At 53.9% G+C, this 142308-nt stretch overlaps 3 protein-coding genes across 8 annotated transcripts; 1 reads left to right on the top strand and 2 right to left on the bottom strand.

The window, feature by feature from the left end:
* The first annotated feature begins 35349 nt into the window (after window positions 1-35349).
* CTXND1 (cortexin domain containing 1) lies at window positions 35350-35529 on the top strand. Its single transcript, XM_054713433.1, has one exon. The coding sequence runs from the start codon at window positions 35350-35352 to the stop codon at window positions 35527-35529; it is 180 nt and encodes a 59-aa protein (XP_054569408.1).
* A 2212-nt stretch (window positions 35530-37741) lies between these two features.
* Window positions 37742-59408, bottom strand: FAH (fumarylacetoacetate hydrolase). Its single transcript, XM_054713422.1, has 14 exons — window positions 59222-59408; window positions 55355-55465; window positions 53892-54013; window positions 51918-51967; window positions 50951-51041; window positions 50125-50222; window positions 49968-50020; window positions 46555-46654; window positions 45363-45493; window positions 43717-43792; window positions 42517-42563; window positions 40744-40845; window positions 39536-39653; window positions 37742-37939 (listed from the first exon to the last, which is right to left on the bottom strand). Exons 1-14 carry the CDS (start codon window positions 59300-59302, stop codon window positions 37860-37862), a joined length of 1260 nt encoding a protein of 419 aa, XP_054569397.1. The 5' UTR covers window positions 59303-59408; the 3' UTR covers window positions 37742-37859.
* Window positions 59409-62640: 3232 nt separating this feature from the next.
* ZFAND6 (zinc finger AN1-type containing 6) lies at window positions 62641-121759 on the bottom strand. Of its 6 annotated transcripts, none has more exons than XM_028138545.2 (7): window positions 121606-121759; window positions 93287-93446; window positions 77495-77665; window positions 75780-75948; window positions 74822-74922; window positions 66088-66201; window positions 62641-63614 (listed from the first exon to the last, which is right to left on the bottom strand). In XM_028138545.2, the coding sequence occupies exons 3-7, from the start codon at window positions 77646-77648 to the stop codon at window positions 63466-63468; spliced, it is 687 nt and encodes a 228-aa protein (XP_027994346.1). In that variant the 5' UTR covers window positions 77649-77665; window positions 93287-93446; window positions 121606-121759; the 3' UTR covers window positions 62641-63465. The 6 variants fall into 6 exon arrangements, with proteins under 6 accessions (XP_027994346.1, XP_027994348.1, XP_027994345.1 ...); XM_028138547.2 differs by having other exon boundaries at window positions 121616-121759; XM_028138544.2 differs by lacking the exon at window positions 93287-93446.
* Between the last annotated feature and the right edge of the window lie 20549 nt (window positions 121760-142308).

The following is a 142308-nucleotide window of genomic DNA, read 5'->3' as shown; positions in this document are numbered from 1 at the left end:
TTCGAGGAACAAATCAACGCTTGTCTTTGAGGCGTCGCTCCTTTCCTTCGGCACAAGCCAGAGGGTCCCCCAAGGGGCTCCCCGCTCAGCCCCCTCCGGCACCGTGTCCACATCCGACCCGTTCAGACCTCCTGGATTTTACCTTATTTCTCACACCAGCGGCCCGGTGCACGAAACTCGTGCACTTTAAAAGGGGATTCATGAGAGGAAGTATTTTAATATCGCTATTTGCCCTTTCTCTATCATAGAAGTGCCAGAGGTGAAAGAAAATTAGTAAAATGTCTATGAAAATCTCCCTCCTGTCAGAGTCTGGGGCACGCCACGGGACCCAGAGTCAAGTCCCCGCCCACCCGCGTGCGCCTTGAAATCACGAGACCCAGATCCAGCCAGCCCCACCCCCACTGGGCGAGATCCAGACCCGGCCGGCCCCACCTTTGTCAAAACCCCACCGGGCGGGGTGGGGAGGGCCTCAGGTCCCTGCTGATTGCTCATTAAGGCTCATTAGGGGAACTCAGCCTTTGCTGTGGGCGCCGCCATCTTGTGTTACAGAAACCCCCCCCACTCCGCTGTGGGCACTGTGCAGCTTTTGTGATGGCGTGACGGTCAATTTGCATATAGGTGGTTTTTTTTAATTGATTTCAGAGAGGAAGGCAGAGTGGGAGAGAGAGAGAGAGAGAAACATCCATGATGAGAGAGGATCATGGATCGGCTGCCTCCTGCACGCCCCACACTGAGGATCGAGCCCACAACCCGGGCATGTGCCCTGACCGGGAATCGAACCCTGACCTCCTGGTTCCTAGGTCAACCACTGGGCCACTCCGTCCGGCAAACCTCCAGCATTTTAATAGAAATAAGAAATGCTCACAGCTCACCCCAAAAAGAGGTGAAATAAGTAACAGAGGCACGGAACCGAAGATGCCGGCGGCGGGGGGGGGGGGGGGGGGGGGGGGGGGGGGGGGGGGGGGGGGGAACCCCTCTGCGCTCTAGTCCAGAGGACGGACGGGGGGCAATCGGCCGCCGCACAGTATCGGGGACCAATGCACCTGCGAGGAGGTGGGGCCGGCCAGGTCTGGGTGTCAGAGGCCACAGGATACGCGACCCCCACCCGGGGCCCCGTGGCAACATCTAGGCGCCAAACCCTCCTCTCCCAGAGGCCCCGCCCCCTCCCCCGGGGTCACGGGCGGGACCCTAAGCGAAAACCCACCCAGGGGGCCTAGGCGGGGCAGTTCAGGGGTCACCTCACGTCACCTGAACACGACGAGGGTGTGACGGACGGCTCAGACCTCACGGGCCACCGCCCAGACCCGGAGTGCAGGCGAGCGAGCCCGCTGGTGCCCGCCGTCCGCTGGGACACGGGACCGGTGGGGTGGGGTGGGTGGGGCAGGGCGGGGCAGAGAGGCGACAGGCCGTGACCTTTGCACCTGCCCACGGAAGGGCCGCTGAATAAGTGTGCATGCCTCCCAGTCCATCCCACTGTGTTTGCCAAGCTCTTATTCTTTGCAAGGAAACCACCTGGGGCGGGGAGGCAGGGGGGCGGGGAGGCAGGGGGGCGGGGGAGGCGGAGGAGGAGGAGGGAGGGAGGGACGCACAGGAGCAGCCGGAGGGGAGCTGGTGGCGAGCACGGACTGCGGTCCAATCGGAATTCTCTCTCGGGCTCCAACCTGGAGCCGTATCCCTGGAGACTCTACCTTTGCTCCAAGAACTTAGAGATGCGGGCGGGCCGGTGTGGCTCAGCGGTTGATTGGTGCAGGAGGCAGCTGATCTCTGATTCTCTCTCATGGATGTTTCTCTCTCTCCCTCTCCCTCTGCCTTCCTCTCTGAGATCAATACAAATATATATATATTTTTATAAAGGAAGAAAAAGACTCACTTCTGTCACGGAAGCATCTTTCTCAAGCTCCCCACTCCCCCACCCCCCCACCCACTCCCCGTAACCCTTACCCCAAATCTAAGCAGGGCCACGTCTGAGCCCCCCACGGCCCCTTTTCTCTCTTCCAAGCAGGGCCCCCAAGTCGCACCTCCCGCACCTGCCGCGTCCTCCTCGCCTGGACACGGGACACGGGACACGTTAACCGCCCAGCGCCATGTGGGGGGGCTGTCCTCCAGCCTTCCCTTCTGCCCAAACATCACAGCCCTCCCCGCCCGGCCACCGCCCCGAGTCTGTGGGACCCCGCTGCTCCCTCCTCCATCCCTGCACCCCAACCCCTCACGGCCCGCTGGTCCACCTGTCCACCCGCACCTGTCCCCCCTGCACCCCTCACCCGCGCGCCCTGCCCCCCACCCACGCCTACCTGTCCCCCCTGCCTCCCTGTCCCTCCATCCACGCCCCCATCCCTCCCACCCGTGCCCCACTGCCCCCGCCTCTCTGTTCCTCCATCCCTGCCTCCCTGTACCCGCGCCCCCCAGGCTCCCCCAGCCGCACCCCTGCCCCCCAACCTGCAAGTCCCCTCAGCCCCCGGCTGTGCACGGTCACACCCTCCAGCCCCCCAGGCCCAGGTCTAGCAGGCGCCTCTCCAAACACCCCCACCCCTTTCCCGGGAAGGGACGCCTCACCCCTCACTCCCTGTCCCCCCACACACACACCCCGCCCCACCCCGCACGCGCTGGCCTCCGCGGGGCCCTGCGTCCTCCCCGGGGGCCTGGCACCAGCCCAGCCCCCAGCAGGGACCACACACCCCCAAACCGGGGGAGCAGTGGGCCCAGGTGCCCCCCCGCCCCCCCCCCGCGCCATTCCCGGGCCCCGGAGTCACTTCCCGCTGTAACAGGTGCCCGTGCCCCCGGCCCACCGGCTCTTTCCATGCTCGGACCCCGGGAAGGGGCAGGGGGCGCAGACCTGGGGGGCCGAGGACAGGGCCCCGGGAGGGGCAGGGGGCGCAGACCTGGGGGGCCGAGGACAGGGCCCCGGGCAGCCGCGGGGGGAGGAGGGACCTGGACCCGCCAGGACGATGCGCGCTGGGGGCTGGGTGCGCGGAAGCGGGGGACACGCAGCGGCGGGTGGTGAGGGCGCAGGAGGCCCGGGACCGGGGACCAAGGACCGAGGAGCGGGAAGTGGGGACCAAGGACCGGGGACCGAGGACCGGGGAGCGGGGACCAAGGACCGGGGACCAAGGACCGGGGATCAAGGACCGGGAATTGAGGACCGAGGACCGAGGAGCGGGGACCGGGGACCGGGGACCAAGGACCGGGGACCGGGGAGCGGGGACCGGGGAGCGGGGAGCGGGGACCGGGGACCGGGAGACCAAGGACCAAGGACCGAGGACCGGGGAGCGGGGACCGGGGAGCGGCCGAGAGGAGACGGGGCCGCCCCGCCGGGTCCCGGCCCCAAACTTTCCCTCCCCCGCGCCTCCCGGGGTCCCCGCGCCGAGGACAGAGGCGGGGCCCGAGGAGACGGACGGACGCCCGGCGGGGGGGCGGGGGCCGGGCCGGGCAGCGGCGGGGATGGAGACGCGGTGCGGAGCCCAGGTTGCGCGCGGGGACACCCCCTCCGCCCCCCGCTCCGCCCGGGCCCCGCTACTCACCGGGAGGGTTGGCGGCCGCGGGGGTGGCCATGGCGCGGGGCGCGGGGGGCGGGGGCGGGGGCCCTGCGCGCGGAGCCACACAAAGGCCGGCAGCTCCGCGCCCCGCGCGCCTCCCGGGTCCGCCTTTGTCGCGCGCCGCGCGGGGGGCGCGGGGCCGGCCGTAGCACCGCGAGACTTGGAGCCGCGGGCGGGCGGGCGGCGGGGCTCCCGCGCTGGGGGCCGGGCTGCGGGAGCCGCAGGTGCTGCGCGCGCGGGGCCACGGCGCCCCCTCGCGCACGCGCCGCGCAGCCCTCGCCGCGCCCACGCCCGGGGGGGTGCGGGTCCCGGGTGCACAGGGGCGCTGTCCCCACGCCCCTCCCCTCGCAGCCGGGGTGCACGTGGGAGCCCCCCCCACCCAGAGTCTGGATGTACCCGCTGCGCATCCAGCGCCCAGGCCCCCTGCACCCGGGACCGGGGAGCCCCCACTTGGGGGGGTGCTCCTCGCCTGGGGATGGTGACGGGCTATGGGGTGCCATTGCCTTCCTGACACAGCCATATGGAGACTTTGAAACAAAAACATGGAGCCGGCCGGTGTGGCTCAGTGGTTGGGCATCGACCTATGAACCAGGAGGTCAGGGTGCGTGCCCCGGTTGTGGGTTCGATCCCCAGCGGGGGGCCTGCAGGAGGCAGCGGATCAGTGATTCTCTCTCACCATGGATGTTTCTCTCCCTCTCCCTTCCTCTCTGAGGTCAATAAAAATATATTTAAAAAAAAATAATTTTAGCCCTGGCCGGTGTGGCTCAGTGGATAGAGCGTCGGCCTGCGGACTGAAGGGTCCCGGGTTCAATTCCGGTGAAGGGCATGTACTTTGGTTGCGGATCGATTTGGCAGCTGATCGATGTTTCTCTCTCATCGATGTTTCTAACTCTCCCTCTCCCTTCCTCTCTGTGAAAAATCAATAAAATATATTAAAAAAAAATAAGTGGAACAACAAAGTGGTGTTTCTTTCAATCAAATCAATTTTTTTAAAAACATGTTTTTAAACATTATTTAAAAATAAAAGACTACAGCCCTAGCCGGTGCGGCTCAGTGGATAGAGCGTTGGCCTGCAGACCGAAGGGTCCCGGGTTCGATTCCGGTCAAGGGCATGTACCTCGGTTGCGGGCACATCCCCAGCCGGGGCCCTGGTCAGGGAACGTGCAGGAGGCAACCCATCCATGTGTCTCTCTCTCACATCGATGTTTCTCTCTGTCTCTCCCTCTCTCTTCCACTCTCCCTAAAAATCAATGGAAAATATCCTCGGGGGAGGATGAACAAAAATAGAAAATAAAAAAAAATAGGGTGTGTTTTAAAATAAAAAATAAAATAAAAGACTACAGAGAACTTAATTCACCATCGACTGGGCTGCAGAGAGAATCATGGATCGGCTGCCTCCTGCAGGCCCCCCACTGGGGATGGAGCCCGCAACCCGGGCCTGTGCCCTGACCGGAATCGAACCCTGACCTCCTGGTTCCTGGGTGGACACTCAACCACTGAGCCACACCGGCCAGAGGGCTGGCGGCTTCTTAAGGACCCACAAGAGGAAGCTCCACTCCATCGCTCCCCATCCAAGAAGGTACAAACCCACCTGGGGCGGTCCCACTCCTCCCAGCAGCTCCCTTTCCCGCCCTGCACCCCTGGAAGTTCTTCTGGGGGCGGGGTGGGGCGTCTACAACAGCCCCCCGCACCCCTGCCCCCCACCACCCACCGCCCACCGCACCCCCCCCAGATCTGTCCGACCTCCAGCTTGCACACCCTCTGAGGTCAGCAGCTCCTCTCCTCGCTGTGCACCAATCTCCAAACAAATGGATTTGCAGGGTTCCCCCCGCCCCGCAACCCCGGAGTCTGTCTCGCTGTGTCCTTTGCGGTAAGTTAATAAACAGGCCTTGCCCTAGCCCCGTGGTCGGCAAACGGCGGCTCGCGAGCCACGTGCGGCTCTTTGGCCCCTGGAATGTGGCTCTTCCACAAGATACCACGGCCTGGGAGAGTCTATTTTGAAGAAGTGGCGTTAGAAGAAGTTTAAGTTTAAAAAATCTGGCTCTCCAAAGAAATTTCAATCGTTGTGCTGTTGGTATGTGGCTCTGTTGACTCATGAGTTTGCCGACCACTGCCCTGGCCTGTGTGGCTCAGTGGATAGAGGGTCGGCCTGTGGACTCAAGGGTCCCGGGTTCAATTCCGGTCAAGGGCACATGCCTGGGTTGCGGGTTCGGTCCCCAGCAGGGGGCCTGCAGGAGGCAGCCGACCAATGATTCCCTCCCATCATGGATGTTTCTATCTCTCGCTTCCTCTCCCTTCCTCTCTGAAATCAATACAAATATATTTTTAGAAAATAATAATAAAAAAATAACAAACAGGCCTGAATGTTCACAGAGGAGGAGGCCTCCTCCTGGCCGCCCCCCATGACTGCACCTTAGAGGTCCAAGGGACCTTTGACCTCCCCAGCTTAGCCTCAGAGGTCGCAGACAAGGGCACAGAGGCTCAGGGGAGAGAGGTGACCCTCCCCCCCCCAAGGTCACGCAGCTCCATGGCTGGGCGAGATCTCAAACTGGGTCACCCACAGGCAGCCGGGTGGGGTGGGGGTGCAGGGTGCAGAGGGATAGATGGAGAAAGGGGGGATTGGGGTGGTCTCTCTCTCTCTCTCTCTCTCTCTCTCTTTCTCGCCTCTCGGTGTTACATAGGTAAATACCCAGAAACCTCATGAGGCATGGGAGCCCCCCTCAAGTAACAGGTCTGAGCCCCGCTCTGGGTTAGCCATTGCTGAAGGCCGCGGGCGGGGACACATCACCCTGGGCCCCTGCTCATTACGGAGCCAGCAGACTGTGACGGCCGAGCAGGCTCCAGAATGCCACTCAACCTTTAAACAACCTAGAGATCGCTTCTATTCCGGGGGCGGGGGGGCGGGCGGGGGGATGTGGAGTTTGAAGCTGAGATTTGCATTAAAAAAAAAAAAATTTAGCCCAGACCCACTGGGCCCAGAACATGTGATTCTGGGCACGGGATGACTGGGGCTGCCAGCCACGGGGGGTGCGGGAGCCGTCACCTCAAACCTGATTCATAGCCTCCCCTCCCCCCTTATTTTATTGATGAGAGAGAGGGAGGGAGGGAAGGTAGGAGGAAAGGAGAGAGAGAGAGAGAGAGACGCTTTGGCTGGTGTGGCTCAGTGGATAGAGCGTCGGCCTGCGGACTGAAGGGTCCCGGGTTCCATTCCGGTCAAGGGCACATGCCAGGGTTGCGGGCTCGATGCCCAGTGTGGGGCGTGCAGGAGGCAGCCCATCCATGATTCTCTCTCATCATTGATATTTCTCTCTCTCCCTCTCTCTTCCTCTCTAAAGCCAATAAAAATATATTTTAAAAAATAAATTAAAACATATATTTAAAAAAAAAAGAAAGGAGAGAGAGAGGAAAGGAAACAATGATTTCTTGTTCCACTTATTCCTGCATTTTCTTTTTTTTTTTTATATATTTTATTGATTTTTTACAGAGAGGAAGAGAGAAGGATAGAGAGTTAGAAACATCGATGAGAGAGAAACATCGATCAGCTGCCTCCTGCACACCCCTTACTGGGGATGTGCCCGCAACCAAGGTACATGCCCTTGACCGGAATCGAACCTGGGACCCTTGAGTCCACAGGCCGACGCTCTATCCACTGAGCCAAACCGGTTTCGGCTATTCCTGCATTTTCATTGGTGGCTTCTTGTACGTGCCCTGATCGGGGATCGAGCCCGCAATCTTAGCATATCCAGACCACGGAGCTCTGACCAACGAGCCACGGCCTCAGATCCCTTATTTATTTACTAGAGGCCCGGTGCATGAAATTCATGCACGGGAGGGGGTGGTCCCTCAGCCCAGCCTGCACCCTCTCGCAATCTGGGACCGCTGGCTCCTAACCGCTCACCTGCCTGCCTGCCTGGTCACCCCTAACCGCCCTCCCCTGCCGGCCTGATTGCCCCTGACCGCCTCTGCCTTGGCTCTCACCACCGTGGCTTTGTCTGGAAGGAGGACCGGTCAACCAGAGGATGGCCGGTCGACCCGGTCTAATTAGAATATTACCCTTTTATTAGTATAGTTGTTTTTTGTTGATGTGAATCCTCACCCGAGGGTATTTTTCCGTTGATTTTTTTTAGGGAGCGTGAACAGGACGGGGAGAGACACAGAGAGAGAAACATCAATGGGAGAGATCAGGGCCCCGGATCGAGCCTGCAACCGGGACACGTGCCCTTGATCGGAATCGATCACGGGACCTTTCCGTCCGAGGCCCAACACTCTATCTGCTGAGCCACACCAGCCAGGGCGCCTCGTATCCCTAGATAGGAGAGACGAGACTTCCATTGTGCAATGTGCCACCGCCCAGGAATAGTTATCTTCTCTTCACGCTGAGGGCCAGAGCGCAGGAATGGGAACAGGGCCTTCCTGGGAAGCACAGGGCGTGGGGAGCAGACACCACAGGTTTCCATCTCCTCTCAACACTCCCTCCTGCGTTCTTTCTAACTTCTTTTTCTTTTTTGTATTTTCACTAGAGGCCCGGTGCACGAAAATGGTGCACTCGGGGTGGCGGGGAGGGGCCCTCAGCCCGGCCTGTGCCCTCTCCCAGTCCGGGAGCCCTTGGGGGGTGTCTGCAGGGAGCGGGCCTAAGCCGGCAGTCGGACATCCTTAGAACTGACACGGAGGAGGGAGAGGATCCCGCCACCGCCGCTGCGCTCGCCAGCCATGAGCCCAGCTTCTGGCTGAGCGGCGCTCCCCCTGTGGAGCACACTGACCACCAGGGGGCAGCTTCTGCCTTGAGCGTCTGCCCCCTGGTGGTCAGTGCATGTCATAGCGACCGGTCATTCCACCATCCAGTCAATTTGCATATTAGCCTTTTATTCTATAGGATTGATGTCAGAGAGGAAGGGAGAGGGAGAGAGAGAGAGAGAGAGAGAGAGAGAGAGAGAGAGAGAAACATCCATGATGAGAGAGAATCCTGGATCAGCTGCCTCCTGCACGCACCCGACTGGGGATCGAGCCCACAACCCGGGCATGTGCCCTTGACGGGGAATCGAACCATGGCCTCCTGGTTCCTAGGTCGACAATGCTCAACCACGAAGCCACGCCGGCCGGACGTGGGCGTTTTTTGATTCGGCCTACTTGGTGAAGAAATGCCGCAGGTGTGGAATTATTCAGATTTTTAATAGATAACCAGGTTCCTGTGTGTATTAACCCGTTTAGGAATAACTTTTCCCCCACGGTCATAAACATCTCCGGACCCATTAGCAGTTCATACTAACCCTGTGGGCACGTGGCCTTTTCTTATGTTCTATACAAAGAAGGGTTTGTTGCCCTGGCCGGTGTGGCTCAGTGGATAGAGCGTCGGCCTGCAGACTGGAGGGTCCCGGGTTCGATTCCAGTCAAAGGCACATGCTCGGGTTGCGGGCTCGATCCCCAGTGGGGGGCCTGCAGGAGGCAGCCGATCCATGATTCTCTCTCATCGTGGATGTTTCTCTCTCCCTCTCCCTTCCTCCCTGACATCAATAAAAATATATTTAAAAAAAAAAATAAAGTAACAAGCGAAGATCTTAAAAAAGAAAAAAAAAAAAAAAAAAAGAAGGGATTGTTGCTTTAAAATGCCAAGGGAGTGAATCAATGGGGTCGTGAATGATTCATCTCCCTCCCTCTCCAAGGTGCATTTGCCATTCCTCGGGCTGCGGATGCAGGCGGCTAGACCAAGTCCATTATCCAGCCGACCGGCCTGGGGCCACTCGGTCATTAGCATACAAATGAGCTCCTTCCTGGAAAACCAGCCCTGTTTCTGATAAAGAACGTTCATTTAGGCCGAAACCGGTGTGGCTCAGTGGATAGAGCGCCGGCCTGGAGACTGAAGGGTCCCGGGTTCGATTCCGGTCAAGGGCGTGTACCTTGGCTGCGGGCACATCCCCAGTGGGGGGCGTGCAGGAGGCAGCTGATCCATGTTTCTCTCTCATCGATGTTTCTAACTCTCTATCCCTCTCCCTTCCTCTCTGTAAAAAATCAATAAAATATATTTTAAAAAAGAAAGAAAGAAAGAAAAAGAACATTTATTTGGGCCACACACACAATCTAACTCATCGGCGGGGAGGGAGGAGGTAGATTTGGGGCTGTTGACTATCAACCTCCTGTCAGCACAGGCCTGGGATTTCACAGGTGAGCCCTAAACACCATCTAGTCCAGCCCGGCCGGCGTGGCTCCGTGGCTGAGCTTTGTCGACCTAGGAACCAGGAGGACAGGGTTCGATTCCCGGTCAGGGGCACATGCCCAGGTTGCGGGCTCCATCCCCAGGAGGGGGCGTGCAGGAGGCAGCTGTTCCAGGATTCTCTCTCATCTTGGGTGTTTCTATCTCTCACTCTCCCTATCCCTTCCTCTCTGACATCAATAAAAAATATTTTTTAAACCAATCTTATATAATAAAAGGCTAATATGCAAATCGACCATACGGTGGAACGACCTGTCGCTATGATGCACACTGACCACCAGGGGGCAGACGCTCAATGCAGGAGCTGCCTCCTGGTGGTCAGTGGGCTTCACAGGGGGAGCGCCGCTCAGCCAGAAGCCGGGCTCACGGCTGGCGAGCGCAGCGGCGGTGGCGGGAGCCTCTCCCACCTCCACACGCAGGGAGGGGGCCTAAGCCATCAGTCGGACATCCCCGAGGGCTCCTACACTGCGAGAGGGTGCAGGCCAGGCTGAGGGACTCCCGCCCCATGCACAAATTTTATGCATCGGGCCTCTAGTAAATAAATAAAATACAAATCAATAAATTGTTCTTTTTTAAAAAATAACTTATGCCCTAACCGGTTTGGCTGAGTGGATAGAGCATCAGCCTGCGGACTCAAGGGTCCCAGGTTCAATTCCGGTCAATGGCATGTATCTTGGTTGCGGGCACATCCCCAGTGGGGGGTGTGCAGGAGGCAGCTGATCGATGTTTCTCTTTCATCGATGTTTCTAACTCTCTCTCCCTCTCCCTTCCTCTCTGTAAAAAATCAATAAAATATATTAAATTTAAAAAAAAAGACACGCCTGAGACCCACCCCTCAGGGGCCATAGTGGGGAGAAGGGAGGGTTTTTTTGGTGTTGTTTGTTTTTTTTTGCTTCTGGGTCAAGTATAAAAGCTGCCCACGTGCGATGAGGCTTTTTGAGAGAGAAGCTCAGAAACACGCCTTTGCTGGCGGTTTCCATGGTTGTCCAGGGAATGGGGTGAACTCAGTGATGGGGACACAAAAGGCCATTCATTCGGAGTGCCTAGGGTGGGAGCCGTATTCCTCCTAATATACGCTCCTCCAGTCTCAGGCTCAGGGGTCTGGAGGGAGCTGGTGGGGGTCGATTCCTTCCAAATCCTGAGCAACTTCTTTCTTTCTTTTTGTTTCTTTTGTTTTGTTTTGTTGTTGTGAATCCTCACCCTACAATATTTTTCTTTTATTTTTTAATATATTTTTATTGATTTTTTTACAGAGAGAGAGAGGGAGAGAGAGTTAGAAACATCGATCAGAGAGAAACATCCATCAGCTGCCTCCTGCACACCCCCTACTGGGGATGTGCCCGCAACCAAGGTACATGCCCTTGACCGGAATCGAACCCGGGACCCTTCAGTCCGCAGGCCAACACTCTGTCCACTGAGCCACACCGGTCAGGGCCCCACAAATTTTTCCATTGACGTCCCGCCCCTGACATCCAGGCAGCCTGGGATTTTCCCAACTGGATGACCTGAGCCTTATCTGTACTAATAACAGGGTGATATGCAAATTGGTCGGGATGCCCTCACAGTAATGACTGAACAGCAGGCTGCATGGGGCGACCAGGCCAGCAGGGGGGGTTAGTGAGGGACGACCAGGCCAGCGGGGGGGGGCAGTTGGGGGCAACCAGGTCAGCAGCAGGGGGCAGTTGGGGGCGACCAGGCCAGCAGGGGGGCCAGTTGGGGGCAACCAGGTTAGCAGCAGGGGGCAGTTAGGGGTGATCAGGTCGGCAGGCAGAGGTGGTTAGTGGTGATCAGGCTGGCAGGGGGGCGGGCAGTTAAGGGCGATCAGGCAAGCAGGCAAGTGAGCAATTAGGAGCCAGCAGTCCTGGATTGTGAGAGGGGTATCCGACTGCCTGTTTAGGCCCAATCCCTGGGATCAGGCCTAAACCAGCAGTCAGACATCCCCTGAGGGGTCCCAGATTGGAGAGGGTGCAGGCTGATCTGAGGGGACCTCCCCCCCTCTCCCCCGTGCACGAATTTCATGCAATGGGCCTCTAGTCCTATGTAATAAAAGGCCAATAGGCAAATTGATCGGACGGTGGAACGACCGGTCGCTATGACGCGCACTGACCACCAGGGGGCAGACACTCAACGCAGGAGCTGCCCCCTGGTGGACCGTGCGCTCCCACGGGGGGAGTTCTGCTCAGCCAGAAGCCGGGCTGACGGCTGGCGAGCGCAGTGGTGGTGGTGGGAGCCTCTTCCGCCTCCACGGTGGCAGCGCTAATGATGTCCGACTCTGGCTTAGGCCCGCTCCCCGGCAGTCGGACTCCTGGGCTGCCAGAAGGATGTCTGACTGCCAGCTGAGGCCTGATCTCCCAGGGAGTGGGCCTAAGCTGGCAGGTGGACATCCCCTGAGGGGTCCCGGACTGTGAGAGGGCGCAGGCCAGGCTGAGGGGCCCTCCGGAGTGCACGAATTTCCATGCTCCGGGCCTCTAGTGTCTGTAGGTTACTGATCCGAGAAGTAGAAAGCAAAGTAGAATCTTGGGAAGTATGCATTTTTACTTTACTTTACTTACTTTTTTTATCCTCCCCCGAGGATATTTTTCCATTGATTTTTAGAGAGAGTGGAAGAGCCCTAACCGGTTTGGCTCAGTGGATAGAGCGTCGGCCTGCAGACTGAAGGGTCCCGGGTTCAATTCCGGTCCAGGGCATGTACATTGGTTGCGGGCACATCCCCAGTAGGGGGCGTGCAGGAGGCAGCTGATCGATATTTCTCTCTCATGGATGTTTCTAACTCTCCCTCTCCCTTCCTCTCTGTAAAAAATCAATAAAATATATTTTTTTAAAAAGAAAGAAAGAGATGAAGTTTCATTACCCTCTTCAAAAAATAACACTAAAAAATAATAAATGGGCCCAGCCGATGTGGCCCAGGGGTTGAGCGTCGACCTAGGAACCAGGAGGTCCCAGATTCGATTCCCGGTCAGGGCACATGCCCAGGTTGCGGGCTCCATCCCCAGTGTGGGGCGTGTAGGAGGCAGCTGATCCATGATTCTCTCTCATCATTGACATTTCTCTCTCTCTCTCTCTCCCTCTGCCTTCGTCTCTGAAATCAATAAAATATTTAGAAAAAATGATAACTAGCTATAAATAATAACCTGGTCGTCCCTCACTAACCCCCCCCCCCCCCCGCCAGCCTGGTCGCCCCACGCAGCCAAATGACTGCATTCCCATTGACCATCAATCACTGTCTGTCACACTCTGCCTGTCCAGCCTGCCTTTCTTAATCATGGAAATAGTTTCAAAAAAATAGCCCTGCCCTAGCCGGTGTGGCTCAGCGGACAGAGCCTTGGCCTGAGAGCTGAAGGGTCCCGGGTTCGATTCTGGTCAAGGGCACATACCGGGGTTGCAGGCTTGATCCCCAGCAGGGGGCGTGCAGGAGGCAGCTGATCCGTGATTCTCATCATGGTTGTTTCTATCTCTCTCTCCCTTTCCCTTCCTCTCTGAAATAAAATACACACACACACACACACACACACACACACACACACACATACTGAGTGGCCAGATGATGATGACCTCTGAACGCATAATAATCTGGCCACTCAGTGTAGACTGACCACAGAGTTGGGATTTTAAAATAAGGTTTTTCATGTATAAGAACTGCATTGTGGGTAGTTAGAAAGAAGCAGAGGACTTACTAGCCAGAGGGTGGGGGCCACTATCTCCTGGACCCTTGACAAATGAAGATTTGCAAGCTTTTCCTTATACACAAATACACTGAGTGACCAGATTATTGTGCGTTCAGAGATCAGAATAATCTGACCACTCAGTGTATGTATATATTTTAAAAAGTGGAAGGTGCCGAAACCGGTTTGGCTCAGTGGATAGAGCATCGGCCTGCGGACTGAAGGGTCCCAGGTTCGATTCCGGTAAAGGGCATGTACCTTGGTTGTGGGCACATCCCCAGTAGGGGGTGTGCAGGAGGCAGCTGATCGATGTTTCTCTCTCATCGATGTTTCTAACTCTCTATCCCTCTCCCTTTCTCTCTGTAAAATATCAATAAAAACATATTTAAAAAAATAATAATAATAAGTGGAAGGTGCTTTGGCAATTATTAAAAAAGAAGGAATAGGCCGGTATGCTAGAATTTGACAACTTCCAGCGTAGAGCTGCCTGGCCACGGGGACGCCACGGCCCGGATACGCACAGCTGTGCATTTTTATCTGCTGAGTTTCTATTTTTAACCAAGAACCCGCTCAGTGTGTCTTCGTGACACACTTACCCTTGCTCTCCTGGAAATGTCTCCAGTGGCTTCCCATCACTCGTCCCGCTGAGCTCAGTGCCAAGGTCGAGCGTGGAGGAGAGAGCTGAGGGGCTCCCGTCCCTTCTCCACCTCACTGGACTCCAGAAATTGCTTCGTAGGATACAGCGGCGTCCGTGCGGCAGGGGCCATCCGTGACTGATAACTCATGGCCTGGCACGGGCGGATTAGTCACTGCTGACCCTCAGCTGTCCCCCCCGGCCATCCATCCTTCCATCCATTTATCCATCCATCCATCCATCCATTTATCCACCCATCCATCCATCCATCCATTTATCCATCCATCCATCCATTTGTCCACCCATCCATCCTTCCATCCATTCATCCATCCATCCATCCATCCATCCATCTGCGCACCACCACAAGCAGAAGGGGAGTCACGCAGACTTCAGATGCTGACGGGAAAGTGTGCAGAGTGAGACACACAGTAGATGGATGGATGGATGGACGGGTGGATGGATGGATGGATGGATGGATGGATGGATGGATGGATGGATAAATGAATGGATGGATGGGTGGGTGGATGGATGGGTGGATGGATGATGGATGGATGGATGGATGGATGGATGGATGGATAAATGGATGGATGGATGGATGGATGGATGGATGGATGGATGGATTGATGGATAAATGAATGGATGGATGGGTGGATGGATGGATGGGTAAATCAATGGATGGATGGATAGAAGGATGGATGGATGGATAAATTAGTGGATGGAAGGATGAATGGATAGATGGATAAATGAATGGATGGATGGATGGATGGATGAATGGATGGATGGATAAATGGATGTATGGGTGGATGAATGGATGGATGGATGGATGGATGGATGGATGGATGGATCGATGGATGGATGGATGGATGGATGATGGATAAATTAATGGATAGAAGGATGGGTGGATAAATTAATGGATGGAAGGATGGATAGATAGATGGATGAATGAATGGATGAATGGATGGAAGGATGGATGGGTGGGTGGATGGATGGGTGTATGGATGGAAGGATGGATGGATGGATGGATGGATGGATGGATGGAAGGATGGATGGGTGGGTAGGTGGGTGGATGGATGGATGGAAGGAAGGGTGGATGGATAAATTAATGGATGGAAGGATGGATGGATAGATGGATAAATGGATGGATGGATGGATGGATGGATGGATGGATGGATGGAATGATGGAAGGATGGATGGAAGGATGGAGACAGAACCAAGGGCTCCCGCGCAGTCAGGGCTGCCGCCAGCACATGGAGACTCCGAACCTCCCCTGTTCTTTGAACCAGTGCTGGCTGCTGCCGCTCACAGGGAAGGCGAGCAGCAGGCCGGCCGATGACAAGTTGTGCCTTTCCGCCGAGGCCTAACAACAGGGCCATCTGGGGAGGGATTATTTTTAAGTGACTGAAATGTCTAATTAGCATGATGTATGTCTTGTTCCTGCTTGCACCCAGTGGGTGTTATATGAATATTTGAATACTTGATGACCGATTAATACAAATTGCCAGGGCCTCTCCTTGTTGAGAAGGATTCAAACCAGTTGCTTTTTAAAAATATATATATTACCCGGCCGGCTTGGTTCAGTGGCTGAGCGTTGACCTATGAACCAAGAAGTCATGGTTCGATTCCTGGTCAGGGCACATGCCCGGGTTGCAGGCTCCATCCCCAGTAAGGGGCGTGCAGGAGGCAGCTGATCCATGATTCTCTCTCATCAATGATATTTCTATCTCTATCTCTCTCTCTCCCTCTCCCTTCCTCTCTGAAATCAATAAAAAAATACTTCATACACACACACACACACACACACACAAACACACACACACACACACACACACACATCAGAGGCCTGGTGCATGAAATTCGTGCATGGCCCTCTTGCAATCCGGGACCGCTGGCTCCTAACCACCTGCCTGCCTGCCTGCCTGATCGCCCCGAACCACCTCTGCCTGCTGGCCTGATGTTCCTAACTGCTCCCCTGCCAGCCTGATCGCCCCTAACCATCTCCGCCTCTGCCTCGGCCCTGCCACCATGGGTTTGTCTGGAAGGACGTCTGGAAGATGTCCGGTCTAATTAGCATATTACCCTTTCATTAGTATAGGTATATATATATATATATATATATGTGTGTGTGTGTATATATATATATATATATATTATTGACCCACACTCAACCACTGAGCCACGCCAGCCAATTGCTTTTTTTTTTTTTTTAAGGCTGCCAGTATACAGGAAAAAAAGGTAACATGGTGTCAGAATGGGTTGGGGAACATTCTAGTATTCCTTACATGTTTGCATTTAATGAAAGGCCGGGTGACCTTCAAGGCCCTTTCAACCCCCAACAACGTGACCAAGAGAATGGCTAGGAAGCACCCAGATCCTCAGCTCCCTCTGTGACGGCTCCCGGTCCCTGCGCTGCCCTCCTCAGCCGCTAGAGGGCAGGCGGGAGGCGGACACAGCAGGCCCCGGACCTGAGGGAGAAGCCAGCTTGGGAAGAGCCTTGACCAGTGGTCGGCAAACTCATGAGTCCACAGAGCCAAATACCAACAGCACAACGATTGAAATTTCTTTTGAGAGCCACATTTTTAAAACTTAAACTTCTTCTAACGCCACTTCTTCAACATAGACTCGCCCAGGCCGTGGTATTTTGTGGAAGAGCCACACTCAAGGGGCCAAAGAGCCGCATGTGGCTCGCGAGCCGCGGTTTGCCGGCCGCGGGCCTCGAACAACGAAATGCCCAAGGATGGGTTCGCCAGGTGGACATTTACCCCCCAGGATTTTATTTTTTTTCCTGAATCTTTAAAAATACACGTAGCTATAAATTCTACAGGCAATATTCTTTTTCCCCAGAGTTTTTACTTTTGAACGCTTGTTTCTGGTGTCTTTTTCCGTATAAAAATAAATGCATTCATATTTTTAACATCACAGCTTTCCGTCTTTTCCTTTATGGGTTTGTGATATATTTATTTATTATTATTTTGTTTGGTTTTGTGACATATTTAAAAAGGCTTTCACAATCCTAGGTTTATTACAAATACTTATATATCCATCTAATGACTCTTTTTGCTTCCTTTTTTTTTTTTTTAATGGTCAATCATGGGTGAATTTGGCCCTGGCTGGTGTTGCTCAGTAGATAGAGCGTCGGCCTGCAGACTGAAGGGTCCCCGGTTCGATTCCCGGTCAGGGCACATGCCCGGGTTGTGGGCTCGATCCCCAGTGTGGGGCGTGCAGGAGGCAGCCGATCCGTGATTCTCTCTCATCATTGATGTTCCTCCCTCTCTCTCTTCCTCTCTGAAAGCAATAAAAATATATTTAATAAATAATAATGGATAATAAATATATTTAATAAGTAATAATGGATGGATTTGGAACTTATTTGGGTCTGGGGAAGTGGGTAGAAAAAATCAGCTCCAGTCATATTCCAAATGACTCTGCAGTTATTCCACTTTCAATTTTGGGAAGAAAAATCCATCTATTCTATCAACTTGAAGTACCACCTTAACCACCACAGTTTCTTATGTTCTTATAACTTGGGGCTCTTTGTCTTACCGCATCGGGCAGTCATTTCTGGGCTGGTAACATGCTGGGGGGGGGGGGTTATTTTTTTGTTTTTTAAGGTATGTTTTTATTGATTACTTTTTAGAGAGAGAGAGGGAGAGGGATAGAGAGATCAAAACTTCAATGAGAGAGCAACATCATGGATCGGCTGCCTCCTGCACGCCCCCTACTGGAGATGGAGCCCACAACCCCGGGCATGTGCCCTGACCGGGAATCAAACCGGTGGCCTCTTGGTTCACGGGTTGATGCTCAACCACTGAGCCAGCCTGGACGGCCACTAGAGATTTTACATTTATATTAGAACAGCCCTAGCCGGTGTGGCTCAGTGGGTAGAGCGCCGGCCTGCGGACTGAAAGGTCCCAGGTTTGATTCCCAGTCAAGGGCACATGCCCATGTTGTGGGCTCGATCCCCAGTGTGAGGCGTGCAGGAGGCAGCCGATCCATGATTCTCTCTCATCATGGAAGTTTCTCTCTCTCTCCCTCTCCCTTCCTCCCTGAAATGAATAAAAATATTTTTTAAAAAGAGACAAAATAGTGCCCTTACCAGTTTGGCTCAGTGGATAGAGCATCAGCCTGCAGACGGAAGGGTCCCGGGTTCGATTCCGGTCAAGGGCATGTACCTTGGTTGCAGGCACATCCCCCGTAGGGGGTGTGCAGGAGGCGGCTGGTCGATGTTTCTCTCTCATCAGTGTTTCTAACTCTCTCTCCCTCTCCCTTCCTCTCTGTAAAAAAAGCAATAAAATCTACACTAATAAAAGAGAAACATGCAAATTACCATCAATCCGCTACGCTGCCAGCCAATCAGAGTGAGTATGCAAATTAACCTGAAAACATGGTGGCAGCCCCTTTCCCCCCGCTCTGGGCCTGTGGGGGTCGGAGAAGTCGGGCACCAGTGCCTGAGGCTGGCTGCAGCCAGGGAGACCAAGAAGCCGCCTGCCCCATGATCCCAGGCTGCAGACAGCAGCAGAAGCCTCATGTCCGCCTGCCCCATGTCCTAGGGGAGACGGAGAAACCGGGCCTCAGCACCTGAGGCTGGCTGCAGCCAGGGAGACAAAGAAGCTGCCTGCCCCATGATCCCAGGCCGAAGCCAGTGGGAGAAGTTGCCCACATTGCATCCCAGGGAAGACGGAGAAGCCGCCCGCCTGCGGTCCAGGCACCAGCACCTGCGGCTGGCTACAGCCTGGTAGACGGAGAAGCCACCCACCCCGCGGTCCCAGGTGCCAGCACTTGTGGCTGCAGCCCAGGCAAAGCCACCTGCCCACCATCCCCTGTGGCTGCAGCCGGCCTGGGTGCCTATGGCTGACCAGAGGGAGGGAAGCCTGGATCCTGGGTGCCTGTGGTCGGCTGGAGGAGGGAATCCTGGGTCCTGGATGCGGGGCTGAGGCAGAGGTGGTCAGGGGCAATCAAGCCAGCAGGGGAGCAGTTAGGGACAATCAGGCTGGCAGGCAGAAGCAGTTAGGGGCAATCAGGCAGGCAGGCGAGCAGTTAGGGGCAATTAGGCAGGCAGGCGAGCAGTTAGGAGCCAGCAGTTTTGGATTGTGACAGGGATGTCTGACTGCCGGTTATCCCCTGAGGGGTCCCAGCTTGGAGAGGGTGCAGGCCGGGCTGAGAGACACCCCCCCTCCCCTGTGCATGAATTTCGTGCACTGGGCCACTAGTGTGTGTATATATATATATTTTAAAAAGAGACAAAGTAGAACAGATGCCCTGGCTGGTGTGGCTCAGTGGATAGAGCATCGGCCTGCAGACCAAAAGGGTCCTGGGTTTGATTCCAGGCGGGGCCCTGGTCAGGGATCATGCAGGGGGCAACCCACCCATGTGTTTCTTGGCCATCGGTGTTTCTGTCTCCTTCTCTCTTCCACTCTGCCTAAAAAAATCAATTAAAAAAATCCTCGTAAAAATATATATATATCCTCGTAAGGAAGGAGGGAAGGAGGAAAGAAGAAAGAAGGAAGGAAAGAAGGAAGGAAGGAAGGAAGGAAGGAAGGAAGGAAGGAAGGAAGGAAGGAAGGAAGGAAGGAGAGAGAGAGAGAGAGAAAGTAGGATGGGATTGTTCACCCCCATTTCTAAGTGGGCGCCCAGCGCAGGAACACCGGAATGTGGCTTATTTCTCCGCTGCAAGTAGCAATGGTTTTTCTCCTGTTTTCCAATTTTTTGTTTAAAAGGCAAAAAATATACATATACTGGTTTCCCAACTTCAGCATTATTTTTTTTTTTTTTTGCCCCCCTTTCTGCCCTGGCCGGAGTTCCCAGCGCGGCCTGCTGGCCTGGCCCTAACTTCGGCGGCGTGTCCGTGCGGGGATGGATGGACGGAGCTCCGGGGAGGCAGAGGCTTGGCCAGCGGCGCCTGCTCCCCCAAAATGAAAGGCTCCGCAGGGAAGGCGCTCCGGGAGCCGCTCCGATCGCCCGCGCGCCCGCCGGGGGCTCCCGGCCCCCTCCCCGCGCGCCTGCTTAGGGGCTCCCGGCCCCCTCCCTGCGCGCCGACCAGGGGGCTCCCGGCCCCCTCCCTGCGCGCCTGCTTAGGGGCTCCCGGCCCCCTCCCCGCGCGCCTGCATAGGGGCTCCCGGCCCCCTCCCCGCGCGCCTGCTTAGGGGCTCCCGGCCCCCTCCCTGCGCGCCGACCAGGGGGCTCCCGGCCCCCTCCCTGCGCGCCTGCTTAGGGGCTCCCGGCCCCCTCCCCGCGCGCCGACCAGGGGGCTCCCGGCCCCCTCCCCGCGCGCCCGCCGGGGGCTCCCGGCCCCCTCCCCGCGCGCCCCCGCGCAGTCTGGCCCGCCCGGGTGAACTTTCTCCTCCTGCGTTTCCGCTTGAACGCCATCCAGCTGCCTCGCCTTTAAAATGCCAGGCCGGCCGCCGCTCGGCTCAGAGCCCCCTCGGCGCGCCCGGCCCGGCCTCGCCTGCGCCCGCACCGCCCGCCCGCCCGGGCGCTGACTCAGCCGCAGCCCGGCCGCCGCGCGCCCCGCCGCCGGGCCCGGCCGCGTCCCCTGCGCCCTCGCGCCCCCGCGCCCCCGGCCCAGAGGCGCCGCAGCCCCCCGCCAGGTCCCCGAGCGCGCGCGCACGGGACCCGCCTCGCCAGGTAAGGAGGATGCGGGGGGCTCCCGGGACCCGCCGGGCGCCTGCGGGCTGGGGCGCAGCAACGAGGGCGCGGCGCGCAGGGGGTCCCGGGCCGCGCGCAGGCGGAGACCCCCGCTTCCTGGGGGCGCAGCGCTGGGGCGCGCCGGGGTTGGAGAGGGCCCGCAGGTCGCCGCAGCCCTGGGGGCCCGGGGAGCCGGGGATCCCCGCCGGCCCGCCCTGCAGGGGCCCGGGCTGTGCTGCTGGCGCGGGTCCCCACGCCCGGGGGAGTGTCGTGCTGTGTTCAGGCACCGTCATCTCCTCTCCATCGGGGATCCCCGGCCCTCCCGTCTCCAAGAGGGGGTCCTGGGCGCCTCTGCCCCGGAGGCGGCGGAGCAGGGTGAGTTGTCGCCGAATCAAACTTAAGGGATTTGCCTGCAACTTCGGTGCCTGGAATGCAGGTCCCTCCCGCGGCTGCAGGAACAGGACCGGCCAGGGTCCCTCCGCGCAGCCCTGAAGGTCACGGTGGGCTTAACTTCTGGGCAAAGTTCTGGGGGTGCCCCGCGCCCCCGGGCCTTGCTAAAGGTCAGGTCTCAGCGGGATTCGTTCTGACTGGCGGCGACCCAAAAGGCTAACACGCCGCCGTTCAAATAGCTCAGCTGGCACCGGCGGAGACGCGCAGCGAGGCTGTGGGTGGTATCTGGGGGGCTGGATTCTAGAACTGGATGTCCTAGGAGCCCCTACTGTGCGCGGGGAAAGTTCTGAAAGGGGGGGACCAGGTGAAAGGTCACCCAGGTGAGGTGTGGGGCCTTCCCTGCCCTGAGCCATCTCCCTCTCTCTCTACCCGCACCCGAGGATATTTTCCCATTGATTTCTAGAGAGAGTGGGAGAGAGAGGGAGAGACAGAGAGGAACATCGACGTGAGAGAGACACATCCATGGGTTGCCTCCTGCATGCGCCCTGACCAGGGCCCAGGCCGGGGAGGAGCCTGCAACTGAGGTACACGCCCTTGACTGGAATCGAACCTGGGACCCTTCAGTCTGAAGAACGACACTCTATCCACTGAGCCACACCGGCCGGAGCTCTTAAGCCGCCTCTTGACAAGAAACGGGGACCACCTGAACTGTGGTCCCCCGAAACCTGCCAGGTGGGGTTTGGGCGTCCTGGAGCCCCAGAGCATGGCCTCCGGGGGCGATTAGCAAACAGGATTTCGATCCAGGCCCCGTTGGCAGGGGTGGCTCGGCCTGAGACACACATGGAAACGTGGGCAGGCGAACCGCACACGCGAACATGCACCTGCCGGCGGGGGGGGGGGGGGGGGGGGAGGCCAGTGCTGAGACCAGGCAGCGCCCACTCATCCCAAAGACAGAGTGCGGGGTGGCTGCTGGCTTATCGGGCACCACCTCTGCGTGCGTGTGTTCTCGGGGCCGGATGATTGCTTTCCTGCTCACTTTTTCTAGTGGCTTTTTTTTTTTTAAATTCCTGGATGAAATGCACGTAATGAATGCACGGCATTTTGGCGGGGTTCTTGTCCCAGCATTACGAAGGGGTTCAGCAATCTGCAGAAGGGGGCTGTGCATAGATTAAGTAGGAGTCCAAAGACGAAAGATAGTTTTGAAAGGCACTGGGGGTCAGAGGAGCTTCAGCTAAAGGAGCTAAAGACTCTCTCCTTGTCTCAGGACCCTTGCTTTTTATTAACACAATTTGTCCTAAGGCAAGGTGGCGAGAATACACTTCAGAGGGTAGGGTTTACAGAAGCATTGTCAGATTGGGGAATAGCCTACAGCTGTTCAGGTGTTTGGCCAACAGGAGGCAGTAACATGCAGATTGAGATGCCCTGAGCTGTCTGGCAGCAGACAGTCATCCTATTCAGGTTTGGGGGAAGTGCCGTTTAGCTGTTCCAACAGGTGACTACATATGTGGCTCAGCCCTTGCTGAGCCCCCCGAGCTTCACCAACCTTTCGATGAAACTCCTGTAATGATGACATGCTGGACCTGGCTCCCGGCAGCGTTTCATGTGTCTCTGAATTCCAGTGGGCCTGGGAATTGATGGCCAACAGCTCTAGCCAGGAGACCTTTCAGACCTCCATGTAACATAAACAAGAGGATGGAGGGATAAGGGTTTCTTTAAAAAAAAAAATAGCAGGAACCTTACTCAGCCTGGAAAATGAAAAATAGCCCGGCTCGAAGAAGCCGCGTGGCCCTTTATAAGTCGCGATGGAGAGAGTCGTGTTTATCTTTCCAGTTCATTTCCTTTACGGAGTTAAAAAAAAGAGTCAGCCATTCCGAATAGACTGCCTTGCTGATCTTTCTGCAGCAAATGTTTACGCTGCCAGGCCACACGGTCACAGCGCGCACTCAAAACCCGCAGTCCGGCCCGGCCGGCGTGGCTCAGCGGTGGAGCGTCGACCTAGGAACCAGGAGGTCGCGGGTTCGAGTCCCGGTCAGGGCACATGCCCGGGTTGCGGGCTCATCCCCAGTGTGGGGCGTGCAGGAGGCAGCCGATCCAGGATTCTCTCTGCTCATGGATGTTTCTCTCTCGCTCCCTCTCCCTTCCTCTCCGAGATCAATACAAAGATACGAAAAGCAAACTAAAACAAAACAAATAAAAGCCGGCCGTCCTAAGGTGGCTTGTGGGCAGCCATGATTTAAATGGAAAATGAAGTGGTGTCAAGGAAAATCTTAAATTATTCGTCTGGCCACAACGGGAACACAGCGCTTATGAACTTGACTGCGGTCCAAGGCTCTCAGGTCAGTGTTTCTAACAAGCGCCGACCGGGGGGGAAGACCAAAGTGTGTGTGTTGGCTTTTGGCATGAAAAGCGGTGGAACGGGTCCATGGCCGTGAAAAATAAAAATAAAATTCATTTTCAACGGAAGTTCACATTACAATGCTAAGTGTGACGGCCTTTCCAAATGTAGGTGGATTGCCTCGGGAGGAAATACTCCTGAAGCACATCGGATCCTGCCCCCATCCTGAGGGCCGGGTGCCGGGAAGGGATGCGTTTGCCAGGCCCCAGGACCGGCCGGAGAGGCAGTCAGAAGGAAGCCTGGGGTTCGCAGGCAGCCGGCGGGTCGGCATTCAGTCCTGCCTCTGCCGCGGCTCAGGGGACCTGCCTGAGTTGCCCTTTGGGGATTCAGGTCTCCTCGTTTTTACTTTTTTTTTGGGGGGGGGAAGGGGCCGGTCAATCCTCACCCGAGAATTTTTTTTTTTTTAATTTTTGTATTGATTTCAGAGAGGAAGGGAGAGGGAGCGAGAGAGAGAAACATCCATGAGGAGAGAGAATCATGGATCGGCTGCCTCCTGCACGCCCCCAGCTGGGGATCAAGCCCGCAACCCGGGCATGTGCCCTTGGCCGGAATCGAACCCGGGACCCTTCAGTCTGCAGGCCGACGTTCTATCCACTGAGCCACACCGGCCAGGCAAGATATCTCATTTTTTAAAACAAGTATATTTTATTGATTTTTACAGGGAGGAAGGGAGAAGGACAGAGAGTTAGAAACATCGATGAGAGAGAAACATCATCAGCTGCCTCCTGCACGCCTCCTACTGGGGATGTGCCTGCAACCAAGGTACATGCCCTTGACCGGAATCGAACCCGGGACCCCTCAGTCCGCAGGCCGACGCTCTGTCCACTGAGCCAAACCAGCTAGGGCCAGATCTCTCATTTTTAAAGTACTTCCTATATGCCAAGTGTTTTATAGATCTAAACGTAATTCCCAGAGTAACAATTATTTATTACTAGAGGCCCGGTGCACTAAATTCGTGCACTCACGGTGAGGGGGGGGTCCCTCAGCCCGGCCTGCGCCCTCTCGCAGTGCGGGAGCCCTCGGGCGATGTCTGACTGCCGTGGAGGTGGGAGAGGCTCCCGCCACCTCCGCTGAGCTCACCAGCCGTGAGCCCGGCTTCTGGCTGAGCGGCGCCCCCCCTGTGGGAGCGCACTGACCACCAGGGGGCAGCTCCTGTGTTGAGCGTCTGCCCCCTGGTGGTCAGTTCATGTCATAGCGACCGGTCGTTCAGCTGTTTGGTCGATTTGCATATTATGCTTTTATGATATAGGATTTTTTACTCCTCACCTGAGGACAGGCTTAGAGAGAGGAAGGGAGAGAGAGAAACATCGATGTGAGAGAGAGAGACATTGATCAGTTGCCTTCTGTACTCGCCCTGAGCAGGGATCGAACCTCCAACCCAGGCATGTGCCCTGACCAGGGATCGAACCGGCAACCTTTCAGTACACGGCATGACATGGGCCGGAGCAGCCATGCTCACCCCCATTTTCCCGGCGAGGAGCCTGATGATGGGAGGAGCACCTGGAATCCCCCCGGGTCAGTTCAGGGTAGAACGGGGCTCGTCAGATCTTTGTTGTCGGTGTTAACCCTCGTCCGAGAATATTTTTCCCGTTGATGTTTACAGAGAGGGGGGGAGGGGGGGAAGGGGAGGGGGAGACAGAGAGAAACATCGACATGAGAGAGACACATCCATGGGTTGCCTCCCCCACATGTCCTGGCTGGGGCCAGGGATCCAACTTGCAACCCAGGTACGTGCCCTTGACTGGGTAGCCAGTGTGGCTCAGTGGATAGAGCATCAGCCCGAGGATGGAATGGTCCCGGGTTTGATTCCCGGTCAAGGGCACATGACCGGGGTTGCAGGCTCGATCCCCAGTAGGGGGTGTGCAAGAGGCAGCCGATCCATGATTCTCTCTCATCATGGATGTTTCTCTCTCTCGCTCTCCCTCTCCCTTCTCTCTGAAATCAATAAAAAATATATATTTAAAAAAAAACCATCCCTAGCCAGTTTAGCTCAGTGAATAGAGCATCAGCCTGTGGACTGAAGGGTCCCGGGTTCGATTCCTGGTCAGGGCACATGCCTGGGTTGTGGGCTTGATCCCCAGTAGGGGGCGTGCAGGAGGCAGCCGATCAATGATTCTCTCTCATCATGGATGTTTCTATCTCTCCCTTCCTCTCTGAAATCAATAGAAATATATATTTTTTAAAAAAACACAAAAAAAATCCTGCCACCCTTCAGTGCTGGAGGGCGGGTGCTCTAACCATTGAGCCACACTGGCCAGGACTGGGCTCATTGGATGTGGGTCCCCTGTGGGCACCCCTCCGAGGGGGCTGCTCAGGGGGGAACACCCTGATGGAGAGGCAGCCCCACCCTCGCACACGGTGGCGGGGGTGGGGGGCGGGCCGGGAACTGGAATCCACAATCAGTTAGTGCTTAGAAGCCCCTACATCCTCCCGAGACTCAGTTTCCCTGTTTATAAACTCGGGGAGGTATTGCCTACCTGGCTGGGTGTGGGAACCACCGCGGACGAGCTTAGTGCCCGGCGAGCGTGGCTCAGCGGTTGAGCATCGACCCACGAACCAGGAGGTCAGGGTTCGATTCCCGGTCAAGGCCACATGCCCGGGTTGTGGCTTGATCCCCACTAGGGGGCGTATTGGAGGCAGCCGATCCATGATCCTCTCTCATTGATGTTTCTCTCTCTCTCCTACTCCCTTCCCCTCTGAAATCAATAAAGATGTTTTTAAAGAATAAAATAAAAGCCTATATAATAAAGAGATAATATGCAAATTGACTGTCACGCCATCACAAAGGTGGCAGCGCCCACAGCAGGGGCAGGGCCGGCTGCTCCGCACGCCTGCCGCCGGAGTCCCCTCAGCCCCGCCGAGGGCCTCAGGTCCTCCTGCACCCCCCCACCCCCCCCCCACTGACTGAGGCTCAGGTAACCAGGGCCGGCCGAGGCTTGCGCTGCCAGCAGTGGCAGCAGCAGAGGTGTGATGGGGGTGTCGCCTTCCCCTGATCACCGGGTCGCCTCCCGCACCTGAGGGCTCCCGGACTGTGAGAGGGGGCAGGCCGGACTGAGGGACCCCCTGCTCCAGTGCATGAATTTTCATGCACCGGGCGTCTAGTTAAAATAATTAAAGAACCAATAGATAAGGAATCACGCAGTCCAGGCCCCCGGCAGACCCTGGGCATTGGACTAGGATGCTATTTCTGTGGACATGAATCTCCGTGCTCAGGTGGCTGTGACGACTTGACCCCAGGCGGCGGGCACGGGGGCGTCTGTGTGGCACCCAGCAGCTGGCGCTGGTGGCCAACAAGTGGCCTCGACCCCTACGGCCTGTGTCCTCCCGTCCAGCTCCCTCGGGCCACGCGGACGCCTCCTTGGCTCGGACGGAGCTTTCCGGGCCACGGAGGCGGCAAACAGATGGCGCGTCTGCCGGGCCTCCCTCCCCTGCCCGGAGCAGACACGGCTAATCCATCAGGATGCTCTTCCCCACGGAGTCCGGGGGGGCGGGGCTCAGAGTCTCTCTCCACACCACCTGGCGGCCACCCGTCTTCTCCCGGGTCCCGTGGAGGCGTGAACGTGACCTCCGACCTTTATTATGTGTTTGTTGTGAATCCTCACCCCGAGGAGATGTTCCCATTGATTCTTAGGGAGAGAGGAAGGGAGAGGGAGAGACAGAGAGAAACATCGATGGGAGGGAGACCCATCAGTGGGTTGCCTCCTGCACGCCCCCTACTGGGGATGTGCCCGCAACCAAGGTACATGCCCTTGACCGGAATCGAACCCGGGACCCTTCAGTCCGCAGGCCGACGCTCTACCCACTGAGCCACACTGGTAAGGGCTGACTCTCTGATCTCGATGCTCTCATCGTCACCCCTGCCTCACCCAGGGGGAAACTGAGGCCCGGAGCGGTTAGATAACTGGCCCACGTTGCCCTGCTAGTCAGCGGGACTGGGCTGAGAGTCAACACCCAAGGACTGGCTCCGGTCCCTCCTCCCTCCTCCCTCCACCCCCCTCCCGCGCTCTCCCCGTCTGTGGAGGCGGCTGGGACCCAGATCGTGTATCAGGAGGGGTGGCTGCCCGGCTGCCTTAGGGCTGACCTTGCTGCTGTCCGTGGGGGAGATCCCGGACCAGCAGCCGCACCACCACCAGGGGACCTATTAGCAGCCGGACTCCCGGTCGGCGTGTCACCTCCGCGGGGATGGCGGAGGGCAGCGCCTGGCTCTGACTCACTCTCTCTCGGCCGGGACTGTGCCCGGCCCCGGGGGCACCCTGCACCCGCCTGGGATGCACAGGCTCGGCACAGAGTCTGCCCCAGGCTTCCCTTCTCCCGACCCGGAGACCACGGCCCGGGCTGCGCATCCTCCTGGGAGAATACGGTCAGCCGGTCCCAGCCCCGGGCCCAGCCCCCACCCTGGGTCCCCCCTGGGTCGGGCCGGCCCCCCGCCTCCTGGTTCTGTGTATCAGGAGGAAAGGGATGATTGTGGCCTCTGTGGTTGTGCACACACATCCGGCCCCCATGGCCCCCGCTGTCCTGAGCGCGGGGCTGGGCCCATCCGTTCTGGAGCCTCGTCTGCGTGTGGGAGTCTCGCTGGCTGGGCTCCGGCTGGGCTCGGGGGAGAGGAAGCGTGGAGCAGAGTGCGTGTGCGTGGGAAGGCGCTGTGCTGAGCGGAGAACAGGACTCCAAACAAGGAGGGGCAATTAGTAACCTCACCCAGAGCCCTGGCCGGTGTGGCTCAGTGGATAGAGTGTCGGCCTATGGACTGAAGGGTCCCCAGGTTCGATTCCGGTCAAGGGCACCTGGGTAGTACCTGGGTTGCAGGCTCCTCCCCGGCCCGGGCCCTGGTTGGGGTGCGTGTGCGGGAGGCAAACCGTCGATGTGTTTCTCTCACATCCGTGTTTCTCTCTGTCTCCCCCTCTCCCTTCCATTCTCTCTAAAAAATCAATGGAAAAATATCCTCGGGTGAGGATTAAAATAATCTACACTAATAAAAGAGAAACATGCAAATTGACCATCACTCCACTATGCCCACCAGCCAATCAGGAGTGAGTATGAAAATTAACCCAACAAAGATGGCAGCGGCCATGGAATTGGAGCGAGCAGGAGGCTTGGGTTGCCCCTGGCGACGGAAGAAGCCAAACTTCCCGCCCGCCCTGGCCGCCTCTGAAGGAGGGGCTGGGAGCCTGGGTCGCCAGGGGTCGTGGCCAGCCTGAAAACGGCCCTCAGCCCCTTACCCAGGCTGGCCACACCCCATGGGGTGAGGGGTCCTGCTGGGGGGTTTAGCCAGCCTGCAAACAGCCATCAAGCCCTCACACAGGCTGGCCAGGGCCACCAGTGGGGACCCCCACCCTGAAGGGGGTGTGGCCAGCCTGAAAATGACCCTCAGTTCCTTACCCAGGCTGGCCACACCCCCATGGAGTAAGAGTCCCCATTGGGGGGCATGGCCAGCCTGCAAACAGCCATCAGCCCCTCACCCAGGCTGGCCATGCCCCCCCAGTGGGGACCCTCACCCCATGGGGGTGTGGATGGCCTGCAAACCACCACAGGCCCCTCGCCCAGGCCGCCCCACGCCCCAAGGGAACCCATACCCTGTTCCGGGACACCTTTCAGGGCAAACCAGCCGGCCCCCACCCATGCAGCAGGCCTCTATCTATGTGGCCGGCAAACCGCAGCTTGCGAGCCACACACGGCTCTCCGCCCGCTGGTGCGCAACCCTCTTCTCCATTTGCTGCATCAGAGCCGCCAGCTGGGGAGATGGAGCCACGGCTCCCTCAGGGGAGGAGGCCCTGGTGGCGGGCGGCTCCGCCCAGTGTGAGACGACCCAATCCACACGCGCTCCCTCCCCTCGCTGGCCCTCAGGGGCACTGTTCACCCTTTCGGGTCAAGGGCTCTGACAGAGACGCTTCTGCATCCAACGTTTTGCAGGAAAGGAGGGGAGATGAGGACACTAGAGTCTGCATTCTCTTGCCCGGCCGGTGTGGCTCAGTGGTTGGGTATCAACCTCGGGACCAGGAGGTCAGAGTTCGATTCCTGGTCAGGGCACATGCCCAGGTTGCGGGCTTGATCCCCAGGAGGAGGCGTGTAGGAGGCAGCCGATGGGTGATTCTCATCATTGGTGTTTCTCTCTCCCCATCTCCCTTCCTCTCTATCCTATCTAATAAAGAGGGAATATGCTAATTGACCCTCACACAGTCGCAAATATGGCGGTGCCCACAGCCAATAAGGAGGGAATATGCTAATTGACTGCAACCCTCAGAGATGGCAGTGCCCACAGCCAATAAGGAGGGAATATGCTAATTGACTGCCCTGCCCTCAAAGATGGCGGCATCCAGTCCCGTCAGCCCCGCCAGGGCGGCAGGCGCGCCTGCCTCCGGAGTCCCCCAGTCCCCTCAGCCCCCCAGCTGCCCAGGGCCGGCCCGAGGCTCAGGTAACCAGGGCTGGCCGAGGCTTGCGCTGTCGGCAGTGGCAGCAGCAGAGGTGTGATGGGGCATCGCCTTCCCCTGATCACCAGGTCACCTCCCTCCTCTGGGGGCTCCCGGACTGTGAGAGGGGGCAGGCCAGGCTGAGGGACCCCTCCCCCACCCCCGCTCCAGTGCATGAATTTTCATGCACCGGGCCTCTAGTAAAATATATTTTACCTGGCCGGCGTGGCTCCGTGCATAGAGCGTCGGCCTGCGGACCGAAGGGTCCCAGGTTCAATTCCTGGTCAGGGGCACATGCCTGGGTTGCGGGCTTGATCCCCAGTAGGGGGCGTGCAGGAGGCAGCCGATCCATGATTCCCTCTCATCAGTGATGTCTCTCTCTCTCTCTCTCTCTCTCTCTCTCTCTCCCTTCCTTTCCAACATTAATAAAAATATATTAAACAAACAAACAAAAAAAGAGTAAAAGATGACCCCAGCAGCCACGTCCCATGGGGTCATTCACGGGCCCAGATCAGCACCCCGGATTCTGAAGCTGGTTTGCATCCAGCGCCCCGGAAGCTGGCGATGGACCGTGTGGCTTGTGCAGCCTCGGGGCCGAAGGAGAGGCAGTCGTGTTGGGGACCACGAGGCAGGCTGCCGGGAGGGTCCCCCCCCTCAGCCCCCAGGGAAGGAGCGGCAGGGAGTTCAGCGCTGCGTCCCCCTGGGCCTCTGCCCTCCCTTCCCCACGGAGCTGGCTGGGGCTGTGCCCGCTGGGGGCGAAGGCGGTGGGCAGGCTCCATCTGGGAGGCCGGAAGACGGCGAATCTGCTGCTCTCCGCGTTCCCATTCCTGGCACTCACCCCAGATGGAAAGATCTAGAAAACACTGACTTCTTCTGGGTCCGCCTCCAGGTTACAGGACCCGGCCCGGGTGCCCCGACATTGGGGGGAGGGTCGCCAGGCGGTGTCTCTGGGCCTGACCTCTACAATCCCTCCCGCGGGGCGCCCCTGTGAGCTGGATGCACACCCTGGCCTGGGGCGTGGGGACGTCAGAATTCAGGGTCCTGCTGGGAGGCTGGGGGGCGTGGAACTCTAGCCCCTCCATCCTTCCCCAGCGCCCCTGACGACCCCGAGGAGGACACATCCCGGGGCCCAGGCTCAGGCCTGGGTGGGGTCAGACACGCGGGTTTGCTCCAAGTCGGCCGCCATTGCTCGGAGCTCCTTTTTTTTAATCCTCACTTGAGGATATTTTTCCATTGCTTTTTAAAAATATATATTTGTACTAGAGGCCCGGTGCACAAAATTCATGCACGGGTGGGCGGGGGGGGGGAGGTCCCTCAGCCCGGCCTGCACCCTCTCCAATCTGGGACCCCTTGGGGGATGTCCGACTGCCGGTTTGGGCATGATCCCGGGGATCGGGCCTAAACTGGCAGTCGGACATCCCTCTCGCAATCCGGGACTGCTGGCTCCTAACCGCTCACCTGCCTGCCTGCCTACCTGATCGCCCCTAACCACTCTGCCTGCCGGCCTGCTCGCCCCCGACTGCCCCCCCACCAGCCTGCTTGCCCCCAACTGCCCCCCCACCAGCCTGCTCGCCCCCAACTGCCCCCCCTTCTGGTCTGATCACCCACAACTGCCCTCCCCTCTTGGCCCCTAACCGCCTCTATCTTGGTCCTGCCACAATGGCTTTGTCCAGAAGGAAGTCCATCTCCTGGAAGGTCTCCCAGTCTAATGAGCATACCCGTATTTTCCAGCATATAAGACGACTTTTTAACCCAGGAAAATCTTCTCAAAAGTTGGGGGTCTTACACACCGGAAAATACGGTACTCACTCTCAGCTCCAGCACTGGGACAGTGGCTTGCGGGGGGGGGGGGGGGGGTGGTGGGGGGGGGTAGAGGTACCGCATTTTCCGGCGTGTAAGACCCCCGACTTTTGAGAAGATTTTCCTGCGTTAAAAAGTCGTCTTATACACCAGAAAATACGGTATTACCTTTTATTAGTATAGATTGATTTCACAGAGAGGAAGGGAGAGGGAGAGAAAGAGAGGAACATCAGTGATGAAAGAGAATCAGATCGGCTGCCTCCTGCACGCCCCCTCCTGGGGATCGATCGAGCCCACAACTCTGGCATGTGCCCTTGGCCGGGAATCGAACCAGGATCGCGTGTTCACAGGTCGACGCTCAACCACTGAGCCACATGAGCCGGGCGCTTTTCTGCAGCGTAAATTTCTCGAGCAATTACAGCGGCAGATCTTTGACTGCCGTGAGGAAGGCACCGTCGTCCTCCTCTCCCTCCCTCCCCAGCACAGGCATCTGATCAATCCTCAAATTCCCTTTGCCAGATGAAGAGAGTTCTAGAGGCGGATGGGGGTGGGGGATGGCTGTGCAACGTAGGGGTGTACTTAACCCACTAACCGGCACACCTAGCAATGGTTAGGATGGTGAATGTCGTTATTCTGGTGTTACCAGAATTTTCTTTTTAAGTATCATTTTTGTTAACGTAAAAACCATGGAAACCCGTAAAGAATTTTTGTGAGTTTATTTGAGCCAAACTGTGGACAATTGCCGGGAAGCAGAACCTCAGCGGACGGGGATGATGCTCCGGAGAATGGGGGTTCCGTCTGTGTTTACACATTTGCCATCGAAGGAGGGACGCAGGTGGGTGACATGAGATCCATTGGGGACGGACCAGAGAGGCAGGAGCAGGCAAAGCTGGGATTGGATAAAAAGTGAAATGATGGACACACACTCAGGTGGGTGCAGGGACAATTCACATGACAATGAGGGGATCTGTGGTCTCTGTCCTGGCGCCCAGCACAGTAGGCTGTGCCCCGAGGGGTCCGGGAAAAGGGGAGTGACAAGGTACCCAGACATCTCACCGATGTGCTATCTTAGAGGCAAAAAGGCAAATGGGCTCAGTAAAGATCTAAGTGGATCTTTCTCAGGGAAAATACTGGCCTAGGACATGGCTACCCACCCTAACCTGTTTGTCGTTAAATATTTAATTTCCAGACCATCTTTTGTGGTGACTTTAGGTCTCTGAGTTTGCAAGGCCGCCACGCAGGCCTCCCCTGAGCTGTCAGGTCAGCACATTTTTAAGAGAGAGCAGTCAACATTAGAATAAAGCCCAGGCCTTCCCGCCGGCCCAGTCACGTCTGGGGCAGGATCTGATGCTGTGTCCCGTCTGTTTCAGCTACACCGGCGCCTGCTCTCCGAGGGAACGGACTCTGCTCTCGGCCGCTCCCAGCTGCCATGTCCAGCCACTGCCCCTCCCTCCCGCAGCAGCCCCACCCAGGGTGCCAGCTCACCCCATGGCCCTTATGAAGAGGTGACTCCGTTTTCTCTCATCTCTTGCTTCTCTCCCGAATCTCTCTATTCACTCGAATCTCTCTATTCACTCGAATCTCTCCCTTCTGGGTGGAATCTGTTTTCTCTGAACTCTCACTTCTGTCTTGAGTCATGCAATTGCTTTTGCTGAGTTATCTGATGGATTTTTGCTGAGTCATCTGATCAATATTGCTGAGTCATGCAATTGATTTTGCTGTCATGCAATTGATTTTGCTGAGTCATCTGATTGATTTTTGCTGTCAGCTGATCAATTTCGCTGAGTCATGCAATTGATTTTGCTGAGTCGTGCAATTGATTTTGCTGTCATGCAATTGATTTTGCTGAGTCATGCAATTGATATTTGCTGAGTCATCCAATTGATTTTTGCCGAGTCATCAAATTGATTTTTTTGCTGAGTTATCCCATTGATTTTGCCAAGTCATCAAATTGAGTGACCACTCCAACCAGCAGGTCAGTGCCCTCCGGGGACAGGTGGGGAGGAAGACAAGATGTGGGCTAGGGGACAGCACGATCCCCGGTGGTTACTGGTAGGCCAGGTTGCCAAGCAGAAGCCGGCCCAGGTGTCCTCCTGATGCTTCAGAGCGGGTGGGGGAGATGGATCCACTGCTTCCACCAGAGGAGGGGGCTGGGGAGGGGGGCCTTGGGTGATTCATTTCCCCTTCCTGGACCTCAGTGTCCACATTTATAACACAGCCAGAGTGACGCCTGGCTACCTGCCTCCAGGGCTGTCCTGAGGATGAAATAATTGACTGGACGTGAAATGCAATGTGCAGCCCTGGCTGGTGTGGCTCAGTGGATAGAGCATCGGCCTGTGGACTGAAGGGTCCCTGGGTTCGATTCCGGTCAAGGGCACATGCCCAGGTTGCAGGCTTGATCCCCAGCAGGGGGATGTGCAGGAGGCAGCCAATCAATGATTCCCTGTCATCATTGATGTTTCTATCTTTTCTCCCTCTCCCTTCTTCTCTGAAATCAATAAAAATATATTTAAAAAATGCAATGTGCAACTAAATGCGCCAAGATTTTGCACTTGGCTCCGGGGGACAGGGAGAGCAGCAAGCTGTCACTCCGGAGGGCCAAGGCAGATAAGGAGGGGAGTGGGTGCCCTGGCCCTGCCTCAGGCCAGAGGGCACGACCCTCCCTGCCCACAGGAGGACCAGGGTCCAGAGCTTCTGTTCCACATCGCAGCCGGGTCCAGTTCCGTATTCAGACTAATTAAAAGTACGTTAGTCCACGGTACGGGTCCCACATGGCTGTGGGTCATGTGGGTGCAGGGGAGCATGACCCCTGCCACAGGCGTCCCAAGAGGGCCAGAGGGTCAAAGGCCAAGGGCCAAGAGCCGAAAGCGCCCTCCTTCGTTCATAAGTTTCAATATTCAGGTTTCCGCCCTGGCAGTGGCCACGCCTCTTTTGGCCACTAATTTGTTTCCAGGTGTGACTGACAGACGGGTAGGCACCGTCCCATAGTACTCAGACCTTACTGGACACGCGTCTCCTGACCAGGGCCTTCCCCCATCCATCGACAAAAAACAGGCTTGGAGAACGTTAAATGGACAAAGCTATATTATCTAGTCTTTCTTTTACTCCTTCCCTATCTTCTATCATAATAATAAAAGGGTAATATGCTAATTAGACTGGATGTCTTCCAGACGTCATTCCGGATGTCCTTCCTGACAAAGCCAGGGCCAGAGGGAAGCCAGCCGGGGTCCTGGGAACCTGCAGGCGTCCGGAGGAGGGAATCCCGGGTCCCAGGTGCCGGACGGAAGCCGGTGCCGGCAGCCGGGGGAAAGAAGGCCTACTCTTGCACGAATTTTCGTGCATCGGGCCTCTAGTTAAATAATAACTGCCCGGCCGGTGTGGCTCAGTGAGCCTCAACCTATGAACCAGGAGGTCGAGGTTCGATTCCCGGTCAGGGCACATGCCTGGGTTGCAGGCTCGATCCCCAGTGGCGGGCGTGCAGGAGGCAGCCGATCCATGGTCCTCTCTCATTATGGGTGTTTCTCTCCCTTCCTCTCTCTGAATCAATAAAGACATTAAAATAATTTAAAAAAAAAATAATAATGAAATGGTGACAACAGTCTCGCTGGGACACCTCTCCACAGGGCTGGAAGATGGTCCCAGGCCCCCGGCAGCCGGAGGAGGAGCCCCCCGCCGCCGCCCCGCCGCCGCCGCCGGCCCGCGATGGAGGAGCCCACGCCCGAGGCCGTCTACGTGGACGTGGACAAAGGACTGACCCTGGCCTGCTTCGTCTTCCTCTGCCTCTTCCTCGTGGTCATGATCATCCGCTGCGCGAAGGTCATCATGGACCCGTACAGCGCCATCCCCACCTCCACCTGGGAGGAGCAGCACCTGGATGACTGATGGGGGCGGGGCGCCACGGGGTCCCCGGGCACCCGGCGCTCAGCCCGTCCACACAGGCGGGAACACGGTCCCCGGGGGGCGGGGAGGGGTTGGAGAAAGCCCCTTAGCCTCGCCTGCTCCCACACGCGCATCAGAGTGACATGCTCAGGGTGCCCCAGGGGTTCCAGCCGTGGGCCAGTTTGGGGAACGCGGTGACTATGGGGAGGTCACCACCCCTGGATGCAGCAGCACACCCAGCGTGACACCACCGTGGCCTCCTTTGGGGGGCCCCTCTGCCCATCAGATACAAACTGGCCCTGGGGTGGGGAGCCCCCAGCGAAGACGTCCCCTCCCGGAACCCAAGCCCCTCCAGGGGGCCATTGTGAAGGGGGTGGTGGAGACTCCCCCAAAAAGCCCCACAGAAGACATGGGGACTGCTTCCCAGCTGCATTTTTAAAAACAGAGAGGGGTATATTTTTCCTGTTGCCGACGAGGTGTGCGTTTTAGAAATTTGGGGGGGAAAATACAGACACATGGAACCCCGCCTCCCAGGAGCCGCTACTTTGAAAGAGAAGCCCAGCCTCTGTGACACACAGTATTTACATAGGTCGCACCGCGTGCATGGCGTGTCGTTCATGTTACAGCGAGAGGACGCCCCGGTCCCTCGCCCGCGTGTCAGACCCGGAGTCCCTGTTGGTGGGGAATCCCATCAGGGGGTGAGGTCGGCGCCGAGTAATTCCCCGCTTTGGTCAGACATTGGAATCTTCTCGTTTTCTCTCCCACAAAATTGATGCCGCCAGTCACATCTTCCTTTAACATACACGGAGCGGCCAGATGATGATGATGTCTGAACGCATAGTAATCTGGCCACTCAGTGTGTGTGTGTGTATGTATCTATTAGAGGCCCGGTGCATGAATTCGTGCATGGGTGGGATCCGGCCAGCCTGGCCAGGGGGAGGGGACACGGGCGGTTGGCCGGCCTGCCTGCTGGTCAACTCCTGGTCGAGGGGACAATTTGCATATTAGCCTTTTATTATATAGGATATACACTGAGTGGCCAGATTATTATGCGTTCAGAGTTCACCATCATCTGGCCACTCAGTGTATTTTATGGATGTCAGAGAGGAAGGAGAGGGAGAGAGAAACATCAATGAGGAGAATCATGGATCGGCTGCCTCCTGCACACCCTCTACTGGGGATGGAGCTCACAACCCGGGCATGTGCCCTGAGCAGGAATTGAACCCATGACCTCCTGGTTCCTAGGTCGACGCTCAACCACAGGGCCACGCCGGCCGGGCAGACACTGAATTATGTTGCTGATTTTGCCTCACACGGAATTGTCTCAGCCACTCACGTCTTGGAAGTGCACCAGCCCCGACATGAAGGACGGACGGGCGGGGAGACCTGGGTCCTGGTATGCCAGCCTCTCCCTCCAGGGCTGTGTGCCCGTGAGCAAGTCCCTCCGCCTCTCGGTACCTCTGTCCCCTCATTTCATTTATTTACTTTTATTTTTGGTGAATCCTCGCCCGAGGATATTTCTCCCATTGATTGTTTAGAGAGAGTGGAAGGGAGAGGGAGAGACGGAGAGAAACATCGATGGGTTTGCCTCCTGCACGCGCCCCGACCAGGGCTGGGGAACCAGCGACCCGGGCATGTGCCCTTGACCGGAATCGAACCCGGGACCCTTCAGCCCGTAGGCCGACGTTCTAGCCACTGAGCCACACTGGCCGGGGCCGCATGTTCTTACTGGATTGGGAGACCCGGGCATGTGCCCTTGACCGGAATCGAACCCGGGACCCTTCAGCCCGTAGGCCGACGTTCTAGCCACTGAGCCACACTGGCCGGGGCCGCATGTTCTTACTGGATTGGGAGACCCGGGCATGTGCCCTTGACCGGAATCGAACCTGGGACCCTTCAGCCCACAGGCCGATGCTCTAGCCACTGAGCCACACTGGCCGGGGCCACATGTCCTTATTGGATTGAAAGACCCGGCCCTCCCTGTCCCATGAAGCCATCCCAGAATTCCAGGCGCTGGCTCAATGCCAAGGGGTCCTGGTCCCAACGCCAGGTCGTGGGACCCGCAAAGCCTGTATGTTCACTGGGGCGGGTTCATGCCCCCCAGTGTCCCCCCCGCCCCCCGGCCCCATCTCACTGATACAAACAGACGATGAGTGTCTCCTCGGAAGCAGCTCACGCCTCGCCCCGCCGAGTTAAGACGCCCCACACTGCGCAGCACAGGGCACCATGGCTTTTATTCGCTTGTTCCTGAAGGAGGAAGGGGCCCCTGGTCCCGGGGTGGGGGGGCCGGTGGGGGTCCGGCCAGGTGTGTGTCCAGGACGCCGGAGAGGACCTCACGCCGATGAGAGGGCGGGCAGCACCTTCCCCGAGCACTGGCCGAAGCCCACGCGGTAGCCGTCCCCCTGGCAGTGGCCTGGAACAGAGGGGGCACCGGGGTCACGGGGGGGGGGGGGGGGGCACCGGGGTCACGGGGACCGCAGCCCGGGCAGCTGCGGCGACGGCCGTCACGGAGCCGGGCCCCGCTGGGGGGACGGACGTGCCTTTTCCACGGGAGAACAGCCTGGCGCAGCCGCAGGGGCCCTCGAGGTGGGACTCGGTGCCCCACCGCCGCCCCCGCCCCACGGACCCTCAGAAACACCCCAAGGGGCTGCACGGCTTTCCGCGTGGGTTTGGGGTTTAGTCCGAAGCGAGAGGTCTGGGTTCAAAGCTGGGCTTCCCCACCGACCGGCCCCGTGACCTTGGCCACCCCGCCAACACTCAGTTTCCTCATCTGTGAAATGGGTTCAGGGAGCAAGCCCAGCAAGGCAGGACCCTGGCAAAGATGAGATGGATGCACAGGAAATTGAGCTCGGCCCCCTCACCTGGAGACAGGAGTCAGAGCCCTCGTCTCTCAGGCACACGAGGATCCGATGAAATGCCCACGCGTAGCCACCCCCCCCCCCCCCAGCACATGCTCGCCCACAGGGTAGATGCCCCACAAGCGTTAGTGCCATTCATTGAACCCCATGCCCACCCCGCCACAAGGATATTTTGAGGGGAAAGCAGAGCGGAGGGTCCGGCACATTTAGACAAGTGTTAAGAGGAGAGAAGGCTGCCAGGCGCTGAGAGAGCACAAAGGAGGGGACATCTGAGCTGGGCATTGACGGGTGTGTAGGAGTTCGCCGGGAAGGGCATGCCAGGCGGAGGGAACAGCATGTGCAAAGGCACAGACTGCGTCTGCTTCCTGAAGGCAGACGGCCATGACATCCTCTCGCTCCGCCCACCTACTCGGTCCCCACCGCCCCCTCCCCCGTCTCGCAGACACCCTGCTCCGCCAAGTCCAGATGGCCGGCGACCTGGGCAACCTGACATTATGTTATCGCTCTGCGCTGGGAGCCGGGGACAGAGCAGGGCCGCATCCGGGGCCTTTGTGGTCTGGGGAGGGTCCGACGGGGAACCCCTGGTACCCAAGGCTGGGATGAGGGACAGAGGGAGCAGACACTGGGGATGCTGGAGGGGGGCCGAGCCAGACAGACGGCTGCCCAGCCGACGGGACAGCGCACGCAGGCAGGGAGACGCAGGCAGGGGGGCAGGGAGACGCGGGCAGGGGGCAGGGAGACGCGGGCAGGGGGCAGGGAGACGCGGGCAGGGGGCAGGGAGACGCGGGCAGGGGGCAGGGAGACGCGGGCAGGGGGGCAGGGAGACGCGGGCAGGGGGCAGGGAGACGCGGGCAGGGGGCAGGGAGACGGGCAGGGGGCAGGGAGACGCGGGCAGGGGGCAGGGAGACGGGCAGGGGGCAGGGAGACGCGGGCAGGGGGCAGGGAGACACGGCAGGGGGGCAGGGAGACGCGGGCAGGGGGGCAGGGAGACGCGGGCAGGGGGGCAGGGAGACACGGCAGGGGGGCCGGGAGACGCGGGCAGGGGGCAGGGAGACGCGGGCAGGGGGGCAGGGAGACGCGGGCAGGGGGCAGGGAGACGCGGGCAGGGGGCAGGGAGACGCGGGCAGGGGGCAGGGAGACGCGGCCCTCACCCGTGATGATGACCTCGTCCCCGTCCTGCAGGAACCGCCGGGTGATGCCGTAGCCCAGGTCGATGGCCTGCGTGCCGCGCCAGGACAGCTCCAACATGGAGCCGAAGCTTTCCCGCTCCTGCGAACAGAAAAGGGAGGCGAGTGTCAGGGCCTCGCGGGCGTGGCTCCGTGGTCGAGCTTCGACCTAGGAACCAGGAGGTCAGGGTTCGATTCCCGGTCAAGGGCACAGGCCCGGGTTGCGGGCTCGATCCCCAGTGTGGGGCGTGCAGGAGGCAGCCGGTCCGTGATTCTCTCTCCTCATGGATGTTTCCACCTCTCTCCCTCTCCCTTCCTCTCTGACATCAATAGAAATATATTCTTAAGAAAAGAAAGAAGAAAAATAAAGTGTCCCAGGGACCCAGCTCTGGGTGAGCCTGTTGGCTCCGGCACAGACAAGGCCTGGGAGCCCCGGGCAGGGGCGGGGGACCCGGGGCCCCCAAAAACCCTGCCTCGGTGGAACCACATGGGAACGCCCTCGGGCAATGCCAGGCCCCGCCCCCACTGGGGACAAGAGGCTGCAGTGGGGACCTGACAGGAAGGGACTGGCACATGCAGCCCCCCGCCCCCCAAGGCACCATCTCTGGGTTCCGAGACCCTGCCCTGGGCTGACAGTGGCACGGGGGGCGGGGAGTGGGGGAGGGAGGGAGGCCACAGCAGCCGGGCCACCCCCTCCTGGGAGCACGCAGTGTGGGACGGTGACCCCACACACAGGCTGCTCCCCGACTCGCCCCACGCAGACAGGCACGGCCTCGCGCTCCCACGCCCGCCTCTTTCCCTCTGAATTTGAAATTACGAATATTTTTAATTTATTTTTTAATTTCAGAGAGGAAGGGAGAGGGAGAGAGCGAGAGAAAGAGAGAAACATCCAGGATGAGAGAGAATTACAGATCGGCTGCCTCCTGCACACCCCCCACTGGGGATGGAGCCTGCAACCCGGGCATGTGCCCTGAGTGGGAATCGAACCCTGACCTCCTGGTTCCTAGGTCGAGGCTCAACCCCTGAGCCACACCAGCCGGGCCCTTTCGCTCTGAGTTTGGAAAGGAAGCCCCTCCCCCTCCCAGACATGGAGGAAGTCCACGCATCCGCCTGGGGGTGAGCCGGGACCCTCGGGGCTGCGTGGGGAGCAGGGAGGGGGGTGGGGGGCTGGATCTGCGTGAGGCGGTACTCACCGGCCCGCTGATGGTCCCGGAAGCCAGCAGGTCCCCGGGCCGCAGGTTGCAGCCGTTGACGGAGTGGTGAGTGAGCTGCTGCAGCATCGTCCAGTACATGTACTGCGGGCGAGGGCAGGGGTGGGCACGGGCCTCACACGGCGGGGGCGCACGGCGCCCCCCCACTTCCTCCAGGCCCCCCGGCTTCCCCCTGGGCCCCCCGGCTTCCTCCCAGGCTCCCCGGATTCCCCCAGGGCCCCCCAGCCACCCCAGCTTCCCCCCGACCCCCCAGCCTCCGGCTCCCCCCCACCCTCGGCCCCGTGCCTGCTCTCCCAGGTTCCTCTGGGCGATGGATGACAGCTGTCCTTCTGCAGAGCTGCCTGGGGAACCATCCCCCTCTGTTCCAGGCCTGAACGCCCCCTAACTCCCCCCCCCCCCGCCTGCCTGCTCAGAGCCTCAACATGCAGCCTGCGCGTCTGTCCCTGAGGACACTCTGCCCCTCGAACGGCCCCCCAGCCCAGGCGGACAAGGTGCCCATCAGGGCAGAGGCCGCTCCTGAGCAAAGACCCCAAGGTCCTTCTCCCACCGGGGGCCTCGGAACGAGGGGCCTGCAGGGAGGTCAGGCCCGGGGGGGGGGGCAGGGGGCGGGGAGAGGGACCCGGACCATGTGCCCCCACACAGGCTCAGGTGCAGGGCCCGCCCGCGCCTCCCCACGCCCACAGTGTCTGAGATCTGCCACCCACACAGCCACCAGTCTAGGCAGAGGACACCTCAGAAACCGACTCTTGCCCAGCTGGTGTTGCTCAGTGGTTGGGCATCGACTTATGAACCAGGAGGTCAGGGTTCGATTCCAGGTCAGGGCACAGGCCCGGGTGGCGGGCTCCATCCCCAGTGTGGGGCGTGCAGGAGGCAGCCGATACATGATTCTCTCTCATCATGGATGTTTCTCTCTCTCTCTCCCTTCCTCTCTGACATCAATTAAAAATTACATTTTTTTAAAAAAGAAGTTCAGCCCTAGCCGGTTTGGCTCAGTGGATGGAGCGTCAGCCTGTGGACCCAAGGGTCCCGGGTTCGATTCCGGTCAAGGGCACGGACCTCGGTTGCAGGCTCCCGGCCCTGGTCCGGGTCACACAGGAGGCAGCCCATCGACGTGTCTGTCTCCCCCTCTCCCTTCCACTCTCCCTAACAATCAATGGGAAAAATATCCTCGGGTGAGGATTAAAAAAATAATCCATAATAATAAAAGCATAATATGCTAATTAGACCGGACGGCCAGATGACCTTCTGGACGTCCTTCCTGATGTCCTTCCGGATGACCTTCTGGACAAAGCTGGGGCTGCGAGGGCCAAGGCAAGCCCCTTGCACGAATTTCGTGCGTTGGGCCTCTAGTTAATTAAGAAATTTCTTAAAGAAGAAGTTCACCTAAAAATAAAATAAAAAGTCACTCGGACCCATCCAGCCCCTAGTTCAGTGGTTGGCAAACTCATTAGTCAACAGAGCGGCAAACCATAGCTCGCGAGCCGCAGTTTGCCGACCGCTGCCCTAACCGGACAAAAGCCGGGTCTAGACACTCCCAGGAACAGGTGTGGTTTCCCGGGAAAACCCCCAGCCTCCCTCTGGAGGGCCTCGTGACCCAGGGCCGGCTCCTTGGGGCCCACAGGCGACCCGCCAGCATCTCCCCACATGGACGCTGCTCCCCGGTTCCCGCCCGAGGGAACGGCTCCCCCCTTCCCCCCCCCGTCCCTCATGTCCGTCCGTACGTCGGTCAGCGGCTGGCCCAGCACCCACGCTTACCTTGAAATTGGACTTGCAGATGGGAACTGCCTGGATCATGCCCTCTCCTGCGGGAGAGACGGGGAACATGGACAGAGAGACTCACCTCTGTCCATCCAGATGGAAGAAAACACACACAAAACAAAAAACCACCTGCAGAGTGAACTTTGTGGACTAAGCTGCCCACCGTCCAACGTGACTTTTGCCTAACGAGTCCCAGACAGAATCTGTGGCCCTGGCCGGCGGCTCAGTTGGTTCCAGTCTCGTCCCGATCCGCCAAGGAGGCGGGTTCGACTCCCAGCCAGGGCACATACAAGGATCAACCAGGGCCCGGCCAGTGGCTCCATGGCTGAGCATCGACCTGGGAACCAGGAGGTCACGGTTCGATTCCCGGTCAGGGCACAGGCCCGGGTTACGGGCTCCATCCCCAGTGTGGGGCGTGCAGGAGGCAGCCGATCCATGATTCTCTCCTCATGGATGTTTCTCTCTCTCTCCTTCTCCCTTCCTCTCTGAAATCAATTAAAATATACACTGAGTGGCCAGATTATTATGATCTCTGAACGCATAATAATCTGGCCATTCAGTGTGTGTGTGTGTGTGTGTATGTGTGTGTGTGTATGTGTATAAATATATGTATATTAGAGGCCCGGTGCATGAATTCGTGCATGGGTGGGGTCCGGCCAGCCTGGCCAGGGGGAGGGGGCATGGGCGGTTGGCCGGCCTGCCTGCTGGTCAAACTCCTGGTTGAGGGGATAGTTTGCATATGAGCCTTTTATTCTATAGGATATACACTGAGTGGCCAGGTTATTATGCGTTCAGAGATCATCATCATCTGGCCAATCAGTGTATTTTCAAAAAGGAAAAGAGCCGAAACCGGTTTGGCTCAGTGGATAGAGCGTCGGCCTGCGGACTGAAAGGTCCCAGGTTCGATTCTGGTATAAGGGCATGTACCTTGGTTGCGGGCACATCCCCAGTAGGGGGAGTGCAGGAGGCAGCTGATGGATGTTTCTAACTCTCTCTCCCTCTCCCTTCCTCTCTGTAAAAAAATCAATAAAATAAATTTTAAAAAAAGAAGAAAAAGAACCCACGTGTCTCTAAGGCTGCAGCAGGAGATGCCCCCTCCCCCTGCCCCCCCCCAGCTCAGGAGCCCTCTGGGCACTGGTGCTCAGGCACATGAGCCCCCTGAGCCCCCGGCCACACCCTCCAACCCCAGGACGGCACCTCTCAGGGCAACAGACAGCTTGATGTCGAACGTGTAGGGCTGGTCATGGCAGAGATACGGCAGCGGCTTGGGGTCCTGCGAGGGCAGAGCACGGCAGAGGGTCAGTGGCGGGGGGAGCTCAGCAGAGGACAGGGGGTAGAGGGTCCCTGGTCCGTGATAGGTGAGGGGGGGCGTCCCATGAGCCAGACTCCAGGGAATGAGGCCGAGGGAGGGGCAGGTCAGGGTGCAGAGGCCAAAGCAGGGGTGCCCTCAGATAGGCAGGGAGGGGCCCGGCTGGCGTGGCTCAGTGGCTGAGCAGTCGTCACCCTATGAATCAGGAGGTCAGGGTTCGATTCCCGGTCAGGGCACATGCAGGAGGCAGCCGATCCACGATTCTCTCTCATCATTGATGTTTCTCTCTCTTTGCCTCTCCCTTCCTCTCTGAAATCAATTAAGAATATATTTAGCCCTGACCGGTTTGGCTCAGTGGATAGAGCATCGGCCTATGGACTGAAGGGTCCCAGGTTCGATTCCAGTCAAGGGCATGTACCTTGGTTGTGGGCACATCCCCAGTAGGGGGTGTGCAGGAGGCAGCTGATCGATGTTTCTCTCTCATCGATGTTTCTAACTCTCTCTCCCTCTCCCTTCCTCTCTGTAAAATATCAATAAAATATATTTTAAAAAAGAATATATGTGTTTTTAAAAAGAGCTCTAGCTGGTGTGGCTCAGTGGATAGAGCGTCGGCCTGCAGACTGAAAGGTCCGGGTTCAATTCCAGTCAAGGGCACGTGCCAGGGTTGTGGGCTCGGTCCCCAGTAGGGGGCGTGCAGAAGGCAGCTGATCCAGGATTCTCTCTCATCATGGATGTTTCTCTCTCTCCCTCTCCCTCTCCCTTCCTCTCTGAAGTCAATAAAAAAATATACATATTAAAAATAAAACAAAGGAAAAACGTTGAGTAAATAGCGGTTCGGAAGTGGCGAGCGTCCTGCAGGCTGAGGCCAGGCGGTGACTGGGAAGGGCTGGTGTAGAGGGCGGGGTCTGGGTGCCAGGGCGCAGAGGGGGGTGAGGGTGGGGTGGAGCTGGAGCAGGTGAGATGCAGGGGCCGGTGTGGGGGCCAGAATCCCGTGGCCACATGACAGGACTGGAGACGCAGGGAACCTGGGCCAGGTTACCCGGCAAGGAGGCCAAGGAGGGCGAGCGTCTAGGAAGAGCTGGGGTCTGCCAGGCGGGCACCCTGAGGAGGGCTGGGGGCCAGGGCGCTGGAAGAGGCCACGCGGGGATGGGGTGGGGGCCCCCGCCGCACGGGGCCAGGCTGAGGCATGAGGGTGAGACAGGCCTGAGGGTGAGATGAGGCCTGAACATCAGCTCCAGGACCAGCTCCAGCCTGCATTCTACCACGCGGCCCCCAGGGGGCGCCGTTGCACAGCGCATCCCCGGCTGCCTGGTGCGTGGTGAGTGGTGCAACCCGGTGGGTGGCCCTGGCAGGGACTCCTAGTCCTGCCAAGTACCAGCTCCCTGGCCTCAGAGGGCGGTTCTGAAGGTTACAACACGGTGTGTTTTTCCCCAAAGAAACTGTGCAGGGGGCGGGGAGAGCACCGGGCGGAGTGATTGGCGCCTGCCTGGCGGTCCCCAGCCTCGGGGCAGAGGGGCCGGGGTGCGGGGCTCACCTGCTCCGGGTTGGGCACCACAAAGGGCATGAGGGCGTCCATGGGCACGACCCACGGGGAGATGGTGGTTGCGAAACTCTTGCCCAGGAACGGCCCGAGTGGCACGTATTCCCACCTCTGAATGTCTCGGGCTGCGGGAAGAGGGGGGCCGGGCAGGGCTTACCAGGCTGCCCGGGACCTCGGCCCCAGGCTCCCTCCTCCCCTGACCGCGGAGCAGAGGTGCCCAGCACAGCCGCCCCCCAACTAGGCCCCAACCAGGCTGCCCAGGACCCAGGGGCATCAGCCTCCGATGCCCAGGACAGAGGTGCTTTGGGGTCCTTGTGCCAGGATGAACCGGCAGGTGGGAGGGTCCCCCGTGAAGGGGCTGACGCTCCCAGGCACCATCTCCCTCCCTCATGCGCAACCCCCCTCTCCCGCCCCCCACAAGCTGGGCTGGGACGCTGAAGCTCAGCAACTAACTGAGACCTCTCTGTGCCTCAGTGCCTCATCTGTAAAATGGGAATGATAACACCGCCAGTGGGCCCAGCCGGTGTGGCTCAGTGGTGGAGCGTCGACCTATGAACCAGGAGGTCAGGGTTCAATTCCCACTCAGGGCACATGCCCGGGTTGTGGGCTCCATCCCCAGTGGGGGGCGTGCAGGAGGCCACCGATCAGTGATTCTCTCTCATCATGGATGTCTCTCTCTCCCTCTCCCTTCCTCTCTCTGAAATCAATAATAAAATATATTAAAAATATCACCAAGCCCTAGCCAGTTTGGCTCAGTGGATAGAGCGTCGGCCTGTAAACTGAAAGGTCCCGGGTTCAATTCCGGTCAAGAACACATGCCCGGGTTGCGGGCTCGATCCCCAGTGTGGGGCATGCAGGAGGCAGCCGATGGATGATTCTCTCTCATCATGGATGTCTCTCTCTCTCCCTCTCTCTGACATCAATAAAAACATATTAAGAAGAAATATCGCCAGGAGGCATTCAGGCGGCCACACACAGTGCTCAGACCTGTTAGCTGTGACGTCAGCCCAGTCCCCAAGCCACGGAGGGGACCGCCGGGGCTCCGAGCGGAGAAGTCTGTGTGGGACCCACGCCCACACCCTGGGCTTCCCGGAGCCAGCACCGGACCCAGGGAACCAGCGGGGCCGCTGGGAAAACCCCCCGGACACCCCGCCTCTGCCCAGAGCGCCCCACGCCCCCCACTCACCGCTCCAGTCGTTCATCAGGACCATCCCGAAAATGTGCTCGTGGGCCTTGGCGATGGGGATCGGCTCTCCCAGGCGGTTCCCGGGGCCTACGAAGAAAGCCTGCCCGCGGGGGAGCGGGTTAGGGTCTGGGGCTCAGCGGGCGCCGCCCCAGGTCCCGTGCCTGGAGGGCAAAGGTCAGGCCTGTCCGAGGCCCCGAATGCACAGTGTTTCTGACGGGAGCGGAAGTAGGATATGGGGACCAGCTAGAACCGTGGGGAACAGCGATCACGCTCGGTTAACCGCGATTGTGCTGTTCCGGTTAGAGAAGCACCGTCTGGCCTGGCTGGCGTAGCACTGGGGACCTGGGAGCTCACCTGGAAGTTCAGCCCATGCTCCCCACCCAGGAGCTGCCTGTTACCATGGAAACATAACAACTTTGCTACAGAAACCAGGGACCCCACCCCTTTGCATGTCGCCAGCCCTTTGAAGACCCTCAGCCTTTGCATACCCACAGGCCTTTGCAAACCCCCAGCCCTTTGCATACCCACAGGCCTTTGCATGTCACCAGCCCTTTGCATACCCACAGGCCTTTGCAAACGCCCAGCCCTTTGCAAACCCACAGGCCTTTGCAAACCCCCAGCCCTTTGCATACCCACAGTCCTTTGCAAACCTGCAGCCCTTTGCATACCCACAGTCCTTTGCAAACCCACAGCCCTTTGCATACCCACAGGCCTTTGCAAACCCCCAGCCCTCTGCATACACACAGACCTTTGCATACCCACAGGCATTTGCAAACTCCCAGTCCTTTGCATACCCACAGGCCTTTGCAAACCCCCAGCCTTTGCATACCCACAGGCCTTTGCAAACCCCCAGCCCGCATTGCCTGTGCACTGCCCATCTGGCACCCTTTGCCTACCTCCCAGGTCATCTCTGTCCTCCTCCCCAGTGTAAGCAGCCGCCTATGGGGGGGGAGGGGCAGATGCTTGTGGGTGACCTGCTGCTCCCCACGCTGCCGGCGGGATTGGAATCAACGCCACCCTGTCTCTGCCGCATCGGCTCAGGGACCCCTCGGTTGTCCGGTTATATTTCTAAGCCGTGTGCTGCTCCTGGGGGGCCCGTGGCCGCCTCGGGGAGCTGGGGCACTGCAGCCCATGACCCTTCTGATCAGCCCTGAACGCCAAGCACAGCAGCGCCTGGCTCCTGACCTGCCGCCCCTCACAGCTCTGCTTTTCAGGACCCGGCGGTTACGTGAGGCTGGTGGGAGCGGAGGGAATCAGCCCCAGCAGGTGTGGCTCAGTGGATAGAGCGTCGGCCTGCGGACTGAAGGGTCACAGGTTTGATTCCAGTCAAGGGCATGTGCCTGGGTTGCAGGCTGGATCCCCAGTAGGGGGCCTGCAGGAGGCAGCCGAGCAATGATTCACTCTCATCATTGATGTTTCTGTTTCTCTCCCTCTCCCTTTCTCTATAAAATAAATAAAAAATTATATATTTTTAAAAATATATTTTATTGATTTTTTATAGAGAGGAAGGGAGAGGGATAGAGAGCTAGAAACATCGATGAGAGAGAAACGTCGCTCAGCTGCCTCCAGCACATCCCCCACTGGGGAGGTGCCCGCAACCAATGTATGTGCCCTTGACCGGAATCGAACCCGGGACCCTTCAGTCCGCAGGCTGACGCTCTATCCACTGAGCCACACCGGTTTCAGCAAATAAAAATATTTTTTAAAAATGCAGCCAAGAGCCTGATGGGGCGGACCACCCCTCCCCCCAGCCCATCACCCACCGCCTTGGAGAGAAAAACCCCCCAACACAAGGACAAGGACCAGGGCCCAGAACACCCAGACGTCCCTGGGGGCAAACTGGGGCGATGACTGTCAACAGCACAGAATCAGCGATTGACATTTGCAAAAACAAACAAGCGAACCGGAGTCCTATTTGCTCTGTGAGGAGTGTTGACACACTGCGGACTTTTAACCAATCCGGCTGACAGCGGATCTTACCGCCAGCCGCCAAGACCAGGGGCCCTGCCCTCCCCGGCCCACGCAGGGGAAGGCCCTGCCCGCCGCGTCCTCCCTTCACCCGGGGAGAAGGCCCGCCCCCAACCTGGGCTCGGTGGGTCTGGGCTGGGAGGCCTGCTCTGGGGTCCACGTGGCTAGGGCAGCAGGAGGCAGCGGGCCGGCTGAGAGGGCCTTGCAGGGCCTGGGGCACCCCCCTGGGCAGTGCCCACCCATTTCCTTGTCTGGACAGAGTCGAAATAGACCAGCGGGCAGGACAGGACAGACAGGGAGCTCCTGCTGCCTCCAGCCGACCCTGATTTCCGCAGCCACAGCCCTGGGGAGGGTGAGGGGGTGAGGGGGGACCCGCACCCCTTCTCCTCCACCTGCCGAGAGTGGACACCAGAGCTTCCCCAGGCCTCTCCTAAACCATGGGCGCTGCTATGAAAAGTCCCTCCGTGCCCTGGCCAGTGTTGCTCAGTGGATAGAGCGTCAGCCTGCGGACCAAAGGGTCCCGGGTTCGATTCGGGTCAAGGGCACGTACTTGCTTGCAGGTTCCTCCCCGGCCCGGGGCCCTGGTCGGAGGGCAACCCATCGATGTATCTCTCTCACATCGATGTTTCTCTCTGTCTCTCCCTCTCCCTTCCACTCTCCCTACAAATCAATGGAAAAATTATCCTCGGGTGAGGATGAACAACACCAACAAAATTAATTAATTAAAAAATAAAAATCAGCCCTGGCTGGTGTGGTTCAGTGGATAGAGCGTCGGCCTGCGGACTGAAGGGCCCTGGGTTTGATTCCCGGTCAAGGACACATGCCCGGGGTTGCGGGCTCCATCCCCAGTGTGAGGCGTGCCCGAGGCAGCCGATCCATGATTCTTTCTCATCATGGATGTTTCTCTTTCTCTCTCCCCCTCTCCCTTACTCTCTGAAATTAATAAAAAAATATATTTAAAAATAAAATAAAATAAAATAAAAATTAGTAAAAAAAGAAAAGTCCCTCCCTGAGCCGGTCTGCACCCCCCGCCTGGCCCAGGCCCCCCACCTGACATCCAGCCATCGCGTTTTTTGTTTGTTTTGTTACTCCTCACCCAAGCGTATTTTCTCCATTGATTTTTAGGGAGAGTGGGATGGAGGAAGGGAGGGGGCGAGGGGGAGAGAGAGAGAGAGAGAGAGAGAGAGAGAGAGAGAGAAACATAGATGTGAGAGAGACACATCGATTGGTTGCCTCCTGCATGTGCCCCGACCGGGACTGGGGATCGAACCAGCAACCCAGGTACGTGAGTGCCCTTGACCTGGAATTGAACCCTAAACCCTTCGGTGCTGGGGCCGACGCTCTGACCACTGAGCCACACCGGCCGGGCTGCCATCACGGTTATCGAGAGCCCATGCCGATGCCACGCTGAGACGCTCGGACCCCGAGACCCCGCACACGCTTACCATTTCCAACTCGAGGTCCAAGAGTTTGCTGGGTCCATACAGGGGAGGCTTCGCTGCAACAACACGGGGACGGGGGGCTGCCGTGAGGGCCAGGCCCGGGAACACGCGTGGGGACACAGAGCCGCGCGGGCGGGGCCTGAGACCGCGGGGCACTCACAGTCGTCCGGTCTCATCTGTCCCATGGGCCTGCGGATCGGCGTGCCGGACACCACGATGGAGGAGGTGCGGCCGTGGTAACCCACGGGTAAGTGCAGCCTGGCGAAGGAAGACAAAGGATGCAGGTGTCGGTGCTATCACGTGTTGCAGAAAACATGTCAACATTCTTTAAAAAAAAATTTTTTTTAAATACTAGAGGCCTGATGCATGAAGATTCGTGCAAGAATAGGTCTTCCTTCCCCTGGCTGCTGGCTCCGCCTTTGCTCTGACTGGAGCCACCTTTCCGCCTTCCCACACTGCCCAGAGGCCCGGAGCCGTTGGGGGCAGGGCGCCTGCATATGCAAATCAACCCACCATCTTCGTTGGGTTAATTTGCATACTAGCTCCTGATTGGCTGGTGGGCATCACGAAGGTACGGTCAATTAGCATGGTACTCTTTTATTAGTGTAGATATTGTTGTTGCTTTCAGAGAGGAAAGGAGAGGGAGAGAGAGAGAAACATGGATGATGAAAGTCATTGACTGGCAGCCTCCTGCACTCCCCCTAGTGGGGATCGGGTGAGGATGAACAAAACAAACAAAGCTAAGAGATGAAGGGACTGCTCCCTGATCCCACAGCGGGTCCAGGGCGGAGCTGAGAAGACCAGACGCTGAGACCGCTGAGACCATTGTTTCCAGAATGGGTGACCCGTGATCGTCATCACGGTTGGTTTTTCCTTCAACTGGTTTTCGGACCCCGGAGGGACTTGGCAGCTCCCGGGACCGCATGCCGCTGGGAGTGGGAGGACAGACGGACTCGGAACCCGTCACACTCTGGCCTGGGACCTACCAATTGGGCATCAAGGCGTTGTCCTTGCCCCGGAACATGATCCCGACGTTCGAAGCGTGCTGCCGCGAGGAGTAGAAGTCCGTGTAGTCACCTGCGGAGGGAAGTCGCGGGAGAGAGAGCCCATCGGGGGACCCGGATGCCTCGGGACGGAGAAGGGACATGCCAAGGTCGGGGTGACAGGGACAAGTGGAGGAAGCAGGAGAGCCAGCCTCCTCGGCACCCCGTTCCGAGGGGCGGCAGGCGGGGGGCACCCACCCATGACATTTGCACCAATGCTCAGCACAAAACGGACACAGATGAGCCTCCCTAAAAACATCATTTCAGCCCGGCCGGTGTGGCTCAGTGGTTGAGCACCGACCTAGGAACCAGGAGGTCAGGGTTCGATTCCTGGTCAAGGGCACATGCCCGGGTTGCAGGCTCAATCCCCAGTGTGAGGCGTGCAGGAGGCAGCTAATAAATGATTCTCTCTCGTCATTGATTTTCTCTCTCTCCCTCTCTGAAATAAAAAATATATCAAAAAATAAATAATAAATACCCCTGCCGGCGTGGTCAGTGGTTGAGTGCCGACCTATGAACCAGGAGGTCACGGTTCGATTCCCGGTCAGGGCACATGCCCGGGTTGTGGGCTCGATCCCCAGTGTGGGGTGTGCAGGAGCAGCCGATCCATGGTTCTCTCTCATCATGATGTTTCTATTTCTCTCTCCCTCTCCCTTTCCCTTCCTCTCTGAGATCAATAAAAATATATATTTTAAAAATGCAATCAATAAAAATGTATTTAAACAATAAAAAAATAAAACATTATGTCAGAACTCCCCACGGAGAAACAAATAATACACAAGAACTCGAGCCTTCGACACGGCCCGAGTTGGTGATGGGGGGGGAGGGGGTCCCAGCCCCAGAGCCCCGCCCACCGGGAAGCAGCGGGCAGCCATGCTGGCCCAGGAGGCCGCCCCGAGCACGGACTCACCTATGGCAGCTGGCAGGTGCATGGTGGCGAGAGCCTGGGGGACGAACGCACTGAAACAGAGCCGGGGGTTTCGGGGTCAAGCACGCGGCGAGGCGAGGTGCCCGCTCGGGTGGCCACCCGCAGGCTCAGCCCGGCCCCTCCCAGAACCCTGTGCCTGGTGCCCCGTGGCTGTCTCCAGGCCCAACTGGACCGGGGAGGGTCCACCCACTGAAGCTGCGATGCCTCCTGTCTGGCTCCAGGTCCCAATCTAGGAATCGAGCTAAATCCCTTCACCCTGGAAACCGGACAGGGACACGGATGGCCCGGCCGGCGTGGCTCAGGGGTTGAATGTCGACCTGTGAACCAGGAGGTCAGGGTTCGATTCCCGGTCAGGGCACAGGCCTGGTTGTGGGCTCTATCCCTAGTGTGGGGTGTGCGGGAGGCAGCCGATCCATGATTCTCTCTCCTCATGGATGTTGCTTTTTTTGGTTTGTTTCTTTTTTCTCTCTCTTTTATTTTTTACTTTTCCCCCCATTTTTTCATCATTGATGTTTTTATCCCTCTCTTCCTCTCCCTTCTTCTCTCTGAAATCAATAAAAAATTATTTAAAACAAAACACAAAACTTAGCCCTGGCCGGTGTGGCTCAGTGGATAGAGCGTAGGCCTGTGAACTGAAAGGTCCCAGGTTCGATTCCCCATCAAGGGCACAGGCCCGGGTTGCGGGCTCCATCCCCAGTGTGGAGCGTGCAGGAGGCAGCCGATCCATGATTCTCTCTTATCATGGATGTGTCTCTCTCTCTCCCTCTTCCTTCCTCTCTGAAATCAATAAAAATATATATTTTTTAAAAAACCCACAAATGTATTTAAAAAAAAAAACGTTTTTTTTTTATTTTATTTTATTGATTTTTTTACAGAGAGGAAGGGAGAGGGATAGAGAGTTAGAAACATAGATGAGAGAGAAACATCCATCAGCTGCCTCCTGCACGCCCCCTACTGGGGATGTGCCCGCAACCAAGGTACATGCCCTTGACCGGTATCCAACCCGGGACCCTTCAGTCCGCAGGCCGACGCTCTATCCACTGAGCCAAACCGGTTTCGGCAAACAAACCTTTTATAAAAAATACTAGAGGCCCAGTGCATGATTGAATCATACACGTGTATCCCCTACATGCTTTCGCTTTCGATCACGGGGAAGCTGGGTGCCTGCCCGCTGGTGCACCAGGCCTTTCAGAAGCCTCAGGTGCAGCGGAGGCTTCTGAAAGACCTGGTGCCTGAGCGGACAGGCACCCAGCTCCCCCGCTTTTGATGGTCCACGGTGGGACATGAGCTCGCTGCCCCAGAGGCCCCTTCTGTGCCACAGCACAGCCATGACGCAGACGCTGAGCTCGAGCCACCGCTGGTGACGCGAGCTCAGCGTCCCACCGGCCCAATCGGCCACCCGACCCACCCCGAGTCCCGCCCCCCCGTGCCTCCTGGCCAATCACGGGCATAGCGAAGGTACGGTCAATTTGCATATTTGTCTATTATTAGGTAGGATATTTTAGTGATTTCTTACAGAGAGTAAGGGAGAGGGATAGAGAGTTAGAAACATCGATGAGAGAGAAACATCCATCAGCTGCCTCAGCTGCCTCTTGCACACCCGCTACTGGGGATGTGCCTGCAACCAAGGCACATGCCCTTGACCAGAATCGAACCTGGGACACTTCAGTCCGCAGGCCGACGCTCTGTCCACTGAGCCACACCGGTCAGGGCCAAACCTTTTTTTTTAAAAAGGACCGGATGATGCTGATGACGCAGGAAGAGGGCCTGTGGCACAGGGATGGTTCCCTCCCCCCGGGGCCCTGCCACGGACGTGCAGCCTGGGCAGGGGCTACGCGAGGCCAGGGCAGCCGTGCGGTGACTTTGAATCTCCGAATGATCCCGGCTGTCACGTCATGTCACCATCACCCTCCCCTCCCGCCCCCCACCCCCGACGTCCTCGCGCTCGCTCCTCACCGCTTCCGCAGCTCCGCGTCGTCTCGGAGCCGGGCCTGGCCGGCCGACAGCAGACTCTGCAGGGACGCGCGCGCCTCCTTCCAGGCGGCTTGGCCCAGGCCCATGAAGTTGTTGAGAGTTGGCTGAAACGGGGAGAGAGGGGATCACGCGTGGGACCGTGCCGGGCGCTGCCCCTCCTGCCCCCAGGAGAGGCCGGCCTGCCCTCCAGGGCCCTGTCACTCCTCTCCTGGGCCTGGCAACGTCCGGGACGCTCACTCTTAGCTCTGTCGCCTGGGCATCAAGGTGGGGAACGGGGTCAGCTCCCCTGATGGGACTCAGCCCCTCACGGACTTGCACGCACAGCGGGCAGAGCCAGGAGCTGCTGTCTGGACGCTGCTGGTGCCGCGCGGCCTGGCCCTCGGTGGGAGGTGTCTGTGTGGCTCCACTGGACACTCCAGTCTGCGGGTTGTCGGTCTATGCCCACCCCCTTCACGTAAGGCAAGAGAAGATTCTTGCCCGGCTGGCGTGGCTCAGTGGTTGAGCATTTACCTATGAACACGGAGGTCACGGTTCGATGCCCAGCCAGGGGACGTGCCCGGGTGGTGGGCTCGATCCCCAGTAGGGGGCGTGGAGGAGGCAGCCCATCCCTGATTCTTTCTCATCATTGGTGTCCTATCTCTCTCTCCCTCTCCTTTCCTCTCTGAAATCAATGTATGTGTGTATATATATATATATATATACACACACACACACACACACACACACACACACACATACACACACAGTATATTAAAGCCATAGTCGGTTTGGCTAAGTGGATAGAGCATCAGCCTGCAGACTAAAGGGTCCTGGGTTCAATTCCCGGTCAAGGCCACATGCCCGGGTTTTAGGCTCTATCCCCAGTAGGGGGCGTGCCGATCCATGATTCTCTCTCATCACTGATGTTTCTCGCTTTCCCTCTCCCTTCCTCTCTAAAATCAATAAAAATATACACTGAGTGGCCAGATTATGATGTTCTCTGAATGCATAATCATCTGGCCACTCAGTGTATAGCCTACATCATAAAAGGCTAATATGCAAATTGTCCTTTCGACCAAGAGTTCAACCAGCAGGCAGGCCGGCCAACCGCCCATGTCCCTTCCCCCTGGCCAGGCTGGCCGGCCCCCACCCATGCACGAATTCATGCACCGGGCCTCTAATATATATATACACACACACACAGAGAGTGGCCAGATTATTATGCGTTCAGAGGTCATCATCATCTGGCCGCTCCGTGTATATATTTTTTTAAAAAGCACCAGACCTTCTTTAGGGGAGTGAAGTCACATCCCACAGGTGTGTACACTGCAGGCTGCCAACACAGAGGGCCCTGGGCCCAGCTGTCCCCCCCCCCCCCGCTCCCCTTCCCCTCCTCCCCTCGGGGCTGTAGCTCGGGCTCTGCAGGGCCACTGGGATGGAGGACAAGCCCTGCCGCCATGTCCTACCTGAACAAAGACATCCTGGTGTTTGGAGAGGATGGGCCCGGTGAAGAGGTGCTTAATGACGCTGAGGTCCAGGATCTGGTCGCCGATGGCCACGCCGATCCGCGATCTTGGCTGGGGGGAAGGCGGCTCGGTCAGCGCAGGGCAAAGCCTCAGCTGAGCTCGGCTCAGCGGCCCAGAACGTCTGTCTGCTTAAGAACCCAAGGTCCCGCCCTGGCCGGTTTGGCTCAGTGGATAGAGTGTCGGTCTGCGGACTGAAGGGTCCCGGGTTCGATTCTGGTCAAGGGCATGTACCTTGGTTGCTGGCACATCCCCAGTAGGGGGTGTGCAGGAGGCAGCTGATGGATGTTTCTCTCTCATCGATGTTTCTAACTCTCTATCCCTCTCTAAAATCAATAAAAATGTATTAAAAAAAAAAAAAAAAGAACCCAAGGTCCCCCTGTAGGGTCCTTAGCACTGAACCCCAGCGCCCTGTGCCCCCCAAGGGGCTGACATGGCTGCAGTGACAGCTTTCGGTGAGGCCCAAAGGCGCCCTGGAATCTTCTGGAAGGCCAGAGGTCAAGCCCCCACCCCAGCACTCTTCAGGGGGCGGTGGGAAGGGGCCATCTCCCCCACATGCCCCTCGTGGCTGTCCCTGTACATTCCCCCAGGAACCAGCGGGGGCGGGGGCTGGCGGGAGCCTCGGGCCAGTGGCTGGATTGGTTGGAGCGTCATCCCGTACACCAAGCATGTCACACTCAGAGGCGAACACGGGCCAGATAAACAAGGTTTGCGTGGATGTGGCCGCAAAAAAACTAAAGCTTCCGTTTTCATAGACACGCAGGTTTGTTTCGATGGAGGCGTGCTGAAGACAAAGGGCTGAGATAAACGAGTGATCATTCACACGAATAATAGAACGTTTTATTTATTTATTTAATTTATTATTTAAAAATATATATACTTCTTTATTGATTTCAGAGAGGAAGGAAGAGGAGAGAGAGAGAGAGAGAGAGAGAGGCATCAATGATGAGAGAGAATCATGGATCGGCTGCTTCCTGCACGCCCCGCACTGGGGATCGAGCCCGCAACCCGGGCATGGGCCCGTGACTGGAATTGAACCCGGGACCCTTCAGTCCGCAGGCCGACGCTCTATCCACTGAGCCACACTGGCTTGGGCAAATAATAGAACATTTTAATAAAAATCATTATTTTTTTCTTGAATATTAACTCACCAGACACTGAGTCATTGCACAAATGAATAAGTGTCACGCAAATATACCTATTTTTCTTCTTCTCTGAAAGCGAGGTATTTCCTGTTGCGCACACCAAGCCAGTCAGTCCGAGACTAAGGACGTGGCCATCGGCTGCTAGAACATTCATTGCCGGTATCAGTGGGGAGATGGTGCGCCTGCGCGTAAGGCGCGTGAGGGACGTGAATGCAACTCGATGACAATCATCAGTCATTAGCGAATGCTGTAGCTCGTTATTAATAATTATGCACAACAGGATATTGTAAAAATTAAGTTACTAAATTTTTTATTAGAACGTTTCTTATGTACCGTTACATTGGCTGGGCTGCAAAAATATTCATTGTGGGCCGCATGTGGCCCGCGGGCCACGAGTTTGACATGCTTGCTGTATACCAAAAGGTTGTGGGTTCGATCCATGGGAATCACCTATCCATGTCTTTTCTCTCATATCTATGTGTCTCTCACTCCCTTTTCCTTCCTCTCCAAAATCAATAAAAGCAGCCCTGACTGGTGTGGCTCAGTGGATAGAGCCCAGGCCTGCGGACCAAAGAGTCCCGGGTTCGATTCTGGTCAAGGGCACCTATCTTGGTTGCAGGCTCCTCCCTGGTTGGGGCGGGTGCAGGAGGTAACCCATCGATGTGTCTCCCTCACATTGATATTTCTCTCTGTCTCTCTCTCTCTCTCTCTCTTCCACTATCTCTACAAATCAATGGGAAAATATCCTCAGGTGAGGATTAACTGAACACACACAAGAAAACAAAAACCACAAAATCAATAAAAGCAGATCCTCGGATGAATATTAAAAAAATAAAAACAGCCCAAACCGGTTTGGCTCAGTGGATAGAGCGTCGGCCTGCGAACTCAATGGTCCGTTTCTTTTTTCTTTTTTTTAAAATATATTTTTATTGATTCCAGAGAGGAAGGGAGAGGAGAGAGATAGAAATATCAATGATGAGAGAGAACCATTGATCGGCTGCCTCCTGCACACCCCCTACTGGGGATGGAGCCTGCAACCCGGCGTGTGCCCTAGGCCAGAATTGAACCTGGGACCTTTCAGTCCGAAGGCTGACATTCTATCCACTGAGCCACACCAGCTATGGCTGTTAATGGTCCCAGTTTCGATTCCAGTCGGGGGCATGTACCTTGGTTGCGGGCACATCCCCAGTAGGGGGTGTGCAGGAGGCAGCTGATGGATGTTTCTCTCTCATCGATGTTTCTAACTCTCTATCCCTCTCCCTTCCTCTCTGTAAAAAAAAAAATCAATAAAATATATTTTAAAAAAATAAAAAATAAAATAAATAAAAACAAACAGCCCAGTCGGCGTGGCTCAGTGGTTGAGCGTTGACCTAGGAACCAGGAGGTCAAGGTTCGATCCCGGTCAGGGCACATGCCCGGGTTGCGGGCTCCATCCCCAGTGTGGGACGTGCAGGAGGCAGCCGGTCCAGGATTCTCTCTCATCATTGATGTTTCTCTTTCTCTCTCTCCCTCTCTCTCCCTCTCTCTCTCTCTCTCTCTCTCTCCCTTCCTCCCTGAAATCAATAAAAACATATTTAAAAAAAAACACAGCCGAGGGGGAGGGATCTGAAGGCCAGTGGCCGCCCCCAAGGGCGTTCATTCCAGAAAAAGCGCATCGGAGCACCCCACCTGCCTCTGGCCACAACGTTCCCACCTCACTGATGGGTGCTCCCCGAAACAGTGAGGGCAGGACCCCCGAGGACAAATACCAGCAGCCTCCCAGCCGCGGGGGTGCTCACGGGGTTAAGGTTTAAGTTGCCCCCGCCACTTTGTACCTGCAACCTCTGGCCAGGCCGGGCAGGTGCGAGGCCACAGGAGGCCACTGGCTGCAGGGTGGCCCCGAGGCACCCCCCTTGGGGCCAAAGGTCACCACGGGGGGGAGGGGCCCATGTGACACACGCTTCCTGGGCACCCTGGGGTGCAGGCCGGGTCTGGGGTCCTGCGGTTTACCTTGAAAGCTGGGAGTAGACGTCTAGGTAACATGACCCCCCAGAGCCACAAAGGAATGGGGTCCCCGTCCCCCCCACCCCCGGGGGCCGGTTCACCCCCGTTTGCTGATGAGCCCGTCTTCACGGGTTAACTTCTCCCTAAGTCAGGCCACACCGGTGACTTCCAACCGGCGTGTCGTGTCGCAAGAATGTTCAACCGGCGTGTCGCAAGGTTGGAAGGTCGCTGGGCTGGCCACACGAAGGGAAAGTGGGGTTCGTGGCCCCAAAGGGCGTCGGAGGGACCCCAGCCCCGCGGCCTGTCAGCCCCGGACGACACGGGGCGTCCGCGTCCCGGGGACCCAGCGTCCCGCCGGCCTGGGAGCGCGGCAGCCGAGGGAAGGGGCGTCCCCGATGCCCGCGGGGTGCCAGGGACACGCCGGCTCGGCGGGGGACCCCCGTTTGCATTTCGTTCTCACACGCAAACCTGCAGAGGCACCGGGGACCCGCGCGCGCACACGACCCGCTCCTCCGGTGCAAAGCGGCCCGGCCCCCCGCGCCCCCGCGCCCCCCGGGGCTCCTCGGGGTCCCCCGGGGCTCCTCGGGGCGTGCAGAGGGCGCGGGGAGGCCCGAGCGGAAGGGAAGGGGTCCCGGGGGAGGGGTCCCAGGTGAGGGGTCGCCCGCCCGCGCCCTCGGCTCACGTTGGCTGCGGTGGAGAAGACGCCGTAGGGCAGGTTTTGGATGGGGAAGTCCGAGTCCGGGGCCACCGACACGAACGACATGCTGACGAGATGGGAGCCGCGAGCGGGACTCCTGACTGGGCCCGGCGGTCCGTCAGCCGGGAGCGCTCCTGCGGACCCGCCTCCCCGACGTGACGGACAGCCCTCCGGTGACCACGCCCCCATAAAGCCCCGTCCAACTGGTCACGCTTCCCGCCAGCCCCGCCCCGCTGACCACGCCCCTCGTCAATCCGGTCCCCGTCCGCGTCCCCGCTGACCACGCCTCACGGGAAGCCTCGCCCCATTTGCCCCCGGTACTCCCGCCCCCTCGGAGCACGCCCCCGGAAGCCCCGCCCCATTGGCCACGCTCCCGGAAGCCCCGCCCGCTGACCACGCCTCTCGCAGCCCCTTCTCCCCCCCGACCACGCCTCCAACCAGCCCCGCCCCTAAGGCCACGCCTCTCGCAGCTCCGTCCCCGCTGACCACGCCTCCCGGAAGCCCCGTCCAATTTGCCCCCCGGTACTCCCGCCCCCTCAAGCCACGCCTTCCGGAAAGCCCCGCCCACGGACCGCGCCTCCCATAAAAGCCCCGCCCCGCTGGCCACGCCTTCTCATTAAAAGCCCCGCCCCACGGACCCTGCCATCCTCCCGCAGGCTATGTTCAGTCCGCACAGGCCCTGGCCCTCCCCCTTAAAGGCAGCAATGTTTCACTCTGTGAGCTGCTTGGTCAACACCGGGTACAGACAGGTGCCCCATGAATGCTTCAGGGATTCATACAAAACTATTAACGAAGAGCAACCGATCCCTAGCTGATGAGGCCCACTCTATGCGGGGCTCGGGGACCCCGCAGCACAGCAGCGTGGGGGGTGTATTCACGGAGCCTGTGTGAGCCATGGCGGGCCAGGGGCTCCCGCTGAACACACACAGGTTAATGGGAGCCTAGATGATCAAGCCGTGCAGAGAGAAGACCAAAAGCTTTGGGGAGAAGCGGGGGAGTGTGTGTGTGTGTGGGGGGGGAGGGGTGTGGCCATAGATGATTGAAGGGGAAGATTTCATCGTTTTAAATAGATTTGCCAAACCCTCTAATTACATAGAGTGTCTGAAAATGCCAAAACCGTTCCATTTGAAAATAAAAACCATTGGAAGTCACTTGCAAATACACTCGATTTCCTTTTCTCCTTTTAGGGGTGGGGATTTGTTGAACATGCCCATTACAATGATAAAAAATAAAAATAAAAAAAGATGGCCTATCATCCCACAAACCTCCATTCTTCACATTTTCCCGTTACTTGCTCATTCCGAGTTTTTTAAAAATATATTTTTTTATTGATTTCAGAGAGGAAGGGAGCAACATCAAGGATGAGAGAGAATCACTGATCAGCTGCCTCCTGCACAACCCCCTACTGGGGATTGAGCCCGCAACCTGGGCAAGTGCCCTGACCAGCATCGAACCCGGGACCCCTCAGTCCACAGGCTGACACACTAGCCACTGTGGCAAACCGGCTCGGGCTATTCATTCCCTTCGCATGCACAGCATTTCCCCATCTTTGTGAACTTCACGGAGGGCCACTTTTCCGTCTGGGCCTCCATTTTTCTCCTGAACACATTTCCCCGGGGCCAAATAGACTTCATTCCTCTCATTCTCACCGGCTGAAGAAGAGGCTTCGACGCTTTGGATGGTAACAACAGAGCAGTGGATGGAGATCTTTGTGGCGACTTACTGTTGGCGGGATCTGCGACATAATTTTGAACGTAAGCTGTGAGAGTGGGCAACCCTTGGTCTCTCTATTTTTATTGATTTCAGAAAGGAAGGGAAGGGAGAGAGAGAAACATCCATGAGAGAGAATCATGGATCGGCTGCCTCCTGCTTGGCCCCCACTGGGGATCGAGCCCCAAACCTGGTCACATGCCCTGACCAGGAATTGAACCTGGGACCCTTGGGACCATAGGCTGGTGCTCTATCCACTGAGCCACACTGGCTAGGGGCCAGCCCTTGCTTTCTGACTTTGAAAAGGAATGAGTTGCCTTTATAGAAGGTGCCTGCTTTCCGTGGGACTGGTTTTACACAGAAACTATCAGCATAAGGAAATTCCTTCCTAGTGCTAATTGACCACGAGTTTTTAATCATCACGAATGACTGCTAAATTCTATGAAATACTTGATCTGTTGAGACAGTTCTAATGGATTCCCTCCTATTTTCATCTGTTCATGTGATAAATTACCCTTACAGATTTTCATGCTAAGCCACCATCACATACTAAGGATGTACACGTAGTACATGAACCCATGTAAACCTAGCGCTCCGGATTGTGACATACTGCTGTTTCACATAGTATTTCATGGTTTAAAAAGGAAGGCTGCCTGGGAAAAGCTTGGAAACCACTGGACAAATGGCCTTTTGAGCGTCTTTCTCACTCCACAATTCTCCAACTGCTTGGTCGGAATTATGTGCGGTTTTTCTTTTCTTCTTTTTCATAGTTAGTTCTCTTTATAGACTCTGGTTGTAGGCACAGGGTGCCTGTGGGCAGCCGGGGCCACCACACGGACAGGGCTGGGCCATCTACAGGCCTACCTACTGAGTACCGGGGCGCCTCCCGCCAACGCTCAGCCAGGACTCCAAAGTCAGTCCGAGCTGGCCAGGCGGGCGGGGTGGGCAGGGGCTGTAAACATGGCCGGGGGGCCCTGCCCACCCCCTGGTGGTCTGTCACGGGACACAGCACAGCCAGGCTGGGCCAGCGGCACGTGCTGGGCACAGAAGTTGTAAACACGACAAGTCGTCTTTATGTCGAAGAAGGCCATCTCGTCCATGGTTCTGGGGGCGCCCACGGTGGGAGTGGCAGACACCACGCCTCCACCTCCGCCAGGGGGATGACCCCCTTGCACGCTGCACCCAGGTGATGTGATCTCGCGTTTTTCAGTGGATAGAGTGTCGGCCTATGGCCCGAAGGGTCCCAGGTTTGATTCCTGGTCAGGGCATGTGACCGGGTTGCGGGCCGATCCCCAGTAGGGAGTGTGCAGGAGGCAGCCGATCAATGATTCTCACCATTGATGTTTCTCTCTCTCTCTCCCTTCCTCTCTGAAATCAATAAAAATATAAAGAAGAGAGAAACTAAAAACCTCCGTTTTCTAATCCTGCCAGAACGGCAGCCTCTCCTCTGCTGACTCGGGGTGGCAGAGCACACAGCAGGCAGCCAGACAAGAGCTAGCACGTCTGCCGGCGAAGTGACAGCCGTTCTCGGCTTTACAGAAATGCTGGCATCTTGACCTCCCAGGAATGTGAGATCCCCGTGGAACAGGACGATGGGTCGCAGGCAGATGCGAGCTGAACAGCAGGACGAGGAGGAGCCCGCCGAACCGCCGGGAGGGCGACAGCGAAGAGAAAAGGCACGCACACGGGGCAGGTGGTGGTTTTGCTTTTTATTTAATCAAAGGCTGGTGGGTAAACATAAATACAGCACAGTTACTTCAGATCATTCTTCATATTGTGTACACACAGACCGAGGAACGCAATCTGAAAGAAATCCGCAGTCAGCAATGAAATGCACACAGCTTCTCCTTCCCTCGTTTCAAAAAAAAAAAAAAAAAAGAAAGAAAAAAAATTAAAACATACAAACTCTAGGATCTCATCAGCACACTCTCTCCTGTGACAAATGATTCAGACATAAATAGTGGGTGCAAAGAAACTCTATGCTAACATATGTATAACCTTTGTTAATGAGAAAAACAAAAAAAAACGAACAGAAGCAGCCATAATGATTAAGATACATTCAGTTACCGATAACTAGCTTTGCCCTAAAGGGCATTATCAAAAGAGAAATCGTGCTGCAGAGAAAAAGCTATATATACATACACAATGAGAAAATAAACCGCAAGATTAACGCATGCATGTTTAATACTGGGGGGGAGGGGGGGAGAATCACAGTCCTCGAGGTTTCTCCGCGTTTGTTATAAAAGCCCTCTGCACTCAACTAAAATGAAAATGATCTTAAAAAGGATAATACTTGGAAAGTTTACTTAAGTCTTCTCAGCCACAGAAACTGCAATGGAAATAAATGTTCAGAGTCATTTTCAAAACAAAAACAAAAATCTATTCTTCTGGTGACATGCATGATTCAAAAGGGTCTATGCAAGACACACTGCTCTACCTTCCCAGGGACGAGGAAAAAACACCTCAAGTCAAGGTTTGGTTTGCAAGATGGTCAAAGGGTTTTGTATTCCAGCAGGAGTTCAAATCTTCTGGATCTTTTCGCCGACCACCACCGGGTTCTCTTTGCGGATTTTCTCAGCGGCGTCGGCCTTGTAATTGTAAGAGCAATTGTGTACATCGGAGTAGCGGTGTGCACCGCAGTAAACATTCCCACACCGGCATTCAAACCCTAAAGGGGACGAACACACACGCCTGAGTCGGGTGCAGGGTGGAAATCGGGAGCACATTTCATGTTCAGCACATCATGTATTCATGCGACAGCGAGAGCATCGTTCGACACCAGTGCTTTCACAGCCCGAGAACATTCTAGAAGTTCACTAGCTTCAGGCTGGTACCAGAGTGCTCTCAGCACGGCTCTGGGCTCAGGCTCCCTCACCTACGACAGGGCCCCAACTACCTCCTGTCAAAGCAGGTTGCGAAGAGGAAAATGTGAAACGTTTCTCGAATGCAAACTCTGCAACGTGAAAACAGGCACACCAGGGCCGGCTTAAATTTTAACTAAGACCAACGACCCCTGACACCACTGTTAACGAGTAACAGCGTCCGCACCAGCTGTCCTTGGCTAACCCCCCCCGCCCCCCATGGAAAGGGAGCTGAACTTTGGCTCCATGGGATGCAGTTAGGGTGCCCGTGCGTGAATCCACTAACGTAGGCCAATGACTGAGCCGCTCTGAGCTTCAACTGCTTCTGTAATCTATACATATAAAAGCCTAAGCGACTGCTATGACTGGTCAATACAATGACCGGTCAACCAGTCACTATGACACGCACTGACCACCAGGGGGCAGACGCTCAATGCAGGAGCTGCCCCCTGGTGGTCAGTGCACTCCCACAGCCAACCTCCCACGGTCCCTGCCCCCGGGCTGGCCGGCCCCAATCGACTGCCCTTAACGGCCCCAATTGCCAGCCAGACCGAGGGCCCCACCTGTGCACGAATTCGTGTACCGGGCCTCTAGTTTGGGAATAATAAGTTACTGGGAGGATTAAATGAAGACTGTGTTACTTGACACATGGTAAGCATGTGACCAACGCTCCTTCGTTTAGGAAAATGCCCAGCGTTGAAGCCGAAGGGGAGACGGAAGGAGAGGGGATGGGTTGTACACAAAACTGGTCCCGCGCCCCAAATGAGGATTTGATGGTGGGAGAGAATTACTGGGAGTGGAACGCAGGATTTTAAACACTGACCATGCCTTTACTACATTTCCTAAACTTGAAAACTATGCTCTGTAGCTTCCTAAGCATGAATGCAAAGGAAGCCAGCAGTGACGCCAGGCGGACAGACTGGGCAGGGGGAGGGACAGGAAGTCTCCGGCCTCCGCTGAGAGTCGGAGAGTTAGGAGGACTCTATGTGATACTGAATAATGTGTATTTCCAGGCGTCGTATCTGCGCATGCTCCGATGGGCCAGTCCGAAACATCTTGGATCTGAGGCTAAAACCGCCTTCCTCTTTACCGCCCACCTGTTCCTTGGCCGGGACACCTTCCTCAAACCGTTTTGCTCAAAATCTGACCTCCTCTCCTCTCAGCTCGCACCGAAGCCAGCACAATGCCGGCACGTGGTGGACAATGAATGGTCACCAGTGTAGCTGCAACTGCTCCCCCAGATGCACCCGTCCACAGCGCTAGCTCACCTCTGCTCTGCCTGACCCTCCCGTGCTCTGCCCACGCCACCTTCCTGCTCCTGGTCCCTGCCCCCGCCCTGTTCCTTCCCCTCTAGAGTTTTCCTTCAAGTGATCCTTTCTGGCTGAAACGCCCGTTTCCATCAGGGAAGTCCCGCTCCTCTCTCAAGTTCCAGCTACATCATCTGCCTTCATCACACTTTCCTCCACAGCCTCTCCTCCTCCTCCTCCTTCTTCTTCTTTTTAAATACATTTTTATTGATTTCAGAGAGAGGAAGAGAGAGGAACTCAATGAGAATCATGGATCAGCTGCCTCCTGCACGCCCCATACTGGGGATCGAGCCTGCAACCCGGGCATGTGCCCTGACCGGAATCGAACCTGAGACTCTTCAGTCTGCAGGCTGACGCTCTATCCACTGAGCCACACCAGCCAGGGCTCCTCTTCTTTTACATAATAAATCAATCACTCCCGTCCCTGAACTCCCAAACCAATCCACGTGATTGCACTTCATACACTTTCTTGGCTAAATACCCAAGTAGCATCTTGAACTTTTTTCTCCCTCTCTTAGCAACACCGCCATCTGACAGCCCTGCCATAGTAGTCAACACGGACCCGTCACTTACCATGTGGCAGCCCGGGGCGCCTCGCCTTACGTGTGTTCACATGTGTGAACTCACGGAACCCTCACAGCCATCTAGGATTAGCCCTTTACCCACAGCCCTTCCCAGCTCGCCCGGCACGGACACAGCCTCTCCACTGCGGCCCCCTCCGGGCAGGGCCACAGCACCTGCCATGCTGACCTGACTTGTCAACACCCTCACCCTCAGCTGAAGAGAAAACTATTCACTCCGCTTTCAGGGACGCAATCAGATCTGCGTTTATTTCCTTACGAAAGCGCAGAAGCGGAGCAGGCCCAGCAGCCCCTCTCCGGGAAGCAGAGCGAGCGCGCTGAGGCCGGGGCGGGGAGCCAGGCGGCACTGGACACGCAACCCTACGCTGGAAGCGCTGGCTCGGAGCTCTTACCAGTAAGTCCCACTTTCTTCCGGCACAGGAAACAGCGGTTCTTTTTCTGTTTTGGCTTTTCGAGAGATTTGTCCTGCTCTTCGGTCGGCGGCTGCGCCGTATCTGATACTGAAGCTGACAAAACAGGGGCGCGGGGCGATTCGTTAGTCAGGAACGGGGGGGGGGGGGGGGGGGGGGGGGGGGGGGGGGCGGTCTGGGTGGTTCCCTTCCCCGACCCCAGCCCACCCGGCTGGTCTGTTATCCAGAGGACAAAGGAGGAATTTGGTGACGTTAAGTCACAAAGCAGTTTATAGAACCCCATGATAAATGCATGTGGGTATATGTGTAATGTATGTGCACACATGTTCACAGTGACTACAGGAAGTGTTGTGATTCCTATTTTTGTGTGTGATAATTATGTATTTGACCAATACAAGGCATGCGCATACACGCATACACACACACACACACACACACACACACACACACACACACACACACACTACTGGTTACCCTAAGGCAGTGGTCGGCAAACTCATTAGTCAACAGAGCCAAGTATCAACAGCACAACGATTGAAATTTCCTTTGAGAGCCAAATTTTTTAAACTTAAACTTCTAATGCCACTTCTTCAAAATAGACTCGCCCGGGCCGTGGTATTTTGTGGAAGAGCCACACTCAAGGGGCCAAAGAGCCGCATGTGGCTCGCGAGCCGTAGTTTGCCGACCATGGCCCTGGGCGAACTTCTAACATTGCAGGGTCAGAACTACGTAGGTTCCTAGGGGGCCGGGGGTCGGGGCCGAAACCAAGACTCAGTGGAACACGAAGGAAATGTCGCACATAAAACCTCTGAAATGCTCGGAACCAGGTAAACGGGTGAACTGTTAGGGTGAGGATCACAGTGGGTGCATTTAAAAGGGCCACCAAGGCCGGCGGCCCCGGAGCCCCATGACCTTCCCGTCACCGGCCACCGCCCACTCGGCCTACGAGGCCGCCACCACACGTGTCTGCAGCACAACCCGCGGACATGACCTCTGCTCCCCAGCACTGCCTGCCTGGATCAAGGCCTCAGCCCCCCATTTCATCACAGGCTCCTCCTCCTCCTACTGCTCAGCCAATGGGCCACGCCAGCCCCTCTGCCCACTCCGCCCTCCCCAGCCCAAAGGCTTTCCTGTCTCTCCCGTATGCCATTGAGGTCATTGCCATCTTCTTCTAGAAAGTGTTTATTTACTGATGACAGAGAGAGAGGGCGGGGGGGGGAGAGAAAGAGAGAGAGAGAGAGAGAGAGAAATTAAAAAAAAGAGAAAAGAAAAAGCACATGGACACGGGAGACCCTTTATTGTCAATCACTGACGGTCCCTGCATGTCAACCCCACACGGACGGGGCTGCATGCTGCGTTTCCGGTCCCACCCTCAGCCCTAGAAAGTTCCCGATAAGGCTGGGCTCAGAAAAAGTGTGACCTGCAGTCTGCAAAGAATCCTATATAACAAACGGCTAATATGCAAACCAACCAAACGGCAGAACAACTGGTCGCTATGACGTGCCCTGTCCACCAGGGGGCAGACGCTCACCGCAGGAGCTGCCTCCTGGTGGTCAGTGCGCTCCCACAGGGGGAGCGCCGCTCAGCCAGAAGCTGGGCTCACGGCCGGCAAGCACAGCAGCGGTGGTGGGAGCCTCTCCCGCCTCCATGGCAGCCCTAAGGATGTCCAACTGACAGACATCCCCTGAGGGCTCCCGGACAGCGAGAGGGCAGAGGCTGGGCTGAGGGACCCCCACCCCCCTGCCAGAGTGCACGAATCTCGCGCACCGGGCCTCTAGTCTATTCTATTTGTTTGCCTCTGAAATCTCGAAGCTGTAATATCTCACCGGTACTCCCACTTCCATTCGAGTAAGCGAACATGAAGAGCGCTTTAACGGCAGGGCCACCTCCAGGTGGCGTTCTGAACAGAATTGGTTTGCCTGCTGAGACGCGAACTCTGAGTGGCAGGTGGGAATGGAGAAGCGAGAGACACGGGGATCTGTGGGGCACGCGGACGCCAGTGCTCAGCCAAGGACACCCCACAGGACTAAACCTGGAGAGCCGAGTGGTTTCTCTTCAGCGGGGCGGACGCGCCACCGCCCACACTCTGCACCAGGACCCCTCTGAGAGCTGGAGAGCGAGGGCCCAGCGTGAGGCCAGTCGCGTCCTCTCTTCCCCCGCAGGTCCCCGGGCCCGCGGCTCCTCTGACGCTGGGGGCCGCGGCCTGAACTGAAACACTCCCCACGTGGCTCTGCGGGCAACACGACAGTCCCTGTGCGAGTCCGTGACGCCCAGGCCCGTTCCCTCCGTTCTGCTGAGACCTGAGACCAGAGCGAGCCTGGTCCTCCTACGTAAAGGAACAGGCAATCCCTCCAAAGGGCCGAGCAGTGGCCTCAAGGCCAAAGGCCCGTCATCTCGTTGAGCCGGAAGCCGACGAGGGCAGTGTCCTCGCGCAGCAGGGCTCCCTGTTCCGGGAGGAGGGTGTCTGCGTGTTGCTCATTCACAGCGGCGGCTGCGGGGCGGCAGCCTCGGGCCCGGAGGTCTGGGGGCCTCCACCAGGCGCCACGCTGGTCAAGCAACCTGCGCAGCACTCGCGCGTGCGAGTCCCACTGGGAAGCCCAACCAGACGGAGTCTACGGCCCCGGCTCTGGATACACCTCCCAAAGCCGCAGGCAGGCAGGGTCAGCTTACCCCCCAGGGAGGGCCACAGCCCAGGGGACAGGCCCTCTGCTCTGGGTGCTGTGGAAGGAAGACAGGGAGAAATCGGAAGGCAGGCAGGAAGGAAGGAAGGAGGAAAGGAGGAAGGAAGGACGGAAGGAGGGAAGGAGGAAGGGAGAGGGAAGGGAGGAGGGAAGGAAGGAAGTAAGAAGGAAGGAAGGAAGGAAGGAAGGAGAAAGGGAGAGGGAAGGGAGGAGGGAAGGAAGGAAGGAGGAAAGGATGGAAGGAGGGCAGGGAGAAGGGAGGAAGAAGGTAGGAGAAGGAAGAAGGAAGAAAGGAAGGATAGGAGGAGGGAAGGGGGGAGGAAGGTAGGAGGAAGGAAGGAAGGAGGGAAGGGAGGAGGGAAGGAAGGAGAAAGGAAGGAAGGAAGGAGAAAGGAAGAAGGGAAGGAGGGAAGGGAGAAAGGGAGGAAGGAAGGAAGGAGGGAAGGAGGGAGGAAGGAAGAAGGAAGGAAGGAGGAAAGGAGGAAGGAAGGAAGAAAGGAAGGAAGGGAGGAAAGAAAGGAAGGAAGGAAGGAAGGAAGGAAGGAAGGAAGGGAGGAAGGAAGAAGGAGAGGGAGGGAAGGAAGGAAGGAAGGAAGGAAGGAAGGAAGGAAGGAAGAGAAGGAAGAAGGGAGGGAAGGAAGAAGGTAGGAAGGAAGGAAGGAAGGAAGGAAGGAAGGAAGGAGGGAAGGAGAACACGCATATAGCCATGAGTACGTACAGCTATTAGCACTGCCTCTGTGCATACGCACCCACAGGGTGAGGAATGAAATGAACATCACAGCAGATCCAGTGTCCATGTCACAGGACGTGTATCCTTCCTCCCAGAGCCATGACAGGCCTCTCCTCAAGGATCGCTGGGGCATGGGGGCGGGGGCTCTGCTGCTCAGATGCACGCCCCACCCGGGACACGGAGCAGCTGCTCGACCGACACTTACTGAGCAAGCGCACACGTTTACCATCGACACTGACTTCCCTCTCTAGACCGCCTGTCCCGACATGCAAAGGGAGGGGCTGGGCCAAATGATCCTTAAGTGCCTCCCAGCTCAAAAATTCCTTACAAAAGGCCCTAACCGGTGTGGCTCAGTGGATAGAGTGTCGGCCTGTGGACTGAAGGGTCCCAGGTTCGATTCCGGTCAAGGGCATGTACCTTGGTTGTGGGCACATCCCCAGTAGGAGGTGTGCAGGAGGCAGCTGATCGATGTTTCTCTCTCATCGATGTTTCTAACTCTCTCTTCCTCTCTCTTCCTCTCTGTAAAAAAGCAATAAAATATATTTTAAAAAAGAAAAAAAAGAAAAATTCCTGACAAAAGGAGAACCTTTTAGACATTCAAGAGAAACACAGGCCTGTCTGGTATTAGGGTCCAAAAGAAATATGGGAGTCATCTATGTAATTTTCTGTTTTCCAGCAGCCACATTAAAAACTAAAAACAGATAAATCGATACACATTATCATTTAAAAATGTACTCAATACGAACCATATTAATGACGTAATAGTTCATATTTTGTGTGTGCTAAGTCATCAAAACTCAGAGCACACATTAAGCTGACAGAGTAACTAGCAAATACATCATATACTAGACTAGCAGCCCTGCGCACAAATCCGGGCACCAGTAGCTCTCTGCGGGGCATGGCCGCTCTGCGCCCGCTGCCCAGAGGCTCTCTGCGGCCCAGCGGCCCATCTGTGACCAGGCACGGAACGCTTGCCTTGTCACCGGGGCGACGATGCAAGTGCTCTCGCCCCTCGCCCCCCCGCCCCCCGCCCACTGTCCAGAGGCCCTCCGCGGCTGGGGTGGAATGCTTGCCTTGTCGCTGCGGTGACGAAGCAAGCATTCTGCCAGGCCGCTCATGCTGCCCGCTCTCAGTGGCTGCCCCCCGCCCACATGCGCTAACCAGTGTGGGCTCATGTCTCGCTTCTGGTCCTGCCCGCCGGCACGCGCTTAGATTCGTCACTTAGGGCCGATGACTGGGGGACTCTGGCAGGGCTGAGAGGACTGGGCGCTGCCAGCTTTGTGATGGAGTGACGGTTAATTTGCATATTACACTTTTATTTGACAGGACAAGTAGCTCATTTTAGACTAGCCTGTTTCCAGTGCCCAACAGACACTCGAGCTGGTGGCCACCGTTTGGGACAGAGCAGCTCTATCAATGAGACCAGTTTATCAGCAGCGACCTGGGGGCAAAAACTGTTGAATGAATCTCTTTAAAATACAACTTTGTCTTTCTTCTTTATCTTTTTAGAAATATATTTTTACTGATATCAGAGAGGAAGGAAGAGGGAGGGAGAGAAGAAGGGAGGGAGGAAGGGAGGGAGAAAGAAACACTGATCAGCTGCCTCCTGCATGCCCCCACTGGGGATCGAGCCCTGACTGGAAATAGAACTGTGAGCTCCTGGTTCATAAGTTCAACCACTGAGCCACGCCGGCCGGGCCAACTTTGTGCTTCTTAAACAGCTCTCTTCCCTGACCACGGGCGAGAACCAAGCAGCTTTAGGATTCTCCACAATCTGGTTCCAAATCATCTTTGCAGCTCTAGTTCCAACATACACCTCCCGACACAGCCCCCCAGAACCTGTGTCCTCACTCCCCTTCCCCAATGGCACCCTCCCGCCCTGTACACCTCCTGACACAGCCCCCCAGAACCCGTGTCCTCACGGCCCTTCCCCAATGGCACCCTCCCGCCCTGTACACCTCCTGACACAGCCCCCCAGAACCTGTGTCCTCACGGCCCTTCCCCAATGGCACCCTCCCGCCTGTACACCTCCTGACACAGCCCCCCAGAACCTGTGTCCTCACGGCCCTTCCCCAATGGCACCCTCCCGCCCTGTACACCTCCTGACACAGCCCCCCAGAACCTGTGTCCTCACGGCCCTTCCCCAATGGCACCCTCCCGCCCTGTACACCTCCCGACACAGCCCCCCAGAACCTGTGTCCTCACGGCCCTTCCCCAGAACCTGTGTCCTCACGGCCCTTCCCCAATGGCACCCTCCCGCCCTGTACACCTCCCGACACAGCCCCCCAGAACCTGTGTCCTCACGGCCCTTCCCCAATGGCACCCTCCTGCCCTGCACGCTTCTGCTGGCCATTTCTTCTCCGCTCACGCACCTGTCGTCCACGCACATGGAATCACTCACGCAGCAGACGCCCCTGCCCCGGCCCTTGCATTTAGCAGGTTTCAAAGATCGCCCCGTGGTAGCAGGACCAGCACGTCACCCCTTTCCGTGGCTGAGTAACGCCTGTGTGTAGGTTTGCCCACTCACCTGCTGACGGCCACTGGGTTGCCCCCACATTTTGGTAATTGTGAGCAAGGCTCGTGCCATGCTTCCTCAAGCTGCTGTCTGACTGCCCACCCGCATGCCCACACCACGCGCCTGGATTATGGTTGCGTGTCGCTCAGCCCTCCGCCCACTGGGCTCTACTTTTTCTAGACTGTTTTGGCTCTTCTCGCCCACTCTTTACCATCGGGATAAACCTGATTTTGAATCCACGCAGCTTTCCTAAATTAGTTCTAAGGGACTGTTCCTCTCTGACTGTCTGAACCACTGATTCAATGGTTCGGCTCCATATGGAGGCAGGACCCCGCCGAGCTGGAGAGGGCTTGAGACCCCGCCTCGCTCGGCCACTCTGAGCCCGACGATGCCCCGCTGCCCTAGAATGCTCCCGTGACGGGGAGCTCACCCCTCAGGACAGCTTTCATTCCACTGGTGGGAAGCTGCAAGATCTCTCCCTGTCACCTCCCAAGGAGCTCCTTAATACTGACATTCGATCCCTTCCCACTGGCTCCACCTGAAACCTGCCTAACCATGCTGCTGCTCTCCGCCTCCCAGCCGAGGGCGAGCCACACGGCCACCGCCACAGACCCAAACGCATCAGCGCCCCCTTGTCTTACTTCACACGCCCAGGGGTAACGACATTTTGGGAATCTTTCCGTTTCTACTTCTAAAATACCCCTCATCTCTACCTTTTCTTCAACATTTTTATTCAACTAAAAGATAAAACTATACATTTATAGTATTTATGAGTTTATAATGATACTAGAGGCCCAGTGCACGAAATTCGTGCGCTGGAGGGGGGTTGTCCCTCAGCCTGACCTGTGCCCTCTCACAGTCTGGGAGCCCCGCAATTGATTGCTCCAAAGAGTTAGGCCCTGCCCACCTGGCTGGGGCTCTGTGATGGATCACCCCCGCAGAGGGAGGCCCCACCCACCCGCCGCAGGCTGCCAGTCAGTGGCCTGGGCCTCCCACTTTGGGGCGATCGTGGAGCCCCACAACTGATTGCCCCCTGGCCTGGGCCTCCCTCTGCAGGGCGATCACGGGGCAATGGCTGGTCCCCAACCAATTGCATGGCACCCGCCTTGCTGGCCTGGCTCCAGTAGGTGTCACAGCGTGGTCATCCAGATGGCTGTCCCGCTGTTCAGCCATTTGGTCAATTTGCATATTATGCTTTTATTATTATGGACGAGAGGCCCAGTGCACGAAATTCGTGCACGGGGGCACAGGTGGTCCCTCAGCCCAGCCGGCACCCTCTCCAATCCGGGCCCCCTCAGGGGATGACCCCTGTGGGATCGAGCTTAAACCGGCAATCAGACATCCCTCTCACAATCTGGACAGCTGGCTCCTAACCGCTCACCTGCCTGCCTGCCTGATCACCCCTAACTGCCCTCCCGTCGGCTTGATTGCTCCTAACTGCCTGTGCCTTGGCCCCTGCCACTGTCCGGAAGGAGGACCAGACGACCGGAAGATGTCCGGTTGACCCAGTCTAATCAGCATATTACCCTTTTATTAGTATAGGTGTTGGGTGGACCAGAATAGTTATGTTGGCCAGATAGCACATTTTCTCGCTATAGAAAACTGGCAAATAGGCAATTTATGCCAATCATTTGTTGGGCAAGAAGTCAGAGCAAGGGGAATCCGCTGCCTTACCGGATTTAGACTTGAGCAAACTGAGGCGGAGAGGGGCACATATGCTTGTCATCGCCATACAAACACCGTGCACAATGGAAGGCTCCCTGGCCAGGGCGCCTTCCCCTTTGAAAGCGTGCCACGGGCCAACATGACACTGCGCATCCCTGGCCTGTCTTCAATTCACACACCGGGAGAATTAACTCAGGACACATGGGCCATCTAACAAATGCCTCCTCTACCATCTCGGTGGCTGAGAGCCTTCCTACAGCTTCCACGTCTTCTAGGTCACTGGGCTCCGTGGCAGGGACACAGGGAGGAGGGGCCAGGACAAGAGAAGCCACCTGTAAATGCAAGCAACGCCTGCGCCTGCTGTGCTGAGTCATGGGTGGGGAGAGAGGTGAGTCCAGTTCAAGAGCCTCTTAGAAAATCGGAGTAAAGAACAGGAGGTTCCTCTCAAACCAGCAGCCCCAGTTTGCTCGGAGAGGAAGCAGCACTTAGGCTAAATTGGCTGAAATAATCACAGATAATCATATAACACAACCATGCATTCAGTTACATGTGTTTGTCAAACGAATCAAAACGTGACGTTGCTAAGTCTATGATGCTGACATAATTACACATACATGGGAAGTGGAATCGGTTCCCAGCATCTCTGTCAGTTAAACACTTGAGAACAGAAAATACTCTGCTTAGAAGGAAAATAAACCTACATACTAGTATGTAAAAGGCTAATATGCAAAGTGTCCCTTTGGGAGTTTGACCAGGAGACCAGGAGTTTGATAGCTCACTATGACGTGCATTGACCACCAGGGGGCAGTGCAAAACATGGCGGGCGACCAGCGGTGAAGGCGGGGTGCTGAGGGAGTGAGGTAAGGAGGAGGTGAGGGGTGGGAGGCATCGGGAACAGCATGGTGGCTGCACACGGATGGTGAGGGAAGGAGGAGGCGGGGAACCTGATTGGCCCTGACTGCCACCAGGCTTAGGGACCTACCCATGCACGAATTTCGTGCACCGGGTCTCTAGTGTAAGAATATTTGAGGCAACTAATTTAAGAACTATAAGCACAGAGGACAGTGCCCGACCCATCACCAACGTGACATAAATGACAAAGGAGACTCCGGCTCGTATGCAAACCTTGCAGGTCTTCTGTCTCAGGCGCTGCTTTGTCCGCAGATGTACTATCCCCTTGGGAAGATGCTACAGATTCTGATAAAAGTGGCTGATTTGATACAGGACTAGAAAAGCAAACACATTTAGGTTTTAAAACAGCATCTCTGCGCATGAACGGTAACTAAAGGGATAAAAGAAGAAGAGTTCAGCATATCTAACGAGATCATTAAGACAAGAATCCACAGAAAAATACCTTTGATCACTGAATCACAGAGCTTTGAAACTGGAGGCTCATTTGGACCCCCGTTTGTTTTGGAAATAAGGCCACAGGTGTGTCCTGCGTGTGTGAATTCACTCAATGAAAACTGGCAGGATAAAGACACGCCCGGACAGCCCTAATGCAAAGTTTAAACGAAATCCTGGCAAAATGGAGCTGAACATCTCGGGTCACGGAGTGAGAAAAGAAACGATGTAGTAGAGATTTACTATTTGTTTCCTAACAGTAGAATAAAAATAAAACAAACATTCCGTGTTTTCTGGCTTCTAAATGATGTGATGTCCAAGTTAAAAACAAAATACACTACAATACCAATAAACGTGAGTGCCACAGCATGGTGTGAAACAGAGTGGACTGTGACAAGACTACTTTCTAATATGAAATGCTAACACTTGCAGAATAAGACGATAGTTGGGAGAACTTAGCCTCCTTCAGAAGGACTTCAGGGGAGGATCAGATATACGAGGAGGAATAGGGAAAAGCTGTCTGAAGAGGAAATCTAAAAGACAGCCTCTCCAACCCCCATCTCGACGTGAAAACCAAGAAGCCTTTTCTAACTCGTCAGGAATAATAATGAGACAGACAGAATGTCAGGCCAGTTAATCCTGACGTGACCTGACATGGTTTTCCTTAACAGGCCTGATCCCACACAGAGTATGCTCTTCACTTCCTCGCTCCCCCGTCCCGCCCAGAGACCACACCTACCTTGGCTGCAGAGATGAAGACGTGGAGTCTAGCGTGGACGGCGCTTCCGGGACACTGCCGTCTGTGCACTGAACTGGTAAAGAGTCAGACAGACTACTGACAGACGTGGCTGCAATGGTACCACATTTCGTATTAGTGATTCTGCACTCGGGACAGTCCACCACCTTATCTAAAAAGATCAACATCGGTTTTCCACAAAACACAGCACGTGAACTTGGTTTTACTATATAATCCCATATTAGAAAGTCTGTGGCCGTCACACCATAACGACCGGTCACCAGGAGGCTGTGTGCATGGCAGGCATGCGGGGGTGGGCGGGGACCTGACCAGGAGGTGCACTGGGGGACTCCGGGACTCGCGCAATTTCGCGCGCTGGGTCACTAGTATGCTGGCTCATTGCTTTTAGTTAAAGTGTTTTCAATACTACGGTTTTCCAATGAAAATACCAGGGGTTTTTAGCCACAAAGGAAACCACACACACTGCACATATTCGCACACGGAGCTCCTGCTCTCTGGACGGAGAATCACCAGGCCCTGTGCCTCCCAGACATCTTCCAAGCCCCAGCACAGAAGTGAGATGGTGGCAATGAGATAACGTCGCAGGAAGGAAAACCCAGGCTCAGAAGGAAACCCGTGCTCAGCACATTAGGTTGCAGTATTTTCCCCGTCCTTCATCAGGCAGAAATGTAGATGATGATTTCAGTTAAAAAACAGTCATTTATACTGAGTGACGTAAGCCTTCAGAAAAATTGGAGAAGTTTGAACAAATGGCTCTAGCTCTTGGCTTGAACACGAAGCACTGACGAGAAAGATTCCATAAAAAACATTTAGCCCTGATCAGTGTGGCTCAGTGGATAGAGCGTCAGCCTGCGGACTGAAGGGTCCCGGGTTTGATTCCGGTCAAGGGAATGTACCTTGGTTGCGGGCACATCCCCAGTAGGGGGTGTGCAGGAGACCGCTGATGGATGTTTCTCTCTCATCGATGTTTCTAACTCTCTCTCCCACTCCCTTCCTCTCTGTAAAAAATCAATAAAATATATTTAAAAAACACCACCACATTGAAATGAACTAAGGATCAGCCAGCATGTTCATCAAGCACAGAAACTAGACGCGCAGGATTAACCTGCACGAGGCCTAGCCTGGGGGAGTACTAGGAACGCCCGATTTTTGCAAAGCTGACCCTCGGAGCCCCCTCGCCCCCCACCCCCTTCCACAGCTGCTGAGCCAGAAGCCCGCCCCACTCCCAGGAGGGTCCTCTGACGCGGGAAGGCACAGGGAACTCAGTGGCTGGCACTGAGCGCCCCTTCCCGGCCATGCCTCTCCTCCCTCGAGGGGTGCCTTCCCCTCAGGCCAGCTGTGGCTACCCACCACCTCTCTTTCCGTCTACAATGGCCTTTCCTTCAGGAGTCACCCAAGATCCAAGAGCCACGGCCCTCTGGCAGCCCCTCTCCCTTACCTTACGCTCCCAGACAGCGGGCACACGGGAAGCGTGCCTCTATGTTAATAGGACAACGGAGCCTGCAGCGCAGCGAGGGAGGCAGTGACACGGCCCGAGGGCAGTTCTTTGCAGCGGGCCACGCTCATGCCGTTTCCGACCACTGTGACCACGCTGTCCACGCTGTCGGGGAGACGTGTCCCTGACACGGACGTAGCAAAGCGAGCCTGACGGGAGAGCTTTCCGGAAAGGGGACGGTGCGCTGTGCGGCCTCACTTACCGGGTGGGCTTATCCTGTCGTTACTACTGTTCTGTCGCTGGAGATGCTCTTTGTAGCACACGGAGCACATGCCGTTGGTGCGGGGGTTCCCGTAGAAGCCGCAGCCGGTGGAACAGAGCATCGGCACTTGGCTGTGGTTCGTTTCTTGCGCCATGTTCCTCTGCTGCACACCTGGAAGGGACAGAGGGTTAGCAGAGCCGCCCACGCTGCCATCCTGCCCCACCCGGATGTGCTTCATGTGATCAAGAAAAGTCCACCCTCCCGCCCACTCCCCGCTAAGCCCCTACGACGCAGGGGAAGAAAACATCAACATAAAAGGACACACGGAACTGGCATCTCTAACCGCTCCACACAGCAGGTCTGGGCCAGCTGAGGGAGCAGAAAGGACCCCCAGAGAAAGGTCCCCGTGAGCAGCCTCCACACCGTCAGAGGCTAAGGAAAATGCTTTAGGCCTCGTTCAGTTTGGACGCCTGATAATAAGAAATATGCATTATAAATGTTGCTCTGTTATGCTGTTAATTTCTGAAGGTTTAAACCGTGGTCCAAGGCCACTTTATTTTTAAAATATATTCCATTGATTTTTTTACAGAGAGGAAGGGAGAGGGAGAGAGTCAGAAACATCGATGAGAGAGAGACATCCATCAGCTGCCTCCTGCACACCCCCCACTGGGGATGTGCCCGCAACCAAGGTACATGCCCTTCACTGGAATCGAACCTGGGACCCTTGAGTCTGCAGGCCGACGCTCTATCCACTGAGCCACACCGGTTAGGGCCTGAACAACATTTTTTAAAAGTATTTAAGAATTAAAAACTAGCAGGACAGAGGCGCAGGGTGGGGAGCACACAACGGCACCGGGCAGTTGGCGCAGATGGGAGAGGCCCACGTGCCCTGTCTCCAAGCCAGGGCCCTTTGCCGTGAGCAGCAGGACAGAAGGGGACAGCGAGGTCGTAGTGTCAACGCTCCCAGATGAGGTGCAGCTGTAGGGACATTTAAGATGCGACTGAGTTCAAGGAGCTTCACACCTGAGCTGCCAGAACAGATGCTGGGGTGGGAACGCACACAGACTTCAGAACCAAGAGCCACAATGCGCCTGACTGGATCCCCAAACGGGGCAGCCAGCGGATCAAGCGCCTTTAAGAGGAAATGTCCTAAACCTGACCTCTCGCGTGAGGATACGATTTCGGGTTTTGACACCTTTCTTACTCCATGACAGCAAGTCACTTCAGGATCCGATCCCTGCTGCCCTGGAATACATGTGTGTGTGCTACTTCAGGCCCCTCCTCCCGACAGATCTGGGAATATCCATGTCGGATTTTATTTTATTTTTAAAGGATTTAAAAATATATATATCTTATTGATTTTTTACAGAGGAAGGGAGAGTCAGAAACATCGATGAGAGAGAAACATCCATCAGCTGCCTCCTGCACGCCCCCTACTGGGGATGTGCCCGCAACCAAGGTACATGTCTTGACCGGAATCGAACCCGGGACCCTTCAGTCCGCAGGCCGACGCTCTATCGACTGAGCCACACCGGTTAGGGCAGTGGTCGGCAAACTCATTAGACAACAGAGCCAAATATCAACAGTACAACGATTGAAATTTCTTTGGAGAGCCACATTTTTTAAACTTAAACTTCTTCTAACGCCACTTCTTCAAAATAGACTCGCCCAGGCCGTGGTATTTTGTGGAAGAGCCACACTCAAGGGGCCAAAGAGCAGCATGTGGCTCGCGAGCCGCAGTTTACTGACCACTGGGTTAGGGCCATGTCGGATTTTAAACAGGAACTAACAAGGATAAGACACAAAAGCTGCAGACACACATGTGCGGCGTGGGGCCTGCTCCCTGAGGGGAGGTATGTGCGCCTGGTCTGGGTGCCAGGGCGATGGCTCAAGGTCACGCACGCAGCTCGGAGGTGACGGCCCTGGGCTCGGTCCAGGGGGTCTGGCTCCGAAGTCCGCGCTGTCCCAGCGGCTGTCCACGTGTGCGCCCCGGGGCCCAGGTCACACGGCTCCTGTACGAACACCAAGTGGCTATTTGCCTTTCTCACTGCGACATGTCACAGGAGCCACAGGGGAGGACCGCCTGGGGCCTGACCAAGAGCCAAACCCTGACAGGGCACCCGAGTATAATGCTGGGGGGACTCTTGACGGCCACACGCGCCTGTCAAGTCAATTTTATTGAGTCTCGACCCTGATCATACACATTCTCTCTCTCTCTCTCTTTTTTTTACAGAGAGGAAGGGAGAGGGGATAGAGTTAGAAACATCAATGAGAGGGAAACATCAATCAGCTGCCTCCTGCACGCCCCCCACTGGGGATGTGCCCACAACCAAGGTACATGCCCTTCACTGGAATTGAACCTGGGACCCTTGAGTCGGCAGGCCGACGCTCTATCCACTGAGCCACACCGGTTAGGGCGGATCATACATGTCTTGTTAGTAACTTGTATGACAGGCTGGGCAGCACGCACGGAGCACGCCTGCTGCGCACAGAGGCAGGACGGGAGTGACGAAAGAGCGCTGTGCTACTGTCGCAACTGCACGCTGACGGCGCCTCCTTTTTCTGGAACATGCTTTTTATTTCAACAAACCCTCGTTATTCAGACGTGAGGCCACGGCGGACATCTTCTCAAAAGCGAACAAAGCGAGCCTGCTGCTTGAAGAACAACAGCTAAGGGCACTTATGCCAGGACAACACCTGAGTGAAAACCATCGTGACCAGCGGCCCAATGGTTAGAGCTTCGGTGGGGACCTTGATGAGATGTGAGTAGCTGGTACCACATCGGCGTTTGCAAGACCCGCGTCAGCCAGCGAACCCCTATTTTCCAAGTAACAACTGCACAATGGCATGAAATTAAAGTGAAAGACAGACCCATGAATGTTAAAGCAACAGAACCAAAGTTTTTACGGTGCCTGAGATTCTACACCGCACATACCCCTTTAAGAAACTACACATTGTTTTCGCGGAATGCCGAAGGACCACCTCTGGTGTCGGACAAGGTTACTGCAATGCCCCTTCCTCTCCCACTGCACACGGTGTGACACTGCATTTCTCTGCGGCATTGCAACGGACGGGCAGGGAGGCCCTTGGGAGAACCTGGCGAGAATGGGCAACAACGCCACTTTCCCACGAAACCACTGCGGCGGGGGGGGGGGGGGGGGGGGGGGGGAGATGGGAATCTTTCATAAAAACGCTTTTTAAATCCTGTCATTTTTCTCAGCTTTCATTTGCAGTATGATAAATACGGCCGGGTGTGACCCACATGAATTGAGAGAAGATAAAGATTCCGAAGCGAACACGTTCGAGAACCCACTGCTGTAAACCAGGCCTTCTCAGAGCGGCAACGGGGAGTCTTTGGGGGGAGGGAGCACAAAAAGTAACCCTTGTATGTATAAAACACAGACATTTATATATACACGCGTGTGCGTGTGTGTGTATGTACACTGAGGGGCCAGACAATGATGATCTCTGAACGCATAATCATCTGTCCACTCCGTGTGTTTGTATCTGCAATGGGTCCCAAAAGGATTCTAGACTTTGGCTGGAGATCAGCCACCTGTTTGCCCTGAGCTTTCTATCAGCCGGCGCAAAGGGAAAACTGATCAGGTGCACGATTTATAGTGTCTCTGATATCCAATCAATGAGGGGCTCAAGAGAAGGACACTGAGTGGCCAGATGATTATGCGTTCAGAGATCATCATCATCTGGCCACTCAGCGTATATATATGTAACATGCAGACGTAGATACACAGTATGTGTGTAAAATTAAGATTTTATAGAGTGGGAGTCCAAGTAGGAACAAACTGTTTTAAAAGGCGTCCTAGGCATGCAATGAAGAAAAACAGACCAAGAAACACTGTTCTAAACCACCTATTCCACGCTGCCAAATCGTGACGTTAGAATGAAGATAAGGACGAAAGGAACTTTGCCCCCTGGCACTTTAGTACGTGCCGGCAATCATATACACCCCAAAAAGATAAATATTCTCTTTCTACTAAAACTCAAGCAAACAGCCACAGATTAACAAGTACAATATGACAACCAAGCCCTTATACACTGATTGGCCAGATGATAATGATCTCTGAACGCATAATAATCTGGCCACTCCGTGTAGATCCTATAGAATAAAAGGCTAATATGCAAACTGTCCCCTCGACCAGGAGTTCGACCAGCAGGCAGGCCGGCCAACCGCCTATGTCCCCTACCCCTGGCCAGGGTGGCCAGACCCCACCCATGCACGAATTCATGCACTGGGCCTCTCATACACACACACACACACACACACTGAGTGGCCAGATTATTATGCGTTCAGAGACCATAATAATCTGGCCACTCAGTGTATGTCACAATACACGCTTTGAACAGTAAGATTAAGATGGAAAACCCAGTAACACGGGCCATTTCCCGAAGCCAACTGCCCTGCACAGTAGCAGATTAACAATGATTTTCAAAGGCAAGGGCTTTCTCAGAAAAACACATTATCCTGGCAGATAAGCAGCACAAAGGATCTCACAGCTCCCTTAGAGGAAGAAGAGGGAGGGGAGAATCAACCTTCCTGACTCATGTCCAGGCCTCACAATGAGGGTGCGGAAGAAGACCAAAGCCACAAGAGGGCATCCTGCTTATGAGGATGGGGAGGTGCGACGGGGCCTCGGGGCCACTGTACCTTTTTAGTTGGTAACACAATGTGCGGGGCCACGGGTCTGCAATGGCATTGGGAGGGAAGGGGAGAGAATGAAAGGGTAGAATAGTTCCTTAACTGCTGTTCTGGGGGATTAGAAAGCTATAAATCCAGGGAGATCAAGAATGGCATTACCAGATATAAACCAACAAAACTGATTAGCTCAGTACACTTTTTAATTATTTTTTAAATATATTTTTATAGAGAAAGAGAAAGGGATAGAGAGAAACATCCATCAGCTGCCTCCTGCACGCCCCCTACTGGGGATGTGCCCACAACCAAGGTACATGCCCTTGACCAGAATCGAACCCGGGACCCTTCAGTCCTCAGACCGACGCTCTATCTACTGAGCCACACCGGTTAGGGCTGGTGTACATTTTTAAAAGTCTATGAATCGCAGAGAATTCAGAAAATGTGCTTTCTGACTCTGAATAACATTTGTCGTCAAAACCGCAACCTGAGAGGGTAGAAGCCCTCCCAGACAGGACTGAAGAATGACTCGGAGCTTCCGATGGGCCCAGAACTGCTGAGCTTTATTTACATGATCTCACTCAACTCCTCCAGAATCCTATGGTGTCGGTGCTACTGATAGCCATCCCCATTTTATTGGTTTCAGAGAGGAAAGGAGAGGGAGGGAGGGAGAAACATCCATGATGAGAGAGAATCATGGATCGGCCGCCTCCTGCACGCCCCACACTGGGGATTGAGCCCACAACCCGGACATGTGCCCTGACCCGGAATCGAACCCGGGACCCTTCAGTTTGCAGGCCGACGCTCTATCCACTGACCCACACCGGCCAGGGCTATTTTTATTTTTTTTTTTGAAGTAATAATTGCTCAAGAGAGGACTGCTTGTCCTGGTGCAGGTACCGAGAGCAGCGTCTCCTGGCAGCCCACGGTGATGGCCCGCCGTTCCGAGCATCTGGTCTACCCGCTAGCACAGGGGTAGCGTAGGCATGTTCTGGGGGTGAGGAACTTTGCAGAGGTGACAGAGAAACCCAGGAAAGTTCCTAGGCAGAGACCAGGGAGTAGGACTCGCTATAAACGCCTGGGATGGGTGCTCCTCACGCGGATAGAAACACAAGGACCTGGGTGAGGCTCCTCTGGGACCGAGCACGCTCTGCTGGTCACGGTCACGGTCCGTCACGGTCACGGCACAGCAGCCCCAGGTCCCTAGGGCAGGCTCTGTCCTGCTGCTGCTTGTGCTGGAAGACAAAAAGCGCGAGGAGGAGTCTGGCTACCGCGAGTAACACCGCCGGGACACCACCTAGTCGCTCCCGGCGAAGATGAACGCATCACTGCTCACACACTAGATGGTATAAAGACCCCTGACGGTAAACACAAAACTCACTTCCCCATTATTGCTCCAAAGGAAGTGTCCGGTGACCGGTATGATCAATCCCACAAAAGCAGGCCACTGCAGTGTTTGTGGCCGAAGAATTTATTATTATTATTGTGGGGGTTTTTTTAATGTTAATCCTCACCCAAGGACATTTTTCCATTGATTTTTTGAGAGAGTGGAAGAGAGAGGGAGAGACAGAGAAAAAACATTGATGTGAGAGAAACATATCGATTATTTGCCTCCTGCACTCGGGCCTGGGCCGGGAGGAACCTGCGACCAAGGTAGATGGCCTTGACCAGAATCGAATCCAGGACCCTTCAGCCTGCAGGCCGACGCTCTACCCACTGAGCACACCGGCTAAGGCGCGGCTGAAGAGTTTAGAGACACTCTGACTGGCATTTCCACATGCGATGCCCTCACCACCTGCCTTTGCCCACTCTCTGACATCAGGGGTCAGCGAGCCTTTCTGTCAGGGACCACACAGTCCTGTAGGCTTCACGGGCCACACAGACTCTGCTGCCGCCACCTGCCTGCCGCGGCCAGTACAGCCATACGATGGCCACTAAAACCCGAATTTCATAGAATTTTCACATCACAAAATGTCACTCTTTTGATCCCCTCCATCCCCTCCCCCCAGAAATTCTCAGCTCATGGGCTGGACAAAAATAGGTGATGAGCTACAAATGTGCCAATCTCTGGAATGACTCAAGAAATACCTTTCGGCCCTAACCGGTGTGGCTCAGTGGATAGAGCGTCGGCCTGCAGACTAAGGGGGTCCCAGGTTCAATTCCGGTCAAGGGCATGTACCTGGGTTGCGGGCACATCCCCAGTGGGGGGTGTGCAGGAGGCAGCTGATGGATGTTTCTCTCTCATCGATGTTTCTAACTTTCCCTCTACCTTCCTCTCTGTAAAAAACCAATAAAATATATTTTTTAAAAAAATACCTTTCGTGTGAGATGGAGGGAGGATGGGCGGACATGGGACGGAGCACAGAACTATTAACTGTGGGTTCTCCAACCCAAAGCTGCGTGTAAATTAGTAAGTGCTCCTTTGCGCCCGTAGCCGATCGATGATTCTCTCATCATGGATGTCTCTCCCCCTCTCCCTCTCCCTGCCTCTCATCTGTCTTAAATGTGTGATCATCACCTCCATGGGGAAGGGACTGGGAGAGGCAGGAGTCACCCCAATCCGTACCCCTAGATATGGCTGACAGGAAGAGTTGCAGCTACGAGAAAAATGACAGGACCGCTCTTGGTACAATCCCACCTCTATCTATCTATCTATCTATCTATCTATCTATCTATCTATCTATCTAATCCCACATCCATCCATCCATCCTTCCATCCATCCTTCCATCCATCCTTCCATCCATCCATCCATCCATCCATCCTTCCATCCATCCATCCATCCATCCATCCATCCATTCCTTCCTTCCTTCCTTCCTTCCTTCCATCATCCTTCCTTCCTTCCATCCATCATCTATCCTTCCTTCCTTCCTTCCTTCCTTCCTTCCTTCCTTCCTTCCTTCCTTCCATCCATCCATCCATCCATAACAAAGGAGGAAATTTACTGAAGAACAAGTACTGACTCCCACATGGGGAGGGGGAAAGAGTCCCTGACCCCACCTCTATTTAGCAGTTTTTTTTTACTCACCAAGACTGAATAAATCCCAGTGCCTTAAAAATTATACAACCATTCAATCACTGAGCCTGGGAGACAGCTCTATGCCAGAAACTGACCGCTAGTGCCTGCCTGTATGTTTTCCGTCCTCACTTATCTCCATCTTAACTTGCTATTGAATTACACTGACGCACTCTGTCCCCCCTCTTCTGAAACGTGACCCCGGGAATGGCACGGATTCTGTCCATTCGCTGATGCTTAAAATAAAGCCGGGCCAGGGCAGGCCTGCAGCATCTGCTGAATGCACGGGGAGCAAGGGCCCCGCCCCCAGCTAGCAGGGGGCACGCACTTACCCCGAGGCAAGGAACTGCAGCAGGCTCTTTGGAAAGAAAATGAAGCTGCTGTCTGCGCACAGAACTGGCTGGGGGGGGGGGGGGAGGGGAGCAGGGGCTGCTGCATCCAGTTCACTGAACGTGATGGCTGGCCTCATGCCACAGGCTGTGCCAATGCAGTCACCTCAGAGGGGCTCGCTCAGCCACCTGCCAGACTCAGCAGGCCGAACGCAGTGACTGTATGTGTCAAATGAAGTCGCCGTCAATTTTATGTTCTCAAACTGACCCAGGTTCCATATCACAGAATTAGACATATCTGCCCCGCCGGCGTGGCTCCGTGGCGGAGTGTTGGCCTATGAACCAGGGGGTCACGGTTCAATTCCTGGTCAGGGCACATGCCCGGGTTGTGGGCTCGATCCCCAGTGTGGGGCGTGCAGGAGGCAGCCGATCCATGATTCTCTCTCATCACTGATGTTTCTCTCTCCCTCTCCCTTCCTCTGAAATCAATTAAAAATGTATTTTTAAAAATTAGACAGTTATTACCTGCACAAGGCAACCCAATGTCCATTTTTTTGCAAAAGGGGGAAAACCCACTAAAATTTCCCGTGGTTTGCACATTCCTGGACTTCCATTCCCTCCTTCTCAAGCAGAATAACGTGAAGTAAGATCTGCACGCGCAAGCTCTGTATACGACACCCTTCCTTTTGTTCCCTCCACTCTGACCTCAAACATCGGAAGACAATCAAGCAAACTTCGGTTTTCCCGCCCACCCCAACCATCCCTTTAAGGGGTCCCCTCCCCAAGGCCAAACTAAGTTTCCAGCATTTGTAGATGAGCACCTCCCCCCATTCCTTCTGTTTGACAGGGTCACCCTCTCCATTCCGATCTCCTCTGCCCCTGAAACTTTGAACGTCACTTTTTATACAAGTAACTGGCGTCACTGTTTCACAATACTGACAGGACGCTCTCTGTGCCCAGCACTTTATAAATATCAACTCCTCAATCCCACAACGATCCTGTGAGATGGGGATTGTGACCATCCCCAGGTCACAGGTGGGGATCGGAGGGTCCGTAAGCTGCTCAAGGTCCCCCAGCTCTTCGGCGATGGGGCTGACAGTCAACCTTGGCCACCTGGCCGCAGTCGAGGCTCCAGCCAGCAGTTTCCAAGGAGCATTGGGGGGGGGGGGGGGGGCGCCCTGAGAGCCTGCGGTCCCTCCAGAAGCTCCGGAGCTCCAAGCCATTTCATCACAAGAGCTTCCTGTCTGCCCTCCCGGGTGCTGCCCGGCTGTGAGCGCAGGGAGGGAGATCAAGGCGCAGCACCCACTGTGCCAGCCAGTCCCTGCAGTCCGTCGCCACCCTCAACAACAAAGCCCCGTCGCTTAGGAATATTCTTAGTGAAACAACGTCACTCACAGTTACTCACGTTATGAAATCCTGATGCTGACTGCGCTGCATTGTGTGCGTCCTCTCTGGCCTAAGTCTTCCCCACCCTGTGTCCTGTCCCCAGGCCCTCGGGCGGAGCTGGGCACACACTCCTGGTCAGTGTCCCATTTCAGGGAGAAGCCAGCTAAGGAACCACAGCCCACAAATTCAGGGGACAGGAACGGCCAGCTACTCACAATAACCAACATCGTCCTTCAATACGAACCGGAATGTGGACAAGGAAAGAATAACACGGGCTGTAAGCGGAGAACATAAAAGAGGAAAACCAGCCCTAACCGGTGTGGCTCAGTGGATAGAGCGTCAGCCTGCGGACTGAAGGGTCCCGGGTTCGATTCCGGTCAAGGGCATGTACCTTGGTTGCGGGCACATCCCCAGTGGGGGGAATGCAGGAGGCAGCTGATGGATGTTTCTCTCTCATCGATGTTTCTATCTCTCTCTCCCTCTCCCTTCCTCTCTGTAAAAAAATCAATGGAATATATTTTTTTTAAAAAAAGGAGGAAACCCATGCTACACACAGAGAGCATCACTGTGTTTTCAGGGCGGCATTCCCCCGTGCTGCAGGTGGGCCGGAACGCACCTGACTGAGGCTCTGTGCGCCCCGTCGTCTCTGTCAAGAGCTCAGCCCGCCCGGGCAGGGAGGAAGCAGCCAGGGGCTCTGTGGATGAATGGGCACCGCAGTCCCAGAGGAAAGCCTGCAGTTAGTTAAGAGGCGACCAGAAGGATGCGGCCCGCGGGCCCCAGCTTGCCAATCTCTGCTTGAGATCCATGCCAGGCACGAGGGACGCGCTCAGGTCGATGCTGGAGGAATAAGTGAACGATTTCAAAACTATCTTAGTTAGGATGTTACCAGGACAGATACGGCAAAATCCTAGGCCTGTGCGCCAGTTTTACAGCCTTCTGCCACAGCTCTCAGCTCAGGGTGCCTTAACACACTTATTGTCGTGCCCGCTGCTCTCCTCAGGGGCGTAAGAGACGTCCATGACACACGGCTCCGCTCTCCAGAATCAGTTCAAGGGCAGGAATGTCTGATGTGCATGTATCTGCATCTAATTCCAAAATTACGGCTCACCCTTACCAGCCACGGAAGCACAAAGTGCTAAGAAGCACCTTCGAGGGGCATATATGAAAAATGCCCCAAATGATTACTGCCAGGCATTCCAGGAGCGGATTAATCTTTTATTTTCCTTAGTGAAGACGTGCCGCCTTGGGAAGAGGAGGAAGTGCCCTCACTGCTAACCTGCTGTAAGCCCAGGGGCCCCGCGGGGCGGTGAGTGAGGCCCAGTGAACAGGACAGAGAACCCACTGCCTCGTGAGGGCGAGCAGCTCCGCCCTTCCTACCTGCTCAGGTCAATGGTCCTGCAGAGGCAGTGACAGATAATAACGAACAAAGAGCCCTGGCCGGTGTGGCTCAGTGGGTAGTGCGCCGGCCTGCGGACCAAAGGGTCGTGGGTTTGATTCCGGTCAAGGGCACATGCCCAGATTGCGGGCTCGGTCCCCAGTAAGGGGTGTGCAGGAGGCAGCCGATCCATGATTCTCTCTCATCATGGATGTTTCTATCTCTCTCTCCTTCCTCTCTGACATCAATAAAAATATTTTTTAAAAAAGAAAAATGAACAAAGAGCATGGCTGCTGGGTCCAACACAGCCATACTTACGGCCACTAAAATCTGAGTTTCGCAGAATTCTCACATCACAAACTGGCACTCTTCTGATGAGGAGAGGGCAGGAACGGAGAGGAAACTGAGATAGTAGATTGGGTCGGAATATCTGCTTCCAGCAGAACCGTCCTTTTTTGTATTTTCACACACCACGTTTCACTGTCTTTTCTTTTATAAATATATCTATTTTTATTAATTTCAGAGAGGAAGAGAGGGTGAGAGGATAGAAACATCGATGATGATAGAGAATCACTGATTGCCTGCCTCCTGCACGCCCCAGCAGCCAACCATATGGCCATGTGCCCTGACCATGACCTCCTGCCCCATAAGTCGATGCTCGACCACTGAGCCACGCCGGCCAGGCCCATGTTTCGTTTTATTTTTATTTATTTATTTTAAATATATTTTATTGATTTTTTTACAGAGAGGAAGGGAGAGGGATAGAGAGTTAGAAACATCGATGAAAGAGAAACATTGATCAGCTGCCTCCTGCACGCCTCCTGCTGGGGATGTGCCTGCAACCAAGGTACATGCCCTTGACCGGAATCGAACCCGGGACCCTTCAGTCCGCAGGCCGACGCTCTATCCACTGAGCCACACCGGTCAGGGCCATGTTTTGTTTTAAATCAAGGGCTCCAAACAGCTGAGACCAAGATGGGAAGCCCAGCTCAGTGCCCGATCAGGAGCAAGCTCACGATGCCCCCCAGGGCCAGGCGGGGGGCTGACCCACTACCACTCAGGCAGCCGCTCCACCTCTGAATCAGGTGCTCTGAGCAGCTGCCCACAGGTCAGCATTTCATCTCAACTTCCCCAAGCCTGTTCCCTAAATTAAAGAAAAATCAGATCAGAACGTTACATACCTAGATCTGTATTAGCAAGCACTCACTGAAAATGTTAGCCTATCGCCCTGGCCGGTGTGGCTCAGTGGATAGAGCGTCGGCCTTTGGACCAAAGGGTCCCTCGGTTGCAGGCTCCTCCCCGGCCCGAGCCCGGGTCAGGGCGCGCGTGGGGGAGGCAACCAATCAATGTGTTTCTCTCACATCGATATTCCTCTGTGTCTCTCCCTCTCTCTTCCACTCTCTCTAAGATCAGTGGGAAAACATCTTCGGGGGAAGATTAAAAAATAAATAAAATAACATGTTAGCCTAACATCATGTACTCGGCTGTGCTAGGTACTTGGTACATATCAGCTCACCATATCTATATGGGGGGGGGGGGGGTTACAGTATCACCCATCCCCTAGTTCAATCACTTAACAGAAAGTAAAGTTAGACATGCCAATCGCTGCCTGCTCCCCAAGGCTCCCGGTTAGCACAGCCTGCACCACCTGCGGCTCGTAGCTCTGGCTGCCCTGGAGGCGCCGAGGCTAACACCCGCTCATTAGACCTGGGTGAACACCTGGCCAATGAGCCAATCTCAAGTCGGGGGGGGGGGGGTAGGCACACCCCAGACACAGGAAGATACCCAGGCTGTGCACTTGCTGCAGTTCCAGAAGATCTGTAATCAATCTTTTAAATCACCCCCTCTTCTTCCTTTAGTTAGAATGGATCTGCTCCCACGTGTTTGAGTCCAGTAAACAGTGAGCTCTTTTACAACATAAAACAGGGTTTATACTTCCTGGTATCCCCCTAATATATGCAATCTTTCTTTTTTAAAAAAATATATGTTTATTGATGTCAGAGAGAAAGGGAGAGGGAGAGACAGAAACATCAATGATGAGAGAGAATCATGGACCAGCTGCCTCCTGCACGCACCCTACTGGGGATCGAGCCCGCGAATAGGACACGTGCCCTGACCCGGAATCGAACCGTGACCTCCTGGTTCATAGGTCGATGCTCAATGACCGAGCCACGCAGTCTGGGCATCTGCAATATTTCTAAACAAACGGTGAGAATGATGATCAGTGCTGAAGTCAACCCCTCTCAGCTCCGAGCGGGAGCATCCCAGACGGAGGAGGCTCTGGCAATAAAGCACGAAGCGACACCCAGTGCTCCTGGGAGAGTTCCTGGGAGACCCCGGGTGAAGGCACACCCACACTGCCTGTCCCCCACAGGCGCTTCCAGAGCAGAAAGCACTGCGCCAGCATCCGAGCGAGAAAGACGGCTCCCTTCAATGCCAGAAGCAGTGACAGTGACAGAACTCAGACATGGAAGCAGGGCACCAAGTCACCATCATCCAATTTCCCCCAATCCTTTTTTTTTTTTTTTACTTTTTTATTGATTTCAGAGAGGAAGGGAGAGGGAGAGAGAGTGAAACATCCATGATGAGAGGGAATCATTGATTGGCTGCCTCCTGCATGCCCCCTACTGGAGATTGAGCCCACAACCCAGGCATGTGCCCTTGACCAGAAGCGAATGCAGGACCCTTCAGCCTGCAGGCTGATGCTCTATCCACTGAGCCACACCAGCCAGGGCTCCCCCAATCCTTAACATGATTTCCCCCGAGTGTTCCTTCTGCCTAATCTCATCTTAAAAACCAAAGTTTCACTGCTATATCCTCAAGGCGTCCTTCATCTTATTTTTGACACTGACTTAAAAAGAGAGGAGGTTAGACCAGTGGTCGGCGAACTCATTAGTCAACAGAGCCAAATATCAACAGGACAACGATTGAAATTTCTTTTGAGAGCCACATTTTTTAAACTTAAACTTCTTTTAATGCCACTTCTTCAACATGGACTCGCCCAGGCCGTGGTGTTTTGTGGAAGAACCACACTCAAGGGGCCAAGGAGCCGCATGTGGCTCGTGAGCCGCGGTTTGCTGACCACTGGGTTAGACCATCACAGTATACAGCAGGGGTCCTCAAACTTTTTAAACAGGGGGCCAGTTCACTGTCCCTCAGACCATTGGAGGGCGGGACTATAGTTTAAAAAAAAACTATGAACAAATTCCTATGCACACTGCTAAGTAAGCTGCTAAGCAGGACAGGCAGCGGCGGCAAAAACACCCGGCGGGCCGGATGAATGTCCTCGGCGGGCCGCAAGTGGCCCGCGGGCCGTAGTTTGAGGACCCCTGGATACAGGATAGCACCGAATTCAACTTGGCTCTACACGCCAAGTGCCAAATGCCTGTAACTGGAGAATGAAACCTCATTTTAGACCTTAAAACTGCACTGAAGTGAGACTTGCCAGCTCTAATGAGGGAGATCGTCTGCTGACCAATCCGGGAAGGGAAAAGCTGCGCACACCGACATCTCGAGCGCCCCTATTTCTGAGGGGACCTGCATGCCCTGCCATTCTGCCACGAACCTCTGACGACCTCCCCAAGAAAGCCCACAGTCAGGCCTGCCTTCCTCTGCTCTCCCCGTGCCGCTCACTCCCATCCCAGACAGGCAGTTTCCATTGTTCTTCAGCCAACACACTGGTGACGAGAAGGCAAAAGCCAATTCACGCGAATGCAGAGAACATTCCTTCCAGGCCACACCTCCCTGAAGAGTTCCTGAGACTTCATAAATCTTTATCCATAGGCGCATCTGTACAACCACGCCTTCCTCCAAACGGAGAAAACACTCCATTAAGAGCCTCACTCAGGGTCCCACTCCTAAGTCTATGAAGAAAGAACCAAAACAAAACAGGAAAAGTCGGAAAAAAAAAAAAATTAGACACCCCCCCAACCCACTGATTCTGAAGATGTTAACTTTTAGTAAGAAAAAAAAGAAAGGATTTTTCTTCTTCAGTGGGCATTTCTATTATCAATGTACTTTTAAAACCAAAGTTGGCAGGTTTAAAACATTTCCAACTGCATTTAGGGAACAAGAGTTCCTTTACTTTGAAGTATGTGCTCTCTGATCAAATAGAGCTATTTAAAAAAAAATTATCTATACTAATAAAAGGGTAATATGCTAATTAGACCGGACATCTTCCGGACGACCTTTCGAACAAAGCCACGGTTGCAGGGGCCAAGGCAGAGGCGGTTAGGGGTTATCAGGCCAAAACGGGGGAGCAGTTGAGGGCGATCAAACCGGCAAGAGGGGGGTGGGAATCAGGCCGGCAGGGGGGAGCAGTTAGGGGTCGATCAGACTGGCAGAGGGGAGGATCAGGCCGGCAGGGGAGCAGTTAGGGGGCGATTAGGCTGGCAGGCAGAGGCGGTTAGGGGCGATCAGGCAGGCAGGCAGGCAGGCAGGCAGGCGAGCGGTTAGGAGCCAGCGGTCCCAGATTGCAAGAGGGATGTCTGACTGCCAGTTATCCCTCGAGGGGTCCTGGATTGGAGAGGGTGCAGGCCGAGCTCAGGGACCCCAGCCCCATGCACGAATTTCGTGCACCAAGCCTCTAGTTAATTATAACTTAAATTACTCCCAAAAGCAATTTTCTACATAACACCTAACATCATATTCCCAAAAGCATTTTTATGGCTGTTTGGCCCAAATATTAATTTTAAAGGGCTGAAATCAACTGAGAAATAAACAGCAATCTAAAGAATGATCATCTTTTGCTTCACAGTGAGATTCGTGATGCGGGTTCCATCACTTAACATAATTCTGAAAAAAAGACACAAAAACTAATGATATTTCGTTATTAAGTGTTATTCTCAAAAATACTTCATAAATAAAAAATCGACCACCCCATTCCACCCTCAGTATCCTACCCACCAAAAAAAAAAAAAAAAAAGATCCTAAGAAAATCTCTCACCATGCCAACGTAAGGCATCGCTGAGCACTTTAGATTAAAAATGGTAAGTTGCTACGCCCAGTTAGAGAGGGTGCCAGGCTTAAGTCTACTCACACAGTTGAGGACGATGAGCAAACAGCTGTCCTGTGGCTTGAGACAGACATTAGCTTCCTGCCTTCCCTATGCTCACAAGCAGCTACTTAAAGTTTGAGTTTTAGGCAAGAAAACATGTTAAAGCCTTCGTGTTTCCCTGCAGCAGACGTCAGATTCATTCCTGTAACACATGCAACAGGAGACAGAGTTGAGACAGTTAAAATCGACCGGGCACACGGTAAGGGCCTAAAGGTTTAAGGAGTGCTTTCACTATTGCGGTGAGGTTAGATAAGAAAGGGTGGCTGAGGCACAATGAAGAAACAAAAATAATTGCAGTTGGCATTTGACACCGATGTGTAATACCACAACAGGTGACTTTAACATAGATCTTCCTTCCCCGGCCGCAAGCCAGGGGAGCAAGGGTTACTGTTTTCAATCATTTGTCTGCAAAGTAAGCCAACTAGGCTGTTGCTTTCCCCCTAAGGGTTAGCGAATTTATTCAGCATAAACAGCTATAAAACACCTAAAGAATAACTCTGACAGTGCCTGGCGGGACTTCAGAGGCCCCAGACCATCCCCGGGACCCTCCCGCTTGGGGAGGATGAGATCCTGGTCCTGCTGTGGCAGGAGCAGCAGCCACATTTCTGACATGTACTCTGAAGGTCACAGCACACCCCCAGATTCCAGTGTCTAGAGCACGTTACTGCTACAGGCTGACCACTGTTACAAGGCCTGTCTGAAAAAGAGAACGGCATTCAACCAAAATATCCCAGATAACTACCTTTCCCCTACATCAGTGGTCAGCAAACTCATTTGTCAACAGAGCCAAATATCAACAGTACAACGACTGAAATTTCTTTTGAGAGCCACATTTTTTAAACGTAAACTTCTAACACCACTTCTTCAAAATAGACTCGCCCAGGCCGTGGTATTTTGTGGAAGAGCCACACTCAAGGGGCCAAAGAGCTGCATTTGGCTCGCAAGCCGCGGTTTGCCAACCACTGCCCTACATATACACTACAGGTCCAGTGCACGAATTTGTGCACAGGTGGGGCCCCTCGAGGTTGGATGTGGGAGTGCACTGACAACAGGGGGCAACTCCTGTGTTGAGCGCCTGCCCCACGGTGGTCAGTGCACGTCATAGCGACCGGTCAGTTAGTCCCTTAGGCTTTTATGAAAATTCATGTACTGGGGGGAGGGGGGGGGCCTTAGCCCGGCCTGCCCCCTCTCACAGTCCGGGAGCCCTCAGGGGCAGGAGGTGACCCAGCAATCAAGGGAAGGCAACGCCCCATCACACCTCTGCTGCTGCCACTGCCGCAGCGCAAGCCTCGGCTGGCCCTGGTTACCTGAGCGTCGGGCAGCCCTGGGCAGCTGGGCAGCTGCCATCCGAGGCTTACCTGCACCTTGGGCCGGCCCTGGGCGGCTGGGGGGCTGAGGGGACTGGGCGCTGCCATCTTGTGGCTGTGGGTGCTGCCATATTTGAGTATGTGACAGTCAATTAGCAAATTCCCCCCTTATTGGCTTTGGGCACCACCATCTTTGTGAGAGTGTGATGGTCAATTAGCATATCCCCTCTTTATTAGATAGGAATGGCCTCAATTTCTACAGTAAATTTTAGGGAAAACGTTAGGATTTCATCAACAGTAAACTTACTATTTATATTAGCAGCAAGGTTTGAAAATGCCATGAGAGCCCTCACTGGTGTGGCTCAGTGGATAGAGCATCGGCCTATGGATCAAAGGGTCCTGGGCTCAATTCCAGTCAAGGCACTACCTCAGTTGCAGGCTCCTCCCCAGCCCTAGCTTTGGTCAGGGCTCATGCAGGAGGCATCCAATGGGTGTTTCTCTCTGTCTTTCCCTCTCCCTTCCACTCTCTCTAAAATCAGTGGAAAAACATCCTCGGGTGAGGATACAAAAAATTAAAAATAAAAATGCCATGAGAAATAGCAAACACGAGAATTTCATAAATTTTCAAGTATTATTTAATGCTGAAATATTTTCTGCACTTTTGCTATGCCCTATAAGATGACTAAAGGTTTGAGGGCTCATTTGAAACAACTCAAATGCTTCTTTATAATCTACTTATACTAACTACACAGATAATCCCAGGCCCTCACCACCACCTCAGTTAGAGCATCGTCTGTATACACCAAGTGTGCAGGTTCAAGCCCACTCATGGCGCATACAGGAATCAAACAATGAATGCATACATAAGCGGAACAACAAACCAAGGTTTCTCTCTCTCTCTATCTCAAATCAAAAAATAAAATTTAAACACATAATTCAAGACCTCGTGAAAGTTGTAACGTTATGGTATCATTTTCACACAAGTTAAAGTGCTTGTCCCAGAACCTGTGCCTCAGAGAACGTATGAAACCTGATGTTCACTGCAAGTTAAGTCCACACAATGACCCAAAAATAAACTGTACCAATCTCGGGCTGAAAAACCGTATGTAACACTTTAGGAGTGATTCAGGCAAAATTACCAAAGAATATTACGGTTCTCTGTGGACCCAAGTTTCACGAGGAATAGTATATACCGAGTCTCCAAGTATCCCCACAAACCACCAAAGGGAAAACAGTAACTTTTAAGTGGAAGAACCTGCAGACACCACATTAACCAAGATCAGAATTAGTGCCACGGATAACGGGGCAAGCGGACATGTGCCTGCTGACGTGGTGCACGGAGAAGCACACATCACTAACACAGCAATTCTGCCCCAGATGCATTTCCTAAACGTGATCCGACAAACCTATACTATGAGTAAACTAGAGGCCCAGTGCACAAATTCGTGCACCAGTGGGATCCCTCAGCCTGGCCTGTGGGATTGAGCCAAAACTGGCTCTCTGACATCCCCTGAGGGGTCGGGCCAAGGGACCCCACCGGTGCACGATTAGGGCCGGGGAGGGACGCGGGAGGTTGGCCAGCCGGGAAGGGGCCGCGGGAGGGCTCCAGGGCGTGACTGGCCTGTTTCTCTCAGTTCCAATCAGCTGGATCCCACAGCAGCAAGCTAACCTACCAGAGTGTCTGCCCCCTGGTGGTCAGTGCACATCATAGCGAGCGGTTGAGCGGTCTTAGCATATCATTAGCATATTACGCTTTCATTGGTTGAACGGACAACTGGACACTTAGCATATTGGGCTTTTATTATATAAGACTAGAGGCCCGATGCACGAAATTTGTGCAAGGGTAGGCCTTCTTCCCCGGGCTGTCAGCACCGGCTTCCCTCCAGCTGCCGGCGGGCACCCAGCCCGGCTGCGTCCGGAAGGATGTCCAGAAAGATGTCCGGTCTAATTAACATATTATGCTTTTATTATTATAGATGGTTTGCCATTCCAAAATGTCAATGTCATAAAAGACAAAGAGAAGCTAAGGTAATGTTCTGGTTAAATGAGAATAGAGACCTAACCACTAAATGCAATGGATGATTCTAGATTGGATCCTAGTCCAGAAGGAAAACTATAGGCAGTCCTCAGGTTACCACATACGTCGTTTCGTGGTTACGTCGCCATCTCCCATTTATTTATATAAAAAAAAAGTTCCGTCACTTCGACGTATGTACATAGGTGGTGCTTCATGTTTTTTATTATTTACTGTATTTACCACAAGCAAAGGTCAGGAATTGTTATCTTTCTTTTATTTTTTTTTGCTGTTTCACTTCATTACTGCTGTGTCTGTGCTCCATGTGAGTGACGTAGGTGCTTATGTAGGTGGGTTCCGACTTACGGCGAAAATCACGTTATGTCGCACTGTAGGAACGGATCTCCGACGTCACGCGAGGACCTACTGTAAAGAACATCACTGGGAGAACTAGAAATCGGAATGTGGACTGTGTTACTGTGTTAGAGAGTTGTATTATGTCAGTGTTAAATTTCCTCAATTCAGTCACTGAAATGTCCCTGGAAATAAGAGAATGCCCTCAGTCTTGGAAAACACACTTCTAATTATTACATGGTAAAGGGCCTGACACGTACAACTTATTCTCAAACAGTCCAGAAAAAAATAACATCACTGAGAATAACCAAGCACACGTGGCAGAATGTTAAAAAGTGGCATATCTTGCCAAGGACTATATGGGAATTATTTATATCATTAATGCAACTTTCTATAAATCTGAAATGATTTCCAAATAAGACCTGAACAAAACTTAACTTTTGAACCTGCCATTCTAAGGATGCTGAATACCTAATAAGGGAGCCAGAATTCCTATAATCTCCACACACCCAAACGCCAACCCAACAGCAATCCAACTTGGCATGTGATGATCTATTCAATGAATTATAAGAAACGGTGCTCTTGCCCTAGCCGGTGTGGCTCAGTGGATAGAGCATCGGCCTACAGACTGAAGGGTCCCGGGTTCGATTCCAGTCAAGGGCACATGCCCGGTTGCTGGCTCAATCCCTATTGGGGGGCATGCAGGAGGCAGCCAATCAATGATCCTCTCTCATCATTGAGGCTTCTACTCTCTCTTTCCCTTCCTCTCTGAAATCAATAAAAATGTATTTAAAAAAAAAAAAAAAAAGAAAGAAAGAAATGGTGCTCTTGTTTCAAACATCCCGTGCGGGGTCAATGCTGTGTGTGACTCCATGGATCCGAGTCAAGTGCATCTCCGCCTCCTCCCAACCTCGTTACTTCCGCAAACCGCACTGCCGCTGAAGAGAGACCGACTCCTCTAACCGGACACGCTGGCAAAAGTGTGTCTCCTGCTAAAAACTCCAAATTAATTTCTGGTTCCGCCAGGTAGCAAAGCAGAGCGAGTGATCACTCACACACAAGGAAAATTTGAAGACAAAACTCGGGCATGCCCACGAGAGGCCGAGGAAGCTCCCATTCACTATGGGCAGCGGAATGTTTCCGCCCCGAGGCCAACACACAAATGGGTAACTCCCACACATCCCAGGGGCAGAAAACCGTGAAATAAAGGGAGGAGGGGAACCAGAGAGAGGGGTGACTCAAGGCTGAGTGTCCACCTATGAAGTAGGAGGTCACGGTTTGACTCTGTCAGGGCATATGCCTGGGTTGCCGGCTCGATCCCCAGTGGGGACATGCAGGAGACAGCCAATCAATGATTTTCTCTCTCTCTCCCTCCCCCTTCCTCTCTGAAATCAATAAATATATATATATTTTAAAAAATAAAAATAAAAAGAAGAAAAGCTGCCCTAGCCGGTTTGGCTCAGTGGATAGAGCGTCGGCCTGCGGACTAAAGTGTCCCGGGTTCGATTCCAGTCAAGGGCATGTACCTTGGTTGTGGGCACATCCCCAGTGGGGGGTGTGCAGGAGGCAGCTGATCGATGTTTCTCTCTCATCGATGTTTCTAACTCTCTATCCCTCTCCCTTCTGCTCTGTAAAAAAATCAATAAAATATATATTTTTTAAAAATTGACCTTAAAAAGAAGAAGAAAAGCCTTCCATTTAAATGAGCGCAGAGGTCCCACTCCTAGGTTTTACACACACCCACACAACGACGTGTCCTCGAATCACATAGTGGCCTGATCCGAAAGGGCCAAGAACTGGGAACCACCCAAATGCCCACCGAATGGTGATGCATCAACCACCTGTGGAATGTCCACACAGTGACTACCCTTCCGCCACAGAGACGTGCGCTGCGGCTGCAGCTGATGACCTGGCTGAGGCTGCACAGCGCTGTGCCAGCAGAGTGAAGACAGACCACGCTGTGTGGGGCTCCACTGACAGGAAGTGCCACGAAGGCAACTATGACAGAAAGCAGATGCGGGGTGAGCGCAGGTTACGCCCAAGGGGCACGAGGAAAATGGGGTGATGGCCATGTTCCTGGTGATCACGGTGGTGGGCTTGTCACAACCAAGACTGCACATTTAAAAATCGCCAAATCTGCCCGGCTGGTGTGGCTCCGTGGTTGAGCAGTGACCTAGGAACCAAGAGGTCCCTGGTTTGATTCCCAGTCAAGGGCACATGCCCAGGTTGCAGGTTTGATCCCCAGTAGGGGACGTCAAGAGGCAGCTGATCGATGATGTTTCTCCCTAATTGATGTTTCTCTCTCTCCATCCCTCTTGCTTCCTCTGTCTCTAAAAATCAATACAAACATATTTAAAAAAAAATAGTAAATTTTATTATATGCAAATCTACTGCGATAAAGCTGATTTAAACAATAAACTAGAACCAAGGAGTGGAAAGGGCCATTTTGATTCAAAATATGACTCAGTAATCCTGTGCTCGGTGGAGGATAAGTATTACAAGTCTGAGTTATGCCAAGAGGATCCATATAACCAACGAGTTCAGGTTTCAACAAGGATCAGTTTTCTACTAAGTAAATATTTTATGTGTTCTATCTTAAATAATTTTTTAACTATTCTCATTATTTCTAAGCAGAGAAATAAAACTTTTCCCTTTTTTACCTTCCCTCTACATTCACTTCTTAGATCATGTCAACACCTTGAAAATGATGTGGTACCTACACCCTGGCTGGTCTGGCTCAGTGGGTAGAGTGTCGGCCTGCGGACTGAAGGGTCCCGGGTTTGATTCCGGTCAAGGGCATGTACCTCAGTTGCAGGCTCGATCCCCAATAGGGGGCGTGCAGGAGGCAGCCGATCAATGATTCTCTCTCATCACTGATGTTTCTATCTCTCTTTCTCCCTTCCTCTCTGACACCTATAATATATATATATATGTACATGTGTGTACACACACACACACACACACATATTTAAAATAAAAAAATGATGTGGTACCTTGAACAAGGTCAACTTGGACTGCTTTTTAAAGAACACATCATTATTTTATAATAAGTATGAACATGAACTGAAGCTTGAACGTGTTCATCTCGAATTTTTAAAGTTGTGTGTGTAGCAGTGTTTCTACTAAACATTATTTGCTAGTTGCAGATTTTAAAATATAACTGACATCAAGTAAATTATTGCATTTCTGCAAAAAATACCTCCCAAATAAAGGCAGCAGCTCAATCATTAAAGTTATATTACAAAATAATTCATATTCCTAAGTTTTCAATTTTTCACATAACTTAAAAGATTCGTAAAAAAGAAAAAAGATTCTTCACTAGCATCTACCTAATAAAACAGTAATATGCAAATTGACCACACCCTCACCACGCCCACCAGCCCAAGCCACACCCACCAGCCAATCAGGGCGAGTATGCAAATTACCCAACAAAGATGGCGGTTAATTTGAATATGCTGAGGGAGGGAGGAGTGAAGACTGAAGACAACTTAGAAGGAAGAGGGAGGAAAAGCGGAAAGCAAGGTGGCTGCCAGAGGGAAAGCCCGGGTGGGGTGGGGCGGAGCGGGGCGGGCGGCAGCGGCCTGCGAGTGCAGGCGCAGTGGCCGCAACAGCGGCGGCAGCGGCAGCACATGCGGCCGCAGCGTCCGCTTGCAGGATTTTTCCTGCAAATGGGCTACTAGTTCAAATATAAAATTAAAGATGAACTTATAGTAAATTGGGTAATTTGAGGCCAACAGACTTCTTTTTTTAAAAAAATATATTTTATTGATTTTTTACAGAGAGGAAGGGAGAGGGATAGAGAGTTAGAAACATCGATGAAAGAGAAACATCGATCAGCTGCCTCCTGCACACCCCCTACTGGGGATGTGCCCACAATCAAGGTACATGCCCTTGACCGGAATCGAACCTGGGACCCTTCAGTCCACAGGCCGACGCTTTATCCACTGAGCCAAACCGGTTTTGGCCCAACAGACTTCTTCATAAAACTTTTGGATCTTAAAAGTATTTTTACCAAAAAAAAAAAAAAAAAAAAAAAAATTAAGCCATCTGGCGTTGCTCAGTAGTTAAGCATCAACCTATGAGCCAGGAGGTCATGGTTCAATTTGCGGTCAGGGCATATGCCTTGGTTGTGGGCTTGATCCCCAGTCGGGGGGGTGCGCAGGAGGCAGCCGATCCATGATTCTCTCTCATTGAGGATACACAGTTGATTTTTTTTAAGTATCCAACAACCATTAAATCGTTTTCCCCTATAAAACACTCTTGCATTCACCTTGGTTAGCAGTTATCTTGCAGAGCAACACTATGGGTTACAAGTGGGATAAATACACACAGAGAAAACCAAGGACAAAAACATCACTTCCCAGAAACGAGGCGCACGTCAATACGCACGCCACATTCCTGGCCAAGGTTAGGCGTGCTGGTTTTGTTGTTGGTTTTTTAATAAGAAAGCGTTTTTTGGTTTTAGATGGTAAGACACACTCTGTCATAACTTTATTTTAAAAAATATGTATTCTTTTATTGATTTCAGAGAGGAAGGGAGAGGGAGAGATAGAAACATCAATGATGAGAGAGAATCATGGATTGGCTGCTTCCTGCACTCCCCCCACTGGGGATGGAGCCCACAACCCTGGGCATGTGCCGTTGGCCAAAAAGTCCGCAGGCCGATGCTCTATCCACTGAGCCACACCGGCCAGGGCTAGGCGTGCAGTTTTGATAGCACAGATGTCAGGAGTCATCGGTCTTGCTCAGACTGCATTTCCAGTCAGTACCTGGCACAAACCTGCATGGACTAGGTCCTCTATGTTTACATGGAGTTCTAGGCACTGAAGTGTTTATATAACGAATTAACATTTGACCTGCATTTATTCACATCACAGAAACAAAGGCTGGTCCTGTCACCTGTTTGCCCACCAGTGAACATGCCTGGGTTGCGGGTTCCATCCCAGCAGGTTGCGATAGATGATGTTCCTCTCTCTGTCCTTGTCCCTTCCTCTCTCTCTAAAAATCAATAAAAACATTAAAAAACAAAGAAACTCTGAACCCCTAATATATCAACTATAGGAAATCCAATCACCCAAGTAAAAATCAAATGAACAAACTTGTCCATCTTTAATTTGTAGGATCAGGGAATGCTTTTTAAAAATATATATATATTATTGATTTTTTACAGAGAGGAAGGGAGAAGGATAGAGTTAGAAACATTGATGAAAGAGAAACATCCATCAGCTGCCTCCTGCACACCCGCTACTGGGGATGTGCCCGCAACCAAGGTACATGCCCTTGACCAGAATCGAACCTGGGACCCTTCAGTCCACAGGCCGACGCTCTATCCGGTGAGCCAAACCTGTTAGCGCAATCAGGGAATGTTTTAACAGTGTAGAACATATTAATCCAGTGTAAATTAACTCTTTTCCACCTTCTAGGCCATTTAATCTCTGACAATCTAAAAATAATATGTCCGATGATATATCCATTTTTAAGACTTTCTAATTTGTACTATATTCTCTTTGAGAATTTAATGGCACCCATAGGTCGTTTTAAAAAGCCAATATACTATATATAGAGGTATGTATATACAAAGCACAATTGAAGAAGTCTCTTTTTCACACCATTAAAATACCCTACATGCATATTTCTATTACTTCTTTTTTTTTTATTAATATATTTTATTGATTTTTTACAGAGAGGAAGAGAGAGGGAGAAAGAGTTAGAAATATCGATGAGAGAGAAACATCGATCCGCTGCCTCCTGCACACTCCCCACTGGGGATGTGCCCGCAACCAAGGTCCATGCCCTTGACCGGAATCGAACCTGGGACCTTTCAGTCCACAGGCCGACGCTCTATCCACTGAGCCAAACCGGTTTCAGCTACTTCTAATACTGAAAATAAAAACTAGTAATTGGACACATTTTCAAATGTCACGTCTCCCTTAATTAGGAAAAGCAGCAGCGGCGTATTAGCTCTGAAACGACCGAGGAGTCGGCACCGGAACCGGCACTGACCTGGTGGCAGCTTACAGAGACCACCTGGGTAATTTGGGCTCCTGGGTCGGTGGTACCTGATGTGCTGTTCGGCAGGCCGGCCCCAGCCACCCCCAAAAGGCCTTTCTCTCCTATTTCTCTGTGCCGTCATAAAACAGAACAGCTGACTAAGCACCGTACCCTCTGAAGCCACTTAGCATTCAGGGGCAAACTGTTTCCACTTCACCAACCAGGTGCTCTATTTATTTATTGTTCTCCTTACTGATTGGTCCTAAACCCGCTGGGGGAGGGCCCACTGGCGCCAACGCTGGCCTCAATGTATTTATTGCCAGGAGCCAGCACCAAAGGCCCGAGGGAGTCTGCCTCAAACTTTCAGGAGCTAAGCAAGGTGAAAAAGCCAAGTTTTCCCGAAATGCTCACTAAACCTGGATTTCCCTCTGTAACCTTTACGCCAGTGTTTCTCAAATCCACGGATTAACAGCATCAGAAATATGCTCACATCTGTGTCCTACTCCATACCGGCTGACTCCATTTCTGGAGCCCCAGTCCAAGCATTAGCACGCTCCAACCAGCTCCTAAGGGATTTTCAGGTTCACCTTTGAGAACCACTCTTAGACACCCATAGGAAATTATTGCTTCAGAACAGAACACATCCTATATAATAAAGAGGTGATATGCAAATTGACCCTCATGCCCTTACACAAGATGGCCGCCACAAGATGGCCTGCAGGGACAGGCAGTTAGGGGTGACCAGGCCGGCAGGGGAAGGCAGTTAGGGGTGACCAGGCCAGGGGGGGGGGGGACCAGTCCGGCAGGGGAGGGCAGTTGGTGGGGGGACCAGTCCAGCAGGGGAGGGCAGTTGGGGGAGACCAGTCCGGCAGGGGAGGGCAGTTGGGGGGGGGACCAGTCCGGCAGGGGAGGGCAGTTGGGGGGGACCAGGCCTGCAGGGGAGGACAGTTGGGGGGGACCAGTCCGGCAGGGGAGGGCAGTTGGGGGACTGACCAGTCCGGCAGGGGAGGGCAGTTGGGGGGACGACCAGTCCGGCAGGGGAGGGCAGTTGGGGGGGGGCCAGTCCAGCAGGGGAGGGCAGTTGGGGGGGGGGGGCAGTCCGGCAGGGGAGGGCAGTTGGGGAGGACGACCAGTCCGGCAGGGGAGGGCAGTTGGGGAGGACGACCAGTCCGGCAGGGGAGGGCAGTTGAGGAGGACGACCAGTCCGGCAGGGGAGGGCAGTTGGGGGCGAACAGGCCAGCAGGGGAGGGCAGTTGGGGGCGACCAGGCTGGCAGGGGAGGGCAGTTAGGGTTGACCAGGTCTGCAGGGGAGGGCAGTTGGGGGCAATCGGGCCGGCAGGGGAGCAGTTAGGTGTTGATCAGGCTGGCAGACAAGTGGTTAGGGGGTTATCAGGCTGGCAGGCAAACGAGCGGTTGGGAGCCGGCAGTCCTGGATTGTGAGAGGGATCCCAGATTGGAGAGGGTGCAGGCTGGGCTGAGGGACACCCTCACCCCCCCCCCGCCCCCACCCAGTGCATGAATTTCGTGCACCGAGTCTCTAGTAAGTACATATTTACAGTTGAAAGAAAAATGGTTTCAAATGACTACAAAGTTGGTAACTTTAGAATAACTGAGGTCAATTAAAATTAGGTCAAAAGCTGCATTTCAAAAGAAACCTCTCAAAAAACCAATGGTTTCCCACTATAAACTTTGGAGAACCACTATTTAATTTTTTTGCAAGTGCTTTTTGCTGGCTAGATGTAAGAAAACATGATCATGGAACAAGTACAAGTGATATTACCTTTTCAGCATTTAGAGATCATGACAACTAAAATAAGGGGAGTATTAATATAGAGATTTGCTACTCATATTTGGGGACAAAAAGTGAGTAGCTACCAAGATTTGGAATCCATTGAGATAAGATACATTATATGTTTTATGCAATTACCTAAAAATTTAAGATAAATTATTTTGTATTGTTTATGAAAGCTAAATAATACAGTCTTTTCAAATGATATATTATTTTATTATTATAAAATGTTATAACATTTAAAACCTATCAAATGAACTGTTGTTTTGCATTCTTATTATTCTAAAAAGCAGCAATTATTTTGGGTAGTAATATATGCCAAGTAAAATTTGAGCTGGGCCGTGATGACTCAGTGGTTGAGTGTCAAACTATGAACCAGGATGTCATGGTTCAATTCCCAGGCTTGATCCCTGACCGTGCAGGAGGCAGCCGATCAATGATTCTCTCTCATCATTGATGTTTCTGTCTCTTGCTCCTTCTTCCTTCCTCTCTAAAATCAATTAAAATATATACATATATATTTTAAAATTTTAAAAATATTTTTTATTTCAGAGAGGAAGGGAGAGGGGAGAGATAGAAACATCAATGATGAGAATCAGTGATCGGCTGCCTTCTGCACGCCCCCTACTGGGGATCGAGCTGGCAACCCGAGCATGTGTCCTTGACCAAATTAACCTGGGACCCTTCAGTCCATAGGCTGACGCTCTATCCACTGAGCAAAACCAGCTAGGGCAATAAAAATATATTTTTAAAAAGTTTGATCCTCTATAATACCATAATGGTTAAAAAAACAACAGCAAACCCAAACCCCAAAAACTTCTGCTTTTATAATGAGCAATCATGCATTTTTATTAAAAGTTTATAACTGCATCAACTCTGGACTACAGAATTCAACCCCTTCAAAGAAAACAACATTCATCTGTATTTTCAAAAGTTCTTTTTACTTGATCTCTTTCTCTTACCACCAAGATGCTTTCAAAACTACACATGAAAAAGGATGTTTTCTGTTTTGTTTTTGTTTCTTTGGTGTGTTTTTTTTTGGATCAAAAAGGATGTGTGTTTTTTTAAGCCCAATAGGGCTGCCTTTGCCTTAAAATATGCTAGTGGGGGATAATGAAGAGAAATAAAGAATAAATAAACATAATTAAAAAGTGATTCTAAATCAACTATTTCTAAGTTTACCTCAATTGTTTTCTAGGTGAGGTTAGCTGCAGCATTTCACTATTTTGATGATATTATATTTGATGTGAAAAAATACGTGTGGCCTGTTTTCCTACCTGTAAATGACTCAATAGCTTGACTTGGGTTCCCAGGTGGACGCTTCATACACCTGGATGCAAAAATGGCCCCCAGGCCGGGGCTCACTGCCGCCTGAGGAGGTCAGCAGGGTCTCACACGGCTCAGGTAAAGTCTGTCACACTAGACCTCATCCTCCCCTTACAGCCTGGCCTCCAGCTTTTATTAAATTGAGGAATTCAACAGCTTTGAAATTCCAAACTTACCACACACGGAAAACTACCTTTATTTTCCCTCTGTCTCATTCTTTTATCTTTTTACTAGAGGCCCGGTGCATGAATTCATGCACAGATGGGGTCCGGCCGGCCTGCCCCTATGGGGGCTTATCGGGCCAGGCCGGCAGGGGCAAGGGGCTGCGGGCGGTTGGCTGGCCGGCCCAATCCTGACTGGGGTGTTGGGGGCTGATCAGGGGCGACTGGGGCCCAGATCAGGCTGGTTGACTGCCAAAGTGCGCATCACAGCCACCTGTTGTTCTGGTCCTTCCACTGTTCTGGTGGTTGGGCTTTTATATATATAGCTATTCTGCACATTTTAAAGTGTCTATCTTGTTTGGGATGTTCAAAAAAAAAAACAACTGTCAGTACTGCTTTAAAAAAAATGTTTTCCTTAAAGCACTTGTAGACGAAGGCCAAGTGTTCGAGTCTCCCTAGAAGGAAGGCCTAGTGAAGTGGAGCCGAGTGGGGGAAGGCTGGAGACACAGAGGGCCGGCCTAGGAGGCACAGGGCTCCTGGGTGAGAAGGGCTTCGCCAAGTTCAGGTCCAAGTGTGGAGCCGCTCATCAGCTAAGGCAACCTCGGGCCAGCCAGTCAGCCTTTCTAAAAGGCCTCACTTGGCCCTAGCTGGTTTGGCTCAGTGGATAGAGTGTCGGCCTGCGGACTGAAGGGTCCCAGGTTCGATTCCAGTCAAGGGTACGGGCCTGGGTTGCGGGTTCGATCCCCAGTGTGGGGCGTGCAGGAGGCAGCCGATCCATGATTCTCATCATTGATGTTTCTCTCTCTCCCTCTCCCTTCCTCTCTGAAATCAATAAAAATATATTTAGAAAACAAAAAAAATAAAATAAATAAATAAATGCCCTCACTAGTTACACGAAGGGAACGGCCCTTAACTTTTTCAAAGTCGTCTGGGGACTGCAGCCGAGAATGTTCATCACAGAACCGGCTGGTGTGGTCACGCTCCCGAGGTAGGTAAGAAAGTTCAAAGGGCAACAAGGAACCAGGCCGCCGAGCCGCACGGTGAAGAGTGGGGTCCAGAGCCAGAGCTGGAGGCAGCCATCAGGCAGGAGGCTGTTAAGTCCTCGCAGTGAGAAAGCAGCGTGGCCTGTGCTGAGAGGGAGGAGAGGCGTGTGGAGCCTAGAGAGACTGTGGATGTGAAGTGGACAGGAAGCTGTGGCCACCGGGGAAGCAGAGGGCGGGTCAGAGCACACCCAGAATCTGGCTTTCAGGCCGTACCACCCACTGGCTGTGACCGGAGGGGAAGGGTCTGAGAGAGACTGCGGGGAAGACAAAGAAGCGGTCAAGCTGAGCCTTGCTGAGGTCCATGTAGGTACGGAAGAAGGGATGACCGTGGGTCGCATATAAAAATCCTGGATTTAAGCCCTGACCGGTGTGGCTCAGTGGATAGAGCATCAGCCTGGGGACTGAAGGGTCCCGGGTTCGATTCCGGTCAAGGGCATGTTCCTTGGTTGCGGGCACATCCCCAGTAAGGGGGGTGCAAGAGGCAGCTGATCGAAGTTTCTAATTCTCTATCCCTCTCCCTTCCTCTCTGAAAAAAAATCAATAAAATATATATTTTTTAAAAATCCTGGATTTAAGATGCAGGTCTCGGAACCATTCATACGCACGTATGTTAACCGAACAATGGACTGAAGGTTACCCCAGGAGCACAGCGAGAACAGTGGTCAGGTCAGAACCCTCTGCAATTTGCATACCTCATAGTTGTGAAGAGGGAACTTGGCACAAGCAGGAGGCGGCCTAGGCAGTGTCATGACACGAATGGGAGGAGCCTCAGAAGGAAAAAGTTATCAACAAAAGAACTGCCTGCTAACACACTGGCCGACGTTTCCGAAGAAGCCGTACAGGAAATACATGGCAAACGGCCGGCCCTGTTCTGGAGAACAAAGAGACCTTGTCACAGCTTCTAGGGGAAGTGTTAGCGACTTGTTGCCCATTAAAGTCATTCCTCCTGGTATTAGAAAAAATAAAGCTCCGTTTTTCTCCATTCTAAAAGAATGAGAGAGAGCCATCACGTCTCAACTTGCCTCAATGTCGCATCATGCCAAGAGTTTACTTCTCCCTCCAGAAAACTGGTTTCTTCTTTTTTTTTTTAAAAAAAAAAAATGTTTTATTGATTTTTTACAGAGAGGAAGGGAGAGGGTAAGTGAGTTAGAAACATCGATGAGAGAGAAACACCCATCAGCTGCCTCCTGCACACCCTCTACTGGGGATGTGCCCACAACCAAGGTACATGCCCTTGACGGAATCGAACCTGGGACCCCCGAGTCTGCAGGCCAACGTTCTATCCACTGAGCCACACTGGCTAGGGCTAGAAAACTGGTTTCTACCTCTGAAGGACACCTATGTACTAAAAGGGAGTACTAGCTCCCCTGACTCAGTCAACCAGAGACCAGGACAGGAGAGAGACAGAGATACGATGAAAAGACACCCCTTCCTCCCAGTTCTCGTGCCCCCCCTCCCCCCGGGACTAAAGAGGAAGGTGCCTTTAACTGGGATGCCCATTACCAGGGAACCCACAGCCAAACTTGAAATGACTTTTCCTAAAACTGTTATATTTACAGTTATCTTCATCGCTACCTGGCAGCAATCAAATTAATCGGTTAGGAAGAAAATTAAACACGTCTTCTCAAATGCAGGACAAAGGAAATATTCATGACATAAATATTTAAGCACCCACACAATTTTTTAAATATTCAAGTGAAACTCGATCGTTCTATTCATGAATAAAGTATTTCTCGGTCTAAATGCTGGCCTATCTAGGAAATTCAAATGCCTAGATGATGTATTTCATAAGAATTCTCTCACTAAATAAAAGTGGTTCGTTTTAAGTTTTTCTTTTCTATTCCAAACAAGAAAACCAGTGTCTGGAAAAGTTGAACTTTTCGGGTCTGACAAACAAAATAGAAAAAATAAATAAATAAATAAACCTTCCCCCGAAGGAAACACAATAACCAACATTGGCTCTGAAAGCTGGATACACCAAGTTACCAGTAAATTGAAGTGAAAATGTACAGAGAAGTTCTTTAAATGTCAAAACGAGCTAGACACATTCCAGATTACACAGGCTCCATTACCGGTGCATCCATGAGTTAGAGCTTAACCCATGACTTGCCACTGCCTTCCATTTACAAATGGCATTAGGACTTTCACCTGCCTTGATTTTTGCTTTAGAACAACTTCTCCAGTTCATTCCGGAACAACAGTTAACGAGTTCATAACGTGGGCAGTGGCAGGCTCTCCCAGCTCACACACTCACTGGCCAGAGTCCACGTGATCTGTAGCTATTGCCACACAAAGCATGCTCTTAAAGACAGACAGACAGACAGGCAGGCAGCATGCCCAGGACCACCTGCCACCTCGGGGACGCAGCCATCTCCCCTTTAACTGACAATCTGTGACATACCAGGAAGGAGCTGACATATCACTTTAAATCCTACACCTGGATACACATTTTCTGCATCTACGTTGCATTTTAAAAATTCAGAAAGGCACCAAGGGTGACAAAGGCTCCTCAGATCTGTTCAGGGACCGGTAACGTGGGGTTGAGTGGCACTGGCCCAGCCCCCTCTCTACCAGTGTTTCTGAGATGCAGTATTTCAAGAAGGGATTTCTTCTGGTGTGTGCTTCCCAGCAGCAGGTACCCAGGAAAGCAGGCCTGAGCCACAATGCCAGTGTGAAATATTAAGCCCTTCATGGATGGAAAGCAATAGATGCAATAAGTAAAATACCCAAAGATATAATTGCTCACTTAAAAATGTTCCCAATTTCCTTTAGGTGATTTTAATGTCCAGAAAATGGATTTCGACACATCTACATACTGGAAAAAAGAATTTAAACTAGGCTGTTAGTTTAGGCAAAACGAATGAACAACTAACTCAGGGCCTGAGAGGCAGTTTAACAGAACATTTCAGGGCTCCTGTTAAAGAAATTCTGAATCACTTCCCGCTGGTGGCAATATAAATTGGAATACCCTTTCTGAAAAGCAATTTGGCCAATGAAGTGTTCACATGCTTTGATCTAGGTAAGCCCACTCCGGGCGATTTTCCCAAAGCAAATAAATCATTTAAAGGAAAAGAGACATATTTTTTAAATGTACACATAGAAGTCTGTTCAACGCAATGCCACTTTAAATGGTGAAACATTAGGAACAATCTAAATATAAAACAGGCAAAAGCCTAAAGTAAGGTCCCACTAACAAAAACAATTATGTAGCATCAGAAATTAAAACAAGTTGAACATCAGATGATACAGTGTAGTAAAAAAAAATAAAATCTGCACTTCTTTACAAGTGTGGGAAAAATACAAGAACATGGTAGGATACAGAAGGGAAGATAAAAAAAAATAAGACCACCACACAAAGATCTTGTGGGTATGTGGGTGACTTTCTTAGTTTTTAAAAAATTATTATTATTATCATGACTGCTGCATTATTTAAGCGATAGAGTAGAAAAGCATGAATTTAAAAACCACTGCATGGTCTTTAGAAGCAGTATAGCAAATATAAGTATTATACTGGCTGAAATGCTTATCTAGCACTTGTGTTGATGACTCAATTAAACTTTTGTACCTTAATTTCTGTGAAATCAAAGAACCACCATGTGAAGAAAACAGCCCTTAAAGAAAACTTCTGGCACTGAAATAACACAATTCTTTCCTAAGTGAGAAATGTCAACAGATTCACAGACACTTTGGGGAAAAAAGTTTTGGTAGCCTATATATAATTCATTTCCTGTTACAAAAGGGTGTTAATTACTTATCCACACCTTGGAAATAAAGTTTGAAGGAGAACGCAGTTTCACCTTGTCCGTATAAAATAAATCAATGATTTTTTAAAAGAAAGCTAAAGTGATAAGCATATTAAAAATGCTAACATATTGCTAGATTTAAAATAAATTGAAGTTAAAGGGGGGGGGTGTGCAGGGGAAAAAATTAAACTGGCATTTCATGTTTTTAAACACACACACACACACACACGCACATTTAAGCCTTTCACACCTGTCTTTTAGCAACTTCACATCTTAAGTTTAAGAAAAATGACCTCTCAAATCGAGATGTCATTTACAGAGACTGACAAACGACTCCTCGCACATCCAGCCCCAGAGCAAAGCTGTTGCTGGAGAGGACTTGGAGCCGGCCATTTCTTTAAAGGACACTCAGATTCGGAACTGAAAAATCAGGATAAGAGAAACTCAAGTTGGATTCTCTGAGCACCTATTTCCTGTCCAAACAGCCCTTTTGTTCTGCTTCCCTGCCTAATGTGCATGTTCGGTTTGCATCAGAAAGCGGCAACAATGACAAAACCGGGCGGACACAGAAGCATAAGAGATCAAAAGTGTAGAATTAAGGATCATTAGAAGATTAGAACGAAAATCCTACCAACAAAAACCTCCACAATTTTCTGTTTGCTTCACCTCAGATTAACTTCACTGAAGCTGTACCGCGCAACCAAACTGAACACCAAGCCCCGCCCTCGCCGATCCTAGTGGCTGAAGCGCCAAGTCTCCGCCCTGTTAGCGAAGCTGGCGCCTGTGATTGGGCAGCGCTAATATCCATTATTTTAAAGAACTTTTCCTTGCTAGCAGGGTAGGTTGCACACACTAAAAACCCCCTGGCTAAGCTGGTTTCTTAAAGAAACAGTAGGGAATGTGGCCGTTTCCCCCTCCTAGGCTATTTGCTTACTCTATTGTCTGCGTAAAAAGAAATGAAATTAACAGCCGTGAAAACCTGCCAGAAGCAGCGTTAGTTTGTGGTTCGGTGACCGACTGCTTAAAACACGATGCTTTACCATCTGATATGTTTCAGAGCCGTGAAGGTGAAGTGGTTTCATAAAGGCAGTCTCACTTTTTTTTTTTTTAACAGAGTTAACGTTTTGCCTGAAAATTTTAGAACGGCAACAGAAAACCCCTGGCAACATTTCGCAAAGAGGAACAAAACAATATTTCCTCTAAGACTTTAGGAGAAGACTGTAACTTAAGTGGAAATATATAGATAGCACTTAAACCACTGAACGCGACGCATTAACTTCTATGCTACCTATCCAATTCACTTAGGTTCTCAGTATAACTAGGGCAAAATTTGCACTGACACCAAAAATGGGTATTTCTACTTAAAACTGAAAACATGTTAGGCAGAAATGTTATCTATTAGCACACGCACAGGTCTGGCGATGTGTTTTGCCAAGGTTAATACTGACGCCCAGCAAATGGGTATCTGTAAGAGGAAAAAGCAACTTGTTCTAATGATCCGTTCAGGTCAAAAGTTTAGGATGGCTTTAATTTTTTTATGTTGTTTTTTAAAATAAGGGCGGATGCTATGTTGCGCTTTAAGGTGGCATGGGCACCCTAAGATGCAGCTGAAGGGTATTTTCCCCTTAAACTACTAAATTGTATTAAGTGTTATTTTTACTATGGAGTTTCTAAAGAGAGAATATGGACACTCGGATTTAAAAGAAAAAAAGAACCTATCACTTTATTTTTTAATTTTATTACGTTTTTTTACAGTGGAAGAGAAAGGGAGAGAGTCAGAAACATCCATGAGAGAGAAACATTGATCAGCTGCCTCCTGCACACCCCCTACTGGGGATGTGCCCACAACCAAGGTACATGCCCTTGACTGGACTCGAACCTGGGACCCTTCAGTCCACAGGCCGACGCTTTATCCACTGAGCCAAACAGATTAGGGCTCCTATCACTTTAAACATTACTAAATTTGCTACATATTACTATATATGTTTTATTAGAACTGCTTATGTTTTAATAGGTTGGCCCATCAAATCTTACTCCAACATTAATCATTATCTGATTGAACAACATTTACCTTATTCAGTAAAGTAGATTTTCCACCTCTACAAAAAAATTTGACTGATTTATAAAAACAAATTCAAAATGAAAGCAAATTAGGGTGGCTCTCCTTAAAATATACGTTGAGTTTATATAAAGGATTTTTAATATACGTTTACAGTTTTCAAAGTTCGAAATCCTGAGTGTTTTTCCTCCAAGAAAACTCACGTGTTAGAACACAAAGCCTACAAGCTTGTTTTGAATACAAAGACAAGTCTTTGTGGGAAAGTGCAAATCCACATGATTGCAACTAGACATGAATATGGAGCAATACCCTGCACAAGCCCAAACAGCTGCAAAACCCATTATGCCTTTTAAGTGGACAAACTGAAAGGGCCAATTCACAGAGGTCTAGTCCCAAGATCCTTTGCAAGGACTCGCGGCTTTGAATGCCCGGCACTTCAGGAGTCAAGTTCAGGTTTTCTTCCCACTGTGCGGACGGACACTCGTGAAAGCACACGGGGAAGCAGAAGAGGTACAGGAGCCAACAGCAGACACAATACACAAGCTGAGGTACAGCATGGGACTGGAGAGAGCAGGTTTCAGCCGGCCCAAACTGCGCAGTTATAGAAAAGGACATGGCAAACGTTTAAATCTTAAAATGGGGCAAGCATAAAACTAGCAGACAGTGATGGGAACCAAAAATACCTTTGCTCTGACACCGTATTTCACTTCAGTTATTTGTATAAAACAGGCACATATCACAATCTATATATATAAAAGGCTAATATACAAAGTATCCCCTCGGGAGTTCGTCCGGGAGACCAGGAGTTTGATTGCTCGCTATGACGTGCACTCACCACCAGGGGGCGGCGCGGAATGAAGGAAGGCCCTGGCCAGCAGCCGGGGAAGGGAGGCTCCAGACAACAGATGGCAGCCAGGGAAGGAAGGCCCTGATTGGCCCTGACTGCCGGCCAGGCCTAGGGACCCTGTCCGTGCACCAATTTCGTGCACCAGGCCTCTAGTGTAACACCAAGATCACTCTCAGCAGAGCAGAGAGATATGGACTTGGCTATTCCAGACTGCTCAGAGCTCTCCAGGATCTCCTTGAAAGCAGTTCAAGGTGGTAAATACCATCCGAAGGTGGCTCACCGGTTAAAAATAAAGGTATTGTGTTCGCCTTCTAAATCCGTAGCAGAAGGAAACAGCAGACATAAAGAAGGGGCAGCGACAGCACGCCCGTGATTATTTAACAACAATATTGCCTCTGAGGAACACGGCGTCTGCGAGGTCTCGGACTCCCCCAGTGAATGTGACGGTATCGCTTCCCCAGCATCAACCAGTCAAAGGACTTCCTGTGTCTCCCTGTGGGAGCTGCTCGGGGTTTTATCAGCCAAAAACAATTCAGGAGGGAACGAGCTGAACAGCAGCTCGCTCCCATCTCACTCGTGATTAAAAAGTCCCTATCAGACTCAGTACCCAGTCTACGAGGAATAACGTTTGGTACAAAGAGAGCAGACTGCAGACGTCTTTAGGATTTTGCAGGACTGAGAACAGCTCAAAGTATTCCTCCCTAAACAGAGGTGAATCCTTCCCATCATCCCTGGGCACCAAAGGCGGGTGACATGGCTCAAAGGACCAAACATGGCTGGGGTCACTAAGGAGAAAGTCTGAAAACCACCAGCTAATGGAGAGAACAAGTAAATTTTAAAAATATTTCCCTGGCCCCGGCTGGTGTGGCTCAGTGGATAGAGCCTCGGCCTGAGGACAGAAGGGTCCCGGGTTCGGTTCCCCTCAAGGGCACATGCCTGGGTTGCGGCCCGATCCCCAGTAGGGGGCGTGCAGGAGGCAGCGAATCAATGATTCTCATCATTGATGTTTCTCTCTCTCCCTCTCCCTTCCTCCCTGAAATCAATACAAAAATATATATATATATATTTCCCTGACAAATACACACTGCCTACAAAAGTGAGGTCTGTGCCTGAGCTTGCAATTCCTGACGTGCATCTTCTAACACATTAAGGCAGGCATCCTCAAACTACGGCCCACGAGCCACATGCGGGTGTTTTTGCCATTTTGTTTTTTTACTTCAAAATAAGATATGTGCAGTGTGCATAGGAATTTGTTCATAGTTTTTTTTAAACTATAGCCCGGCCCTCCAACGGTCTGAGGGACAGTGAACTGGCCCCCTGTTTAAAAAGTCTGAGGACCCCTGCATTAAGGGGAGAAAGCAAACTGAGTATGGCAATGCCCTGACCGGTGTGGCTCAGTGGATAGAGCATCGGCCTATGGACTGAAGGGTCCCAGGTTCGATTCCGGTCAAGGGCATGTACCTTGGTTGCGGGCACATCTCCAGTGGGGGGTGTGCAGGAGGCAGCTGATCAATGTTTCTCTCTCATCGATGTTTCTATCTCTCTCTCCCTCTCCCTTCCTCTCTGTAAAAATCAATAAAATATATTTTTAAAAAGTGAGTATGGCAGGAAGGGGAGGTGGTAATAGGTCATTCAGCAGAATAATAAGCACAAAGGAAACAAATAGATAAGAAAGCAAAATGCTAGCTGGAAGAAGATATATCTTTCTGAGAGATAGTAAATCGCTTTAAGTCTAGCGGGTGAACAATAGATGTGAATTAAAAAGGAACAGGGATCACAATGCTGAGACCACAGGATAGCAGAAGACAAAAGCATTCATAATCCTCAAAAGTATTTTCATGAGCCATGCAACATACCCAAGTCAGCTGCTAGACACAGAAAAATGACAGGAAACAGACTGGCAGACTTTAAGTTCCCTTCTCTCTCCTTAGCAGCCTAAGTGAGGAAAAAGTAAAGATGACAAGATAGACGTGTGGGTCACTCGCTTTCAAAAGAAAAGCTTTCCTCGTCATAGAAATTTTTTAAAAAATTACAGCCACAAGCACAATTTTGAAAAGCACAAGTCAAACGGGTGACATTCCCTGATGACTACACAATAAGATTCCAAGTTCACAAAAAAGCTTATTCATTCATCAAACCTTTTGAATACCTACTATGTGCTGTGGAGGCCACTGTAGAAACTTCTGGTCTAGAGTCAGTAAAAAGTTTAAATTTTATTTTGTCTATGGAGACGGATCGTCTTTGGGATAAGCTCTGAAGGGGCAGGCAGCTGAAGTCTGTGATGTATTCCACTGGTTTAGGAGATGGAAAATACACACAAACAGAAAGGCTGGGGGTATACATGCCAAACATTGACAATGGTTATTTACTCTAACTTTCTATTCCTTCTTCAAGTTTGTTTTTTTTTAAACCCCCAAACCCAAAACACATTGCCCTTATAATCAAATCCAAAAATGAGGTTTTTAAAAAGCAGAACAAAGCCCAGCTGGTGAGGCTCAGTGGTGGAGCATCGACCTAGGAACCAGGAGGTCAAGGTTCGATTCCAGGTCAGGGCACAAGTCCGGGTTTCGGGCTCCATCTCCAGTAGGGGGCATGCCGGAGGCAGCCAATCCATGAATCTCTCCCATCACTGATATTTCTCTCTCTCTCCCTCTCCCTTCCTCTCTGAAATCAATTCTAAAAATGTATTTTAAAAAATAAAATAAAAAGCAGAACAAAGCCCAGCCAGTGAGGCTCAGTGGTTGAGCATCAACCTATGAACCAGGAGGTCAAGATTCGGTTCCCGCCCTGGCCGGCTTGGCTCAGTGAATAGAGCATCAGCCTGTGGACCCAAGGGACCCAGGTTCGATTCCGGCTGAGGGCACATGCCTGGCTTGCGGGCTTGGTCCTCAGTGGGGGCTGTCCGCGTAGGAGGCAGCCCATCGATGGTTCTCTCTCATTATTGATGTTTCTATTGTTCTCTCCTCCCTTCCTCTCTGAAATCAATAAAGAAATATATTTAAAAAAAAAAAAAAAAGATTCGGTTCCCTGACGGGGTTTCAGGCTCGATCCCCAGTAGGGGGCGTAGCCCATCCATGAATCTCCCTAATCATTGATGTTTCTCTCTCCCCCCCTCCCTTCCTCTCTGAAATCAATAAAAAAATATATATACATTTTTTATTTTATTTTAAATATATTTTTATTGATTTCAGAGAGGAAGGAGAGGGAGAGAGAGATAGAAACATCCATGATGAGAGAATCATTGATTGGCTGCCTCCTGCACGACCCCACTGGGGATAGAGCCCACAACCTGGGCATGTGCCCTTGACCAGAATCGAACCTGGGACCCTTCAGCCAGCAGGCTGATGCTCTATCCACTGAGCCAAACCGGGTAGGGCTATATTTATCTATTTTTTAAAAGAGAACAAAACAGCCCTTCCAAAATAAAGCATCTTGATTATCTGTCTGCAAACTACATATATCATAAAAAAAAAAAAAAATGAAATCACCTCTATGCCTATGCCTTTCAATAAAAACAGGTTATTCAAAGCTCTACGTAAACTCCTGTTACACACACACACACACCCCATTTTCAGGAAATGAATGCTGCTCCCTAATTTGTCCTGTCACTGCAGTGAGCGTGATAAATAAACAGACTGACTGCCCCACAAGCACCCCGTGGGGCACTCCCACATCCAGGCTCAGGAAGGAACAAGTACTTCGATGTGTGGTGAGCAAACATCTGATGAATACCCGCCACGGATCTCCCTCCGAAGGACACGCCTAGTACCTTCCTCGCAGGCCCCGCCAGGTGACAGGTGCTCCCCTTAACCACCGTCTGCAAAACCGGAAGGAGACACTCGGACTGTTTTCTTCACACGAGCCTGCTGGGGCACGGGAGATATTTTAAGGGAGGGCACACCTCGTTTTATTGCACCCCACTTTCTTTGTGCTGCACGGAAGTTGCCTTTTTTTTTTTAAACCGAAGGCAAGACCATCCACCAGCAAAAAGAAAAAAGAAAAAAAGATTATGAGTCGATTTATTGCGCAACTTGCTTTATTGTGGCCGTCTGGCACCAGACCCACAACATCTCCAAGGTGTGACTGTAATAATTTGCCAGGTTACACAAGGGGGCGAGGGGAGCACAGCCAGAGCGATTTATGTCACATACAATCAAGTGGGGGTTTCTTCTCCTTTACTTTTTTTTCTTCCTTTTTTAGGGAGGGAGGCAGAGAGAGAGAGAAAAAAACAACACATCACGCGAAAGAGAAACATCCATTGCTTGCTTCCCCTATCCGCCCAGACAAATCAATCCGTGCCCCGCTGGTGCATGGGACAGACGCTCCAACCGAGCCACACTGGCCAGGGCTCTTATTTTTACTCTGAAAAAGGAGGTCACACCTACTGCCAGACATCTTACAATGCGATTTCAAAGGAGAAGAGTCATCCCACACAGATGAACAAGAAATCCTGGTTTGCCCTGGCCGGTGTGGCTCAGTGGATAGAGCGTCGGCCTGCGGACTAAAGGGTCCCAGGTTCGATTCCGGCCAAGGGCACGTGCCCGGCTTGCGGGCTCGATTCCCACACCCAGTAGGGGACGTGCAGGAGGCAGCCAATCCATGATTCTCTCTCATCATGGATGTTTCTATCTCTCTCCCTTCCTTTCTGAAATCAATAAAAAATATATTAAAAAAGAAATCCTGGTTTCTCATGCACACGCTCAAACCATAGGAACGAATCATTGTGGCTACGCCATCTCCCACGAGAACATAAGAGAGAACCCTCAAGTTTTTCGTGTTTTTAATTCATTTTATTTCCAGCATTTCAATCTGTGTCACTCCCGATTGACTGAAACGTTGGCATGCTCCAGAGAGGATCCTGCGCTGGGGCACACCAGGAGTTCAAGAAACAAGAAATGTTCCGAGGGGACAGCTGTTGACGGCAAAACAAAATAAAAAACAAAACAAAACCACACACCATCGAAATGCCCACGAGTGACGGAAGATGAAGACAGTACTGTCCGGCAGCGAAATGAAGAGACTACGATCACGTGCTATTTTTATAAAGGCCAGAAGAAAAGGCAAACTGAAAAACGTACCAATATTATGTCATGAAACTATTTTTGTGGGTTTTTTTCTTTAAAAGGCAAGGGAATGATAAACACAAAACCTACCAGACTAGACCTGGGCGGGGAGACGCGAGGACGGTAAGAAACACGTAAACAGATGCAAGTTTTGGTCATGCTCCAGATCGAGGTTTGGGGGAGGAGCCATGGATTTTTACTATGTTCTACCTCTTTATACCGTATTGTGTTACATAGTCGTCTTTGTGGTATAGTAAACACATATTAGCCATATTACATATCAAATATATATATATATATATACACACACACATACATCGCATATTTTTCCATAATCCTCACCCAAAGACACGTTTTCATTGATTTTAGAGAGAAAAGGGAGAAGAGGGGGAGAGACAGAGAAACACCTATGGGTTGCCTCCCGGAATGCACCCTGACCTGGGGTTGAACCCGGGACCCTTCAATGCATGGGGGGCCACGCTCCACCCCACTGAGCCATACCGCTGGGCCAGGGCTAAAATATATATATTTGCATACCTTTTTTCGGCTTTCTGAAGGTATAACTCACACATAATAAACTGCACCCACTTCCCGTGGGAGGTGTGATCGGTTTGGACACGAGGAAGTTCTCGCCGCAATCAAGGTAATACTCCACAGCCTCGGCCGGTGTGGCTCAGTGGATAGAGTGTCGGCCTGCGGACCCAAGGGTCCCGGGTTCGATTCCCGGTCAAGGGCACATGTGCGGGTCGGGGGCTCCATCCCCACTAGGGGGCGTGCAGGAGGCAGCCGATCCATTATTCTCTCTCCCTCCCTCTCCTCAATCAACAACAACAAAATTTATTAAAAAACAAAAACAAAGATAATAGTCCACCAACGCCTAAAATTACCTCCTATACCTTTGAGATCCCTGCGCTTTGCCTTAAACATACTTACATTTTGTTGATCTCTAATAAATGTATACAACAGGTTTATTAAGCAATTGTCTCCACTGCATTCCTAGAGCTATTGTCATTTTCTTGTTTTTAAAAAATGTTCATGCCCTAACCGGTGTGGCTCAGTGGATAGAGCGTTGGCCTGGGGACTGAAGGGTCCTGGGTTCGATTCCTGTCAAGGGCATGTACCTGGGTTGCGGGCACATCCCCAGTCAGGGGAGTGCAGGAGGCAGCTAATGGATGTTTCTCTCTCATCGATGTTTCTCAATAAAATATATTTAAAAAATAAAAAATAAAAATAAAATGTTCATGTTTCCTGAGTCCACCAACATCCAGCAGTACTGACCAAAAGAAAGCGTTGCAAAGGCAAATGTTGGGAAATTTTAAAATTTTGGGAAATTTCAACGTGCATCTATATATTTGGCAGGAAAAACTCCCCCCCCCCCCCCCTTAAAGCCCCGGACCCTGAAGACCTGGGCAGGCCAGGGCGCCCTAAAAATAAAAAAGTGGTCACATAATGGTTACATAACTAACCTTAACATCCAAAGTTTTGTGGTCTTTGGGGTTCGGTGGCCTCTTGGATCTAAGATACATAGCGTTACCGGGTTGCACCCCTGAGACTAATATTACGTGCCAACTACACTTTACTTACTTTTTAAAATATATTTTATTGATTTTTTTTACGGAGAGGAAGGGAGAGGGAGAGAGAGTTAGAAACATCGATTCAGCTGCCTCCTGCACACCCCCAATCTGGGGATGTGCCCGCAACCAAGGCACATGCCCTTGACCGGAATCGAACCCGGGACCCTTCAGTCCACAGGCCGACGCTCTATCCACTGAGCCACACCGGTCAGGGCGCCAACTACACTTTAATTAAAATAAAAAAAAACACAACTCAACATTTTGAACGGTGTATGGCATTTGACACTTTCAAAAAAAATAAAATAAAATCTAATCCCGGATTTTGGAAAGTGGAGCCATGCAAACCATTCCAGACCGCCCCGCGTGGACGGCGGGGGACACGGATCCACATAAAAATGTCCTCGCTGCGGGGCAGGTCGCCGCCAGGTCGGGCGATGACTTCCGAATCGTGAAAAAAACAAAATTTAAAAAACACACACACAAAAAAACCCACAAACAAACAAATCACGGCGGCCCGTCGCCCGCGCGCGGCCTCCCCCCCTCTCCCCGCAGCGAGCGGCTCGAAATCAAGTTCAAGTCGCTCCCGCGTCCACGGGACTCGTCCACGCGACCCCGAAAGTTACTCGGTCGAAAAGCGGGGCGGGGGAGGGTGGGGGAGAAAATGCACAAACTCTGGGTCCCGCCCCCCCTAACCCTCCCCCGGGAGCGCGACCAACTCCGGCCCCTTCCCGTCGGCGGGCGCGGCAGGTGGAAGGTCCCGGAAGGGCAGGCAGCCCGGGCGCTCGGGGGACCCGGACGCCCCGGGACCGCCGCCCGCCAACTGCCCCGGAACCCGGCCGCGGGGGGCGGGGGTTCCACACCCCGCGCCCGGACCCTCGGCCTCGGCCCTCCGCGGCCCGCACGGCCCCGCCGCCACCTGCCGCCCTCCGTCCGCTTCCGGCCGGGTCGGGCCGGGCCGGGCCGGGCCGCGCCTCATGGGGAAGGGGGGAGGGGAGGGGACCCGGCGCCGCCCCGGCCGCTCGCTCCTCACCTCGCCTCACCTGGCGGCGGCCCTCTCCGCCGGACGCGCTGCCCGCCGCCGGTCGCCGCGGGTGAAGGAGGACAGGTGAGGCCGACGAACCGCGCTCGTTCAGGTCCCCTCACCGCCGCCGCCGCCGGCCTCTCGTCCGCTGTTTAGTAAACTTTTCTGTTTGGTTGCTCGGCCTGTGACGCGACACGGGAAGTGCTCCTGATTGGCCGGCGCCCGGCGCTGACGCGTCGCCCCGCCCCCCGCTGCTTAATTATTACCGGCCAGGCGGCTCGCAGGCCGGGGGCCGGGGGCGGGGCCATGACTCGGGGCGCGTAGCGATTGGCTAGATCCCGGAGAGGGCGGGACCTAGGGAGACCCCGCCTCCTCCGCCGGCGCTGTTCCGCCTTCGCCTCCCCTGACCTCCCGCCATGGCCTCGCCCTGTCAAGGCTGTGGAGCGCGGTTTCTGGGGTCTCGCGGCCCGTGGAAGGGGCTGGAGAGGAGGAGGAGGAGGAGCAGCGGCCTCCGCCGCCCACCGCCCCGTGTCCGGCGGGTTCCTGTCCGGGGCGGAGGCTCCGGAAGAGTCGCGCTCCAGCTGCTAGTTGTGCAAGAGGGAATCCGAGTGAGCTCGCCCGAGGCTTGCAGCCCTGGGGGCTCCCCGGCCGTGCAAAGTCCGAGGTGGGGTGCGGCCTGGAGTGGGCGGGGACGCCGCCCGGGCCCGAGCCAAGGCTTGCAGGAGAGGATCCCGCCGGGAAGCGCGCGTGCCTAAGGGAGCCGCACACTCACCGCAAAGGCACCCGCGCCCTTCCGCCCTGGTTCCCTACTGCGCGGCCTCGGCACCTCCCAGCCGAGCGGGGTGCGGGGGGTGGAGGACAATGGCTTCCCGGAGCGTCCCCGCCTTCGGGCTGAAGTGCAGCACCAGCTACAAGTGCAAAGTCAAGTTGGAGGTCATTTTTCCTGCTGGTACCGCGAGGGAGCGGTTCGGCTGGGCTGTAAGGTAGGAGGCGGACCGGGTCCCGAGGATCCCGTCTTTAAAGTTTCATGGTTTGCTCGTGGTGAATTTTTTGCATCATCTATTTTGCTGATTTAAAAATATAGCATCAAAGTGTGCTGTTTATCTTGATTTTCTGAGCTTTGGGGCGTCCCTTGGAATTGTACGCTGTGATGGAGTCTCTCACCGTCCTCGCCCTTGGGTGAGTCTCACTTGGGGAGAGAGGTTCGGTTCGGTTTGGAGGAGGCAGCTTGTGCTTTGCCCTGCGGAGAACCGAACGCAGCATTTTCCTGCTCTGCTCAAGAGGCATTTCCAGTTTTGATTGACAGATGCTCCAGGGGCGTGGTCAGGACTTAAGGGGTCAAGTTGAACCCAGGGCATACAAGGGGGTCGGGCTGGCGGGCTCAGTGGTGGAGCATCGACCTATGAACCAGGAAGGAGGTCAGGGTTCAATTCCTGGTCAAGGGCACATGCCCGGGTTGTGGGCTCCATCCCCAGTGGGGGACGTGCAGGAGGCAGCCGATCAATGATCCCCACTTATCATTGATGTTTCTCTCTCTCCCTCTCTTCCTCTCTGAAATCAATAAAAATACATTTAAAAATAATAATAAAATAAAATAAAAACACATTTTCATTATGTTTAGGCCCTGGGCAAGCACCCTTCAGCTTACCACAAGTCCCCCTTGTATTTAAAATAATAATAATAATAATATATATATTTATTAAATATATTTTTATTGATTTTAGAGAGGAAGGAAGAGGGAGAGAGATGGGAACATCCATGATGAGAGAGAACCATGGATCAGCTGCCAACTGGGGATCAAGCCCACAACCCGGGCGCGTGCCCTTGACCGGAATTGAACCTGGGACCTTTCAGTTTGCAGGCCGACGCTCTATCCTCTGAGCTAAACTGGCCAGGGCTAAATATATTTTTATTGATTTTAGAGAGGAAGAGAGAGGGAGAGAGAGAGAGAAATGATGAGAGAGAATCATGGATCAGCTGCCTCCTGCACATCCCCTTACTGGGGACCAAGCCCGATACCCTGGGCATGTGCCCTTTACCGGAATCGAACCTGGGACCCTTGAGTCCACATGCCGACCCTCTATCCACTGAGCCACACCAGCCAGGGCAGAAAGGGTGTTTTTAAAGGGCATTCCACTTTGAATTGAAAGCCTACAAATTATGGACGAACTCAACAAAACAGTATTTTTGCCCAGGGATGTCATCTCTGATAGAGAGGCCAGCTTAGTATAATGGAGATGAGGGATGGTTTTAGCCTCAATGACTACAGGTCTAAAGAACCAAATCCTGCCGAAACCGGTTTGGCTCAGTGGATAGAGCGTCGGCCTGCGGACTGAAAGGTCCCAGGTTCGATTCCGGTCAAGGGCATGTACCTTGGTTGCGAGCACATCCCCAGTAGGGGGTGTGCAAGAGGCAGCTGGTCGATGTTTCTCTCTCATCAATGTTTCTAACTCTCTATCCCTCTCTCTTCCTCACTGTAATAAAAAAAAAAAAAGAACCAAATCCTACCTATATAATAAAAGGCTAATATGCAAATTGTCCCCTTGACTGGGAGTTCCACCGGAAGTTCGACCAGGGGGCGAGGCCGGCTGGCCAACCGCCCAAGGCCCCTCCCCATGGCTGGCCCCGCCCCCAGTCAGCCCCAATAGGGGCAGGCCAGCTGGACCCTGCCAGCCAGACCCCCCACCTGTGCACGAATTCGTGCACCAGGCCTCTAATTAAAAAAGAAAGAAAAAAAGAACTAAATCCAGTCCTTGACTTTGCTTAATGGGAAGTGCGAAGCCATTGGAGAACTCCAAGGAGGAAAGGAAATGGTGGGTTGTAACAATTTGGTGCATTCTGCCGATTCTAGCAATAATTCTGCAGCCCGGGGTCCGTTCAGCTGTTCACTGTTCTCTGGCCACTGGGTGGGAGGACGATAAGGAAGGGATTTAGAATTTCGGCCAGGGGTTCCCAGCGCTCCTCAGTCACGTGTGGGCTTGGTGACCGTGAGCAATGCCCAACTCGCTGGGTTTCGATTTCCTATGCGTTTGGGGAACGTCCGTGAACAAAACAGAAGACCCCCTGCCAGTACAGATTTATTGCTCTCATCGGGGAGATACCGAGGAAAAGATAACTTTGTACGCTGTGAGTCCGAAGACAGTAAGTGGTGGAGACAGAAGGAAAAGTAAGAGCAGGCCCGGCCAGTGTGGCTCAGTGGTTGAGCGTCGACCTGTGAACCAGGAGGTCACCGTTCGATTCCCGGTCAGGGCACATGTCCGGGTTGTGCGCTCGATCCCCAGTGTGGTGCGTGCAGGAGGCAGCCGATCTATGATTCTCTCTCATCACTGATGTTTCTCTCTCTCCCTTTCTCTCTGTCTAAAAAAAAAACCACACATACACACAAAATTAATAAAATTTTTAAAAGCTTAAAACTAACATGATCCAACATAGATTTGATTTGATTTTTTAAATTTTTTATTCTTATTGATTTTAGAGAGGAAGGGAGAGAATGAGATGGGGAGAGAGAGAGAAACATCAATGATAAGAATCATGGATTGGCTGCCTCCTGCACCCCCCACACTGGGGATGGAGCCCACAATCTGGGCCTGTGCCCTGACCAGGAATCGAACCCTAACCTCCTGGTTCACAGGTCGATGCTCAAACACTGAGTCATGCCAGCCAGGCAAACAAACCCTTTCTTTTTTAAAAAAAAAATATATATATTATAAATATATATATATATTTTATTGGTTTTTATAGAGAGGAAGGGAGAGGGATAAAGAGTTAGAAACATCGATGAGAGAGAAACATCCATCAGCTGCCTCCTGCACACCCCCCCCACTGGGGATGTGCCCGAAACCAAGGCACATGCCCTTGACCGGAATCGAACCCGGGACCCTTCAGTCCGCAGGCCGGCGCTCTATCCACTGAGCCACACCGGTCAGGGCAGCACAAACCCTTTCTTGATAAGCGGCAGCAGCCCGTGTGGCTCTGTCTGCTGGTGAAGCAGAGTAACCTCCACCTGGTATAAAAACTGCTGTTTGAAATTCTCTGCTATTGTCAGAGATAGTCCCTTGTCCTATAAACTGTCATTGTAAACTATTGTTATTTTTAGATAGTCCCTTATTCTGCAAAAGAACTGTTTTAGTTTGGATACTAGAAAAGATAAACTTAACTGTCTGACCTTGCAAGCTAGCCATCTAGCATCAGGGACTGATACGCTGATACTGATAATATTCTCATGCCAGGCATCTGTATAGATAGGATATGTACTCAAGGTTACAAGTTATCTGCAAAAGTAACATACACAAAGACCTGAAAAGATATACAAAGAGAATCCTTCTTCCTTTGTTGGCTCGAATTTAACAGAGATATTCTGCTCTGAGCCCAAGCGAATTAAAGACTCCTAACTAATTGGCTTGTTAAGGGTCTTGTGTCTAGCTAGCTGACTTACGATTGAACACCGGGAGGTCACGGTTCGATTCCCGGTCAGGGCACATGTCCAGGTTGCGGGCTCGATCCCAAGTGTGGGGCGTGCAGGAGGCAGCCGATCTATGATTCTCTCTCCTCATGGATGTTTCTATCTCTCTGTCCCTCTCCCTTCCTCTCTGACATCAATAAAAGTATATTTGGGGCGGGGGGAACTAGAGCAGAGGATGGGGGAGGGCAGGCTGCAGTGTTACATGGGGCAGGCTGGGTAGGCCCCATTGAGAAGGCGAGCTTGGCAGGAAGTTGTAAGAGGTGAGGGTGGAGTGCTAGGAGTCGCTGGGAGAAGAGGGATCCAGACTTAAGAGAACCGTCCGAGCGTGGGCCTCCAGGCAGGGCCAGCCAGGAGGAGGGGAGAGTAGGAAAAGAGGTTGGAGAGATCGGGAGGACCCGACCGACCTTGTAGGGTCTTGAGGACCATCGTACATACGTTGGCTCTTACTTTATTTATTTATTTTTAAGAAAACAATATATTAATGTTATTGTTGCTCATAAAGTGAGTCATTGACCCTTGTCTAAAAGCAGGCGGTTAAGTAAATTGTATGGCATTATACACCGACTGGCCAGATGATGATGATCTCTGGACGCATAATCATCTGGCTACTCAGTGTCTATCCTATAGAATAAAAGGCTAATATACAAATTGTCCCCTCGACCATCCGTGATTCTCTCTCATCAATGATGTTTCTCTCTCTCCCTTTTTCTCTGCCAAAAAAAAACCAAAAAAACACATACACCCTTAATAAGAAAATTAATAAAATTTTAAAAAGCTTAAAACTAACATGGTCTGATGTAGATTTGATTTGATTTTCTAAAAATTTTATTTTTATTGATTTTAGAGGGGAAGGGAGGAGAGAGAGAAACATCAATGATGAGACTCATGGATCGGCTGCCTCCCACACGCCCCACACTGGAGATCGAGCCCACATCCCGGGAATCACGTGCCCTGACCGGGAATCAAGCGGTGACCTCGTGTGGCTCAGAAGTCGATGCTTAACCACTGAGCCACGCTCGCCGGGCTCCGACTTAGGTTTTGAAGGATCGTTCTGGCTGCCGGGTGGTGATCAGACGAAAAAGACAGGAAGTGTAAGAGCAGGGACACCTATAAGACAGCAGTGACTCGGACCCGGGTGATGGTGGAGCCAGGGAGGAGCGGTCACATTCTGGATGTACACTGAGTGGCCAGATTATGATGGTCTCTGAACGCATAATAACCTGGCCACTCAGTGTGTGTGTGTGTGTGTGTGTGTGTGTGTGTGTGTGTATTAGAGGCCCGGTGCATGAATTCGTGCATGGGTGGGGTCCGGCCAGCCTGGCCAGGGGGAGGGGACATGGGCGGTTGGCCGGCCTGCCTGCTGATCAAACTCCTGGTCGAGGGGACAGTTTGCATATTAGCCTTTTATTCTATAGGATACACACTGAGTGGCCAGATGATTATGCGTTCAGAGATCATCATCATCCGGCCACTGAGTGTAGTTTGAAGGTGGGCCCACTGGTTTTCTGATAGATGGGGGGCAGGGTAGGAGAGAGAGTTGGAGATGATCACACATCCCGGATGATAAGACGAGGGTCAGGGAAGAGGCGTTGGGCGGGGGAGGAGAACATTTGGGGACGCATCATCCCATAAATGATACTTAAAGCCACGGGGCTGATCAGGGCGTGAGCACAGAGCAGAGGGAGGACCAAGCCCGAGGCGGAGTTCAAGGAGAAGGAAGTAGAGGAATGAGCGCCCGGAGGCCAAGGCGTTGGAGACAGAGGTGGGAGGAGTGAGAACACCGCGTCCTGGAAGCCAGAGGTCAGCTGTGCCCAGAGCCGCTGGGAGTTCGGGTCTGAGGAGGACAGACTTGACAGGTGCCTCTGGGTTCACGTGGAGGTCACCCTGGGGGGAGGGTGGTTCAGGTGGCCGCAGAGCGGGGTGGGAGGGGCATTAGGGGTTTAATGGGAGGACAGGGGGGTTAACATCAGAAAGATCTTCGCCAACTGGAAAGGAGATGAGGACATTCTTATGGATTTTATTTAGAATTGATTTTTATTCAGATTCTTTTTTAAGCCCTGACCAGTTTGGCTCGGTGGATAGAGCATCGGCCTGTGGACTCAAGGGTCCCGGGTTCGATTCGGTCAAGGGCATGTACCTTGGTTGCGGGCACATCCCCAGTGGGGGGTGTGCAGGAGGCAGCTGATGGATGTTTCTCTCTCATCGATGTTTCTAACTCTCTATTGCTCTCCCTTCCTCTCTGTAAAAAAATCAATAAAATATATTTTAAAAAAACATAATAAAAAAGATTCTTTTTAAAAATATATTTATTGATTTGAGAGAGATTTGTTGTTCCACTTATGATTCATTGGTTGATTCTTTTTTTAAAAAAGTATAGGTATGTGTGTGTATATATATATATATATATATATATATTTATTTATTTATTTTAAATATATATATTTTTTATTGATTTCAGAGAGGAAGGGAGAGGGTGACAGAGAAATATCTGTGATGAGAGAGAATCATGGACCGGCTGCCTCCTGCACTCCCCCCACTGGGGATCGAACCCGAAACCTGGGCACGTGCCCTTAACCGTAATCGAACCCAGGACCCCTCAGTCCCCAGGCCAATTCTCTATCCACTGAGCCAAGTTGGCTAGGGCTAAAATATATATTTTTGTTGATTTCAGAGAGGAAGGGAGAGGGAGAGAGAGAAACATCCATGATGAGAGAGAATCACTGATGGGCTGCCTCCTGCACGCCCCCCACTGGGGATCAAGCCCACAACCCGGGCATGTGCCCTGCCTGGGAACTGAACCATGACCTCCTGGTTCATAGGTTCACAGGTCCATGCTCAACCACTGAGCCACACCGGCCAGGCTGTGCTCCAATATCTTGTCTTAAAGCGGCGATGATACCCTCTTTGCTAGCTTGATCCAACGGAAGACAGTTCATGCAGAATGCCTAGTGCAGGGTCCAGCCCCAAATTAGGCCGCAGGCGAACGGTCGTCACGTTATCTGATTCGTTATCTGATCCCGTCGCAGCTAAAAGCAGACGGTCTTTTGCAATAGGTCAGTGGGTAAGGACACCCGGGCCCATTGGCAAGCAACTCAGAGTCCCTGGCAGGCAGAGCCGTCCAGGCGCCCAGCCTGGCCAGGAGGCTTAAGAAATGCGGAGGGCAACAGCCATGTGGTGCCCCGTCTTGCCTCCCGAGGGGGAACATTGCTCCAGGGAGACTTGGAGCTGGGGGACACGGTGACACAGGGCCTCCCGGTCACTCAGGGTGGGGCTCGGCAATCCCAGAATGCACCCACAGAAATACACACAAGCATGTGGGTATCGCTGGGAGGGCGTGGGGGCAGAGCCCACAGGAGTTGCCAGGCCAGAGGTTCAGAAATGTCATCGTAAAGCCCCTAGCCAGTTTGGCTCAGTGGATAGAGCGTCGGCCTGTGGACTGAAGGGTCCCGTGTTCGAGTCCAGTCAAGGGCACATGCCCGGGTTGCGGGCTCGATCCCCAGTGGGGGGTGTGCAGGAGGCAGCCGATCCGTGATTCTCTCTCATCACGGATGTTTCTATCTCTCTCTCCCTCCCCCTTCCTCTCTGAAATCAATAAAAACATATTACAAAAAAAAAAAAAAGTCAACGTGAAGATGTCCCAGCCCAGGCCTTGGAGGGTTTGGCTCAGTGGACAAAGCATCGGCCTGCGGACTGCAGGGTCCCGGGTTTGATTTCGGTCAAGTGCACATGCCTGGGTTGCACGAGGCAGCCGATCCATGATTCTCTCTCATCATTGATGTCTCTATCTCTCTCTCCCCCGTCTCCCTTCCTCTCTGAAATCAATAAAATAAAACTAAAATTAAAAAGATGTCCTAGCCTGGCCGGCGTGTCTCAGTGGTTGAACATCGACCTATGAACCAGGAGGTCACGGTTCTATTCCTGGTCAAGGGCACATGCCCGGGTTGGGGGCTCCACCAAGTAGGGGGCGTGCAGGAGGCGGCTGATGAATGATTCTCATCATTGGTGTTTCTCTCTCTCTCCCTCCCTTCCTCTCTGGAATCAATAGAAATGTGTTTTTGTAAAAATATATTTTATTGATTTTTTTTTTTTTTTTTCAGAGAGGACGGGAGAGGGAGAGTTAGAAACATTGATCAGCTGCCTCCTGCACACCTCCTACTGGGGATGTGCCCGCAACCAAGGTACATGCCCTTGACCGGAATCGAACCCTGGGACCTTTCAGTCCGCTCTATCCACTGAGCCACACCAGTTAGGGCTAGAAATGTATTTTTTTAAAAATAACATCCCAGCGGAGGTTTGGGGTCAATCACAGGGTCCTCCTCAGGGCAGCTGCCTGCTGACCTGTGGGCGACTGCGCAGCCAACACGTGGGCCGTCAGCCCAGGAGGTGGGAACCCCGCACTGGGCCCTGGGAAGTCGGGCAGGAACGAGGCTCGGCCACTGCAGGGGGTAAGGGGGCAGAGACTGGCCCAGGGGCCCGGGAGCTCCGAGCATCCCCACAGGGCGGGGAAATGAGAGAGGGCTGGGTTCCAGGCCACATGGGTGCTCCAGGCAGGTCACTGGGTTCTCGAGTCCCGTGTCCAGATAGCAGCAGGGGAGACCTGAGCGGAGGGGAGGCGGGGGCCGGGGGGCCTGGGTCAGGGCTTACTCAAGCCCACTGAACAGGCATGAGGCCATCCCTCACTCATGCATGCTCTCTACAGTAAGCATGTTGAACTCGCGGCCCACGGGCCACTTGCCTCATTGAAATGGAGTGGCCAGATGATGATGATCTCTGAATACATAATAATCTGGCCACTCAGTGTATATCCTATAGAATAAAAGGCTAATATGCAAATGGTCCCCTCGACCAGGATTTCAACCAGCAGGCAGGCTGGCCAACCGCCCATGTCCCCTCCCCCTGACCAGGCTGGCCAGACCCCACCCATGCAAGAATTCATGCACTAGGCCTCTATATATATATATATACACAGATACACACACACACACACACACACACACACACTGAGTGGCCATATTATTATGATCTCTGAACACATAATCATCTGGCCACTCAGTGTATATCCTATAGAATAAAAGGCTAATATGCAAATTGTCCCCTTGACCAGGAGTTCGACCAGCAGGCAGGGCGGCCAACCACCCATGTCCCCTCCCCCTGGCCAGACTCCACCCATGCACAAATTCATGCACCAGGCCTCTAACACATATATATATATATATATACACATACACATACACACACACATATACACATATACATACACACACACACACACACACACACACACAGAGTGGCCAGATTATCATGCGTTCAGAGATCATCATAATCTGGCCACTCAGTGTATTTGGCTCGTGTTTAGCCTTTGAGTTTGACATGCTTGCGCCAGCTACTGAGGACAGAGAGGTGGACAGAGCCGCGGCCTCCAACCCCGCGGAGCGCAAGGCCACCCTTCCTGCTTCGACACCTGCCAGCAGGTGAGGCCACAGGTGAGGCGTGGCCGTGTCTGCCGGCAGCAGGTTCGAGTGGCCTGGATCCGGGAGCTGGAGCTGGCCGGGCGCCAGGCCAGGGAGGCGGGTGTTGACACCAAGACGCGTCGGGGCAGCAGGTGACACCTCTCTGCCACTCAGGCTGGATCCAGACCCACTGCCCCGGGACGTGTGCAGACGGGCACGTGCAGGAAAGCACAGGGGCCAGGGGTGGCCCGCTGTCCCCGTTGGCCCAGGACCGAATGGTGTGCAGGAGCAATACTAAACGCAGACCGAGGGTCACTGGTATGCAGTGATGAGGCCACCCATGTTTCTCTCCCTCTCCCTCTCTCCCTTCCTCTCTGAAATCAGTAAAAATATATCAAAAAAAAAAAAAAGAAATGGGAGCCCGCCCCCCCCCCAGGAGTGTGTGTGTCTCAGGGGAGCTCAGCCCCGACACACAGGCACACGTGCAATAGAGAAGCCGTGAACTGTCCCGTGTGGGTATCTCTCTTTTTTTGTTTTAATATAAATTTTTTTATTGGTTTCAGAGAGGAAGGGCGAGGGAGAGAGAGAAACTTCCCTGATGAGAGAGAATCACGGATGGGTTGCCTCCTGTACGCCCCACACTGGGGATGGAGCCCGCAACCCGGGCATGTGCCCTGACTGGGAATCAAACCCTGACCTCCTGGTTCATAGGTGGACGCTCCATCCCCTGAGCCACACCAGCCGGCTGGGCGGGTGTCTCCTTTGGAAGGCCGGGGCATGACCTGGCAGGTGTAGGTCAGAACCTTCAGGGCAGCCAGAAGGGTGCCTCGTCCCCGGCGACATGGGCCCGCCCCGTGGCTCCTCCTCGACGCTCCTGCACCTGCGTCCTCGCTCACCTCTGCCGGCCCCGGGCCTGTCTCCAGACCTGCCCGTCACATGCCCTGCAGGTGTGGGCTGCACTTGGCTGCGGGCCTCTCGTGCCAACTGACTCTGGCATCCGACTCGCCCGTGACTCACTCGCCACTCCACCCTCTCCCGCCCACTGCCTCTGATGCTGTGTTTGCCTCCTGCACGGACCAGCTCATTAAATCTTTCCCTGCGATGCTTGGTCTGCAAAGGCGGTGGGCTGGGCGTCGGGCCGTGTTGGTCAACAAGACCAGCCCCTGAGGGCCGATGCCAAGGGAGGAGGACTACAGGCAGGGTGCTGAGTGCCATCCCGGGCGCAATGGGGGGTACGGGGGGCACACCTGGGCCGGGAGACCTGGAGGCTGTAGCTCTGTTTCCCGGTTGCAGGTTGTGCCGTGAATTATGGTTTCATACCTGGTCCATCTGTCCCCTTCATCCCTTCACCCGTTCATTCGTCGGCTCCATCACAAACTGTGGAAACGGAATGCAACAATAAAAAGAACTTCCTTCCAGGCCTGGCCGGTGTGGCTCCGTGGGTAGAGTGCCGGCCTGCAGACGGAAGGGTCCCAGGTTCGATTTCTGGTCAAGGACACATGCCCGGGTTTTGAGCGCGATCCCCAGTAGGGAGCGTGCAGGAGGCAGCCGATCCATGATGCTCTCTCATCGTGGATGTTTCTATCTCTCCCTCTCCCTTCCTCTCTGAAATCAATCCTATATAATAAAAGGCTAATATGCAAATTGACCGAACTGCAGAACGACCCGTCGCTATGATGTGCACTGACCACCAGGGGGCAGACCCTCAACACAGGAGCTGTGCCCTGGTGGTCAGTGAACTCCCACAGGGGGAGCGCCGCTCAGCCAGAAGCCCTGAGCTGGGCTCACAGCTGGCAAGCGCAGCGGTGGTGGCAGGAGCCTCTCCCGCCTCAGCGGCAGCGCTAAGGATGTCTGACTGCCAGCTTGGGGTGCAGGCTGTGAGAGGGTGCAGGCCGGGATGAGGGACGCCATTCCCGCCCCCCAGTGCACAAATTTTGTGCACTGGGCCTCTAGTAAAAATATATTTAAAAAAAGGACTGCTGCCGGGCCCACCCGGGACTTTCAGGTTCCCCCGGATGTCCTGCGCCCACCTGCTTGACTCAGTCCCACACTCCTCCCCCCTCCAACCTTCAGACCTCGGCTAAAGGTCACCCCCTCGGGGAAGGCTCCCCTGACCCCTTGACCAGCGTCAGGCCCCATTAGGATGCTTTCGTAACCTGGCGTTGTCATTCCGAGCGCCTGTAATTACGTGTTCATCAGTGCGGCTATTTCCTTAATGTGGGTCCTCCCAGGCACCGCTGGCAGCGTCTCATTTCTGATAGTATTTACACATAGCCTCGCACCTGGTGATGTATTTAATAAGTACAAACTGAGTGGGCAGATGATGGATGGTTGGTTGGATGGATGGGGAGGTGGGTGGGTGGAAGGATGGATGGTGGATGGATGGATGATGGATGGTAGATGGATGGGTAGGTAGGTGGGTGGATGGATGGGTGGGTGGGTGGATGGATGGATGGATGGATGGATGGGTGAATGGATGGATGGATGGATGGTGGATGGATGGGTGGAAGGATGGATGGATGGAAGGATGGATGGATGGATGGTAGATGGATGGGTGGGTGGATGGATGGATGGGTGAATGGATGGATGATGGGTGGATGGATGGATGAATGGTGGATGGAAGAATGGTGGATGATGGATAGAAGGATGGATGGATGGATGGATGGATGATGGATGGTAGATGGATGGGTGGATGGATGGATGAATGGATGGATGATGGGTGGATGGATGGATGGATGGGGGATGGAAGGATAGGTGGGATGGACAGACTGGAGCAGAGGCAGAATGATTCAGGGACCAATGAGGAGACTAACCAGGGATGGGGACAGGAGAGCGATGAGAACCCGAGAACGCCAAGGCAGCAGAAGTGGGGAGTTAGGGAGAGGGTGCACAGGAGGGAGTCTGCCCGCCGTGGGCTCTGGGTGAGTGTCCGGAGCGAAGCAGAGGGAGGGGTGTGGGGTCGTCACCAGGGTGCTGGCTGGGGCAGGTCTGCAGGGACGGAGGGCTGGGTGCCCACTGAAGTGGGGACACCTGCTGAGGCCGTGAAGAGAACATTTTGCTTTTTCAATATTTGTATTGATTTCAGAGAGGAAGGGAGAGAGAGAGTGAGAAACATCCATGATGAGAGAGAATCATGGACCGGCTGCCTCCTGCATGCCCCCTACTGGGGATCGAGCCCGTGAACTGTCTGGGGATCGAACCGACTGGGACCTCTTCGCTCATAGGTCGATGCTCAGCCACCGCCGGCCGGGCCAGACCAAGTTTAAATGTGCAGAGAGCGTGGATACGGGTGGTGAGCCGGGGGTCTGCCCACGTGTCCATGAGGTGTGGAAGCCGTGGGGGCCCCGGGAGCCCGTGCCCCAGCCGTGGACCCGGCTGCAGGCTGGGCGATGAGCCGGAGGCACAGGCTGGCGGAGGGGGGCTCGGTGCTCCCTCCGCTCCTCGCCCACCGAGGCCCGCTTGGCGCCTGCTGTTCGGACATCACCGCCGAGTCCCAACCAGATAAAGGCCCCGCGTCATCACACCACGGCCTCGCTCACCGTGTTCTCTGCCGCAGGAACGGAAGGCTCTGTCTCCCCGAGGCTGCCCCAGACGACGGCCACATCGTGATGGGAGTTACAACGCCCACTCGCCCCAAGTGGCAATGGCAGGTATGTGACCTCTGACACCCTCCCTCCCGGCGACCTGGCGGGGCCAGCCATCGTTAGTGATCACACAGGGATGTCTGCCTGACAGCCGCACCATTTCCCAACCAGCCCAGCCAGATACAGCTTCACCACCCGTCCATCCATCACCCTTAGGGCACCATCCATCCATCACCCTTAGGGCACCATCCATCCACCCACCACCCTTAGGGCACCATCCATCCATCCACCACCCTTAGGGCACCATCCATCCACCCACCACCCTTAGGGCACCATCCGTCCATCCATCACCCTTAGGGTACCATCCATCCACCCATCACCCTTAGGGCACCATCCATCCATCCACCACCCTTAGGGCACCATCCATCCATCACCCTTAGGGCACCATCCATCCATCCACCCTTAGGGCACCATCCATCCATCCATCACCCTTAGGGCACCATCCATCCTTCCATCCACCCTTAGGGCACCATCCATCCACCCACCACCCTTAGGGCACCATCCATCCACCCACCACCCTTAGGGCACCATCCGTCCATCCACCCTTAGGGCACCATCCATCCACCCACCACCCTTAGGGCACCATCCATCCACCCACCACCCTTAGGGCACCATCCATCCATCCACCACCCTTAGGGCACCATCCGTCCATCCATCACCCTTAGGGCACCATCCATCCATCCATCACCCTTAGGGCACCATTTATCCATCCACCACCCTTAGGGCACCATCCATCCTTCCATCCACCCTTAGGGCACCATCCGTCCACCCATCACCCTTAGGGCACCATCCATCCATCCACCACCCTTAGGGCACCATCCATCCATCCATCACCCTTAGGGCACCATCCATCCATCCACACCCTTAGGGCACCATCCATCCACCCATCACCCTTAGGGCACCATCCATCCATCCACCACCCTTAGGGCACCATCCATCCATCCATCACCCTTAGGGCACCATCCATCCATCCACCACCCTTAGGGCACCATCCATCCATCCATCACCCTTAGGGCACCATCCATCCATCCATCACCCTTAGGGCACCATCCATCCATCCACCACCCTTAGGGCACCATCCATCCATCCACCACCCTTAGGGCACCATCCATCCATCCATCACCCTTAGGGCACCATCCGTCCATCCACCACCCTTAGGGCACCATCCATCCATCACCCTTAGGGCACCATCCATCCATCCATCACCCTTAGGGCACCATCCGTCCATCACCCTTAGGGCACCATCCATCCATCCACCACCCTTAGGGCACCATCCATCCATCCACCACCCTTAGGGCACCATCCATCCACCCACCACCCTTAGGGCACCATCCATCCATCCATCACCCTTAGGGCACCATCCATCCATCCACCACCCATAGGGCACCATCCATCCATCCATCACCCTTAGGGCACCATCCATCCGTCCATCACCCTTAGGGCACCATCCATCCATCCATCACCCTTAGGGCACCATCCATCCATCCATCCACCCTTAGGGCACCATCCATCCATCCACCACCCTTAGGGCACCATCCATCCATCCACCACCCTTAGGGCACCATCCATCCATCACCCTTAGGGCACCATCCATCCTTCCATCCACCCTTAGGGCACCATCCGTCCATCCATCCACCCACTCTTAGGGCACCATCCATCCATCCCCCACCCTTAGGGCACCATCCATCCACCCATCCACCCTTAGGGCACCATCCATCCATCCACCCACCCTTAGGGCACCATCCATCCATCCATCACCCTTAGGGCACCATCCGTCCATCCATCACCCTTAGGGCACCATCCATCCATCCACCACCCTTAGGGCACCATCCATCCATCCACCACCCTTAGGGCACCATCCATCCATCCACCACCCTTAGGGCACCATCCGTCCATCCATCACCCTTAGGGCACCATCCGTCCATCCACCCACCCTTAGGGCACCATCCGTCCATCCATCACCCTTAGGGCACCATCCATCCATCACCCTTAGGGCACCATCCATCCATCACCCTTAGGGCACCATCCATCCATCCATCACCCTTAGGGCACCATCCATCCATCCATCACCCTTAGGGCACCATCCTTCCATCCACCCTTAGGGCACCATCCGTCCATCACCCTTAGGGCACCATCCATCCATCCATCACCCTTAGGGCACCATCCATCCATCACCCTTAGGGCACCATCCGTCCATCCATCACCCTTAGGGCACCATCCGTCCACCCATCACCCTTAGGGCACCATCCGTCCATCCACCCACCCTTAGGGCACCATCCGTCCATCCATCACCCTTAGGGCACCATCCATCCATCCATCCACCCTTAGGGCACCATCCATCCATCCATCCACCCTTAGGGCACCATCCATCCATCCATCCATCCACCCTTAGGGCACCATCCATCCATCACCCTTAGGGCACCATCCGTCCATCCATCACCCTTAGGGCACCATCCATCCATCCACCTACCCACCCTTAGGGCACCATCCATCCATCCATCCACCCACCATTAGGGCACCATCCGTCCATTCATCACCTTAGGGCACCATCCATCCATCCATCCGCCCACCCTTAGGCGTACTGGGCTCCCTAAAGCCCTGGGCAGGGCACTGGCAGGGTACAGAGGCTCATAGAAGACGAATCACCCCCAGCCCTCGCCCAGCAAGTGTGGCTCAGTGTTTGAGTATCAACCTATGAACCAGGAGGTCACAGTTCAATTCCCAGTCAGGGCACATGCCCAGGTTTTGGGCTCCATCCCCAGTAGGGGGCGTGCAGGAGGCAGCCAGTCCATGATCCTGTTCCCAGCGTCCCTGGTAGACAGTAAACGCTCACCTGGGAACACTCCTTCCGAGTGCAGGCCAACCACTCCAGAGCCCACACCCCCAGCCGCCACCTCTAGGGGGCACTCACACCCCGGGCCATTCTCCACCTGCCCTAATCCCAGGAGACCAGGTCTCAGAAGATTAAAGAAAGCTCCTGTGAACCCCCGAGTCGACTGAAATTATTCAAACTCAGCCCTGGCCAGTGTGGCTCAGTGGATAGAGTGTCACCCTGCGGACTGAAGGGTCCCAGGTTCAGGTTCGAGTCAGGTCAAGGGCATGTACCTTGGTTGCGGGCACATCCCCAGTAGGGTGTGTGCAGGAGGCAGCTGATCAATGTTTCTCTCTCATCAATGTTTCTAACTCTCTCTCCCTCTCCCTTCCTCTCTGTAAAAAATTAATAAAATATATATTTTTTTAAAAAGAAATTACTCAAACTCAGCAATCCTCAGAGCATCCACGTTGGCTATTTAAATGTCACGATTCTAGGCCTCACGGACGCAGCGAAGAGCAAATCAGACATGGTTGCTGCCTTGCCAAAGTCTAATTAGGACCACAAACCTGAAACAAATAGCCACACAAATCAACATCTATACTAATAAAAGGGTGATATGCTAATTAGACTGTATGTCTTCCTGACAAAGCCACAGTGGCAGGGGCCAAGGCAGAGGCGGTAAGGGGTGATCTGGCCAGCAGGGGAGCAGTTATGGATTATCAGGCTGGCAGGCAGAGAGGTTAGGAGCGATCAGGCCAGCAGGGGAGAGCAGTTAGGGGCAATCAGGCTGGCAGGCAGGTGAGCGGTTAGGAGCCAGAGGTCCCAGATTGGAGAGGGTGCAGGCTGGGCTGAGGGACCTCCCCCACCCCATGCACAATTTCATGCACTGGGCCTCTAATGTAATTTAAAAGCTTGACAATGTATATGAGGGGGAAAATGACAGAGTCCTTGTGAGCATAAGGGGGCAGGATGTGCTTCTCAACAAAGACCTGCATCAAGAGCCAAGTGGAGTTGAGGGGAAGAGCTTTTAAGGAGCGAGAACAGTGGCCGTGCAAAGGCCCTTGGGCAGGAGAGAGGATTATAGGCTGGGGATGCAAAGAAGCAGGGACTGGACAATACCTCCGCTTCTAAGGACATCGTAAGGATTTGGGAATTCTCCCTAGAAGTAATGACCTATCTTTGAAGGATTGTAAGCAGAGAGTCATCAAATGTGGTTTACTTTTCAAAAAGACAGGGAGCAAGAGGGAGCCGAGTGTGACGATGCGACGTCTGGGCAGGGACGAGGCTGGAGCACCTACACAGCGGCAGAGCTGGGGTTCAAACCCGGTTCAAACCCTTGCAGCCCGGCTCCTGGCTCTCTGCCATCCGGCTTCACTGTGTGGGCTCCGGAGGGGCCGCTGGTTGGGGAGTCCCCGGCGGAGAGGCTGGCAAAGCCTGCTGCAGGGGTGCCATCCGCGTGGCCCCTGCGTCCTCACCAGAGCAGCACCCCGGCCGCTACGTCCTCACCTACGGGGACCTAACCTACACCCCCAGTCCCTTCAGATTCAAAGCAAGATTTCGCGACCCATGAAAAGACAGAACTGCAGCTGCAAACGGGGGACCAGTGGCCTCCGATCTGCCCCTGACTGCCCGTGCCCCCCAGGAATGATCACAAGGAGTTTGACCTCTCACCTCCCATGACCATTAGAGACCAGATGGGACCCATTGCTGAAGCCTTTCAAAGCCCCTAGGCCCTCCTTAGGCTCCCTGTCTTAGGCTGGCAGGGGAGAGCCGTTAGGGGCCATCGGGGCCATCAGGCCGGCAGGGGAGAGCGGCTTGGGGCGATCAGGCCGGCAGGGGAGAGCAGCTAGGGGTGATCAGGCCAGCAGGGGAGAGCGGCTAGGGGCGATCAGGCCGGCAGGCAGAGGGGTTAGGGGTGATCAGGCAGGCAGGCAGAGAGGCACGGGCAGGATGGGAAGAGAGGGCAGCATGCGGAATGGTTAGCATCGCACGCTGCCTACTCACTGGCGTGTGCTCATTATCAGCTCACCTGCAGCTAATTGGAAGGATGTTTGTTTATGCTTTGTTTTCTTACTCATCTAATCACAGGCAGGGGAGGTTTTGCAAGTTGTGAAGACAATCCAAGAACTCAGTGGTCAGGAAATGGGGTGCCAGGAGCGGGTGGGACAGGGGAATGAAGAAACCCAGCTGGACGTCCCGGGCCTCTGCGCCTGGTGTGGGCTTCTGTCCTGCCCCCTTTGATACATCCATCCGCAAAGCATGCCTCCGCAAAATCTCTGGGACAGCTGGGCGTGTTCCCATTTTATCTCCCCCAGCAGCTGGGACCCGCCCCAATGGTGAGAGCATGCCACGCCACTCATGACTAAGGGCTTAAATCTTCTGCCATCCTCGGCCCAGCCTCTGTCATGGTGATGGTGGAGGTGTGCAGCCAGTCAGTAGGTGATGCTTGAACCCTGATGAGGCCTGGAATGCCTTCTAGGTGTTGGGGGGGCGGCGTTGGGGGCGGCAAAGAATCAAAGACTTGGTGTTGGTTCCCCCTTCCTTGGACCCAGGCAGGGAGGAGGCATTGCACAGATCTGAGGCGTCTGACTTGGAAGGAGTGCATGGTGCACGGTACCACACAGCAGGGCCTCCAGAATCAAGCCTCACATCCTTACAATATTTTTTTAAACTACAGGAAGAAATAGAATCTATACTAATAAAATGGTAATGTGCTGCCCTAACCGGTTTGGCTCAGTGGATAGAACGTCTGCCTGCAGACTCAAGGGTCCCAGATTCGATTCCGGTCAAGGGCATGTACCTTGGTTGTGGGCACATCCCCAGTAGGGGGCGTGCAGGAGGCAGCTGGTAGATGTTTCTCTCTCATTGATGTTTCTGACTCTCTATCCCTCTCCCTTCCTCTCTGTAAAAAAATCAATAAAAAATGTATTTAAAAATAAATAAATAAATAAAAATAAATAAAATGGTAATGTGCTAATTAGACCGGATAGACCAGACACCCTTCCGGATAAAGCCATGGTGGTGGGGGCCGAGGCAGAGGCAGTTAAGGGTGATCAAGCCGGCAGGGGAGGGCAGTTACAGGTGATCGGGTTGGCAGGGGAGGGCAGTTAGGGGCAATCAGGCCAGCAGGAGAGGGCAGTTAGGGGCGATCAGGCTGGGAGGGGAGCAGTTAGGGGGTGATCAGGCAGGCAGGCAAGCAGTTAGGAGCCAGTGGTCCCGGACTGGAGAGGGTGCAGGCTGGGCTGAGGGACTCCCCCCATACACGAACTTTGTGCACCAGGCCTGTAATCTATATTAATAAAAGGGTAATATGTTAATTAGACTGGATAGACTGGACGTCCTTCCGGACAAAGCCACGGTGGCGGGGGCCGAGGCGGAGGTGGTTAGGGGCAATCAGGCCGGCAAGGGAGAGCGGATAGGGGCGATCAGGCAGGCAGGCAGAGGGGTTAGGGCGATCAGGCAGGCAGGTGAGCAGTTAGGAGCCAGCAGTCCTGGATTGCGAGAGGGATGTCCTACTGCCTGCGGGATTGGGCCTAAACTGGCAGTTGGACATCCCCTGAGGGGTCCCAGATTGGAGAGGATGCAGTACGGGCTGAGAGACACCTCCCCTGCCCCCCGTACATGAATTTTGTGCACCGGGCCTCTAGTTGTAAATAAAATGTCAACACTTAGTCTTATGTGACAAGAAATTTAAAAGTGAACTATTTCAGCCCTAACTGGTTTGGCTCAGTGGATAGAGTGTCGGCCTGTGGACTGAAAGGTCGCAGGTTCGATTCCAGTCAAGGGCATGCACCTTGGTTGTGGGCACATCCCCAGTATGTGCAGGAGGCAGCTGATGGATGTTTCTCTCTCATCAATGTTTCCAACTCTCCCTCTCCCTTCTTCTCTGTCAAAATCAATAAAATATATATTTTTAAAAAGTGAACTATTTCAATGCTTTACCTGCTGAGCTCAATCTGAGGGTGTCAGACCAAACCAGAGGGCAGAAGTCAGGCCAGGCACAAGGGGCCGTGATGCAAGCCGATGACCCCAGCAGCCTGCACCTGGAGGCGGGAGGATGACTCCAGCAGGAACCAGGGTGCAGACGGAGCATAACCAGCTGTGAGTTCTGCTCCCCGAGGAGAAACATGATCCTGGACACTGAATCTGCCTCTGGGCATCCCGAGTGCAGACAGGCTCCCTGACTCTATCCCCATTTCACAGACCAGTAGGCTGAGGCCCACGAAGGCAGCCAATCAGCAACAAGCTCAGTCAGGAACCTCTATGTGCCCCCTCCTAGGACTTGAGATCAGGCCGGGCTAGGTTGTCACCTTGGCATGACATCACAGGGACAAGACTTTG

Source organism: Eptesicus fuscus, chromosome 25 (assembly GCF_027574615.1).
Source record: "Eptesicus fuscus isolate TK198812 chromosome 25, DD_ASM_mEF_20220401, whole genome shotgun sequence".
NCBI classification, from domain to species: Eukaryota; Metazoa; Chordata; class Mammalia; order Chiroptera; family Vespertilionidae; genus Eptesicus; species Eptesicus fuscus.
The sequence above is the reverse complement of the archived record's forward strand: the minus strand, read 5'-3'. Positions and strand labels throughout refer to the sequence as shown.

Bases quoted from the DNA above. Each gene is read 5' to 3' on its own strand.
- CTXND1 (XM_054713433.1), top strand. From the start codon at position 35,350: ATGGAGGAGCCCACGCCCGAGGCCGTCTACGTGGACGTGGACAAAGGA.
- FAH (XM_054713422.1), bottom strand. From the start codon at position 59,302: ATGTCGTTCGTGTCGGTGGCCCCGGACTCGGACTTCCCCATCCAAAAC. The intron at 54,014-55,354 runs GTAGGACATGGC...TCCCCGTTTCAG, and splicing joins ACCAGGATGTCTTTGTTCAG to CCAACTCTCAACAACTTCAT. The intron at 45,494-46,554 runs GTGAGTGGGGGG...CTCTTCCCGCAG, and splicing joins CCTGATGAACGACTGGAGCG to CCCGAGACATTCAGAGGTGG.
- ZFAND6 (XM_028138545.2), bottom strand. From the start codon at position 77,648: ATGGCGCAAGAAACGAACCACAGCCAAGTGCCGATGCTCTGTTCCACC. The intron at 74,923-75,779 runs GTAGGTGTGGTC...TTGCTTTTCTAG, and splicing joins TCTTCATCTCTGCAGCCAAG to TCCTGTATCAAATCAGCCAC. The intron at 63,615-66,087 runs GTAAGAGCTCCG...CGTCCCCTTTAG, and splicing joins GAAGAAAGTGGGACTTACTG to GGTTTGAATGCCGGTGTGGG.